At 44.0% G+C, this 142,912-nt stretch overlaps 5 protein-coding genes and 1 long non-coding RNA gene across 18 annotated transcripts in view; 2 read left to right on the forward strand and 4 right to left on the reverse strand.

Moving 5' to 3' along the window:
* Nucleotides 1–169, reverse strand: part of LOC133368042 (membrane primary amine oxidase-like) — an 8,097-nt gene extending 7,928 nt beyond the window's left edge. Inside the window, exon 1 of the mRNA XM_061592124.1 lies at nucleotides 1–169. This exon is cut by the window's left edge and continues 1,401 nt beyond it. Coding sequence (XP_061448108.1) covers nucleotides 1–169 — 169 coding nt within the window.
* A 14,565-nt stretch (nucleotides 170–14,734) lies between these two features.
* Nucleotides 14,735–27,076, reverse strand: PSME3 (proteasome activator subunit 3). The gene is made up of 11 exons (XM_061590843.1): nucleotides 26,876–27,076; nucleotides 22,736–22,768; nucleotides 22,331–22,393; nucleotides 22,019–22,123; nucleotides 21,310–21,358; nucleotides 20,339–20,451; nucleotides 19,275–19,343; nucleotides 18,598–18,665; nucleotides 18,399–18,453; nucleotides 18,043–18,129; nucleotides 14,735–16,866 (listed from the first exon to the last, which is right to left on the reverse strand). The coding sequence occupies exons 1-11, from the start codon at nucleotides 26,915–26,917 to the stop codon at nucleotides 16,786–16,788; spliced, it is 765 nt and encodes a 254-aa protein (XP_061446827.1). The 5' UTR covers nucleotides 26,918–27,076; the 3' UTR covers nucleotides 14,735–16,785.
* A 142-nt stretch (nucleotides 27,077–27,218) lies between these two features.
* Nucleotides 27,219–40,592, forward strand: BECN1 (beclin 1). Of its 3 annotated transcripts, none has more exons than XM_061590829.1 (12): nucleotides 27,219–27,402; nucleotides 30,627–30,755; nucleotides 31,724–31,791; nucleotides 32,126–32,184; nucleotides 33,205–33,295; nucleotides 33,864–34,000; nucleotides 34,330–34,524; nucleotides 35,195–35,341; nucleotides 36,230–36,379; nucleotides 36,520–36,580; nucleotides 38,311–38,453; nucleotides 40,025–40,592. In XM_061590829.1, exons 2-12 carry the CDS (start codon nucleotides 30,629–30,631, stop codon nucleotides 40,191–40,193), a joined length of 1,347 nt encoding a protein of 448 aa, XP_061446813.1. In that variant the 5' UTR covers nucleotides 27,219–27,402; nucleotides 30,627–30,628; the 3' UTR covers nucleotides 40,194–40,592. The 3 variants fall into 3 exon arrangements, with proteins under 3 accessions (XP_061446813.1, XP_061446814.1, XP_061446812.1); XM_061590830.1 differs by lacking the exon at nucleotides 27,219–27,402 and adding an exon at nucleotides 29,730–29,945 and having other exon boundaries at nucleotides 38,333–38,453; nucleotides 40,025–40,180; XM_061590828.1 differs by lacking the exon at nucleotides 27,219–27,402 and adding an exon at nucleotides 29,732–29,945.
* Nucleotides 38,749–50,737, reverse strand: CNTD1 (cyclin N-terminal domain containing 1). Of its 11 annotated transcripts, none has more exons than XM_061590836.1 (9): nucleotides 50,271–50,628; nucleotides 48,471–48,572; nucleotides 47,322–47,513; nucleotides 47,145–47,220; nucleotides 44,988–45,144; nucleotides 44,058–44,220; nucleotides 43,185–43,329; nucleotides 41,320–41,416; nucleotides 38,749–41,164 (listed from the first exon to the last, which is right to left on the reverse strand). In XM_061590836.1, exons 2-9 carry the CDS (start codon nucleotides 48,484–48,486, stop codon nucleotides 41,057–41,059), a joined length of 954 nt encoding a protein of 317 aa, XP_061446820.1. In that variant the 5' UTR covers nucleotides 48,487–48,572; nucleotides 50,271–50,628; the 3' UTR covers nucleotides 38,749–41,056. The 11 variants fall into 11 exon arrangements, with proteins under 11 accessions (XP_061446820.1, XP_061446823.1, XP_061446822.1 ...); XM_061590839.1 differs by having other exon boundaries at nucleotides 50,542–50,620; XM_061590838.1 differs by lacking the exon at nucleotides 50,271–50,628 and adding an exon at nucleotides 49,189–49,615.
* Nucleotides 50,738–65,055: 14,318 nt separating this feature from the next.
* LOC133366642 (uncharacterized) lies at nucleotides 65,056–91,295 on the forward strand. Its single transcript, XR_009758465.1, has 3 exons — nucleotides 65,056–65,114; nucleotides 86,318–86,492; nucleotides 90,259–91,295. It is a non-coding gene; the product is annotated as an uncharacterized LOC133366642 (long non-coding RNA).
* On the reverse strand, nucleotides 72,128–108,987 carry WNK4 (WNK lysine deficient protein kinase 4). Its single transcript, XM_061589959.1, has 20 exons — nucleotides 108,338–108,987; nucleotides 93,170–93,342; nucleotides 88,825–89,045; nucleotides 88,102–88,259; nucleotides 87,116–87,204; nucleotides 86,207–86,426; nucleotides 84,386–84,707; nucleotides 83,619–83,728; nucleotides 83,434–83,492; nucleotides 82,146–82,287; nucleotides 81,141–81,257; nucleotides 80,873–81,049; nucleotides 80,109–80,166; nucleotides 79,461–79,613; nucleotides 77,879–78,354; nucleotides 77,036–77,132; nucleotides 76,324–76,639; nucleotides 76,026–76,231; nucleotides 74,846–74,946; nucleotides 72,128–73,126 (listed from the first exon to the last, which is right to left on the reverse strand). The coding sequence occupies exons 1-20, from the start codon at nucleotides 108,899–108,901 to the stop codon at nucleotides 73,124–73,126; spliced, it is 3,762 nt and encodes a 1,253-aa protein (XP_061445943.1). The 5' UTR covers nucleotides 108,902–108,987; the 3' UTR covers nucleotides 72,128–73,123.
* Between the last annotated feature and the right edge of the window lie 33,925 nt (nucleotides 108,988–142,912).

Raw genomic sequence — 142,912 nt, forward strand, 5'->3', positions numbered from 1 at the left:
ACAGATCAGCAAAGACCCAGCTCCAGTCACTGTGCAGATCTTCTGGGAACCCTTGCGACCGGTCATCGCAGCTAGCGTGTTTTTCACCTCGAGTCAATAAGATGCAAACTAAGGCAAAAATTGCAACTAGGGCCAGAAGGAGCACGAGGAGAAGAGCTTTCAAATTCATCTTTGCAACTGTGGAAGCAGAGGCGCAGAAATGGAGCCTGGCAGTAGACGTCTCTGCTCCAAATAGCTTCCCTGAACTATGATCAGCTGGATTACTAGAGAGTGGAGACAGAGGTGAGGGAGAGACCAAGGGAGGGGCTTGCAGAGGGTCAGCAAGAGGCAGATGGCCCTGCATTCAAAGCTTTGCAGAGACATGCTCATCCTGAGGCAGAGGTATCCCTGGGATATGTGGCAGACAGTGACTCACTAGACAAACCACACGCCACTTGCTCCTGGCTGCTGGTCGAGTCCAGCCAGCTTCCAGCAGTCTACAAAGCCAGGGTCATACTGATACTGGCAGGTTTGACGGGTTTTACATGTTTTGTACATTAAAAAATTGCCCACCCTTCCTCCCCAATGCAGCCTCTTAATGCTCAAAGGGCAAGTTTATTTGCTTACTGAAATACTTACATCCTGCCTCTTACTCCCATAAGAGATCCTAGGTGGCTAACAGCACAATCCTACGCGAGCTTACTAAGATGTCCCAGAGTGTTTGATAGGCTTTACTCTCAAGCGTCTTTAGGATTGAGGCCTAAACTGCATTAATGCGAATACAAAAGGAGTTTAAAAAATCATAACATTGTGACAAACACTAATGAAATAAAAATTGCCCTTGACCTGGCTTTTTCTTGCAAAGATTCTGCAAGATACACCAGGTCTGATTCAAAAATCTGGGGTCTCTTAACCTTTTTTTCTTTAAAGAATACATAAGGTATCTTTCAATTTACTGCACATGCTAGGAGTGCAAACCCCTGTCCCAATTCCTCTAAACTGGTACATACGTCACCATTCCCTCTTTGCATGCCAGATCTTAGGGAGAAAGGATGTCCTCCTTTACACAAGAAGAAACATAGTGCAAGGGCAGCAAAGATAAGAGAGGACTTTGTGCATCCCCATCATGGCAATGATCACCACAGCTGGGCTACCAAGAGGCCAGGCCTAAGGCTAAAGACACACTGGCATTCCCATAGCTTTATCCTTTTTCTTGGGGATGATGGCTGCAGAGTGGCTTTGGGTTGGGAGGATTTTCTCAGATGTTAAGCGTCTCCCTTCTTCCACCAACATTTTAAAGAAAAGGAGCACATCCTAAGTACCCCCGACCTGTAATTCCAACTTGCAGCAGGAAGAAGTCTTCAAACAGTTTGTGCCTCTCTCTGTGCCAGGCCCAGCCAAGGAAAGAAAAACATAAACAAGCACAGCCAGGGGAAGCTCTGTGTAGGAGTTTCCACTCCTGCTTCCAGCCTGCCATTATGGTTTCCTGAAATTGCTCTCCTGCAGTGAATGTGCCTTTTCTGTCTCCTTCCAAGGGCGGATCATCATCCTCACCAGATGGCCCTATGTGCCCCTGTTCTATCCTGGACCACAGCCGCTCCTGTTCCCAGCAACTTCATTAGAGGTGCTATTAAGCAATTTTAACAGCAAAGAGTCTTGTGGCATCTTAAAGACTAACACAAGTATTATGGCATAAGCTTTCCTGGACTACAGCCCACTTCATCTGATGCATGAAGTGTTAACCCAAGTTACAGGTATGCACATACACGTGGTTGTAAACAGTGAGGTCAGGAGGAAATGAAATCCAGAAAAGGAGGCAGAATGGTCATGTGATTAACAGTGGTAACTCACAAAACAGTTGCTGATAACACAAATATCCTGGCATCGGTAAGCCAACATATATAACATGTTAAAAATACTTTAAGTTCAGTCCATTGCAGTCTCCCTTTGAAGGTCCTTTGCTCCAAGATGGCCACTTACAGAGTGTCCTAAGAAGCAGAAATCTTCACCCACTGACTTTTTGATACTGCCATTTCTCATGCCAGATTTGTGCCCATTTATTGTTTTGTGTTGAGACTGGCCTGTTTATCCTATGCAATGCTGGCAGATGATGGCACATATAAAGTTAGAAGGTGTGCATGTGAACAAACCTCTGAGGTTGTAGATTACATTATTAAGGTCCTGCAATAGCGCTGCCTGGGAAGACGGGGACAGAGTTAACATCTGGAACTGCCACAGGGTCTGGTCCGTATCTGTATCTCTGCTGTGGGGCCTGTTGTTGCTGGTGAGTAAGTGGTTTAGTTGAGGGGCTGTCTGTAAGCAAGCACAGGCCTAGTACTCAAAGTCTGTGAGAAGGGAGTGCCATTGTCTAAGATGGGCTGTAGAATCCATTGATGATACATTTCAGTGGTTCTCTCTAAGAGCTTTAAGTGATAACAAGTGGTTTTCTATATCTGCATCTTCTAGATCTGACCTGGATTGTTCCAGTCTGGCCTCACTCATCCTTCCCCCACCCCCCACATTACTGGGTGGGTATTATAGTTTAAAGATAGTTTATGCTACTATGCAACTACATAATTGGCATATAAGCACCAATTATATAGGAAACTGACTGACTGCTACATGCTTCCAGCTTCTAGGCAGAACACACCACACCAATTCATGGCCTACAGCCAAATTCTACAACTCAATTACATCTGTTCAGACTCATCTGACAGAGACACGTAACTTGAATATACATTAACGGGGGGGGGGTCTCTTTAGATGGTCCTTTGGAGATCCTTTTCCTTAGTCTGAGCGGGACCTTGGATTTCTGCCCCAGAAGTCCTGCTCCGATAGTACCACTGAATATGAGTACTTGGAACCAGCAGAGCCTTTCGCGAACAATCTCTAGCCTGCATTGCATCCATAGCCTGATTTTTGGGGTGGGGTGGGTCTCTGCTCCTTCCACTGCATCATTTTTTACTGTTTACTTTTAAATAATGAGCTTCTTCCTATTTCTTGTGCACACAGTAGAAAATGTGACCTAGGTCAGGGCAAAAAATATATCTTGAAAAAAGAAGGCATCCTCATCAGTTCTTTTCTTTACTGATTTAACCCACCCAAGCCCTAAAATCTTAGGGAAGGTAACATTTAATAACTAATGTACATGCTTATACATGCTTGTTTTATAAATCAGACTAGAGAATTAAGACACCTTCCCCACCCCCATTTATTTTTCCTTATCCAAAGAGAGGCTATGTGCATCAAAGTGGAGAAGTTAATTTTGGCTGAGGTTTACCAGATCTCTTAAAAGCACGGACAGGGAACCTTTTCACCCAGAGGGCTGCATTCCTTTCTGGGTAACCTTCCCAGGACCACATGCCAGTAGTAGGCAAGGCAAGAGGCAAAAATGGGTAGAGCTATGAATTTGATTTTTACCTTTGTACCGTAGGAAAGTTTCCACACATACTCACACTACTCTTTCTATTCTCCATTCAGACAAGCAAGATCATGGTGAGACTAATACTGGGAAGATATTGGTGGCCTGGTCTGTAAGCGATGTGGGGGCTAAGCTAAAATCAAAGTGGCAAATTCAGGAGTTCAGGGTCCTTTCAAGATAGTCACAGCCATACCCTCCCTTTTTTCTGCGGGGTTGAGAATGAGATCTTTGTTAATGCCTTCTTTCACAACAACAGATGTTCCTAGGAGCCAATCAGCATGAAAGTGAAGAGTGTTAGCTACTGAAAAGAGTCTTCTCAGTGGCTGACTCACCACCTTTCTCTCTGATTGGCTCCAAATTAGCAGGAAAGGACAAGGAAACATGTTAGAAGACTCTTCTCAGTGGCTAACACACTCCCCTTTCATGCTGATTGGCTCATAGGCTGCTGGAGACCTAGGGACCCAAAAATGTAAAGGGTCTAAGACCCCCTGAGACTCCAAACAACTACACCTCTGCTTTTGGTGTAACATGCTCCTGGTGTACCCATTTGGAAACAGGAAGCTGCATTCCACATCAGTTGTATTGTCAAGGGCAGCCTCACACGATGTGCACTGCAGTAGCCAAATTGCTGGCAGAGCGCACAGACAGAAGAGTTTCATTTGTTCAACTTTCTGGGAGCAATATATGAGAATTTGGCAGGTTTTGAACCTGGTGGATTTGTGTCACCTCTTGAGTTACATGAGATGAAATAATATTCCTTCCAACACACATTCAGCTTTCAACTGTTCAACAACAGTTTGATGGTGCAGAATTCAGTATCCTGGCATGTTTCTATTCCGTTTGTCTGCAGAGGAACCCTTGAAAAAGACAGCAAGAGAAGGGTGAGGGGGCAGTGGCAGGGTGAGGGTGGGGCCCTGTGTAGCTTCTTGTCCCTCCCTCCTCATGGTGCCCTAGCCTATTCGTTCCCTAAACATTTTCCTTCTTTCTTTTCCCCAGTCCTTGCTTAAAAGGTTACAACTGCAAAAATAGGCTTGAAACTAGATGGGCACTTGGAAAGTAAAATCTCAGAAGACAAAAGTGAAGGGACGGAGAAGGCTGAACAACACATATGCAGACCTTCATAGCTGTTTCTCTTTCTCCACAATGAATGAGCAGATGCAACATTTAAGCCAAATTGGCAAATGTGTCCAAGTGTGCTTAATTAGAAAGGGTTATATTCAACTGAGTCCTAAGAGTAGACCCACTGAAAAGAATCAACCTAACTTAGTCATGACCAGCGGGTCCACCTGAGTAAGGATAGTGTTGAATACCACCCAAAGAGACCACAGATTTCAAAATTTGACATTGCATACTTTGATTTTTATGTGTGTGAAAAATCACAGAGTGCACTTCAAGCATTTCTATGTGCCTCCACAGTTAAAGAAAGCAACTGGAAACAGGGAAGTACAAATTTTTATCCAGCAAGGGAGCCACAAGACACACTACCAACTGGTCATACTTCAGCAGTAACAAAAACATTCACACTCGGTTAACCAGAATACTTTCTTTCAACTTCAAAATAAATAAATGACAAGATGAAGTTAAAAACACCACCCTGTATGCAAATAGAAAACACAATGCCAATGTGTTAATGGCGAGACAAGGAGGCCTAGTCCTGGTGAAGAGTACCGAAGACAGTCAGGGACAATGCCGCCACCATAAACTCCATTCTACGACAAGGTCATCGAACTGCTTCGTAAGAAAGATGAAGTTGTGCAACAATCCAATAAGACAGGCGATGAGGAAGAACAAGATGGACAGAGAAATCACAACCCCAACACAAAATAGAAAATAGCATCATGCAAAGGAGAAACTTCCACCAATGTACTTAAGCGACAGTTGGGTGCCAAGCTTAGGTGAAACAGTAAATCAGTATAGATAATGAATTTTTGCGTAAGATGAATTTATGAGGGAGCTGATAGTGATCTAAGTAGAGAAAGGGTTTAGAAAGAGCCTGTCACTTTAAGAGAAGGAAGTTCTCTCTCACACAGGAAGTGAAGATTAGAAGAAAAGGCATTTGGGAACAGGGAGCAAGGAGTGAGGGCTTATTATGATTGTATTTTCCATTTGCTTATAAATCGCTTCTGGACTTTAGTTAGTGGACCCCCATATTTCTGTACCATATAACAGCTGAGAACTACATTCTCCCAAAACACCTCAACTGCTGGTGCAATTAAGCTGCACCCTTGGAGTTTAGGAAAGCCCTTCAAAGACTGTATGGAATGGGAGGATTTCAACTTGACTGCATCCAGACGTGGCTTTCATGAAAGTTGGGCATTAAACCCAAGTCCCAAATATCTAAGATTATGTTGCTGTTCAATGTCCAACTTCCATACATGAATTTTCTTCCTCCTTCCCAAAACTACCGCTTTTGTTTTGGCATGATTGATAGCTCTCTTGTACAGAACTTATTCAACTTTAATAATCTTTGCATCCCAATTAATGTGGTGGAAACCATAATAACATCATGGCCAGTTGTCCCAGAGAGGATGTTTTATCTTAACTTTGTTGCTGTTGTTACTTTCTAGTGTATATATGCTCTCTATTGTTTGATGAAATATGTTAAATTGACTTGTATTTGTGTGTTTTTTGGGGACGGTGTAAAAGCCGGAACGGAACGGAACAGGCCGGAACGGGCCCTTTATAAAAGAAATTGATGCCAAAAACACTGGGATGTGTTAGAGACACTTGAGAACAACATTTTGGAACTAAAACAATTCCGATAGGATTTTTTATTAACCCTTAACAACCAAAATGCCCTCCAGAATGGAATGAAACAGCCCGGAACGGCAACTTCCCAGCGAGCCAGACCTCTGAAATTCACCAGTCCCACATGACTACATGGGATGCATGCAATAAGACACAAAACTTCCACACAAACCACGTTCCGATACCCGTTCCGGGCTATAATACGCTTTTACATAAAACGGCCCAGAACGGCGACTTCCCAGCGAGCCAGACCCACCAAATTCACCAGTCCCACATGACTACATGGGATCAGAGCTTGGAAAAGTTACTTTTTTGAACTACAACTCCCATCAGCCTAATCCAGTGGCCATGCTGGCTGGGGCTGATGGGAGTTGTAGTTCAAAAAAGTAACTTTTCCAAGCTCTGCATGGGATGCATGCAATAAGACACAAAACCTCCACTCAAACCACGTTCTGATACCCGTTCCGGGCTATAATACTATAAACAATATAGTACATTGTTGTTTCCTAGCAAGGTTTTTGTAGTAAGCTATACTAGTATTGAATGCAACCACGGATAGCTTTTGGTGCTAGAAAATAGCTGCAGTTTACTCTTCTTCCCACTAGGGGCACTATAAGATCTGTTGGTCTTTGCAGAGACAGGATGATCCCTTCTTTTTTCAGACCAAAAAGGCAGCAGCCCAGGTATGCTATATTTATACTGTGGAGGTGGCTCAGTGGCAGCAAGTAGTGTCTTCTCTCATTACCTACAGCAGAAAAGCCATGAGTGTAGTATACATGCGTAAGTTTGAGGAACTTTCACCATTTGAAGTTCTTGAGATTTTGGAAAACCCAGTAGCAGGGAAAATATCAACTCTCCCAGCTGCTAAGCCAAAATGTGGGCAGTTTGTCTATAGCTACAAAGGCCACAAACATAAAAAAGATGACTGGAGATGTGATCAGTACAAATGGATTCAAAAAGGAAGGCATTTGTTGCCAAGGGGGGATCCTCTGGTACGAAAGATATACTTTCAAAGACTATTTAACGCAGAGCAAGTGTTGTTTCACAGATACGCATATGAAGTGCCTGCTGGAAGTGTAGACAGAGTAATTGTCCATTACCTTGGACAGGATGAGAGACCTGAACCATCTGTGCCTCATGGAAATATGAAAAAATATCCCATGAGATGTCATGTACGTACCATGCCTTCTGTATTGTCAGAAGCTATGGGGCAGAAATACTTTGGCCCGTGCAAAGTTTACCAGCGTAAAATAGCAACAACAATAGTTTCAGCTGAACACATGAAAGTAATGCTGCCTAAAGATACACAACAAATAAAAAATAAACTGAAGTATGAGAAACAGAAAAACAGAATCAGCCATGATGATTTATATGGTGTGTATGAGCTTCACTATGCTCTGGAAGGGTTTGTATGTGAATTCATTCTTGTCCCTGAAGTGTCTGTAATTTTGGCACTTCCAGAAATTATTAGCATATTTGAAGAGGTGATAATGTCGAAGCCGAACACACTTTTGTCTTATGACACAACCTTTCAGCTTGGAGACTTCTATGTGTCACCTTTAATTTTCCAGTGTGCTTTCTTTGAGGAGAACCCAGCAATCCCTTTGGCCATACTGATCCATGATAAGCGCACAACAAATGTGCATGAGTGGTTTTTTTTATTTATAGGAAAACGTGTGCCCAAGATCAACAATGATTCCACGGTGATAGTCACAGACAGAGAAGCAGCCATTGTGCATGCTATTGAGAAAGCTATTCCAGGCTGTGCACATGTCCTTTGCTAGAACCATATTATAAAAGATGTAGAATTCTGGGTCTCTGCACATGAAGGAGGGAAAGGTGATCGGAAAGTTTACAACAACAATATTCTTCAGCTTCTGGATAGTGAGAGTGAAGAGGAGTTTCTGAAATTGCTGCACAAATTGAAAGTAAAGTGGAGTGCAGGCTTCCTCAACTATTTTGATCAGAAGAGGAGAAAAGTTGTTATGACAAACTGTGGAAGATGGCTTTTGGAAAAAAGAGGGATCTATAAGGGAACCAGTGGCATTACCACAAATGTATCTGAAAGCATGAATGCAGTGTTCAAGAGGCTATGCAGTGAGAAGGAACTGAACATGGATGAAATGGTTTTGGTTTTTTATTTCCTTCAGACATATTACCTAAAAGAAATTTTAAGAGGATTGTGTGGAATTGGAAATTACCACCTCTTAGCAGAACATAATAGCAGAAAATGAAATCCTGATACTACACAGTTTCCAGTAGACTGTGTTCCCAAAGATGACATTGTGCATTTCATAAAGCAGGGAAAGATGGACACAGACCATGTGCCTGAACTTCAAAGAAAAGACCGTAAATCAAAGACTATGGAAGGTCTAGCAGATTTAATTGTAAAGCAAAACCGCATATTCTTACTAGCATAGTCTGGCTGTTTCTTTATCAGAGGATTACGTGAGAAGGAATATGTGGTGAAATTATTTCCAAAAGAAACATGTTCTTGCAACAGTTCCAGGACATGCTACCATATTATGGCAGCACAGATGTCTGTAGGAAAAAGTCTTCATCGGACAAAGGTAATGTATTCTCTGAAGAAATTGAGGATGAGTGGACGAAAAGGAAAATCTGGAAGACAGAAACCTAGACAAAAAGATAAGTTAACCATATTGGCTGCATCAGATTCCCTTCTGATGCACGGTTATACTACAACTGATGGCTCCCAAGAGAGAAATGAGAAAAAGGAAAATCAAGCTGCTAGCAAGGAAAGGCAATTATCATCCTTTGCCTTTGATCTTGAGCAGGAAGCCCCCTATTTTTCAAGTACCCCTCAAAAACCTACTCAAGGAAAGCTGATGGGGAAAAAAGAACATGTTCCATGGGAATCTATAACATGCTATCCACGCATGAGAAATTCAACCATACAAAGGGTCTACATCAATGCAGATGACATGAAGTCTCTTCTGAATCAAAACTGGCTAGTTGACACTGTAGTTGAGGGATTCCTAATTACTAGAACAAATCTAGAGACTGTGACAAGTACAGATGTTGACGTGTGTGTCTTCAGCCCATGTATTATGCGGTCCATGGAATTACAGGGATACACAACAAGTGTTCATAACTTTGGCACAAACTTGGATGTTGTGATGAAGGACATCTGGCTCATCCCCACCAATGTACATAGTTCTCACTGGGTACTAATGATTGTGTTCTTCAAGTGGAAAATTATTCTGTATCTTGATTCCAAACGTGGCATCTCCACCAAGTACACCAACATGCTGCAAACATTTATAGAGATGCAGTCAGCAGCAATGAATTGGTCAGAGTGGATCATTCATGCACCTCTTGACATACCAGTTCAAAAGGACTCTTCCAACTGTGGGGTGTTTGTATATCTGTTTGCACATGTGTTGTGCAATCCCCTTCCCAGTAGACATGGTCCCTGTACGGCAGTGGATTGCTACAGAACTGCTCAGCAAGAATGCATTACTTACAACCAAGTGCAACTCAGAGACAGCAGCAGAGAACAAAGAAACAAATAAATCAGAAAGTCATGAACAATTTCAACACTCCTGTCTCAAGAAATGTGCCTAAAGGATCATTGTCTACAATTGCACTCTTATCTTCAGCAGTACAACAGTATTATAATTCATCTTGGTCATTGTGTTTAATGGGTATAATCTGTGCAAGAAACCCAAGGAGGACACAATGATTCTCTGCCAGAGAGTCTGTCAGGACTGGTACCATCTGTCCTGCCTTGAGATAAATCAAGCTCCTCGTGGCATATTCAAATGTCCAGTGTTGTGACAAAACATGAATCCATGCCACAGGCAAAAATGTTTTCCTCTATAACATGATCTTGTCTAATGTTATATGATTATTTTCAGTGTTGATAAATACTGTTCTCTACTTGAAAAGATCTTGCACGCCTACCTGCACAAAAGAGTACATTTGTGTTCTATTTATTTTGCAAAATATTTACAAAAATATTGGTTCAGTTGCTGCTATTTATATTATGTTACATTTATATCCTAATGTTGTTTTAGAATATATATATATATTTACACATATTTGTATACATTGTTTTACTTCTTGCTATGTGTGTTTATTTTTTACTGGATTCATATTTTTCCAAAGAATATAGCTAATGATGCTATATGTTAAAATATCTTTAAAAGAATGAAAAATCATTACAGTATTTCAGAACTACTCTTTATAGTTACATTTATTTATTTGTGTCATCGTAGCCATACATAGAACAGGTGTGATAAACCTTTTCTGGGTGGAGGAATGGATGCTTGCCCCACCACTTTGTAGGCCAGATAATGTCAGAGGGACTGACCTCAACCCTGACATCTGATTGCTTTGTTTTGTGATTTTGTTGATATACACTGGTACAGTGGTGTGGCATTTTCGGCAAAGGAGGTGGTACAACAACAACAACAACAACAGCAATAATAATATTCCCCAATGTAAATAGCAGGTGCAGGGACTAAAGCCCCCATGTCAGGACCCCACTAGGGATCAGCTGCCCCGCACCTTCAATTTAGTGTTGCAAAGCTCATTGTGCAATTGTTTATTGCATGATTGGTATCTCATCTAGTTTGGCCCTCAGACTGGCAGTGGCTGTCCAAGCCTTCTCCACCCTTCTGGCCTGAGAGCCTTTTGACTGGAAAGTTCTTCTGCCTCCACCTCATGCGCTCTGCCCAATGAGTAGGAGTCCCTCCCACAGGTTCCAGACTTTACTAACCTTGATTTTGAAAGTAGTTGTGTCAGAAACTCATTTCACAGAAAGCAAACTGGTGAGGTTTGGCCCAGAACTTGGATACAAGGCAGAGGTGGAGTCTGAGCCCAAGCACACAAGAGCACTTCTTGGGACCCGGTTTTTTCCTGTGATAGCACATCTATTTCACAGAAGGCAAACTCCATTTCTCTCCCCCTTCTGCCAGCCGACTTGCCCCTCCAATCTCTCTCTCTCTCTCTCTCTCCCCAATTCACCAGCCATTTGCAACCTGGTAGCAGCACCAATAGTGCTGCTTAGTGGACCTACAAACAGCAAGAAAGGGTATTGCTGATCACCCCAGAGGTTCTTGGGTCATCCTGTGTTATCTCCCATTTCCCAACAAAAGGAGAGGCAGCAACATGTGTGGTTGGTGAATTTAGGTAGGTCTGGCTGATTAGGAAGTCGCCGTTCCGGGCTGTTTTACGTAAAAGCATATTATAGCTCGGAATGGGTATCAGAATGTGGTTTGAGCAGATGTTTTGTGTCTTATTGCATGCATCCCATGCAGTCATGTGTGACTGGTGAGTTTGGTGGGTCTGGCTCGCTGGGAAGTCGCCGTTCCGGGCTGTTTTACGTAAAAGCGTATTATAGGCTGGAACGGGTATCGGAACGTGGTTTGCGTGGAAGTTTTGTGTCTTATTGCATGCATCCCATGTAGTCATGTTGGACTGGTGAATTTGGTGGGTCTGGCTCGCTGGGAAGTCACCGTTCCGGGCTGTTTTACATAAAAGCATATTATAGCCCGGAACGGGTATCGGAACGTGGTTTGCGTGGAGGTTTTGTGTCTTATTGCATGCATCCCATGTAGTCATGTGGGACTGGTGAATTTGGTGGGTCTGGCTTGCTGGGAAGTCACCGTTCTGGGCCGTTTTATGTAAAAGCGTATTATAGCCCGGAACGGGTATCGGAACGTGGTTTGCGTGGAAGTTTTGTGTCTTATTGCATGCATCCCATGTAGTCATGTGGGACTGGTGAATTTGGTGGCTCTGGCTCGCTGGGAAGTCGCCGTTCCGGGCTGTTTCATTCCGTTCCGGAAGGCATTTTGGTTGTTAAAGAGTTAATAAAAAATCCTATCGGAATGGTTTTTGTTCCTAAATGTTGTTCTCAAGTGTTTCTGACACATCCCAGTGTTTTTGGCATCAATTTCTGTTATAAAGGGCCTGTTCCGGCTTTTACACCGTCCCTGTTTTTTTATTCCTATATATCCTGAATTGTGGTGGCTTATAGCTCTCCAAGTCATTACTCAAGTTCCCTGAGCATTCATTAGCACTAGACTGAATAAACGAACATTGGCCGTGTTGAAAATAAACTGAATACTTGTGAAATACGTATCTGAAAAATGCCAAGCCAAAACATACTATTTTTGCTACAAAAGAAGAGTGCCAGGGTGGGGTTCAACCCTCCTTTCAGCATATTTTGAGAACCCATGTGTTGAAAAGGGCCTTTCCATCACTGTGGACCTATTAACGTGTAATCTCACAGAAACTTATTATTAATTAAATTTACATCCCGCCCTTCCTCCCAGGAGCCCAGGGCAGCAAACACTAAAAACACTCTTGTCAATTTGACAACAAAGCCAATAGCTGAAGAATTAACTTTGCAATTCTAGGATGACTGTAGGTAGGAGTTTGGAGCAAAACAATTATAAAAAGGTCTTAAATGCTGTGGTTTCTCAGGGAGAATCCTACATGGTGGACGGCTAGATTTGTTCTTGGCCCACAAGTAAAATGGTGATCTGGAGAATACAGCCAATGCCCTTACACTGGTTGCTGACTAAGTATAAATTGGCAATTCAACTTGAAGGAATCTGAGGTTGGGAATCTGAATTATGCACTAATTGGTTTACAGCAACCCAGATTAAAAAATGAGTTCTCAATCCAGTTGCAACCATTGGTTTCAACATTAACCGTGCCTTGTAATTGGTTATGAAAAGTCAAGCAAAGCTACTTTCCTATCAAAGGTTGTTTAAGTATCACTGATGAGCATGCACAGTGCTTTGTTAGCCTCTTGGAGAAAAACAGAATGTTGCAACTCCTTAAAGATTAACAGATGCATTGTAGCACAAGCCTTCATGGACTACAGGAAGGTCCAGTTGTCTTCAATGCAAACAGGTCACAATCATCTTGAGACTCAACAGTAAACCAAATTGACTTTTGCTCACAAAAAAATCAGTCCGGTAAGCTAGAACAGTAAGACTAGGTGAGCTTCAAGAGGGTCTCCAGCTTGCTTGGCCCAGGAAAGGTCTACAGCAGGGATGAGTAACCTCATGCTGTTGAACTACAAATCCCACCATCCCTAACTGCTGGCCACACTGACTGGGATTGATGGGAATTTGAACTGAACCACATTTGGAAGGCCACAGGCTTCCCATCCCTAGATTAGAGCGCCATCCATTAAACAAATCTATGTTGCACGAAAGAGCCTAGTCTCCAATCCTCTTTACTACCTGGGTGTTTCCCTTTCCCTCGGCTGCATTCAAGAAACACATCAAGGAAGCTGCAGGAACTAGTGGCATCTCAGCTTCAATATGGTATATCAGTGACAAATCCTCTTTGCAAAAGCAGTGGAGTCCAACCAAGACAGGAGGGCTATATATAAGGTGCATGTGCAAGATGGCAAGGGGTATTTGTGTTGAGGGGTTTCCACACTACAGCAGATTGAGGTTGGGATGGTTCATGCTGCTGCAATTATGTTTGCATTTTTAAAAGCATGATAGTATTTCAATCTTTTTAACTTGTTTTATGAGATTTTTTTCCCATACAGTCCAGACCATCTCTCTTCTGAAATATTTGGACTTCATGCTGTCCCCCACATAGTAGAATCATTAAAAGCAGCAGCTAGTCTCTTGTTAAGTAGGAGGTGCAAGTGATCTGTTCTCTCTGGCCTGCTACTCTCATGGCCGAAGCAGTACACGGTTTTGCTCCTGATGCACAACAGCAGCTTCCAGCACGGCTGCTAGGTTCTTTCCTGTGCAGCTGAGCCCAAAGATTGACCAAGATCCTGAACCAGCCTTACCCTCTACTCAACCATCTTTAGACTCAGCTGGCACCTTGGGCAGCCACAACAGAAAGTGATCCTCATGGCAAATACTCATGCTGTCATGGTAATATGTCTGGTGACTCATGGATTGGGCAGTTCTATCAAGGCGGTTAACTGTGGACAAGGGTAAAGTGGTGATTTTTTAAAAGTTAGTTATGCAAAATCCCAGAGTTTACAGTGCACTACATCTATTGTATGGTGAGTTTACTATGGGTTTTGGAGATGCAACATTTGTGATACTGTACAAAAACCACGCACACACCACTGTGTTTACACGGCACACACAAGACATGAATATCCTTCCATCTAAGTATCCTCTTTTGTCAAAACCTAAGTTAGTACAGGGTAGAGTCCAGGTGACCCAAGGAACTTAGTATCAAGTATTACAGAATTCTCAGCACAAAGGAAAACTTACTTAGTAAGAATTCAACCTGATTTCTCCAAAGAGGTTAAGAGGAAGGGAGTAGTCTCACTCTGTCAAGGTAAACATAGCAGTTAATGGCCAAGAAGAGGTGTGGGGAACTTTTGGCGCTCCAGGTGTTGCTGAACTACAACTCCCATCATCTCTGGCCATTGGCCATGCTTGCTGGACCTCATGGGAGTTGTAGATCAGCAACATCTGGAGGGCCAAAGACTCCCTACACCTGGTCTAGAACCTTGGTTCTTGGATAGCTAGCAGATGAGGCAGCACTAAAGCCGCAGAGGCAGAGAGAATGAGAAAAAGCACAGTGATTTGGACACCAGGGGAGACCAGTGATGATTGAAGGGATTAATACTATGGAGATGCGCTTCGTTTATTCAAAGACCGCTCTCCACAGAATCTAACAGGCATCCTTAATTCACATACATCCTGCTCTGTTACATCCATAGCACTTAAGACATTTTGCTCTGCTCACTTTTGGCAAAAGTGAAGTAAAGGTGGCCACTGTGAGCCGCGACCATGCCATATTGCATCTGCACCTGGTTAATATTATTTCAGCCTTGAAGTCAGTTGGACAAAGGATTGATACCACAATAGACATCATATCCAGAACCTCACAATGAGCAGGTTTTTAGATTTCAGAGCCAGGAACGGCAAAGATCAACGCAATGATGTGGTACTGTACTAAGTATTAATAGTGTCTGAAGCAGAGGCTGGGGACTTAACCAATGCCCCTTCTCAATCATAGACAGGGCCCACTAGACCTAACATTCCATATTTCTCATGTTACAGCTATGCCCAAGGTCAGAGGAGGTAACATTCCATTTTAACTCAACATGACTCACTGCTGCAATGGGAGAAAATCCAAAGAAGTGCAGGCAAGATGGGAGATGAGACTGTATGAGCAACAGGCAAAGATCCTGAATGCCAACCCACCAGTACACATGGTGACTGCCGAGGATGAATTCGAAGTACCTATTACTTTTAATTTGTCAACATAGTAAAAGTTGTACATACGTTCAATGTGGCAAGGAAATATGAACAATCCAGCAAAGCAGCCAATACAAAGAAACACAGGAGAGCTACTCTCGGGTAGCAGCTACAACGAGGGCAGCTGTTACGAGAGTCTGTACTCCGGGGAAGACTAAGGCTTGCCCAGCTACAAATGACAATGACAAAGGCATGTGCACAGAGCATAGGGAAGAGGAGCTTCCTGTGTCCATTAGGAGCTGGCAGAGGGGAGATTGTTTTCAAAAAAGCAACCAAGGAGAGAGGGGCCCCAGAAACTTCATTCACCCTGCCACTGTTTTTACAAATCTAACACCACTCACAAGACTACGGCACAAGAGGAATATAAAGATTAAGAGTAAATCTCAAGGGAAACTGCAGCATCCCAGTTAGTTGGCACCCCCTTCCTGCTTTCTTGAAGACTAGAAAAGAGCAAAACTGAAGAAGCCTAGCATGATGCATTCAAAATGAGGGAGCCAAGACCTAGACACACTTTCCAGGGTTTTCCTGGAAGGTCAGAAAGGGCCCCTCCAGAAGCTGCTAGGCTTATTTATGAGGGTTGGAGAGAGAGAAAACAAACACAAGAATGACTTTAGGTCTTTAAATACTTGCTCAATCATGCCACTATTAGACAAGCCAATTCTGCTGGGCTGGTTGTCTTAAGGAGGCCTGCCTTGCCCCAACCCAAGATCCAGGCACTGCCCACTGCACTCAAGGGTTGCATAAGGGTTCCCCGTCAGGCAAAGGAGTGCCATATCAAGAGGAGAGCTACTTACTTGTAGAACGCTGGAAGAGATTAATGTGGATTTCAAACAGGAGCCGTGAAAGAACTCAATAGGGGCAGGGAGGAAAAACTTACAAAGCAGCATTAGAATCTGCATGATTGGACAGGTCACAAGAGTGGGTATGGATGGCCACGTGAGATGAAAAGGGCACTCATTCCCCCAAACTGTATTTCTCAATGGGAAGACTGAAGTGGCGGTGCTAATGATCAAACAAACCAGGCCTTAGCACGACTTGATGCTGCTCTTGACTGGGTCAAAGATACGCTACCTAGAAGGGAGAGTCCCTCTGGGCTGCTACAGAGCAGGGTCATTCGGTGCTGATGACATTGGGATTCTTGCCTGGAGCAGGTTGGCCACTATCCTGTTCCCACCCAAGTAGGAATAGAAGCATTGCCCCATACCTTCTGGATGTCAAGAGATGGAGGCAAATCCCAACACCCAAATAAAAACCAACCAGAAAGAGCTAAGAGAGAGTTTGTTTAGATTTTTAACTAAAAGTGTAACGAGGACTGTTTCCAGCCAGCTTCCCCATCTTGATAGTCACATAAATTGAGGCAAAGAGACTGTCCTGAGCCTACTGAACAATTCATAAGTTCAGATTCACAACAGCTCAGTAGAGGGTCTCCGCATTGCTGCTCCGGGGTCGCTTGATCTTCTCAATGTTCTTTAGGATCATGTCGTGCAGAGTCACCTAGTGGGAAAGGAGATGGTGATTGCTTTCTGCTCGCTCAGGGAGGATCTGGTTTGCCATGAACCTCCCCACCAACCCCCAGGCAAAAAGACAGAACTCTTGTGGCCTAGACTAGTGATGCTGCACACATCAACACTAAGCGCCTTGAGAATTAAGAAGTGGTTGCAAGACCAGTTTTGCACAACTGCCATGGGTCCCCCCTCCCCAAAGCATCAAAGAGCATGCCAGTTTACATTTGGGGGGAAGTCCTCCATATTTTTTTTAAGGACTTACATCCCTGAAGAGTTTGTTTGCTTGAGAACCGTAACAGTGAAAAAAGATTTCAAAGTAGTTTACATCTGAAGTGGAGAGACAGCCCTGAATATTTATTACTCTTGTTGGTCATAATCATTTCATCTGCTTAGTTCTAATCCTGAATTTCACCTGGACAGCACCCACTGGATCCATACCATCAGCTTGTATGCTGGCATAAAAGGAGTTCCCTCCTCATCTTATAGTTCCTTTCAGTAAATGTCACATCAGGTATGCAGTTTGCCATTCACTAGCTTGCCTGCTATTAGCATGCCAACACCATGCTACCTGTTTTCTTTCTGCAGGAACTGCTCCTGGTCATCAGATGAATAAAGCACCTGCCCCCTTCCTTGCTCCTCACCCTCCCAATTCAAAGAAGCATGGGAGGGGGGGTAGCTAACTTCCGTCGTTGACCATTTCAAACTCAGGAGAAGCAGCTGTGATCAGCATTTCTAGACTAAGTGAAAAGCAAGGCAGTAGCAACTATGTCTCGTCATTAAAGAACATGTCAGAAGATGCAGCACACGAAACCAGGACAGCTCCATAATGCCCCTTATAGCTGGAGTCCACAGAGAAGGAGAGAACGCCAGAATGCTTTGAAATATATTTTAAACCTTCTTTTTAAAATGTTTCTAAAGCTTTTAAAACGCTTTTAAAGATGTTTTCTTTTTAATGTGTGTTTAATGGTTGTGTTTTACTATGTTCTGAAGTCTGTGTTTATGGCCTTTTAAAGTGTTTTTCGTGCTTTTGTTTGCTGCCCTGGGATCCTGCTGGGAGGAAGGGCGGGATATAAATCAAATAAATAAATAATAAAAGAAGCCAGAGAGGATGAGCGTTGGGGCTCATGGACAGACAGGTGTTATAAGAAGTCTAAGACTGACTTACATATTGATTTCTCAGCTCCGAAATGATGAGCCGCAGACTGATGTATTCCTTTTCATCCATTTCAGTTACCGTACGACGGTAATCCTCCTACAGAGACAGTTATTTAGCCAGAATTGGGCACTAATGGGACTTGCTATGACTCATCCCATCTCCCAGACAAGAGTCACCTGCAAAGCTGCCATTTTAACGATGTCTTCTCACTCGCTGGACCAGTAAATCTAGACCTCTAATTCTAAACACACCTCACTGCAATATTCCCCAAGGCTTCATTCAGAGGGCCTTTTAGCCACTGTTAATGATTTAAAGTTCACAATGCTAAACTCAGTTATCAGTTAATACCTGCATTCAGCACTTACCACATGGGGATATTTTGCTATTTTAGAAACCAGCTTTGCCCGTGTGATGTAGTATCTGAAATGGAAGCAGGAGAGGTGGCTCAATGGATGGCAGGGGGTGCCAAAGTAGCCTACATTATAGAGAGATACACCCTTCTCAAAGAAAAGCTAGTCTTGGAAGGAGCTCTTATGAGGCATAACACCTTGAAAAGGCACCCACCTAGAGATCTGGTCCAAGTATGAAGCTGCCTCACTCTCCACAGTTCGGAGTTCAGCCACAGTCTCTTCCTGGAAAGGAGCGAGCCAGCAAAGAAATATTAAAGAGAATGTCCAGGTCTGCACATACCTGGATGCATCCAACCAGTCTGAAACTGCAGGGGCCACGCTGATGAGTTTCCACCTTGAACTGAAGACCCATGAGGCCCAAGTAGGCAGAAACAGCCACCCAATCAGCCCTGATGAAAATGTTTTACAAGAGAGCCATACCTGGAAGCTGCTTCACAAGAGGCAGCTGAGTTGCATGGGATGTTGGAGGAGCAGCTATCAGCTTGGTCCCTAAATAGGATTTTACCCTTCCTACAAGGAAAGCCGCCCCCTCCAGTGAGCAGGAGGAACTTTCTTACTCCATTTATATTTCACCTTTCCTACAAAGAGCTTGAGGCAGCATTCATAGGTCTCCCCATCTCCATTTTATCCTCACAAAACACCTGTGAAGGAAGTTAGGCCAAGAGAGGGTGACTGACCTAAGGCCACATGGGAGCTTTATGCCTCCCAGCTCCTAGTCGGACATTCTTCCTACTCCATCACGCTGGCTGGAGAATCCAAGATCTGCTCCCTTCCTCAGGGAGCTCGCAGAGGAGCCACCCTTCAGGAGTCCCACTCCAATGGCTGACTTACCTGAATAGAAACACCAAAGTTGTTGCCATCCTCTATCCTGGGAATCAGCAGCTGTACCCACATTTTGACCTGCAGGGCAGAATGTGTCATATTAAAATGTTCAAAACTCCAGAACTGAACAAGAATCTGAATCATTCAAGCCCAAAGCTGCCCCAGTTCTCACAGAGGTAGTAAACCCATATCAAGGAAGCACCACTTTAACACCACTCCCTCCTGTGGTCTGCACAACCAAATGCTCCTCCATACAAATAAAAAAACCCTATGCACAGAAAACCAGTAGGTTGGAGAAAGAGAGAGACGGGGAGTTCTAACCTACCCTTCTCCCCAACATACTAGTTTTCTATGGCTGTGAATGCTGTGGCCAGCCTGTCCTAAGAAAACTGCACTGGCTGCTGATCAGCTACTGGGCCATGTTCAGGATCTTGTTACTAACATATAAAAGCCCTGAACAATTTGGGACCAGGTTACCTGAAAGACAGCCTGCCTCTGGATGGACCTATAAGATCACTTAGATCATCAGGAAAATTTAACAGGTGGAACCACACCCTACAGAATATCACAAGGTGGTGACCTGAAAATTGGCATTTTCTCCCATTTTCCCTGCACCATGGAATGCCCTTCCCTCTGCAATACATGAAGTGTCATCTATGAATTGATTCAGACGTCTTAGCTTTTTGCCCAGGCTTTCCCTGACACATAAGATCAGACCCTGTTATTTCTGTATTCCTGTTTTTACCTGTTGCTTTTTTAATATTATTTTTGAATGCTACTTAGGATTTTTTAAAAAAAATGAAGTGGTCTAGAAATGCTTTTAATTAATTAATTAAACTATTTTAGCATGGAGGATTCAGTCACATGAGCCCCCAGTGGTCATCTGAAGTCCAGATACAGGGTTACTACCTCAGCGAGAATTAGGCACTTGTTTGCTGCACATAGGAGTTAGTCAAGTGAGTGGCCCACATCCTTGCTGATGTACAGGACAAAGCACATTTGATTTTATCTCCACAGGTAAATGATCTGTAGAAGAATGAGCCCAAAGGGAAAAAAAGCAATCCAGTGCTCACCGTGTTGCATTTCTCAATCAGCAGCCGGATTTCGGGTTTCACCTTCTCAATGATGTCCACCAGCTGCTGGTTGCTCTTCAACATCCCATTAGGCATGACAAAGACTTTGGTACCTGGTGCCATGAGAAGACACTAGCCACTTATTCCATGAAGGAAGAGTGTGAGCACGTGCAATTTTATGTGCTTGCCACTCAGTATGGTGTTTCATGCAGGCAGCAGTCTCTTTTACCCACCCTGGATGGGCTTATTCCTACTGTAATGTAGGGGCTGCCAATCCTTCCATATTTGGAGCCCTGTATCTTTAAAATAGCTGGATAGGAGGGAATTCCAGCACGTTCAATGCATCGCAGCAGCACTGCAGAATCTGAAGAGAGGGCTAAAATATCCTCTTCTACACAGCTATTACAATTAGCTTGTGGAAAGTGAACCATTCCTGAAGAAATACTATTAATGTCGGCCATTTCATGCCACACAAGTGAGTTGCAGCAATATTTTGCTGGAAGCATGTTCTTTTTGGATCATTTCAAAAATATTGATTCTTGGTACACTCTCAAACCTGGCTTCCTTAAGCTCTATTTCTCTTCTTCGAAACATCGTGCCACAATTTACAAAGAGGAGATTGAAAACATAAGCCAGGCCACAAATAATGCAACTCTGGTTTCCCCATGCAGAATGTCCAGGAACAGCCATCTTTTAGTAAAGTGGCAAAAAGTGCAGCATTTCAGGGGATCGTTTCTAATTCCTAGGAGCAAATCTATGTTCAAGGTTCAGGTTGCAATCATGTCAATAAATAAACACTTAAATTCTTTGGCACCAGTATCAAAGTTTAAGGATTCTGGATTTTCCCAGTCCCATATATTCCCTAAGTATTCACTCAAAGGACAAGTCTCATAAGACAAAACCAAGCTCCCGAACCAGAGTTGACAGCACACAGGCACTTTGAAGGAAGCAGCAGAGGTTAGGGGACTTACCCTGAAAGGTCTCTTCACAATCTTCCAACTTCCTTTTTTTCATATTGGGCTGACAAAATGACCAAAATTAGAACATTAAATTATTAATTTTTTAGGGAAAAAAGCAAAGATGTACAAAAGGATTTACAGGAAAAAAGGGTATTATATCAAATCATAAACATCATAAAATCTAAAAAAAGTACACTTATACAAACAATAAAAACTGCAGTAAAAAAGAGGAAACAGGTAAAAGAAAATTATAAAAGGGGGGTATGGAAAAAACAAAGAGCTAAAGAAGGCAAAGAGAAAAGAGTTATCTATATTTAGCATTAATATGCATTGCATGTCTCCATAACTAACTGAATTAGAGGTGAAAATGTATAACCTTTGACATCTCAATCAAATAAGTGAAATAAAAATGTAAGGCTGTATTATTTTCTTGAAATTTGAATTCCAATGATTTATAAATAAAACTCTGTCTTGGTGATAAATTTGCCAGGTGCATGACTTTCTTTGTTTCTTCTATACTAGGTAAGATGCACCATAAGGGCAAGAAATTCTACGAGCATACACAATATTTGGGAAGGGAGACACGGATCCTGACACAGCAACTATTCATGCCCAGGTTCCAGACAGCGTTCCCTCTCTCCCAAGTCTGTCAGAAAATGTAAGCATTATGCAGCTTTGATCAACATCAAATATTACACCCAGGTAACATGAGCAATCTTACCCCATCCAGTACATCATGACTGTTTGTGAGCAGGATTGGGTCTGGGACAGGAAGATTCATATCTGAGTGGATTTGGTTGAGATCGTGAATGTTCAGAATGGGATCCTAGGAAAGGAGAATAACCACAGCAGGATGTTAAGTTGCCCAATGCACATCACATACTCCCAAAGAGAACCAACCAAACCTGAACCCAACCCTACATCACAACCTGATAATCACAGCAGTCTTTTACCACCTATATTTCAGTCTGCTTTAGCCAAAAGCCACTCTCAAGACATGTCCTGAGTGTCCAGTGAGAGGCAGCGCGCTTACCTTCAGGAACGCATCGAGTTCTAAAAGCTTCTTTGGAAAAAAATTTGCCACCAGATCCTCAGCCTGAAAGAGAAAGATCAGCCAGCTGTGATGTGTGAATATTAACATGATACGCATGGGCACACCAGAAATGAGGCCAAGACCAAACCTCTGTACGAACCAGTAGAAGAGCCAGAGAGAGGATAAACCCCTTCAGATCTGGGCAACTTCCAAAGGCCCAAGACTTAAGTCTTACTTCAGGTGCCAGGAGAACAGAGCTAAAGGCAAAATCTCTCCTTGACTAGCTGCAGCTATGTAAGAGTCAGCAAAGGGTCTCCAGCAAGATCTTCCAGCAAAATAAACATTCAGACCTTCTGGTACCCTTACATATTAACTGTAGGTAAGGGGAATGAATTAGATACTTACTTCACTTGTGATCCGTTCCCTGAAAGAGTCTACCTGCAGGAGAGAAGAGAAGCCGGTTACAACAGCAAGTCTGAACTAGGTAAGATAGCGTGACCCTACTATACACGGAGCTGTGCTCTGCATAGCTGTACAATATGTAATTGTGTAAACCACTGTTGGTCACAGAGGTACATGAATTGTTTAAAATCAACAATTTAGGTCAGAAAATGTATGTGCAGCCCAAAAGCAACTTTTGAGTTTATTCAGCCATGTTCCAAGTTTTTAATAGACCCTGCTGATCTTGGCTAACAGCCACTGAGAGATCACAGGTTTGGAAAAATCTTTACTTCCTGGCCATTTAGAAGTTTGATGCTGCCACTAGATAATCCATTCTCTTTTTCTGGACTGCATGAAACAATTAGTATTACTATTGACAGTCATCCCATTGTGCCACACCAAACAGTTCCAAAAGTTAGTTTTTTGTCTATGAGCACAAAAACATATGACGCTACCACACTAAGGAAGATCATTGGTCCTTCTGGGAGCTGAACGGTGTGTATGCATTGGTATGAATGGGATGTGCATATGGCTTTGGCCCAGCTCACTTTTGGTTTTGATCCCACTCATTTTAGGCATGCCCTCCTTGGCACATAGCCCCCAGAAGACTACCCAGAAGAGAATGAAACCCCTCATCTGCTTTATCTACCCTTCCTTGTTTGTATTTGGGTCCTACACGCACCTACAGACTATATCACAAGCCTGATCAACATCCCTGTGATCAACGATTAAGTATGCTGACAAGACAGTTTGAGAAAGCACAGTGGGTGGGGTGCAACCCCTTGCTCCTTTCAAAGTGGCCTTCCAATTATAACAGTCTTTACTAGTATGCTAGCATCTGGGGCATCCAGCATATTTTTCCCACATGCATATACATGTCTGTGTGCATGCATGCAAGTGAACAAAAACTATCACATAACCTCCCTCACACAGAATGCTCGTAAAGGGGGAAAAAAAAGACTGCTGCCTCAAAACCCAGGTGGTTCCTCTGCCCACTGGATGTTAACAGAGATGGAACAGTTCAGCGCCAAGGCCGTTTCTCAATTTTGCTTTTTCTCCAAAGAAAATAAAGCCCATTTACTAAGAAGAACCCATACTGCATCATGAGAATCGTGCATTTGAAAGTCATACATTTGCATAGCTAGGCTTGCATCTTATTGCCACATGGCCTGTTGCTCAGACAGCTTTACAATAGGAAAACGGACAGAAAGCATCCCTTACTCTCAGGATTACTTGGTGGGCACATCCATTATGTGGTACTCACTACCCAAGGAAACTTGTTAGCCCTTTCCCCATCATCTAACCTTCAGGAGACTAGTTAAGCATGTTTTTTTTAATTCAAGGCAGCTTTGAGATGAGTTGGGCATCTGATCTGTTCAACGCTGTAGTAGATTAGAGATTTTACTGCCGATTCTTGCTAGTTTCATGGATGTTTTAACATTTTAGTGTACTGTAGTTTAAGATTAACTTTGTATTTTGGTTTTTATTATAACAGAAAGTAAAAGCCTGTGAAACTGTTAAGTTTCCTTGAAAGAAGGAGATGTGGGGCAAGGGGATAACAGTCCTTTTCCCCACCTTTCTTCCCCGTCACAATTCCAAAATCCCTCCAGCCTATGACTTCTTTGAACTCTGCCTTCAGTCCCTAAGCAGCCACTGGAAGAAGGAGGAATTTCAACTCAGTCAAAGGGTGTGCTGCCTCCAAGACCAATTCTTCCCCACATCCTTGTCTTGCAGAAAGGGGCTCAGGCGCTCTCCACCCCCTTTAAGGGGGGGATTTGAGGCATCTTCCTCTAAAAACAGCACAAGAGTTGGGCCAGCCATGCATTCGTCGGTTAAGGAAATATTCCCTGGCAGACGAGGGAAGCATACCAGCCTTGGCTGAGGTAGTGGTGGAGCCAAACGAGGAACGATCTCTTTTTAACCCTCAGCTATTCCTGGCTAATCTCACAATTATGTGAGAGTAGAGGGTGTCTGTCATTAGTAGAGATGTTCCTTCTCTACCTCACTCCCAAAGTTAGGTTACTAGTTTGTCTGCATGTGAACCTACCTTACAAACAGAAATCAAGTGAAGACTGGGAAAATTGATTTATTTTCTCTGATGACATCTCTCCTTTTTAAAATAATAAAACACAACATTCTTTTGATTTTAAATATTAAGCATGGACTAGAAAAAAAAATTACCAAAGTGGCAAAGAGGAACAAGGGGAAAAGGGCAGTTTCATGCATGCCTCTTCACCCTAGGAGATCAGAGCATGATTATCACTTGCTGGATTAGAAAGCAAATCAGATGTGGTCTATCTGCAAAGCATTGCTTTGAATAGCCAACTACCATCACAGATGCTACTAGAAGAAAAAGGTACAGCAGTCATGCACCCCCTCCCCAATCGTGCTTGGATACAACTTTAGCTGAGTGTCTCCTCCCTCTAACTACCAACTGCCATAATTGAGGCTAGAGGGAGACAAAACAGCAGTCTTTCCTTTGCGCTTAGATCCAGTTCCATGACTTGCTGAATTAACAGCTGCTGAATTTTATAATTAAGAACTAGTGCACAAGTTTGCTTTGTACCTTTTCCATCCCAATCCCTTTTTCTCTGGTATCTTTTAAGTTGTAAGCCTTAGGGCAGGGACTGTCATTTTTTCTCATCTTTCTAAGTTGCTCTGGGAGATTTTTTCAGCTGAAGAGCTAGATATACATACTTAAAATAAGCAGTAGTAAATTTAACTACTACCTAAAAACGTTAAAAAGGGAAAGGCTCCAAAAAACAAAGAAATGGGCAAAGGGACTGTGCAAGACTCTAGGCCAATTACAAGGAAGTCTGCACCTCAACCTACAAAGAGGTTTGTGCAAAAAAGCCCAGCACCAAATAGTTACTGTTAAAAAAATAACCTGGTTTTATTTAAATGGAATATAACCACTAAAATAAATTTCTTAAAACTGGATCCAATCCCCTGTATCGAACAGAAATGAACTAAAGCCTTTTTTCCCTTTCTATCTATCTAAACTGTGTTCAGGGAAACACTATGTGTGACCTCTGAAATTAAGCATTATACTTTATTTATTATTGTGCAAATGTACTGTCAAACAGCCTGGCAATTTCCTTTCCACCTCAAGGAAATGTACTTGTTTTAGTCAGCAGTTACCTGCCATTGCTTCTGTAAAGTTCTGGACACTTGGCCTTCAAGAACATTAACTTGCTTAGTATTCCTACATGGGTACAGAAAATCCCAAGCAGAAATCCTTAATTTGGCAATTGATCTTCTAAGCCAATAAAACCGAGCTAGGCCAAAAGGCATACTGGGTGCATAAACAGAGCTTTAAATTATACTCCTGAACAGTATAAGTTTAGTTGCAAACAGGTATGTTTTATCTGCCCAAATGTTCATGCTTGTTCAGGAAATGAGCTAGAAACTTGAAAATTTGACTTAAATTGGCACTTTTACCTCAGATCACCTTGATCTGAGTAAACCCACCCTCTGCAGGACAGATAAAAAAGGATACTTCCTCACATAACATCTAGTTAGTCTACAGAAGTCATCATCACAGGGTGTTGTAATGGCAACTGGCCTCAATTAATACAGGTAAATGAGATCTACCATGGTTACCAGAACGGAACCCCCATGGCTAGAGGCAGTATAACTAGCTAGGGACAGAGGCCAACTTATCAAGGGGCAGTGGTGCAATCCTATAATTTTAGAATCAGAACTCAATGTTCTTACAGCTTCCCTCTCTCTTTAGATGACAATGTTATTATTTCACTAAATTCAAAATACGGTAAACCAGGCCTGTTGTGTTTCAGGCCCCTCAAGCTCAGTCTGCTAAGCAGGACCTTGGGCAGAAATCCTAGAGTTCTGCCCTGACAGCACCACTGACCAAGGGCACACGGCTGGATACTCCCAGAGACGAGAATGCTCGATTCGAAGAACCCTTTCTTTCAACCCTAAATACCAACGCTCAAATTATGCTCGTCTCATCAAGGGAAAGGTGCCGTGTGGCTAGAGTGTGCCTGGGAAACGTCCTGTCTTCTCTAGAGGCCGGCACTTTGCACATGCTCAAAGGCATACCCGAGAAGGAAACGGTTACTTTCATTTTTCCCTTTCCCATACCTTGATCTTAACTTCCGGGTCCACCTTAAGCAGGGACGCCATGGCAGGGCGGGGCGGGGGAACCGGTATCCTTTGCCAGATCCCTCTAGTTCTGTTCCGCGCGCGCGACCACCCGAGCAAACTACCGGCTTCGCCGCCGCCGGAAGTGACGACATAATGTCCCGCCACCAATCACCAAATGCGCTTTCAGCTAACGTGATTTCCCCCTTGTGACTTTGTCTTCCGCTCCTTTCCCCTATAATGCGCATGACCTTGATAAGCAACTTCCGGGCGATGTGGGCGGAGTTTGTGCACGTGAGCGGAGAAGTGAAGCGTATTAGAAAAAAGTAGAAAAATGGAAATAAGTGGACTGTAAAACTTTATGCTATAATAAATTTGTTCCTGTTTCCGACTTGATGCGGAATTTTCTTCGAAAGCTAATGAAGCACAACGTGCATTCGCTTAAAAACTGGCATTAGGTTGAGAGGGGGCAAGTTAACTACATTGACTTTTGCTACAATCTGAGAAGTGTTCTCTCTCTTATGCAAGTATGTTTGTTTATTTTTGAAAATCCAAAATAGCCACCAACAAAAAATGACCAGTTGTATGTTTAACTTCCACTGCAGCATTTTAAAGTAGTATTCCACTACCCCGATTGCTAAATAAAAAGGAGACTAAGATCATTCTTGATCTTGAAAGTAATTTCCAGAATCGGAGATAATTTCACTGATAGGATTCATAATAAAAAAGCATACAGAATATATTGTCATGCCAGGATATATTCTTCAGAAATTACACAAAGGGCTGTGTTAGGACTTCAAACCTTCATCCAATCGTAGGAGGTCCATTTGGACCCCAAGGTGACCTTTTATTGTGTAATTTACACATAAGTAGACCTACAGGGGTGTCCTCCTAGAACACTTGCAAATTTTAACCTGTATAACATCCCAAATTTCAGCCAGTTACCACTTACTGTTGTCCTTCTGGGGAAAAAAACCCACAGGGCCAAAAATACCCCAGCAGAAAGCCCTGCCTGGGGGCAAATTCCTGCCTTTTATTGTATGATTTACATATGAGTAGGTCCACAGGGTTGTCCTTCTAGGACACTGTCATAAACTTACCCATACAACGGTCTCAAATTTCAGCCACTTACCACTTACCATTTTCTTTCTGGAAACAAACACCACCTGGGGTCAAAATATACCCCTGATATTGTTTGGTTAATCAATATGCATGGGGAAAGGGCCAGCAGTCAATGCTCAAAAAAATTCTACCTCCTTTGAAAAAGCGTTTTGGCTCAAGATCCTTTAGTATTATCAAGCACACGTGCTGACAACACAGACAAAAATGGTCTCCGATGGACAAAATTATCCCATCCTTCCATTTGGAAATCTCATTGGGGTCCAAATATGCTTCAAAGTCAACCAGTGTCATTTTTTTTAACTCTCTGGATGAAGTCAAAATAGTTTACTTGAAGTATTTGTTCTAGGAAATGGATGCTATGTGATGCTGTATTTCCCCAACAGAGGTGACAGTTCTTGTGGCCTTTATTAAAGAGTTGTTAGTGACAATCGGTCTCACAGAGCAATCCTGTGCATGTTTACTTGGAAGTAAGTCCCACTGTATTTAGAAGGTCTTATTCCCAAGAAAGTGTATGTAGTGATCACAATCTCAGCCTCCTACAATATCTGGCCTTACAGGCCAGCTCCATTTTGAGAACCAGTGTGGTGTAGTGGTTAAGAGTATCAGTCTGGGTTCAAATCCCTGCTCAACCATGAGGTTCACTGGGTGACCTTGGGCCAGTCACTGTTTCCTGGCTTAGCCTACCTCAAGGGGTTGTGAGGATAAAATCTGGAGGGAGAGAACTGTGTTTGCACAGTACCTTGACCTCCTTGGAGGAAAGGTGGGATATAAATGCTTAATAGTCCCAGGCTATGGTCTGCAGGCACATGAGGCCACCACCTTGCTGAAGCTAAGCAGGTCTGGGTCTGGTCAGTGCCTGGATGGGAGACCATGTGGGAACCACATGTATACCACCTTGAGTTCCATGGTGGAAGCAAGGTGGGGTATAAATGTAACAAATAATAATAAATAAATGTAGTAACATACATACAAACATTGTTTGTGGTTGAATTTTTTTTTGCCCGATTTGGAGAAGCAAAACTCCTGGAGCTATAATGCTCATAAAAGCTTTGATCCTGTTTATTATGAGCAAGAATGCACTGTAAATATTAAACACAACCAGTTTAATTAAGGCAGATGAAGCAGCTCTGAACATGCGACAACTCTTTCTGAAATGGACTTTCAAAGTGGAAGTCTTTTGCCAGGAGTTCTTCAATATCCTCTGGTGCCCATGGATGGTCAAGTCAGTTCCAGAGCCTCCCATTCCGCCTCGAATTGTTTTATTAATTTATTCATTAGTGTTTTACAACCTAAAATATAGGAATAACAACACTTGCATTACAGTGCAGAGTTATTGTAAGCCGCCATTTCTCAGCCACAGATCGCTCTCTAACTTGCAATATGAGGATAATAATTACGGACTGTATTTGCATTTGTACCACAATTTTAAGCGTTTCAAAGTTGCGCGAGCGGCCTTTCACGGCTCGTGTTTCATGTTCATGCTCCTCCTTTAACATTAGGCGTACTTCCGAGTAAACATGCAGAAATCGAGCTTCGAAGTCCTTTACACTTCTTAACCTACTGGTTCAAAACCTATTTATACGTTATGTGCTGAGTGGAAGCTTCTCCTTCTTCTTCTGAAGTTATATGGGAGAATCTAAGCTAAAACACTCTGAGGCTTGCACGAAGAAAGCATTTAAGGCCCGGAAGTTGCTATGGTAACGTCAAAGGGGCGGTGCTTATCCTTGCTCGTCTCCCCTCGAGTGACGTTAGCTCTGTGTTTTCCCCGGAAGAGAAAGCTTCTCTGAAGTCTGGATCAGATGGAGGGGTTTTGCTGGGAAGGGTCAGGAAAAGAGAAGCCAAGCCAGAATCTTTCCCTCTTCTTCTTTTGGAACGAAGCGGGATTAGCGGTCTGAGCAGAGGAGGAGCTCGTTGCCCGCCTGTCCAACAATTCTGGTTGTCCTAGGAAGTGAGTATTGGTTGCTAAACCATCTCCTGGGGAGGGAAGTTAAAATTAAATATATCGCATTTGATATCCCACCCTTCTTCTAAGAAGATTGTTGGGGCGTAACTGAAATTAGTCTGTAGTTAGCCTGTGGTGTATTTAAGGTACACAGAGGCATACAGACTTGCCCAGTTAGATATTTAGGAAGTGGGGATTCCTGAACCAAAGGCAGCATTATGAGGACAGCCCCATCCCACTGAGCTCAATATGGTTTTCAGGTTAGCAACTGTGGCCCCAGTCTATCCACTCCACCACTCTAGCAGTCTATATGAGAGAAGGAAAAAGTATCTGCTACCATACAGCTTTGTTTTTCTGCATTTTGTTTAGGAAGTAAATTCCACTAAACTTACTGGACCTTTACTTCCAAGTAAATATGTTTAGAATTGAGTAGTAAAATGATCATAAGGCTATCATTGGTTGAGTTTTGCTGGCCAGACTTATTTTATTTTTTAATAGTCAGCATCCTTCTAAGGTGTTTAATATTGGGGCCTTAGCCTTATTCAGTTATGTCTGGTACCCTAGTGGGTTATAGCTGAAATGTTTGATTTAAACTATAAAGTATTCTTTTATAAATGTGCCCACCTGGACAGTGCTAGAAGCAGCATTCACAGCTTGTGGGATCATGGTTCTCTCTTCTCGCCACAGGTATGGATGGGTCAAAGTCACCTGCCTGCACCATGCAGGTCAGCTTTGTTTGCCAGCGTTGCAGCCAGCCCCTTAAATTGGACACGTCTTTCAAGGTCCTTGATAAAGTCACCATCCAGGAACTGACAGGTAAAAAAAATGGTGAAGAAAGTCAACATGAGGCACAACACAAATGGGTGGAGATAGATGCCAACCAGGGTGAGAAACCCAGAGAAGAGGAGAGTAGGGTTGTAATGAGGTGTATCAGTAGAGCTTAATTTGAGGCAGTGCTTACTCTGCTTGAGTTGCAGGTGGTGATGTGGGGCAGAAAAAAATACTAATGCTTTAGTTTTCTGCAGAAAAAAAATCTGTTTCATTGGTTTGTTAGTAACAATGAATGGATGCCAATTGATGCAAGCTTGGCAAAGTTTTTTGCTTTGTTTATTAAATAAAAGCAAAATAAACATGCTGAATTAAATCACTATCTAGGGCACCAGAAAAAGTTTCAATGCAAAGCAAACTTTTTCTGATACAAATTAACCTAATTTGCATAAGAATTCTTTCCTGAAAAATCCACATCACTGGCTGCAGAACCTGTCATCATTGGTGCTATCTTGGGAGATTTGGCAAGTGAGTACAAGAGACAGGGCCTTCACTGTAGTAGTTGCCAAGACTGAAATATCCTCCCAATTGAAATTTGCCAGGCTTTCTCTTTGTGTGCCTTTTGCCAAAAATTAAAGTTGCTTTTATTTCATTGGGCTTTTAATGCATAGCATCTAGTTTTATTGTTGCTCATTTTAATGCATAACATCTTTTACTCTTGCTGTTGCTAAGTTTGTGTTTTGCTTGAAGGGTTAGTTGTATTTTATTACATTTTTGTACATGCAGTTGTAATATCATTTTATGATGTGTTATGACTGTTGTATGCTGCTCTGGGTACTTTTAATGAAAGAGTAAGATATAAATATATATTATTATTATTATTGTCAGGAATGTGGAAATAACTGTGTGTGCTTCTGACTCCCTACAGCTGGTCCCCATACACAGAAGCCCCAAACATTAGTAAAGCAATACTCTTGGTTTTCCTTTGTTAATTGTCTTGTTTGTCGTTTGTCTAGCTCCTCTGCTAACTACTGCTCCAGCAAAACTTGAGGATGCACATGAAGAAGAGACCACATTGACAGAGGTAAAGAGTCTGGGTCTAGCTCCTGTAATAAAGCTAAGGCAGCTTTGCGGTTGACCACTAGCCTTTAATAAGGAACATTTCCTCCTTGGCACCTAAACTGGCAGACCTGCTGTTTAGCCTGCCCTATGATGCACTAGTACATATAGGTGGGTGGGCTGGTAAAATTGCTTATGGGCAGATACAGTTCATGCATGCATCTGTAGGGCTTCTGAGATTGTCTGAAAGGCTGTGCTAAGGGCATGTTGGCTAGCTTTCTAGTATGTTTGTGTGTGGATAATGCTCTCCCTTTGGCGAGGACTCGTGAGAAGGTGCTGATGCTGAATTTCTTTCTCAGGAAGTGTTTGTTGAAAACCGCCAGGATGGCGTGTCCCGAAGATTCATCCCCCCAGCCAGGTATTGACCAGGACTTGTGTTCCTGCCCTGTGCATTTGTAGTAAATGTCCCCTTTCAGAGGTTGCAAATGTTGCTAATGCCCTAACTGTGATGCAGCCAAGCCTTGTTGCGACTGCTGCATTTTGATACTGTAGTGGTTACCATTGTGTATGCACACCCAGCTGTGAAGTAAAACAGTTGTTTTATATTTTCTTTCTAGTCAAAGTGGTGAGAGAAGCTTAAATTGTATGTTCTGTTTGTAGACCTTGAAAGGAAAGTGCTTTTTCAGCCCTTGTACCCTTTCTTTAAAATTTTTGCTCTTAAAGATTGGCCATCATTTTGAGCTGGTTCTCTGTATATGCTTCAGTACTTCCCCAGACTGCCCATTTATATATTGAGAAGGAACTTTGGAACTTGAATTGGGCTTATAAAGTTGGAAGGGATCAAAGAGCAATTTTGTGTCTGACCACCCTGCCACTGTCCTTCCTGTAAGCCAGATTCATCCCACTATCAGCCCTGCCCCAGGATGAATACACATAACCCTTCCCTTTCCACAAGATGAGAGCAACAGTATTATAAGAGTTGCTTACAAAGCATTTGCTCCAGATGACTTCTGTAAATCAAGCTGCACAGTGATAGAGAAGAAAAACAGTCTCCTAATGGAGTAATCTGTGATGGAAAGCTTCAGTTCCCTCAAGATGGACCATAGGGATTACCAGGGGTGGGGCAGATCTAAAGACTGGGAGGGGGGAAAGGGACAGAATATAGCATGGTTTGTCTCTTATATCTTGGGCTGTCTTCTGTCTAGCAGGTTGAGGCCCCAAACTGAAGATTGAGCAAACGCTTCCTCTCAGATGATGGAGGATAGACATTTGCTCACTCGTTTCTTCTCTTGAATATGAAAACAAAACTTCTTTGTTTAGGAATTACAGGGGGACATATGGGGCACAAGGCTGAACTGCAGCGACCAAGCATCTCTTGAGTTTTTGATAGACGTCTGTGGAAATGCCCCTCATAGCAAAATCAACTTGTTTCTTCCAGGATGATGTCAACAGAAAGTGCAAACAGCTTCACTCTCATTGGAGAAGCTTCTGATGGTGGCACTATGGAAAACCTCAGCAGAAGACTCAAGGCAAGTCCCTTGTTCTTATGGGCCCTGTCCATCTTTAGGGAAGCCTGGGAAATATTTGAGCATTTCAAAGTACATAATTCAGCTATTTTGAATTCAGTTTGTTTTAACCAAGCCCTAGCTGTGGTGGCTCTGTTTTTGTGGAACTCCCTCCCAAGAGATACACAGCTGCCCTCCATCAATTCTGGCTTTCAAATGGGTTTTGAAGACTCATCTCTTTCAAACTGCTTTTAACTCGATGCTTTTATGTAGTATGGGAAAATACTTTATATTGTTGGTTATTTTTCTGCGTTCAGATTGTGTTATTAATGGTTTAGCTATGAATTGTGGGGATTGCTTGTCTGGGCTTTTTTGAGATTTTTTTTAGCTGTTTTAAATAATGGTATTATGTTTTGTAGCTTTTATGTTTATATGTAAGCTGCCTTGCTGTTTTTCCCTGAAAGATGGCTTGACCATTTTTAAATAAAACACATCTGTTTTGCTGGATGGGGGCTTGGCTTTCATTTAACAACCTCTGGGAGTTCTTCAATTTTATTTTTTTTTGCAAAAATGGTCTTTCCATTCCCTCCAGGTTACAGGTGACCTTTTTGACATCATGTCTGGCCAGACGGATGTGGATCATCCTTTGTGTGAAGAATGCACTGACACGCTTCTGGACCAGCTGGACACACAGCTCAACATTACAGAGAATGAATGTCAGAACTACAAGTGAGTGAGAATAAGCATTCAGGGCCACTGCAAGAGAGCCATACTAGTCCACACAATTACCCTATAGTGAAGGAAAGGAAAATAACTTTTCCTCTATTCCCAAAAGTAATTTCCACTGGAGAAGGCAGCATGTGTGTTTCATACATGTGCAGCCATACTGTGCAGATCTCAGCTTCCATTTTAAAATGAAGCAAATTACTAGCCACAGAGGTAATAACAATGAGTGGGTTCTGCCTGAACTTCATCGTGGTTTTGGAGCAGAGAAAGGGTACAGCACTCTGCCTAGTTCGTTACACCTTGCTAAATCTCTTGTGCATTGGTGTTTGCAGAAGATGCCTGGAAATCCTGGAACAGATGAATGAAGATGATAGGGAAAAGTTGCAGCTGGAGCTGAAGGAATTTGCTCTCGAGGAGGAGAGGTTGATTGAGGAGCTTGAAGAGGTGGAGCAGAAGCGTAAAACGATGGCTGAAGACTTTGAGAAGGTCAGGGCTGAGGCAGAACGGCTGGATCATGAGGAAGCTGAGTGAGTATTAAGCTGTTCCCAAGATGGACAACTGTTAGCATCTTCAAGGCTTCTCTCTTGGCTGAAATTCTTGTGGAAACCCCCATCCTCTTCTAATTTCTCCCTTCCCCACTTCTGTCTAGAATGCCTATGCAAACAAAAGCAACTGCCCTCTTCTTGAGTCTCTGCATTGGATCCTTATCTATGAATCTCTGCTAAACTACCTCTTCCCCCCCCCCTTTACTTCAGACATTATGCTGGCTCTGCTGCATTCCACATTGGCTTTACTCTCCTACCTGTGAGGCGACTCCATTCCTGTTGAGGCCTTGCTAGTGAGACCCAAGTTGATCTTATACAGCCTCACGGGTAACTTGGAAAGGGAGTGAAGAAGCAGTTCATTGTCCCAAATAGATGGACCCTTTGTTATCTTTGAGTCTTTTTTTTTTCTGTGTTACATGTTGGAGGAGAAATTGTCTCCTTCTGTCCCCACTAGACACCTACTACAATTCAGTCCCTGGATACTTCTTTACCTCACTCTTTCTTATTAAAGCTTATTCTCTCCTACCTCCTAAGAAAAGAGACCTCCTTTTCTGTATGCTGCTGGTCCAGATTCATTTTGTGCAGTCTTCTGGGGAGGGATGGTATCCTGTATCACAGGTGAATAACCTTGTCTCCCTAATGCCCCCTGGAGGTACCAGAAAGAGTACAGTGAATTCAAGCGGCAACAACTGGAACTGGATGATGAACTGAAAAGCGTTGATAATCAAATGCGCTATGCTCAGGCACAGCTGGACAAGCTAAAGAAAACCAACGTGTTTAATGCCACCTTCCATATCTGGTAAGACAAAGAGGCTGGCTAGACTAGGTGAATGTGGTAGTGGAATCAGGGTAGGAAGAATGCCTTGAAGTGCCTGGACACAACATGCAAGCAGCCTTATTTGGCTGTGCAGGGTCCCCTCTATGGCTGAATTCCAGGTTTTCTGGTCAGCATAAGGAAGATGACAGCTCTCTGAACTGCATGCAGATGCCTGGTTGAATACGCGCATCTTCAAACTTTACGGCCCCAGTTAGCCAGGCTGTCTGGGTTTTTGTGTTTGTTTTTGCTCTGTGAATAGCTGCTGCTCTCAGAAATGTGTTGTATCCGTAGGTAATGAGTGGGGCTTGGAGGGGATCTGTTTCTGGCTGGTGGTCTTCCCTAGCCCACTCTTAGTACTTTTTTTTGTCAGTTCTTGGCATTTTCTCTCTCTTCCCCCCCCCCATTGCTAAGCCTATCAGAGGGCTGGAATCTCTGTTATACAAACATACCTCTCTGCCCAGAGCGGCCCTTCCTTGGGAGTTCTTGGTTACTTGGCATGGATTGCAAGCCCTTTGATTCTCCATTTTAGTAAGTGTTTTTAATAGCAGTAGTTGGGTAGTAAGCCAAATCTGACCCTTGCCCTGGAGACGGTGGTCTTTGTGTTTTGTACCAAAATGCACCAGAGTTGGTAGTCTGGTGTTTGCAGCATGAGTTGAAGGAGATGGGTGAAAGTTACAACAGCCAGGTATTCTGCAGATAGAATAAAGCATTTCATCAAAGCTATAGATCCTGTTTTGTAGAGGTTCTGTTTGGTTCCTAGATAGCTGTATGTGTCTAAACAGCTGGCAGGGAAACAACCCTGTGTGGTCTCACTAAGACATTTCTTGTCCCTCAAAAGGCTTGACTGATGGAACTCTCCTCCTTGCATAGGCATAGTGGACAGTTTGGTACCATAAACAACTTCCGTCTGGGCCGCCTCCCCAGTGTTCCTGTGGAATGGAATGAGATCAATGCAGCCTGGGGACAGACTGTGCTGCTTCTCCATGCCCTTGCCAACAAGATGGGCCTGACCTTTCAAAGGTAAGAACAGAGATACCAGCCGCCTCTCCGCTTCTTGGCCATTAGGATATAGGAGCAGTAAGTCTAATGAACTTAATTATGTTGAAGATTGAAACCCCACCTTGGAGTCAAATGATTCTCAGGGCAGCTGTTTCTTGCAGATACCGCCTTATTCCGTATGGAAACCACTCCTATTTAGAGTCGCTCACTGACAAATCCAAGGTAAGAGGGTTGGTTTTCTTATGTCCAGGCTTCTTGTAATCTTGGTCCTAAACACATCAGTGTTATGGACTCCTAAAGTATCCCATTAATTAAGGTTTGGTATACATTGGTCAAGAATCCAGGAAAGGCCTCTCAGAAACTCAGTGAAGACATTTTGGGGGAATTAGTGGAAACCAGGTGTTAATTGTGGGGTGGGGGAAGTGATGAATTTGAAAATCAGGGTTGCCAAATTTTATATCCCATAGTCTGACCATCACTCATGTGGCAATATGGTGAACATTTAAAATTCCTTTAAAAATAAATGTTTAACATTTTTTAAAAATGGGCACAAATTCTATTTTCATATGAAATTGCTTTGATACATTTTTCCAAGTGCAGTTTAAAAATTCCACATGGAATAAATTCAAAGGAAAATAAAGGAGTTTAGTAAAGATAACTGAATATTCGTTGTGGTAACCCTAAATATTTCATTGTGTTTATAATGGTCTAGAAACCACAAGTTCATAGACACACAAACTATTTACGCATGGAGTATACCTGATTCTGCTCTATTTTTTACACTTCATTCTTTGTACCCACAAAATATTTCTGTATAGGACTCTGTAATTGCATCGGAACTCAGAAGTAGAGGTTCCAGTTCTCCATTTTCTAATATTCCATGTTGTCAGGGTTTGGAATAACAAGGACTTTTGCCTGCTTTAAGGGAAACAGATGTGACTTAGGAAACAGAAGTCAATACATCTTGCCTCACTATCCTGAACGCACATTGTATTTTTCTTGTGACTAAATCCAAAATAGCTGCTCTGGCTTTCTTTTCCCAAGACTGGAAATAAGTTGCCTTTGCTTCTCTCTAAACCACCCCAAGGGCAGGCAGACTTAAGCGTTGACTGCTACCTACAGAGGATGCCCGGAACTCCATACCTTTGCAGACAGTCCATAAGGATAAAGTCATGCACAGATGGCTGTCAGTTCATGCGCCGGTCCAAATGTGTGCAGTGTTTGCACACAAGCAGTCTTTGGCGCAGCCAGGTCAGGGGATCTCAGGGGACACTAAATGGCTATTGCAATGTGTTGGTTCCTTCCGAATAGCCAGAGGAGCCCAGCTAGATGTAGAGGTGGTGTGAAGATATTTGTTGTACATGTTTGGGCTGACACATGAACTGAAGTAACTAACAGGGATGCTGTCAGTAAACCTTAATGGGACTTACTTCCACATAGCCTGTTTAAGAATGGGTTGAACATTACTGAATAGAAACTTGTAAATCTGTTTTTCCAAATTCAGTATGTGGTTCTCCTGAGGGAGTAGGCTCTGCTATTTATCTGCATTTGGAAATGTCACTGAAACTCTTTGCAACTCTGGAAGATTTTTCTCTAAAATGTTGTTAAATATGAAACACCACTTGGTAACAGCTGCTCCCTATTACAGTAAAGCACCTCTTTCACTTGTTGGTGCCTGCTGCACTGGACTCTGTTAGGGAAACAATAGTGGCAGAATGACAATATTTGTTGAATTTATATCCTGCCCTTCCTTCTGAAGGAGCCCAGACATCAAACATAAGCAAAACAGTTTAACAAGAAAAAGAAAAGCACTCTAATATAAGGATGATTACAATCCTGTGGGGTGGGGTGTAATTGAGCAGAGAGTCCCCAATCCACTGCAGCACCAAAGGTTTTGGGGCAGCTGCAGAGTAATTCCTTTTGTTTCTGGTATAAGCATTTGTGTCTTCAAGGAGCTGCCCCTTTACTGTTCAGGAGGCTTACGATTTTTCTGGGACAACAAGTTTGACCATGCCATGGTGGCATTTCTGGATTGTGTGCAACAGTTCAAAGAGGAAGTTGAAAAGGGCGAGACACGCTTCTGTTTGCCTTACAGGTAAAAAAAAAAAAGCATCAGAAAAGTGGATAGAAAGACATTGGTAGCCTCAACAATAATTACCTACTGACTAGTGAGAGATTTGGGACAAACCACAGTATGAATCTTTGCATATATGTGTTTGTATTCATTAACTTAGGAATGTCATTGACAAAGGCTGTTTTGTGATTAGCCCTTGGCCTGGGGCATTAAAAATGGAATAGACTGCTACTGTCCATAAGTGTATTGGTGGACAACAGAACTGCCATATTTAGAAGCATTCTTCTTATTTATATTTATTTGTTGCTTTCCTTGCAAAGCAACACAAAGCAACTTACAACAATAAGATTAAAACCAATTATAACAAACCCTTTAAAACAACAAACGCAAGACAACCTAAAAACAGATCAGTACAAATAAAGAGAGGTGTTGCAAGACCTGCCACGTTAAAAGAGGCCGTTGATACCAAAAGTCCTTCAAATTAAGGGCCCAAAGTCCAGGTAGAAAGGAAGATTTTCGCTTGGCACCTAAAATTAGATAATGATGCTACCAGGCATATCTCCCTGGGAAGGGCATTCCCCAAGCTGTGAGCTGCCCTAGGATGAGGAACCTGTCGCTTTCCAGTGTTGTTGGACTCAACTCCCATCAGCCCTAACCAGCATGGGCAATGGTCAGGGATGATAGGAGTTGTAGTTCAAATAATATCTGCAGGGCTTCAGGCCTGCCTTGGGTATTTGATTTGGCCATTGTTGGAAACAGTGCAGGAGCAGATGGTCCTTTAGTGTAACCTAGTAAGATAATTCATCTGGCTTTAAAGGATGTTACAGAACTGTTGGCATACTGGGTTTTATTTATTTAGGAAGCAAGATGGGCACAGACTAATGATAGCCCAAGTCACTTACAGCATTTCTTGCTTTTTCTTGGTATGGCTTTTGCTTGATCTGTTCATACAGTTTCTGGGAGTTTGCAAAATTACTGCCCTAAGCAAACCCTCAAGTATGATTGCACCAACTTGTAAGAGAGATAGTTAAACATTACGTGTCTCTTCTACCTACAATGACTCCCGTTTAGAAGGCCTCTGAAGCTGTGACGTTGGGTTCCTGGGTTTTTAATAAGAGATGTTTTGGCTGGGGCAGCTTCTTCTGACCAATGAAGTACTCTGCTGCTAAAGGAACTCCATTTTGTCTGTTTAACCCTGTTTTGAATCTACCTGTTCTACGGTTAAGCAGGCACCTGCACCTCCTGCAGCATCATTAAAGTATTGTCAGCCAGGCCAAGATACTCCTCTAAAAGTAAGCCCATCCCTGCCTAAAGTCGCAAGAGCAGGTGTCCTGGTGTTGCCTTCCAGTCAAGCCTGCTGTGGTTACTTTTTCTGAAATAAACAATGTGGTCAAAATGGGGAAAACAGGGCTGTTGTCACAGCAAGGGCCTTGACATAACCCTTGCATTTTACAATTAATAAATTAGAATGTTATAGAAAAAGGGGAACCTACTCTGTTGACAAATTCAAGGTCTTTGGGAGGTGCCCCAAGACCAGCTGCCAGCGGTTTCAGTTTGGGAGTCTGATAAGCATCTGTGTTTATCTAATGCAGAATGGATGTGGAGAAGGGCAAGATTGAAGACACAGGTGGAAGTGGTGGGTCCTACTCCATAAAGACACAGTTTAATTCGGAGGAGCAGTGGACAAAAGCACTCAAATTCATGCTGACAAATCTGAAGTGGGGTCTAGCCTGGGTCTCTTCCCAGTTCTACAACAAATGACCTTTCTAAAAGAGAAGGAATCTATCCTGTAACATGTTTGCAGTTTGTTTCAAAGATGCCAAAGACAGTACTTGGCCTGCGTCATCAGTACATCACCTTACAAGACCAAAAAAAGTACAAAATACTTTGTCTTAATATTTCATTGTCAAGTAATATGAAGCAAGATGGCATGGTTGAATTTTTATCAGAACAAAGCCCACTTCTGCTGTTGGCAAAAGAAGTGGCTGTGTATTGGATATTAGGGTGGGCTCACTTAAAACAGAAGGTGGCCTGCTGAAGCTCTCTCAGACTGCAGTAGTGACTTTACTAAGCTATAAGATTATTAGTATTATGGTTTGTTTATTACACCAATTTGCCGTAGGAAACATAAGAATAAAAGCCGTTTGTATTCTGGAAGAACAGCATCTTTATTCATCATGGACAGACACAGACGCCTTTAATATTTCTTGCTCCCTTATGAATGAGTTCATCCATCTACACTGAGATTTCTGTCTCTATGAAGGCCTTCGGAAGTAACATCTATCTCAGCAATACACACATCTAGTGTTTGCCCCCATCAGCCATAATTCTTCACCAGTATTGTGACTATGCAAGCCCCATTAGAAATGGACCTGAACACCTAGTTGTAGGCCTGAGGCAGGGAGAGGGTTCTTTTATTTAAGTGCCTACCCTGTCCCTTCTCAGAGGGTTAAGGTAACAAAAAAAAAAGTCTGTGAAGTAAGCATTAACATTTAAACTGTAACTGGGAACCTTGTTGCTTTGGACCGCAACCATCTCTTTTAAGAGCCCCACATGCATATGAAGTACAGCAGTGATGCTTGGAGGGCAGGACCCCCAGCTGCAGAGAGGTGGTGATGAAGAAATTAGCAGTCATCCATAGCACTACCAATGCTGTGCTTCAGAATTGAACAGACCGCCTCAACAATGCTTTGCTGACTGATGCCTGTGGTGTCGCTGAGGTACTTCAAAACCTTTCAAAGGAAATGGGGTGAGGTTAAGACAGCACAGGGATATTGATCAGGGGTCTGAGGTGGGACAGGAGGGGGGCATCCACTCTATGACCCCAGAGTTACTATACCCTGTTTCTACTCAGTGACACTGGGCTGAGCCACAAAAGTGTATGTACCTGATTCCAGCCCTCAGGATTCAGAAGGAAAGAGCTTGCCCCAATGACTCCCACAGCCAATAGCATGAGATCTTCTTTCACTGGCACAAACTTGGCCCTATCCAATTGAAGCAACAAGGTAAGAAAATGGCTGGCTTTTTATTCCAGTAATAAGAATAAAATAACATTTAAAGCAGGGATGGGAAACCTGTGGCCCTCCGGAAATTGTTGGACTCCCACTCCCATCAGCCCCAGCCAGCAGGGCCGATTGTCAGGGGTGATGGAAGTTGTAGTCCAATAGCAGCTGGAAAGTCAGAGGTCCTCTATCCATGTTCTGGGGCATTGGAGTTGTCAGAATTCCACATAAAGGTCTAAAATGAGCAGCTGCTGTCATCAGAAAAGGAGAATGTGCGGCTATCCACAAGGTAAAAGAAAATGAGATTTTTCCTTTTATGCTATCCTTGCACCAGACTGAACCAGTGACAATATTACCACATCCTGTTTGCATGTAATGGAGAAGAATAAACCTCTTGCGTTTTCCCCCTCATTATATAAAAAACAAAATCCTCACATTCCACCACTGGGGAGGAGGGCACCAATGTTAAAGAAAAGAGCACCCATTTTTACATTTTTTAAAAAATCTGGACATGGCAGACTTGCTTGGGGTAATTTTTTGCTTTTCACACATTTCTTAAATGAGTACATGAGTGTTCTTTTGCTTGAGTGACCTAGCAGGTGAAGTGACTGACTTGTAGAAATGTAAAATAAAGTGTTTCAAAAGGTCACAAAATATGGGTGAGGGACACATCATCAGTTATGTCCTAGGTAGTATCCAATAGATTCCCATAACACTTGTGCACCCAAATCCCAACAACAGCCCAAGTGAGGTAAGTATATTTTCTCAGCTGCATCGTATTGTTCTACTGGTGCTATGGAAATGTAATGTTTTTGTAACAAAAAGTTTTCCATAAGGGAAAACATCTAAATCTTGTGCAACCAATGCAGTCTTTAGAACTGATTCTGTGGAAAAGGCCCTAAAAAGATAGCTTTGAAATATAAAGGATCCAGTAAAAGGATCCAGAGTGCAGTATGTTTTTAATTAAAAGTTAGGGGGTTCTTCCATAGTCTGTACGGTTTGGTCCTGCAACAGAGGACCATTGTCTCCCTAGCAAGATGTGTTCAAACTAATTACTTGTATAAAGTAGTTTGAAACTGGCCTAAGCAGCTCTTTAGAACAATCTCTGGAAAAATGATTGAACAGTGAATTTATTTCTAAAGAACATGTATAAATAACACTGGGTGCTCTAGCATTTGTTGCCCGATAGTCCATTTCAATCACATTGATATTTTAATTGTGCAAGCTGTTCTGAAGGGTGGCACAGAATTTTTAAAAATACCACAGCTCTAAGGAGTGGTGTTCTGTGTTTCCCTTAATTTTTGTGTCTGTGGTCATTTCTTCATAAGACGTTCTCTGGTTCTAGTACTAAAACAGGACAACCCCCCTCCCCAAAATGTTCTCTACAACTAGCTGAGATTAGAAAATATCAGCCTTCTCCATACTAATTGCCATATTTGACTTAAAGGGTGCCTTTACAATGTACATTGAGAGCTGTGCATGCTGCACATGTCCAAGTTTTGTGGTGCATTCTCGGGTCTGAACTCTAGCCCAAGTGCGTTGCTTGCAAACAGGCCTCCATTAAGGTGTGTTGCACGGAAAAGTGACTCAGATTTTCTTGGTCTCTAAAGTACTCTCTCCACTTTGTGCTGCTTTGACAGACATAGTGGAGTCTGGAAATACAGGAAAGTGCTGCTCCCTGCCCCCTCTAAGGTTATTTCTTTTCCTTACAGAATACATTCATTTTTAGCTTGTTGCTTTTAGAACTTACAGCTGGAGCTCACTTGGAGAGGCGTTTTTAATTGAAGACTTCAGCAAGGTGTCATAAATGCTGCTCCGCAGGAGGTATGTTAAACCCAGCAAGTGTCTGCACATTTCAAGCAGCTGTTTTGTGGGAAGCAAGTAGCCATTGTACCCTAATCATGAGGAAGAACAGAAGGCATTGGAAGCTGCCATTAGGTTTTTATTTGGAGCTAGAATCTACCTCTCTAAACCTTGGTTACCCTGTAGGTCAATCCATTTATAACCAATTACTGACTAGTCTGAGGTGGCTTCCAGTAGTTCTCCTTTTACTCCTTCCCCATGTGACCAAAGTGTTGTAGGATTTGTTGCCCCAGTTTCAGCCAGTTCATTCTTGGAGCCCTTTCCAAAAAGTTCAAAACAAAACACATAGCTCCCTAGGGAATACCTTACATGAGGAGGGGATGGCAGTGTGAAAAAATAAACTGAACATATGGTCACTCTAGATCTAGTGATAAATTCACTAGATACAGTTAGTCTGTTGCACCAAAAAATTCTAGTCATTTCCCCCCTCATTAATAGTGCCTCCTTTAAAACAGATCTATTCAGAATGAGACCTGCTGAATAATGAGAACATTGCAAGTTGATCAAGTGACCATTTCCTTGAAGCAAGGAGCCCACCATCCAATATGCCAGTCTAGCTATATTGAATAAATAGATTTTTAGACACCACTTTATTCTTTCACTGCTCTCTCCACCATACAAAAGGGACCCTCTAAAGGGTTTCCTGGAGCACCTTGATGCTCAAAGACATTGGGGGATGGTGGTGGAGGAACTGGTCTGTGATTAACTTCTACTCTTAAGCTAAAGCTTGCCCAACGTTAAATCTTGGTTCTGACCTTACCTAAAACCTCCAGGAGCATTTCAATATAAGCAGAAGGGGCTGGAACATTGATTTGGAAATGCAGAGCCTTCAAAATAGCCAGTTCGGATTCCAGCAGTTCTTCTGTGGTATAGGAGAAACCTAAAGACTTCAGAAACCTCAGAACCATGTTGTTGCTAACTATCTGTAGGAAGAGACAAGTGTGACTGTTACTCCCCAAATGCCAACTTCTGTTCTGCTTCTGTCTACCATGATCTGATACTAAAGGAGTTCTACTGTCTGACTGCAGCACTGCATTACAATGACTTATCCAGCTATGGGGGCTACGTAGGGAGCTACAGTGGGGAGGAATAGGCAGGAAAATTTGTTTCATACCCCAGGCTTTGCTAGCAGCTCTTAAAAGACCCCAATTTAAGAAATATGTAAATCTTTAAAGAACTATCTACATAGACATATATAGAAAATATTCCAAAGTTTTCATATTTTCCCAGTAGTATCAGAGTTTATAAAAGTTGATGGCTTAAATTAATAAATAAATAATGCCATTAGGCCTTTGCAGCTGTTTAATTTTTATTTTTATTTGCCACTCACCTTCATGATTATTGGTATTTTTATTTGTTGTAAATGGTGGTTTATATTTTAACATGTAAACTGCCCTGATATTTTATAAGGTGGTGTACATAAATAAAAATGAACAAAATGGTTGTCAAAGCCAGCTCTATGTATTCTATAATGCTATTTAAGTGTTTAGCTGTTTTAAAAACGTATTTGCAACCAACTCCCATTTTCACTTACTGGATAGACTTCCCAATAATGAAATATTACTGTAATATTGCTCCTGATTGGACAAGATTGGTCTCGATATTCTCTGCTATAATGTCTCTGGTATGGTGTATAAAGAACCAAAGCTTATGTAAAAATATGTTAAGGACAATTTTTGAATCTTCTTACGCTATAATGGAAGGAGAGCTTGCTGGCAAGCTGGATGCAAGAGACTAGATGCAGCACATAGGTGCTCTCGATTTGCTGTTTCATTGAGGCCCAGTTGCTGTCTTCCCCCTTTGCTCTGGTAAAATTAGACAACTCTTTAATGAGTGTAAGCATGAACCTAAGAAGGTACAAGAATAAAGACTTGGTTAGAGAAAATGAAGTAGGGCTGGTGCTAACTATAAGGAGTAAGCCGATTACAACACCTTAAAATCAAAGCAGCTTGCTTGCATCTGTTTCAGGGAATAAAAGCGGCCCTAAGGACCCTGAAAGGAAAATCACAAAATCCCTGATAGGCTATTTGCTGCCCTGGGCTCATTTTTTTTGGAGGAAGGGCATGATATAAATTAATTATATTTATGAAATTTGTTTGTTGCTTTTCTTCAGAAAAATGAACCTAAATCAAAGTTAAAACCAGTATAAAAGCTTAAAACAAAATAAAAAGTTTAAAAAACCCACATAAATATAATAGCGGTGGAACAACCCACCCCCTGAAAGACACTACAACATCAAGCCCTCCATAATTAGGAGCTAAATGCCAAATGTAATAAATAAACACACACAAAACATGAAGCAGCCATAAAGGTGTGATAAGCCCTCATCCCTTGTGCTGTTTCAGGAGCCATCAGCTGCCACACAAGCTCAAGACCCCTGTGTACACTCATGTGCATGCTAGCAAACATGTCAGCCAGAATGTGCACCTTGCCAGCTACCATGAGCAGAAAAGGAAACTGCAAAAGCAACATAAGGTTGGCACCTTGGAGTAAGGGTGTAATGTATTGCCTTCTCCCTAAAACTCTTGTGTTTAACAGTGGGCCTATGGACTAATGGAAGATACCAATGGTAATCACATGACCATTTAATTGAAAGGAGTATGTACAACCTGTTTGGCTATATTGAGTCCAACAGAATGGGCATGATTTTGTGGAACTCTGTTATGAGGGATTGCTTTCCCATTGCTATATCCCAAATGCCCCCCTCCTCTGCAGAAGCACAGGAGCTTTCAATGTGGGTGTTGCACTTCCCAGCTCTCCCCAGTATCTCATCTAAATATGTTTTTATTTACCTTATAGCCTGTTGTTTGCTGCCCTAGGCTCCCTTTGGGATGAACAAGTGATAAAACCCTAAATGATGTTTTAAAACATCTTAAAACCTTTTAAAGAACTGTTTCCTTTCACCAGCACACCCCATTCCCCTCAAAGGAAAAAGCTGTGTCTGCGTAGCTGGAGCTTGTTTAGGTGAAACACACCCAAACTTCTGTCTCAGGATAGATAAGTCCTACGTGGTGCATCTTTAAATTTGCTCTCCCTTTTACCAAACTTTACCACAGCAATTCAACTCTTTTTTTGTCAGTTCTGCCTTTATGGCTCTTGCTGTGTAAAGTGGGGAGAATCATAGGGGCCCTCTAAATCAGAGGTAGGGAATCCTTTTAAGCCCAAGGGTCCCTTGGCAAACCTTGGGGGGTGTGCATGTCAGTGGCTAGAGCCAAAAGGGGGCAGGACTAGAGACAAAGTGAGTGGAGCAATGGCTGTGACCCTTACAGTGTACGGTAGGCTTTATTCCAGCCATGCTAAAGTCAGAGGTTTCTACACCAACACGCATCTCTTCATCCAAGTAAGTTACCACAGTTCAAAGACACATTTCAACCAGGTTAAATCACTCAAAGGGAGTACAGAGGAGGGCTAATGAGGAGCATCATCAGGGACCAGGAATCGGATGCCGCCTCTTGCAGCTTGCAGCACAGCTGGTGCTAACAATCAGGCTGCACCTGCTACTGCTATCGAAGGGCTCCACGTCAGCTTGTTTCTTGCTGGAGCAACTTCAGAGCACTGCCTGAACCCCAACCTACCTTATACTCTGTTTGGGAGTTGCACTGTTATGCTGCACAGCAGGACAGGCATGGCCTGGGCAGAGAAGCTATGGGTGAGAAGGAGGTGTGGCCTCAGCAAAGTCCTGAGGACTGTATAGAGAAGCCTGGAGTCTGTATTTGGATCCTGGGCCTGAGCTTCTTTACCCCTGCTTTACATTTATACCTGTGCCTAGTTCACAGGACTCTCACAATCTTACATCTCAAGGGTGAAAAAGATGTTATCCTGTCTCAAGAAGAGAAAAAAGCAATACCTTTCAAAGATTTCTATTGCTTGGTATCGTGCCGATTCAGTTAGGCTCCATTTTTCAGATAAAAGAAACACAAATTCTGTCAAAAAAAAAAGGATGAGAGATGGGGAATTATCAAAATAACAGCTGAAAGTTCTTTTAGCATCTCTGTCTACAGAGTTTGCCAAGCTCAATTCTCACCCACTATCCATGTCTCTTTAAAGCAGCCTGTTTCATTACACACACCACTCAAATACTGCTCATTCTCCTTGGCCATGTGACGCAAAGCATCTTGGATAACTCCGGCAGCCACTGCTCCAAACACAGGCTCTGAAGACTGGTACCTGGCTGCCACATTTGTGGACGAGCCCATCTCAAAGAGTTCTGCCAGTGCTGTGAACAATAAGGAAAAACTATGAGCATAACATCCACCTTTATTATTTATATATTTTTCCTTCTTTCTCTTTTTTCCCTCTCCCTTCTCTGCCTCAACCTTTCTACTTCCTCTTTCCAAATGATGGTTCTGGAGCTTCATGTTGCAATCTACCAGTTAAAGACGTAGGAGTGAAAAGACAATATAGTACTAGCAGCAGATGCAACATTATTTCATGAAACCAGGAGAAGAAATCTAGAAATATGGAAGATTAACAATGCAATCATATGCACGTCTCCTCAGATGTTGACACAATCCTATACGCACGTAGACTGCAATTCTATGTAATGAGGTTGCCAGTGTGGTGCCTATGGCCACAATGGCAGCCTTGAGGCCTTCCCCTAATGCTCACAAAGCCTCTGAACCCTCCTCACTGGTCTCTGTCAGGTGAAAAGTACACAGAGCTGAAGGAGGAAGTTAGAAGAGCAATGCACCTAAACAGTGGAACAACTGAAAAGGGAAAGGGACAAATCTGGGAGGTGGGTGTATGGATGGGAGGAAGGCACAGAACAGCTGGAAGGAGAAAGGGGTTCCAAAGGAATTAGGAGAGAATGGAGTGTCAGAGAGCAAAGGTACATGCACATATGGTGCAGTGGTTAGGGTGTTGGATTAGGACCTGGGAGACCAGGGTGCAAATTCCACTGAGTCTTGAAGCTCACTGGATGACCTTGGGCCAGTCACTGCCTCTCAGCCTAACCTACCTCCCAGGGTTGTTGTGGGGGTTAAATGAGGGGGAGAACCATGTACACCACCTTGAGTTCCTTGGAGAAGAGGTGGGATATAAATGCAATAAATAAATACTGGAACCACTTAAACAGATCCTCTTGAAATTGTTTTTTTTTATGGTTTCACCACCACCAAATCACTGATTACATCTATTGATATTGACTGGGCTATAAAAACTATGGATCTTGTACCTTCCGGTGTTCCCATGGCCCAAGACAATCTGAGGCACAGATCTTTATGATTCCTCCTGATTTCTACAAGAGATCCCTTCAAACCATCAAATCATAATTCACCTGTGTACACAAATGTGTTTTATTAATAGTAGTTTGATTTATTATCTACTTTTTACCCTAAGGGCAATGGGTCACAACAATTTAAAATACAAAATTACAAACAGTTTAAAACAAAATTACAAGAATAGGGCAGGGCCTAAAAATATATACATTTCAAGTGTCAAAGACCAGGTTAAAGCGGCACATCTCCAGCATATGAAGAAAGCTGTCAAGTGAAGATGTCAGATGCACCCCTGTGCCACAGAGACTATCATTTGTTGATAGTTTTGTTGTTATCCTGTATAAAAATAATGACAATCCATGGGGATCTGTACCTTGAATAAATGTTTTAATGGTTCTGGCAAGCAAAAGAACAGCCTGCTGGATAAGGCCAGTGGCCCATCGAGTCCAGCATCCTGTTCTCAAAGTGGCCAACCAGATGCCCATGGGAAGCCCACAAACAGGACTTGAGGGCAAGAGCACTCTCGCCTCCTGCGACTTTGTAATGGGGCACGGGATCTGTAATTTTTATTGCGCAGAATACAACTGTAAACTTTAATTTGATGGTGATTTGGGGGGGGATGTAAAATCATGCAAATTAAGAGGATCTGTTTTATTTCTACAGGATCTGACTTACCTAAACCCCTTTGAAGAGCAAAATGTGCACATGGGTTTCTTTCTGGCTATCTGGGGTTGCGGGGGAGACTGGCCGCGAATAGTAGAGAGAAACAACCAGAAGGGGTGGTGCCCATAATACTCTCTCAAAATTCCGTATGTGCTCACCGGCCCCAAAAGGTTGGTGATCCCTTAAGACGCAAATCCCACTGAATTTAGCGGGCTTTCTTTCTGAGTAAACGTGCATAGGATTGGACAGGGTGTAATGAATGGCTCACACCTTCCCACTCTCCACCCAGTTCCAGCCTTCCGTAAATCTCTGCTGTTAGTTCTTATTTCATTTTGCGGTACAGCAAGAGATTCACTATTACATCTTTGAAATTAATCACCCCAACAGTGCCTTTTACACGCGCCTTCGAACTGACACTTTAACTGTATCCCTCTCTTCGCCCTTGTCAAAGATGGCGAATGCAGGATGACCTCTTGGAACATCGCCAGTAAAGTTCGGATTCTCCGAAGATGGCCGCCGCTTTGATAAGTATATAACTAGCCCTCACTAAAGATGGCGGAACCTACTTCCGCAGCGCTCTCGGATGAGCGTAATGTTAGCGGAAACGCCCTTCCTGAGCCGGGCCATCGGGAAAGATGTCGGAGTTAGGACAGGGAGAAAATTCTCCACGGGACTCGCTTTTAAGCGCCAGGAAGCCGTGGCCGATGGCCCGCGATGGGACTCCTGCCGGGTTGGCTTCAATTCCAGAAGTGGATGCGGCCCGGCGAAGGCTGAAGGTTCGCAACGCCGTCACGGCCTTCGGCATCGCGGCTATTGCCGTCGGAATTTGTATCCCTCTAATAAAGGGAGCGGGAGGACTTGGCTGTGCGGAGTTTGCGGTTGGGGGAGAAACAGGGCCCGTGAATGTAGATACATTACTCCCGTTGCTTCTAAAACCGTTTCGATAGCAGCTTTCAATATTTGGCTTGCATGTGCGTCGATTCGGTTTAAAGATACCAAGAGGCCTCTCTGGCTGTTTTCAGGACATGCTCAGAGATGCTTTTTAAAAAAAAATTGGTATGGCCCAGGCTCACGCCTCGGTGAAGGAGGCTTACCACGCTAGCCTACCAGGACGGGGTCGGATGGGGACCTTTCCCCCCTCGTTCTACCTTCCCGGCTCCACGTGGAGTTTTTGCCTCGAGAGCGGGATTGCTGTCTCTCTCCCCTCCTTTCGGGGCACGGAAAGGATGAACTTTGAGGGGATGTGTCACTTCTCGGCCGAATGACTCCTGTGGAGGGCGGTGAGAATTGGGATTATAGGAGAACCCTCCGGCGTGTGACCTCCGACGCCAATTTCCACCCTTCTCCTCTCAGCCTAGCACAAACCTCCGGAATGGCTTCCGACGGGTGAGGAGGGGCCCCCGAAGAGGAGAGTGAGTCCGCTGGAAAGGCGCGTGCCTTTCTCTAGGCCGCTTCCCTCCCAGGCAAAAGGCGGAGGTCGCTCGCTTTCCTTCGACTTAATTCCCCAGTGTTGCTGAGTGAGCGCTTGCATCTGCAACTTTCTTGGCAGCAAACCCCTCAGCGTGTGTGTAAGGTTTTGAAAACAACGCCCGGTTTTGCTGCATACAGCAAAATAGCCCCCTTCCCCAACATCTGACAGGACCTGTTCGTGGCCTGACTCCCCCCTTCCCACATTTCCCCTTCCAGCAGGTGCACATAAAAGGAACTACTTTTGGGTCTCCAACCCAAGGGTAACAGGGGGAGCCCCTCCCCAATTCTAAATGTAGTGGTGGGTGGAGTGGGTTGCCAATGACCTGTAGTAACAATTCATAGACCTCCCTCCTCCCCTGAAATATTTCAGTGGATACTCTTTTTTCCAACCATCTTGTATCTGGTTTTTCTCTCCTTGAGACCAGCACTGCCCTCTGCTGTGAAAGGACATCTTCTGACATTAAAGGTTTGACTCATTTTTAGGAAGGAGGAGGGTGGATTTGAAGGACAGATGCCTTTGCTCTCTTTGTCTCCCTCTTTGCTGTTTGTATCCAGTTCACGGCTGAAAGAAAGTTGGATGTCCAGGAGTAGGAGAGCACTGTAGTAACTCACCTGGCTGTCACAAGTGGTGACCATAATTGTTTTCCTAAGCTTCCAGTGAACAGATGGCTACACAATGTATTCTATCTCCCAAGAGCGTTTTCTGGATGAGTTAGAACTGGAGGCTGAAGTCATGCGGGCCCGGGCAGCAAAGAACGCAGCAGACTGAGAATGATGGAGTACTGGACAGAAACGGGCGCCACTTTTAAGAAGCACAGGGATAGGTTTGGACTTGCTTCCCTTGGATGCCATATCTGATCCCAGTTGAGGGCATGTTGGCTCAATGACCTAAGGCATTGAGAGAACTAGCTGCTGCATCGGTTGGTGAACCCATTGCCAGGGATAACGTGTAAAAGCCACTTAATCATTTCACCTATTTAATGTGAAATAACAATAAACCAGTTCTGTGGAGGATGACTGTGTGTATAAGAAGCTGTCTTTTGTGGGATAACACAGACAAGGACCTTGGGAGAAGCTCATGGTGTTAAATGAAAACTTTGGCAAAGGTGAAGCCTTAATGGTTTTTAAAATCCATTATACATTAAAAAGGAAGATGTTAGAGTGGATGGATGCTGTCCTTGAGATGTAGGGATTATCCCCACTCATTTGGGTTCCTCATATGCTTCACTTACCGAAGTGTCTAGCTACCAATATTAGACAGCCATGAGAGTGGCTGTATACTATAGTCAGCATGGATTTTTCACATTCCGCAATGTTAAATTGAAAATACCCCCATGCCATTCTGATGCTTCTATTAAGCTCATTTCAAAACAAAACCTTAAAAACGTATAGTCCTGAACTCAGAGAAGCTTGCTTAACAACCCTCTAAATTTTCATGGTGATACACAAAACAGAGAGAATCAAGAGTTCAAAGTGTAAAAAGAGAGAGAGAGAAAAACCAGACCCTTTTTAGACTTTGTTCTGTCAAGAGTCCTTGTGTTCTGTTGAAATTCATTAAAAATCAGCCGTGTTCACAGAGTACCTGTAATCCCGTTACGGACCTTGCCCCATAATCTGACCTTCATCTTCTGCAGTTTAAAAGTTTTAAAAAAAGTCTGGCTGCTTTTTAATTAATTTAAGAAATTTAGCATTGAACTCAATGATAAGGCCGGGCATGATCAGTAAGAACCAACTGTCAGTGTTCTGAAAGCCAGACTCACAGCTGCTTGGCTTGCCTAATTGGGGCCACACCCACACCATACACACCCACACCATACCTTTATTTTACTTTAGACAGTCATGGCTTCCCTCAAAGAATCCTGGGAAGTGTAGTTTGTGAAGGGTGTTGAGAGGAGACTCTTATTCCCCTGACATGGCCAGAGTGGTTTAACAGTCAGCCGCTCTGCCTGAAGGTCTGTGAGGGGAACAGGACATCTAGCAACTCAGCACTCTTCACTAACTACACTTCCCAGGATTCTTTGGGAGAAGCCATGACTGTCTAAAGTGAAATAAAGGTATGGTGTGGGTGTGGCCAAGGACATCTTTGGTTTAAATATGCCTGCTGTAGAATAAAAAGGTGGGGGAAACCCTGAAAAGGAATGATACTGTTCACAATGTTTTCCTTTTGGAAAGGAAAGGGGCTTGCCTGGTGCCCCCCCCCAATCTCCTTCCCCATCCTGCTTTCCTCCCTGCCCCTCCTCCAGGTCAGTTTCACCTATCCTAAGAATGATTGCACAGGAGTAAATTTCACTGAACTCAAAAAGCATGCCAATGATCAAACCTGCCCTTCTTTCCTCCCTCCTATCACCTCCCTGTTGCCCCTTCCCCCTCCTCTGACCTCCCACTCCCCCATGGCCAGTTTTACCTATTCTAGGATTACGACCTGGGAGACCAGGGTTCGAATCCCCACACAGCCATGAAGCTCACTGGGTGACCTTGGGCCAGTCACTGCCTCTCGGCCTCAGAGGAAGGGGATGGTAAACCACCTCTGAATACCGCTTACCATGAAAACCCTATTCATAGGGTCGCCATAAGTTGGAATCGACTTGAAGGCAGCATTTCATTTTCAAGAATGATTGCATGGGAGTAAATCCCATTGAACTCAATAAGCATGCAAATCATCAAACCTGCCCTCCCCTCCTCCCTCCCATCACCTCCTTTTTGCCCCTCCCTTTCCCCTTCCTTCACCCCTCACCTTCCAATTCCCTCCTTCCCCCTCCTGTTCCCTCTCCCCCCTTTCTCCTTCACTCTACTTTCTCCCCCTCCCCCATGGTCAGTTTTATATATCCTAGCCACGATTGCATAGGAGTAAATCCCACTGAATTCAGTAAGCATGCAAATGATCAGACCTGCCCTTCCCCTCTCCTCTCCCTTCCTCCTCTCTTCTTCCTCTCCTCCCCTCTTCCTTCTTCCTCCTCCCCTGCCGACTCCAGGCCTCCCTCCCCATGATCAGTTTTACCTATCCTAAGCATGATTGCACAGGAGTAAATCCCACTGACCTCAATAAACATGCAAATGCTCAAACCTGCCCTCCTCCCCCTCCTGCCTGCTCCCCCTCCCCCTCCTCCCCTCCCCATCCCCTGTGGTCAGTTTCACCTATCCTAAGCATGATTGCAGGGGAGTAAATCCCACTGAACTCAATAAGCATGCAAATGATCAATCCATTCTCAGCAAACTTGCACAGGATCCCATTTCTTACCTCCTGGATTAAAAAGCAGAGAAATGCACTAATCGGCAAAAAAAACCCTCGCAGTTTAAGAACGTACCTATAGCCCACAGATACTTCTATCAAACTTTAAAAAGCAGGGAAATTGGGCAGCTATAGTAAATGCACCAGGGGAACAGGAGACCTGACCTATTCTCTGAGATACTGTACTGCCCTACAACTTTGTCAAAATGCAAACACAATTTGGGTTGGTCTTTTGCAGTCCAATCCACTTCCTTTGTAGCTTGGAAGGATTTGGTGAGATGTGCCTCTGAGCATATGGTGAGTGGTAATAACAGAAACAAGACATGTGCTGTGCTGATCTTGTTTTAGCAAGGACGAAGCAACAATATTAAGATACAGTTGATATAGTTCAGATAGTTGCTTTTGAATATGTTTGATTTACTTTGCAATTTCAGTGAAGTTTCCTATAGTAAATCATTTTCTTTTGTTTCCGTTTCTGGAAATATGTGAAGTACAGCAACACTTTGCAATGCTAAAAAAAGTTCCAAAAACAATTGTGGAATAATGGCACTGACTGATCTGCAGAATAGTCTCCAGTGGACATCAGGAGTCTCTCAGTTTGCACAAGATAAAACAGTGGGAGGTGAAATATATTCTAGCAAAATTCTAGGTGTGCTCTATATTTTTAATTGACCGTGCCCATCTTGCCTTAAATGAAGTGGTTTAAGCATTGCAGGCTGAAAACATTTATCTTGGGCAGGCCAATATTTTTTCCCCAGCAGCTGGAGTCATCGCTTAAATAGCCACATAATGTAATCAGTCTAATTTTACATCAAACTGCAGTTTCAGATTCCACTGTTAATGCACTCAAAATAGAAATAGAACATAACCTCCAATTTGAAACACAAAGGGCTATCTTCACCATCATATGACATTGACCAATAAAAAGGCTTTGAAATTAATAAAAATAAATTTGATGCAGATTTCTGGGATGAATAATGAGAGAAATATAATTAGCTTCTCTGTAGAAACAGTAGTAACAGAAAAGAAGCAAAGAACACAACGGAGATGGCAGGTGTTGCCACCACTCCCCACTCCTCAGAGAGAGGCACATGTGACCAAATTCTTCCAAGCTACACAGGAAGTGGATTGGACTGTGAAAGACCAACCCAAATTGTGTTTGCATTTTGACATATTTGTAAGGCAGTACAATATCTGAGAGAGGAGGTCAGGTCTCCTCCCCTGGTGCATTCACTAGAGCTGCCCAATTTACTGGCTTTTTAAAGTTTGATAGAAATATCGGCTATAGGTACATTTGAAAACCACAAGGTTTTTTGCCTATTAGTGAACTATAGCTATATTTAGAAATGTGACAGTAGGATTGTTCAAAATAGTAAAATCATGCTCCAAGAACTCAATTTCTAAGTCTCCGTTAAGTTTTCTTATAAGGGATTGCAGTTTTTGTATTTCTGCAGAATGTTGATCTAGAACAGAGTTGGGAAATGTTTTTCAGCCCAAGGGCTGCATTCTCTTCCGGGTAGCCTTGTGAGGTCATATGCTAGAGGTGTGATGGGCCATAGGCAAAAATGGGCAGAGCAACAAATGTGCCCTTCACCCCTTTGCACAGTAGGCTAGTTTTCATCCAGTCACCAAGAAGCATATTGGAATTCAAATACACATTTCAACCAAGCAAAAGCAAGGAGGGTACAGAGCTGGGTCAGTGAGAGATGTGGCCTGGGGAGAGGCTTGGAGGGTTACATCTGGCCCCCAGGCCTGAGGTTTTCTGTCCCTGACAGAACATGTGCAGCCTGACTGCATTCTGAACTAGGTGCCAGTTTGATGACGCTCAAAATGTAGTTGATGACTGGGGTTGTGAGCAAAGCTGTCTGGTCCCTGTTCTGTGCAGCAAGGCAAATGAGGAAGGAGGTTGTGAGCTGTAATCCTACTGGGTAGGTAAATCCATACAATGCAAATTTGCTGATTTAGCTTGAGTGGAACAATGATTCTTTAGGGCAGCCTTTCCCAACTAGTGGGCCACCAGATGTTGTTGGACCATAACTCCCATCAGCCTCAGCCAGCATTGCCAATGGTCAGAAAAGATGGGAATTGTGGTCCAACAACATCTGGTGGCCCACTAGTTGGGAAAGGCTGCTGTAGGCAGATGTTTGAGCTAATCTAGTGGAAAGGGGGAGGTTAGTTAAGCCTGCAATATCTTGAACAGTGCAAGGAAAGTGACACAACAATGTAGGCCCCTAAGTGTCTTCAAGCATTTCTGCAATTTGAAAACTTTCAAGCTAAGGCAAGCAAATTTGGATCGCTTAAATAGATGCAAAGCTTCTTTTGGCTCCTCCATGCACATTGAGTAAATGAGTACTTTTAGACCCCAGTGCGCTTTGTTGTTGTTGTTTTTGCTTCCAGAAGGAAAATGGTAAGTGGTAACTGGCTGAAATTTGGGGACATTATACAAGTTAAAATTTGTGACAATGTCTTAGAAGGACTCCCCTGTAGGTCACATTTGTGTAGATTACACAATGAATAATGCACCTGGGGGTCCAAATGGACCCTAGGATGAAGGTTAAGATCTTTCCTATTTCAACATCAACTATCTAGGTCAGCCTTGTCCAGCCTTTGGGCCACAGATGTTGCTAGACTGCAATTCCCATCAGCCCCAGCCAGCATGGCCAATGGTCAGGAATTATGGGAACTGTAGTCCAGCAACATCTGTGGCCCAAAGGTTGGACAAGGCTGATCTAGGTCCTCTTTAAATGTAGCTTTTGCGAGGTCAGAAGTGTGCTGGTCATAGTTTCAGCTAGCTTTGTTAGGTGTGCAGCAAAGCCATTGAGACACATCTAACTACCCAGAAGTGAAAATAATGCAGGTCTTGAGGAATCTCCAGTAAAAGGGGTCGAGGTCCACTCAGCCTTCCATCCATCCATGGTCGGTAAAATGAGTACCCGGCATATGCTGGGGGGTAAAGAAAGGCCGCGGATGGAACTGGCAATCCCACCCCATATGTACGGTCTGCCTAGTAAACGTCGCAAGACGTCACCCTAAGAGTCGGAAATGACTCGCACTACAAGTGCGGGGACACCTTTACCTGAGGAAGTGTAGATGAAGACCTGAAAACCCTTCTTCAAAGCAAGTTTGCAGTGGTGGGGGTCCAGAGACCTGGAAAAGTGAGGCTGACACAATGCTATATTTGATGAGCCTATCCTGCTGGTGATTTTTTTTTTAAAGAATGGTCGTTGAGAAAGATGTACCTGTACCTCTTCCATAACGAACTCTGAGAGTTCATTTTCCACTAGAATAATTAGCTGAGCTTGTTCTGTCAACAAAGGGAAGAACTATTGTGAACTCTGACCAGTTCTCTTCCAGGGTATTCATCTATACGTAGTGCTTTCACAGCTATATTGTTGCCGTTATTGGCCCTCATAAGTGGTATTTGGGGCAAGCAAATCATTAAAGCAGTGACTGGCCAGGAGCCAGACAAGGCATTTGTCAAATACATATATCTCCAAGAGGTTTAAAGGAGGGAAGGGAATTTTCCATTTAGTCAAAGCTAGATTGTATTGTCTTCAGTCCAAGCTTCAGCAACACAAAACTAATATCCTTTCTACCTCCACACAAAGGATGCATCATTAATTTCAGCACTGGAACAGTTTAGAACAGGTTAATAGGTATCTTAACCTACTGACACTAGTTTTCCAAGAAAGCTGAACCGGTTCATACAGAACACGAATACCTTTCTTGGGCTACTTTCGGAAAGTCCCAAATGTTTGTTGTCCCACCACTAACCACCTCTATCCTCTACAACATTCATATTATGTGGCAGTGAAATTAAATTCTGCCTCCTTCCTCCCACTGCCCTTTGGAGAGAGCTTGTCTAATTCCATGAATTTATTTGTTTCCCTTTTTCTATTTTTAATACACATAAGAAAATTCAGGTATCAGAAATCCCTTCTGTTTAAAAGAGTAGCAGGCAATTACGAATTCCCCCATGCACCAAAAAGGATGGCATTTGTAAGTTAAGCTGCCTACATGTAATATAAGCAGTAAACATGTTCTACACAGCAGAATCATATACACGTCTGCTCAGAAGTGAGCCCTGCTTGCTCCCAGATAAGTGTGTATAGGACTGCAGTCTCAGGGCTCATCTACACGATGATTTACTGTGTGTTTGGTGCAGAGCTTGGAAAAGTTACTTTTTTGAACTACAATTCCCATCAGCCCCAGCCAGCATGGCCACTGGATTGGACTGATGGGAGTTGTAGTTCAAAAAAGTAACTTTTCCAAGCTCTGGTTTGGTGCTACTCACATCTTTAAATTTTCATGGTTCCTATTATGTTACCTGTAAACAGAAGCTATCACGCACTTTCCCCCCTGTAAATGTGTACTAGCCCAATCTGCTGATAATATGAAGAGTGGAGAAAAAAGTCTCCACTCTGTTTCTCTAGTGCTTGCAGATGCTGTGCTCCCATGATTTTAGGTGGGTGTATCATAGGGTTGCCATATTGCCCGGTTAGCTGGGTTTTACTCGGATTCTTTGCATGCCACCCGGCGCCCGTTTAGCCCCTTAGGTGGCCCGGATTCTCAGCTTTAATTTTAAAAAAATTAAGTTTCTAGGTGGTCTGGTTCTCGAGATATACATAAAAATGTCAGCTGCCCTCCCTGACTGTTGAATCTTTCTTTAAACAGTACTGTACTGTATAGCACTTCGTAGCTTTAACCCCGGCCCATTCAGGATTGCAGCCAATCAGTGAAGACAGGGTTGCATTTGGTTGACCTGAGGCAGTGTCTAGAAAACCTCATTGCAATGCCAGAAAATGGTGGTTTTCCCCCTTTTATCTGAAAATCTCATAAATTGGGTAAGTATATACATTTCAGTTTTTTGTCCTCTTGTGTGCAGGAGTCAGATCCTGGGCAGTGTTTTGAAAACCTTCCCAATACTTGCTTTTGTAAAAGCAATGCTAATCCCATATGCCCAGAGTAAATCCCATTGAATTCAATAGGACTTATTTTTGAGTAGACATGGTTATGAATGTGCTGAAAATCAATGGGACTTTGGAGTGAATGTAAAAAAGAATTGTGTTTGTGTTCTAACTCTTTCTGTCCCCCCTCTCCAGTCCTATTTTAAAGCAAGTAGGCAGGGCTTACTTAGGTATTACAGTTTTTATTCTGTAGGAAACTAATACTGATTTTTTTCTGCAATGACCAACTGGTTTGACAATAAACTATTATATGGGCTGTATATATTTATACATTTGCTGTGTGCGTGTGTGTGTGTGTGCGTGTATGGAGTGTTTCCAACAACCCTGTGAGGTAGGGTTGGAAACCAAGGCAGCTCACAACAAGAAATAAAGCCATTTAAAATCCAATAACCATAAAAACAAGTATAAACCGTTGCAAAACAGCGTAAAGTGGCATGATTCGGAATTTTGGGTTGTGTGAATGAAGTTGCTTATCACTTGAGGTTGCATTTCTGTCCCTGTTTGAGTAAGCCCCACTGAATACACTGAGACTTGCTTCTCAATAAATAAACCTAGGATTGCACTATAAATATATTTACAGTTTGTGTAAATAATAAATATATTTGATAGTCATGCTTATATAAATATTTCTTCATTTATCATATTTTTGGTTTTTGGTTAGGAATCCTGACTGGTTGTGAGATGCTTAGTTTTCTGCCTTACTCATAGGAATCTTGTTGTGGTTGGTATGGTGTTGCATTTAAGAAATCATGGTATGAAATGGCCTGAATCAGTATAAGGCAGATTCCTTGGTTCCTAAAAGTGGGAAGAGACTCAAGGGCCACAGTGACTCCAACATTTATTTATTTTTATTTACAACATTTATATACCTCTTTATTGTAAAAAATCTCAAAGCGGTTTACAGAAAGAATTAAAACAATAAAATTATTGGCAAAAGCGTTAAGGACAGATACTTAAAAACATTCAAAATAATAAAACCAACAATGAGTTAAAAACAGATTTAAAAACACAATAGCTTCCACATGCCTGGAGAGGCTTGCCTCAAGAAAACTGCTTTTAGCAGGTGCTGAAAAGAGGTGTCTCCCTAATGTCAATAGGCAAGGAGTTCCAAAGCATAGGTGCTGCCACTTTACAAGACTGATTTCTTACAAGAGCAGAACAAGTACTATGTGGCACCCATAACATGGAAAGCACAGCTTGAACTTGGCCTGGTAGCAAATCAGCAACCAATGCAGATTTCAGAGCGGAGGTATTATGTGCTGATAGGATCTCACTCATGTCAGCATTTGTGCTGCAGCATTCTGTATTAACTGCAGTCCCCAGGTCAGGTTGTGCTGCATGGGGATTTCTGTGACCTTGGCTGACTGGCTGCTAGGATTTTTTTAGTTTGGGTTTTTGGTTATGAATCCTGACTGGTTGTGGGATGCTGAGTTTTCTGCCTTACTCATAGGAATCTTGTTGTGGTTGGTATGGTATTACATTTAGGAAAGTGATACTGCCTTTTGCGTTGTTTTTTCCCTATTTGCATTTCATTTATCTTTAACCTCACTCCATTACAGCCATAGAAGCAACAGCAATGCATATGCGAGGTAATTAACTCCCATTAGTGATAAGAGCAAGAATTTATAATTATTATTTTAATTAAAGCAAGAGGCTTATGAGTACTTTGAAGAGGACCAGATACTTATTTTCTTTCTGAGCCCAGGACTTGGTCTTTCATGATGCCCGGTGGGGGGGGGGGGAGCAGGAGAGTAGTCGATAAGACAGACATCCTGACATTGGTAATCTAATTAGCAAGGTATGTGTGGAGTTGTTGCACACTTCCAGGCCCAGTTTCATTTTGAGTATGGAGGTGGAAACTGTGTAGATGTGGTTGATCAAAGGGAGAAGAAATTTTGAGTTAAGCAAAGCTCTGCTTTTATAAAACCTAAGAAACATACAGATACTTTGAATGTCTGAGTGCCTGCACCAGTGGAATACTGGGGGAACTTGTAAAACTTGCTGCAACAGTATTTAGAACTGAGCATGTGGTGTGAAAGACTCCTTTTCCTAACATTTTGGCTTCTTGTTTTTCTCCACCCACCACATCTCTGAAATATATCGTATATGTAATGGTTAACCATACTAAAAAATGTAAATAAGTTTATTTCGGTCAATGACCAGCAAAGGTTAACCATACTGCTGCCCTGACTTACTTTATGTTTGTTGCTATTTTGTGTTTTTATTACGTTTTTATATTGATTGTGTATTTTTATTGTTTTTATTATATTTGTAAGCTGTGCTGAGCTCTGTTTTTAACAGCAGAAGGGCAGGATATAAATCCTCTTAATCAATCAATAAATATTCCATAGTGTTGGAAACTAGAGTCTAGGCATTTAAGGCTGAAAATGTTGCTTTTTAAAAAAAGATTTCTCACATCTTTCCCCAGTTTTTGGTGGTAATTCCTAGGCACAAAAACAAAACAACTGGACAATCCAAATATTAACATGCAAATAATATGCATAATATGCAAATAATATGCATAATATGCAAATTAGCCTGCCCGGATTTGTGGAACTGGAATATGGCAACCCTAGTGTATCAATCGTTACCCTCTTCATGCCTACTATCTCCTCCTTCCTTCTTTCATTTTGTTTCCTGTGGGCTGACAAGCAACTTTCAGTTGCTCTTCTCCATTCTGCTGACCTTTTTTATGATGCTGTAAACAGTGCCTTTATTTTCTTTTTCCCCTAACTTGTGCGCAAAAGTGTAACACTGTTCAAACAAAGATATGTATTTCAGCTATATTCTACCAATCCTGGCAAGGAAAAATATATTTGCACTTTTGGATTTTTTTAAAGGAACCTACTGCAGCTTTTAGAACAGGCTGAGCATGCTTGGTCACCTAGCAACCAAAGGGATTGGAAATGTTTAATTAAAAGGCAGGTCCACAAGGAAACAGCAAGACTAGTCCTTCCCAGAGGAACACCTACTTGTGTGAATAGGGAAAAACAATTGGCAGCTACCCGTGAGCAGGAACTGCGGATGGTGCAAATCTATTATGAAGAGAAAAGAAGTGTATTTGCTACGAATAAATTCTCCCATGTAGATGAGCCCTCAGTTTTCCATATTGTGCCTCCATGCAACATCATCTATCAACCATGTCTGAGCAGCCCCCCTCACCCCAATACCCCCTGTCATCACTACCAAAACCTGCTGCTTCTGTCCAGCTGTTCAGCCCTGCTCCTTTGCCTCTGAGGACTTCGGAAGGAGCTGCTGTCTGGTACGACCAAAAGAAGGAGGGTGAGGGGAGAGAAATGTTGACTGTATAATCCCAACTGCATATGGGCACCACATATTTTCTTTCCTGTACTATATTTTTTGGGTGTAACTTTATTTGGAGACTCTTTTGAAAGTGGCTTTGAGAATCTCTCAGTGTTGTAAATGGAAATATAAGAAAAGCTTTGCTGGATCAGAGGAAAGGTTGCCTAGTCGCCGTTTCCCACAGCGGCCAACCAGATACCTCTGGGAAGAGCATAAGCAGGATAACGGCCACTTGCCGCAGCAACTGGAATTCAGAGACATGGTATTCTGAACCTGGAGGTAGCATTGTTATCATCACTAGCAGCCATTAATGGCATTCTATGTGAATTTGTCTATCCCATCTAAGCTAGTGACTGTCACCACATCTTCCAGAAGCAAATTAGATAAATCAATTGCTTTGTGAAATTCTTCCTTTCATCTATCCTTAATGTCTCACCACTCAGCTTCTGTGGTTGACCCCTGGTTTTAGTGTTATGAGAGAGCGAAACCTTTCATTTTCTCCACATCGTGCATAATGTTATGTACTTCAGTCATGACCCCCTTACTTGCCTTTTTTCTAAGCTTAAAACTCCCCAAACATTGTAGCCTTTCCTTGTTGAGCGACTCAACACACACACACACCAATAATTTTGGTTGCCCTTTTCTGCACCTTTACCAGCTATCAGAAAGATACATAATATTCCAAGTGTGGCTGCACCTTAGGTTTATATAAAGGAGTTACAATTTTGGCTTTCAATTCCTTCCCTAATGATCCGTACTATGGAATTTGCCTTTCTCACAGCTGCTGTGCGCTAGTTTGTTTTCATTACACTAACCTCCATGACCCCAAGATTCCTTTCCTGGTCAGTCATTGTCAGCTCAAACCCCATCATGTGTATATATAACATTTTTTTGCCCCAGGGTGCATAAGTTTACATTGGACCGCATATGCCATTTTGTTGCCCATTCACTTAGTCTGGAGATATACTTTTAGAGCTCTTCGCAATCATACTGGTTTTCACCACCCTGAATAACTTCATATCATCCACAAATGTGGCCACCACACTGCTCACCTCTAATTAGATTATTTATGAACAGAAGTGCACAAGAAATCAGGCCTTTTTGTGGTTATATCCAAAGCTGCATTCCCAGTTTAACAAATTAACCAAGGTTGGTTTGCTGCACAGTGTGCTGCTTAGAAGCACACAAGAAGCAGAAGGAAATTGAGACAAGAAGATTCTCTAGAAAAGTTCAACTCATATATATATCTGCATAGTGTGTATTAAAACTTATTGGCATCTAAAAAGGAGGAGCACACATGGCAATTTTGGATGGAGTTAGGATTGGTAGCCCTGGATAGCAATTCAACCAGATTTTGAGTTTTGGTGGTAAAACAGATAAGAGGGTATAATGGTGCTATTGATGATCAGATCCCTTCATTGCAATGGCATACTCATTTTCCATCTTTTGACAGTATAGTGCTGGGATCATCCGGAGCTCTCCTCACAAGATGGATTTTTTTAGTTCTTTCCTCCTGCCCTGAATGGGATCATTATATAACCTCAGACAACATTAATGATCTGATTCTCTCTATGCCTGTTTTTAAAAAACAGGAGAGGATATGCTCCTAGGAGAACTTTTCAGATCAAATGGTGCTGGTGTCCAGTTCTTGTGGAAATGTTTACTTCAATAATAATAATAATAATTATTATTTATTGCATTTATATACTGCCCCATAGCCAAAGCTCTCTGGGCGGTTTACAACAATTAAAACATTAAAAACAAATATACAAATTTTAAAAACACATTTTTAAAAAGCAATTTAAAAACACATGCTAAAATGCCTGGGAGAATAAATAATAATAGGAAAAATTTCAGGGCTAAGGAATAAGTATAGCTGTGCTTATTCATAAGAGATTCTAAAACAGATCTAAACAATTTTAGACCAGTTAGTTTGCTTTGTGTTTCTAAATTGTATTCTAAAGTTTTGTTACATAAATTAGAAGTCTTGGGCTGTTGAAAATTCAGTTGTAGCTGAAGAACAAGCAGGATTTGCAAAGCGAAAATCTTCAGCAGATCAATGCTTTATCCTCATTTGATTCAAAAACATTCTTGGAATTATAGAAAAGAGTTGTGTGTTTCTTTTGGGGTTTTTAGTTCTGCCTTGGATGTTATAGTTAGTGGTCTTCTGTGGCAAAAGTTATCTTCCACTAATATTGTCAGAAGGCTGTTGTTTTTAATACAAATGCTTCACTCTAATTCCTCTCTGAGTTAGACTTGGGGCAAATGGACAACTATCAGAAAATATACCAACTGACAGAGGAGTATGTGCAGCATGTTATTAGGAACGCATTGGCTGACCTCTGCTTGGTTCATTCTGAGCTGAAGGGGTGACAAAGCCCTGGAGTATTCTGGACTACATTTCCCACCCCACACATTTCTTGGCCAATTTCCCTTTGAACAATCCCATTGTTCAAAGATAGCATTAGAAAGCAGAACTATTTTATTTTTCACGAAGTGTCAGCAAGAAACACACCTCACACCCCAAGCCTCTCCTCTTCACATTGATGTGTAAGAGGAAAAAGTGTATTTAAGAGCATGTTGTGAGACCCAAGATGGCGACTTGAGCTCCACCATGTATAACTTAGGGTTGCCATATTGCCCGGTTAGCCGGGTTTTACCCGGATTCTATGCATGCCACCCGGCGCCCGGCTAGCCCTTTAGGTGGCCCGGATTCTCAGCTTTAATTAAAAAAAAAATTAAGTTTCTAGGTGGTCCGGTTCTCGAGATATACATAAAAACGTCAGCCGCCCCCCCGACTGTTAAATCTTTCTTTAAACAGTACTGTATAGCACTTCGTAGCTTTAACCCCGCCCGTTCAGGATTGCAGCCAATCAGGGATTGTGTTTCAGTTTCATTGACCTTAGGCAGTGTCTAGAAAACAAAATGGTGGTTTCACTCCCTGTTTATCTGAAAATCTCATAAATTGGGTAAGTATATACATTTCAGTTTTTCCCCCTCTTGTGTGCAGGAGTCAGATCTTGGGCAGTGTTTTGAAAACTTTCCCAATGCTTGCTTTTTGTAAAAGCAATGCTAATCCCATATGCCCAGAGTAAATCCCATTGAATTCAATAGGACTTACTTTTGAGTAGACATTGTTATGAATGTGCTGAAAATCAATGGGACTTTGGAGTGAATGTAAAAAAGAATTGTGTTTGTGCCCTCCAGTCCTATTTTAAAGCAAGTAGGCAGGGCTTACTTAGGTATTACAGTTTTTATTCTGTAGGAAAGTAATACTGATTTTTTAAAAACTAATACTGATTTTTCTGCAATGACCAACTGGTTTGACAATAAACTATTATATGGGCTGTATGTATTTGTACATCTGCAGTGTCTGCGTGTGCGTGTGCGTGTATGGAATCTTTCCGACACCCCTGTGACGTAGGGTTGGAAACCAAGGCAGCTCACAACAAGAAATAAAGCCATTTAAAATGCAATAACCATAAAAACAAGTATAAACCGTTGCAAAACAGCGTAAAGTGGCATGATTTGGAATTTTGGGTTGTGTGAATGAAGTTGCTTATCACTTGAAGTTGCATTTCTGTCCCTGTTTGAGTAAGCCCCACTGAATACGCTGGGACTTGCTTCTGAATAAATAAACCTAGGATTGCACTATAAATATCTTTACAGTTTGTGTAAATAATAAATATATTTGATAGTCATGCTTTTATATACATATTTCTTCATTTATCATATTTTTGGTTGTGAGATGCTTAGTTTTCTGCCTTACTCATATGAATCTTGTTGTGGTTGGTATGGTATTACACTTAGGAAAGTGTTACTGCCTTTTGTGTTGTTTTTTTCCTATTTGCATTTCACTTATCTTTAACCTCACTCCGTTACAGCCATAGAAGCAACAGCAGCATATGCAAGATAATTAACTCCCATTAGTGATAAGAACAAGAATTTATAATTATTATTTCAATTAAAACAAGAGGCTTATCAATATTTTGAAGAGGACCAGATATTTATTTTCTTTCTGAGCCCAGGACTGGGTCTTTCATGATGCCCGGGGGGGGTGGGGAGCAGGAGAGTAGTCGATAAGACAGACATCCTGACATTGGTAATCTAATTAGCAAGGTATGTGTGGAGTTGTTGCACACTTCCAGGCCCAGTTTCATTTTGAGTATGGAGGTGGAAACTGTGTAGATGTGGTTGATCAAAGGGAGAAGAAATTTTGAGTTAAGCAAAGCTCTGCTTTTGTAAAACCTAAGAAACATACAGATACTTTGAATGTCTGAGTGCCTGCACCAGTGGAATACTGGAGGAACTTGTAAAGCTTGCTGCAACAGTATTTACAACTGAGCATGTGGTGTGAAAGACTCCTTTTCCTAACATTTTGGCTTCTTGTTTTTCTCCACCCACCACATCTTTGAAATATATCGTATATGGTTAACCGTCCTGTTGCCCTGACTTACTTTATGTTTGTTGCTATTTTGTGTTTTTATTATGTTTTTATATTGATTGTGTATATTTATTGTTTTTATTATATTTGTAAGCTGTGCTGAGCTCTGTTTTTAACAGCAGAAGGGCAGGATATAAATTCTCTTAATCAATCAATAAATACTCCATAGTGTTGGAAACTAGAGTCTAGGCATTTAAGGCTAAAAATTTTGCTTTTAAAAAAAAGATTTCTCCCATCTTTCCCCAGTTTTTGGTGGCAATTCCTAGGCACAAAAACAAAACAACTGGACAATCCAAATATTAATATGCAAATATTTGCATAATATGCAAATAATATGCATAATATTTGCATAATATGCAAATACTTTACATTATATGCAAATTAACCTGCCCGGATTTGTGGAACTGGAATATGGCAACCCTACGCTGTCAAGGGATGCAGTGCAGGACTGCATGCCACAGATCGGGAAGGGGGTCTGTGTCTTGATGCAAACTTCGAGGCAAGGAGATTCTTTCCTGCTCTTTGGTCAGAGTGCTTTCACATTACAGTACTGCATTCCATTGCCCACACCCTTGGGCCTAGAATGGGTAATCTCAGCTACTTGTTATTTCTTATAGCAGTAGGGACCTCTTATCTCTTTAGTTTAGAATTATGAATGAGTTAGGATATTATAATGCTGCCACACACCCAGTAATTTTGTATCGCTATTTTTCTCTTTTCTTTCAATAAAGGAAAGCTTTGCTTACAGCCTGGTTTGGACCTGCATTCCTTGGGGTTATACACACACTCCTCTTTAGGCACATTTCAGGACAAAGCACCTGGTTTATCCCTAGCAAAATATCCCCCTCCTCTCAAGGAGATGTGTTTAATGGGTGGCAGGTTCTCACGCTCAGGTTCCCGATAGACACATGTGTTTTAACATGTATTTTGGTTCCCTTTTTATTTTTTAAATTGCAACCTTGTGTAAGAGTGCTTTGGAATATTTCCCCATTTTAATTCTGGCTGTAAGCTTTCAGTCCTTTTCTATGCTGATATTTCAATGCTTTCCACTACATTAAGTGGTATGTGGAGGCTATTCAGTAAACTGAGTAAGCTTTGCACAAAAGAGGACTTGATTATCAAACATGCTAAGATCAAAATGATAGACTTTGGAAAGAAGAGAAAAAAATCATAGATGGATATTTGTCAATAAACCCATTGAAGAGCTATGTAATTTTACATATTTCAGATTCTGGTTTAATGCCCAACTTTCATGAATGTCACATCTAGATGCAACCAAGTTGAAATCTTCCCAGTCCCTGATGCAATTTTATGAATTTCAGAGGGGTAGCCTAGTTGCCCCTGTAGCTGAGGTGTTTTTTTCTGAAGAGTTTCATTCTACAGTTGATGTATGGTACAGAGATATGGGGTTATACCAATGTTACTATTTTGGAGCTGGTGCTTTTTATTTTTTTATGAGATCCTTGCTAACTGTTCCTCCAGGTACACCTGTGGCTCTTATTACAGCAGAAATTGAACTAATCTCTATTGAAACTTCTACTCATGTTGCACTTGTCTTATATTGGTTTAAACTCCCGAGAACAACTGCAAACTTCACCCCAAAAGTCTTGGGTAAATTTTGTTAGAACTGGTCTACATGCTTATGGGATTAATACTGAAGCTTTACCTAATTTATTTTCCAGTTAAGCAGATGTTTAAAGAAAGAATCCATCTCTGGTCTAAGCAGAGGGATTTGTATTCAATCACATAAATGTCTTATTCTTACTGTATCCATTATATAAACATTTGCCTGGAGAATTACTTTATAACCCTTACTGTGGCTCCTTTAAGAAAAGCATTCACAGCCTTACGTCTCATATGCCCTCCGCTTTTTGGGATGGGGGAGGTTTCAGAACATTCCAACCGACTTTGTATTTGTGAATCTGGTGAGGTTAAGGATTGTCACGAGTGCTCGGGCTAACCCCCACTTTGGTTCATTTGGAGTCAAAGGGATGGCAAGGCCCTGGAGCATTCTGGACTACATTTCCCACCCCATACCCCTGTTTTCTGACTCATTGTGCCTCCCTAAGTACTATGAAATGAGGACAAGAAGCAAGGACCATCTTTTGGCACTTTTGGAGGAATGTGAAGATCCTGAATTAAATGTTATCTCATGTTTTGGCAGATTTTCCTCACACCTAGCAGAACAATCCCATTGTTTAAAGAAAGCATTAGAAAGTAGTGCTAGTTTTCTCAGACTGTCAGCAAGAAATACACAATGTGAGATCACCTCAATCCCAGACCCCTCCTTTCCATGTTGTTTTGTAAGAGGGAAAGTGTGTTTAAGAGCAGGGTTTGAGACCCAATATGGTGATCTGAGCTCCAACATGTGTAACTACGCTCTCAAGGAACGCGGTGCTGGACTGCAGGCCACAGAACTGGAAGGGAGTCTGTGTCTCTGTGCAAACCTTGAGGCAAAGAGATTCCTTCCTGTTTTTTGGTCAGAACTCCTTTACATCACTTCAGCTGTATTCCACTGGTCACTCCTGGGCCTAGGATGGGTAATCTCTGCTACCTGTCATTCCTTATAGCAATAGGGACCTTTTATCTCTTTAGTTTAAAGTTATGAATGGGTTAGGATATGAATGATTAATGCTGCCATGCACCCAGTAATTTTGTATTGCTATCCTTCGCTTTTCTCTCAGTAAAAGAAAGCTTTGATTTAGTCTGGTTTGGACCTGTAATTCTTGGGTTATACACACACTATTTAGGCACATTTTAGGGAAAAGCTTGGTTTATCCCTAGCAAAAGATTCCCCTCCTCTCAAGGAGGCATGTTTAATGGGACATGTAGATGGCAGGTTCACACACTCAGGTTCCCAATAGGCACCTGTTAACAGGATGTTTCCAATTATGTATCAAGTGGCCTTTTATATGAGGATCCTAGGCACAAATTTCTTGTGTCTTTCAGGCCTTGTCAAACAGATTCCCAATCAGATATTTACAATGCTTGCAGGCAAACACATATTCACTAGCACTCAGGTAGCAAAAAAATTGACCTGGCAGCTAAGAAAATATGAGTCAGGCTCCAAAAAAATATCGGGTGGATGCGTGGTGGGATGTCCTTTTGTTTTATTGAGTTTTTAATTCTTACATAGCTTACTGTAGAGGAGCAATGTGTGATTTATTTAGGGGGGAGTATTTTTCTGTTAATTTTATATATAATATGTCAAAGTGATTGTTTGCAGTATTTATACTGTGGTGACTTGTGGCATAAAACAATGACGTTTGTTTGTTCTTTCGTTCATGAACTAGTTTGAAAACACCAGTTCCAATACTGACCTTCCTTCCCTCCATTATGACAACTGCCCATCCGTTCCTGCTCTCTGCTTCTTTATCTTTAACCAGTTACCTGTTATCTGTAAGAGGAACTTCCTTGTTGTCCCATGTCTGCCAAGTTTCACAGCAACCTTTGAGGAGAGACTTTGAATATATGGTGTTGATCTGCCCTTTGTCAAAAGTTTTTTTTTTAATGTCCAAGTGTACAATGTCTCTGTTTGAGAGTTTTCTTATATTCTCCGCTGCTGTTTCTATCCCGCATCACGTCTTTTTGTTTTCATGGTTATAGCTGTATTTTAACATTTTATTATTATGAGCCACCCAGAGAACTCAGAGTTACATAGAACTAATTAATAAATAAATAATACTGGGTCCCATCCCCATTCTTGTTGAGACTCACAAAGAACGCTAAAGGGTCAATGGGCAGGACGTGCCTGTGCAAAAGCCATCTTGAACCCTCTTCAGCAAGATTTGCTTCTACAGATCTAACCCTGTAGCCCTCCAGATATTGTCAGACTACAATTCCCATCTTCCCTGCCCATTGAGTAGGGTGGCTGGGGCTGATAAGAAGTTGTAGTATAGCAACAGCTGGAGGGCCACAAGTTAGTCACACCTGTGTAGCAATGCTTGGTAATGTTATTTTTAATCATGCTTAATGATACAGCTACAGCTGGTATAGCACAGTGGGGAGGAGAGCCTGGCTGGGAGTCCAGAGTCTGTGAGTTCAAATCCCCGCTCTTGTCTCCTGGGTGTCAAGGGCCAGCTAAAGATCACCCCCACAGTGAGTGGCTCAGGGGTTACGTGCCCTGCCACCTGTGCAGCCGTGGGCAAGCTGCATAGTCCCAAGGAGCCCAGTTGCCTCCCAGCTGGCAGTTGCGGATAAGGAAGGGGCTGGCTTGTGCAGCTGTGGCAAGCTGAGCAGGCCCTAGCCAGCTGGGGAGGACTAGCCTCAGAGGGAGGCAATGGTAAACCCCCTCTGAATACCTCTCACCATGAAAAACGTATTTATAGGATAGCCATAAGTCGGGATTGACTTGAAGGCAGTCCATTTCCATTTTCAGTTATACAGCTATTCCTTTAGAGTATCATACAGTCACAGAACTAGTATAGTGTAGTAGCCAATAGACTTAGTCGGATCAGGATGCCCCCAGTTTAAACATTGTTTCTGCCATTAGTTTACTTGGCTGCCTTGTGCAAGCCCTTCTCTCTCTCTCTCAGCATCACTATCAGCCCTTCATCTGCAATATGGGCGTGACAATATCGGCCATTAAGTTGTCATGTGCAATCCTGCATGTGAAATGGTTTGAACACTCTGAATATATTCATTTGCCTTTTATTTTGAGTCTTTTGCACTGACCCAACCTGAAGACTGAGCAGCAAGCAATACTGGTATTTGTAATGAGACAAAATATATGGGTTGGATGCAGACTAAGTTAGTTGAACTTACATCCCATTGATTCAGTGGGAATTAAATATTTTCTAACTTGTCCCATTGAAACAATGGGATCTAAGTGGAACTGAGGTGAGTCTTTTGCTGGCTGCCTCAATGTCAGGCTAAAATTCACTGGGTCTGGCTACTGTGGCATCTTCCGGGCCCAGCTCTTTGAGGTGAGGTATGCTAGCAGTCACATGTCCCTTACTTCTGGGAGCAAGCAGCTGAATTGAGTGACAGAGCTCCTGCTTGCCACCTTCAGTCAGATGCTTGCAGAATCTGTGGCCCTCTAGATATTGCTGAACTACGACTCACATCATCCCTGGCCATCGGCCGTGCTTGCTTGGGCCCAGTCTCTGCAACCCGGCATTCTGATCTCCCCCCTTCTGAATATGTTAACTGCTACAATACCCAAAATTGTGAGAGGCTTGTTTCCAGTTCATTGTTCCTCCCTGCTCTGTGTATTCTGAAAATGGCGTCTCTCATTTTCCATTTGTAGAGTGGTGGGCGATGACACTGAAGTAGAGCCTTCCTTTAGTGGCAGGTGCTCAGGGTATAAGGGGGGGGAGGATCACGAAGACTCTCAGTTGAACGTTTATTAGCTTGTTTACTTTGGTTTTACTTGTTTATTTTTCTGGTATATGCTGTGTTGCCGTTTGAGGAGAGAGCAGCCCGGAGTGTGGAGTATAATATATAATATCCTTATGTCTTGGGTGTTGTTTGGTGGAAGTTTTATATTAATAAATGAAAGCAATAACAAAAAAAACAGATGCAGTATCTGTTTCCTCTCCAAAGCCTATTTTTTATATTTATATGTATATATAAAAACATCATACACAAAGGTGAAAGCATCGAGAGTTTCCTTCCAAAGTGCAGATTCCCATGCGAGTCAAGGGCTGGGCCCCAAGCAGCAGAGCTTGGAAAAGTTACTTTTTTGAACTACAAGTCCCATCAGCCCCAGCCAGCACCATGCTGGCTGGGGCTGATGGCAATTGTAGTTCAAAAAAGTAACTTTTCCAAGCTCTGCCAAGCAGTTCAGGTCCCAATCAGGGCCAGGTTAAAAAAAAGTGCAAAGAGGAGACCTGACAGAATGCCACTGCGGGTGGCAGCAGCAGCTTGGGGGCTGGGGTAAGGGAAGCAAGAAGAGAGGCCCCAATCCCTTTAATAGTGAGGCAGAAATTCTGAAATGTTTCCTCTTGTAAGGCAGCCGCTTAAAAGGTTTCTAAGACGTTTGGCCTTGGGGTGGCTTTATGAATTAAGTCATGCAAGGCACAGAGGAAGAAACGCCACCTGCTTAGACCAGGCCTTGATACCCCTTTCCACCCCCTCCAAGTGCATAGGGCAATCTGGTTCGGAGCACGCAGACCCCATTCCACAGCAGGTATAGAACAGAGGGCGTCCTGATTCTATTACAGTAGCACTCCTTTGTGAGACAGAAGCAGCAGCAGCAGCAGCACACTCGCCCAGGCATTTGCACAGAAAGCATCCTCAAACAACGGGGGCTTGGCTTGTCCCTAGAGATCCACAGTCTACATGGAGAAAAGGAGGAGCCTGTAGTGTTGGGCTGCTACCATCTGCACTCTACTTGGTGTCGTACATTTCTCAGAGGCAATTCCTCTGTTCGTTCCACCAGGAGAACTTGGCTTCATTGGGCGATGAAGGTCGGCCTTCACGTTGGGAGTGTAAAGGCAGATGCTGCATAGGACCCTTGGCCGTCTGCTCCCATCCTTTTGACAGCGGGCAACAGGCTGAGGTAGTCCATGGAACTGTCCACACGTGGTATGGCTACTGCAGAAACAAAGGGAAGTAGTGAGAGAGAAACAAACTAGGCTCCACTATTGCCAGGGGAAGGGGAAACAGTTTAGTGGTGAAGCACATGCTTTGCATAAAGAAGGCCTTCAGTCTCTGATGTCTCCAGTTAAAAAGGGCCCTTGGATAGTAGAGCTGGGAAAGCCCTCAGTCAGAGACTGAGCCACACTATACATTTAATATTATACCACTAAACAGTCACTGCTTCCCCCAAAGAATCTTGGGAACTGTAGTTTGTTAAGGGTGCTGAGAGTTGTTAGGCGATCCCTTTCCCCCCCACAGAGCTACAATTCCTGGAGTGGTTTAACAATCAATCCCTCTTTCCAGGGAACTCTGGGAATTGTAGTTCTGTGAGGAGAATAAAGTCTCCTAACAACTCTCAGCACCCATCATCATCATTATTTAGATTTATTAGTTGCTTGTTGCCCAAAGGTCTCCAAGTGATTTACAACAATGTTAAGAACAAAAACAAATATATAATATAATGAAACAAAACAATAAACATACAGCCACAAGAATCTTTGGCAGCATACTAATAACAAACAATACGCCTTAATAAAGTCCAGTTCCTAGGAGTCTTTGGGGGCAGCTATGACTGTTTCATAGTACTTTAAATGTACAGTGCAGATAGGGCCTCAGTATAAAGTAGCTTCATACATTAAGGTGACTTCATGTATTCTACACACTCCTGGGATTTCCAGGCAAAACTTAACACCCAAGAACCTCAGGTTCCATGCTTATAAAAGGAGGTGGTCAGAGTTAATGTACTCATGATTTTGGAGGGCATGCTTGAAAATATAATTCCTGTGTATAATCGTTCTAATTTCAAGGTTAAGGAATTAAACACAGATATGGCCACCAAGATTCAGTTGCTATTACAAAGAAGTGCAGACATACATTGAAGGCTGTTCTGATAATGTTTAAGACCCTGAACAACATACATTCTGACTGTATAAAGCTCAAATCTTACTTTCTGCCTGGATACCACCACACATTTGGGAATTCAAGACTAAAGATAGTGAGAGAAATTGGGCCTTTGCCATTGCAGACTCCTCGATGTGGGCCTTGCTCCCTCCAGACATCTTTCCTCCTCACTTCTAAATAAATTCCTGAGGAGATATGTATTAAAATCCTTGGAGCTTTTTAGATGATCCACTTTTTGTTGGTCCTTTGGTGCACCCTTTTCTTCTCCCTCTTTCTCATTGAAAGTATGTTCTACGTGACTGCATGCATGTGTTATATAAAATGCTCTGGAATGGTGGCTGGCAGGCCTATATAATATATGACAACACTTGTCATATATTAACCAACCACAAACCTATTGCTAGGTGTGGTTTAGACACAGCAGACAGGGTGCAGCATGCTATGGCATTCTGGCTGAACCCGCACTTGGCAAGTGATGGCCAGGCGGTACTTGCCAAATCCTAATCAGTGTTCCTATCTCTTCTTTGATCATGTAGATCAGTTACATGTAAGCCTATTGAGTTCAGTAAAGGTTTCGGTCACATGTATGTGGGCTGACCAAGTTTGGGAATAGAACATAAACATTCCAGCTACCCATTGGGGTGTGAAGATGTGCCAATTTCACTGAAGAGAAGGCAGACCAGGAGGGTTGCAGTGGTCTTGTTTGCCCAATATGGACACGCCAGCCTTTGGAAAAGGGTGCCCACTCACTCCCAGTGTAGGGTCATGCCTCACCATGCATCCAATGTCATTGGCGAACGTCACACCCTTGCTTTGCCGCTGCTCTTGGGAGGTGATGGTGCTCCCACCACTTACAGAGTTCCTCCGCATGATCCCTGCAAAGGCAACAGTTGAGTGAGTGAAGGGACTATTGCAAAGAGGATCAAGATAATGAGATAATTACCGTTGTAAAAGGGGGGAAATGCAAGGAATAGGCAGAGCTTACAAGACCTCACTTATTCATTGTCCCCATTCTTTACTAGTGCCATCCTATGTAGGTGGCACTTTACAAAGAAGAGGGTTGACAAGTCCCTGTCCAAGGGGCTTACATTCTAAACACGGGCACAGGGAAACAAATGAGGAAAACTGAGATGAGATAAAATGCAGAAAAAATGAGATTATTTAAATTAAATCAAATCTATTTCAGCTTAGTTACCGGGGGGGGGGCATAATGCAAAGCTACCTAAAGACAAATCCCACAGTCCAGTGGAGAGGAAATAGTAAAAACGATATTTAATGAAAAAGTAGAATTGACAAATAATTGCATAAATTTCAGGTCCCTGATCAAGAAATGTATACAAGTTGTTCACAATACCAGGAGTGCCAAAACAACTTTCCATTAAGCACAGATGTGGCTGGGATAGGTAATGTTTTTTCCCACTTTGAGCTCTGTATTTCTTTGCCTAAGCAGGGCTAGTGACCTTCCCAGTTAAATGTTAGGTTTTCAAAAGTCTGTTTTAATATAGCTTTAATAAAATAGTCCTGACTAACAAGTCAAAGAAAGCCCTAAAAGCCCTCATTATGAACTTTTAGGAAAGATGTAAAAACATTCCTCTTTACCCAAGCATTCGGTACCTGAAAGATCTATTCCTGGCAATCCTGAAATTGTCATCTGTGAGAGTAGGCTATTTTTTTCAGAAGTTTCAGCTGTTTTTAGAAGTTTTAAATTGTTTTTAATAAGGTGGTTTCTAAACTGCTTTTAGAAGTTTTAATTGTATTCTATTTGTATATTTAACCGCGCTTGCTGTTTTGGTAGGAAGGATGGGATATACATTTAATAAACAAACCAACCACCAAACAAAAAAGCGCCTTTTTCAGTCCTTGCAATACAAGCCAATTACAGAACCAAGAGCTACTGACTCATCGCTTCAGTTTGGCCTTGCAGACCTGGGGCAGAGGTGGGGAAGCAGCTTACCTTGGGGCTGTGCCAAGTCCAGGCGCTGTAGACTGCTACGCCGCAAGGAGGGGTTGAAGCTGCCCTTGGAGAGGCGGCGCTGGCGGCTGGACAGCATGGCGGCGGGTGACACGATCCCAGCAGGCGGCACCTTGCCCAGGCGGGCATAGAGTTCCTCTGTCTCCTGCTTCTGCCGGGCCTGGAGTCTTTCCACTTCAGAGAGGTGCCTGAAGGGAAATGAGAGAAGGAAGAGGGGATGTTGGTCAGGGAGGGATACAGGGGAAGGGGCCTCCACCCTCCAGCATGCAATACCACTCACTTCTGGCGTAAGGCTTGCAGCTCGTCACAGACATCATCGTCATCAGGACTGTCTGAGTCGTCACTGCTTACATCGGACATGCTGTACATGTAATTCATCCAGACAGGAGGATTGGGCTGGGTATCCCCTTCCCCTTCCGCTTCTGCCACAGGGGTGGTGCCCTCCTCTGCTTCCTGCACTGGTGTTCCACCTGGAGATTCACTGTCAGACTCTGAGGTGCTGGAGGAGCTGGACCCATTGCCCCTTGGGGGGTTTTCAGGAGGCACATCCCGTGTGGGGGTCACTTGGAAGCGGCCCAGGATCTGGGGCTTGGGCTCTGTGGATGGAGAAAAGCAGACGGGCAGGTTAATTGTGGGGATGGGGGAGAAAGAACAATCAGTGCTTAGATTCTCTTAACAATATTTGTATGAATTTAACAATAGACATCCACCACCTGTGCTAAACACTGAAGGTGCCTGGAAGTTCTAAGTTTGTACTATGAGAGCTCATCCCTATTATTCCAAATGAAAGGCCCACTCTCCATCAGTTCCTACTTTGCATTTTCTAGGGCACACAGAGAACATATTTCCAGGACTAGGGGTAGAACTCAGTTGTGAGTAGAGGCGTTTTCTCAAGCCCCATTACCTCCAAACAATTGTGCACCCTATTGTCACAGACACACAGACTTATCTCCTGGCCACAAACCCTCCCATCCCTTCAGAACATTCTATACCTTCATTGATGGGTGACAGCTGGGCTGGTGGGAGGCTGGAGGTGGAAGAATCCGACACAGTTAGCTGTGGTCCAGACCAGGGAGAGGCAGGAGGTACCTGTTGAGAGAGACAGTGTATGATAGATCAGTACCTAAGCTCCCCACTTCCATCCTTGTTCACTGTACACTGGACCTGATGTTAGTTCTGTGCCTCCTGCACATCTCCACCGAGCACCCTCTGGGACCCCTAATCCTCTCGATAGCAGAATCACTGTGTGACTGAACGCCAGTCCCCTGGGTCTCAGGGTTAGCATGGCCCTTGCGCAGGTTTCTTGCCTAGCACCAAACTTGTATGAATAGCCTTGTACATGGAAGCTGTGAGAGCCAGAAATTCTCAGCCCATCTCCAAGTGAGGCTGGCAGCATCCTATGGAGTTGGGGTGGGGCTTCAAAGAAACACCTCGAAATTCCAAAAGGATGTAACAGCCCTCACTGCCACTTTTCAAATTTGCAGAAGCAAATATTCATCTTTGTAGGATGCAAGTAACTAGGGAGCTCCGTTCATTGGAACACCAATTGTATGTATGTGGGAATGGAGGCCACGAGGCCAGTTTTCCCAGACTACCTAGCCAGTTCTTCCTTGGTCAAGGAGGGACTTGAATCTCAAATCTAATCCAGGTCCAAAGCTCTGTCCCGTTAGCCAGCAGCAAGAACAGCCAGTGGGTCAATCTAATGCCCCCTTCCCTCTCCTTCCAACTGCTTTTTATATTATACATTTTAGTACAGTGTCAAGGTTGGAAAGGTGGGGAGGCAATACTGTTTCTTTCTCTCCTTCCCCAAAACACACACACACACACGCACTCACTGTGCTGTTGTCAGGCCTGACGGTGGTTGGGGCAGTCGGGGACGGCTGAGAGCCTGGCGCTGCCGGTGCCCTCAACATCCCGTTGGCTAGCTGGGCTGGTTTGGCAGGAGATGCCACCTCAGGGTAGGTGAAACATGCAGGTGTTGGCCTAGGCGGGCAGAGCACTGGTGACTGTGGGACAGGGGAGGTGTAGAGAGGACCTGCCTGGGCAGGTGCTGCCGACACTGTGGGAAGAAGGGACTGGGCCACGCTCATCACAGCCAGGGAGAAGACATTGGCGAGGGAGAACAGTGGGGAAGTGGGAGAGGTCCAGAGGGGGACAGAGGGAGCAGTGGGCGGTGCGAGGGGCAGTGGGGGGAGGAGGGGAGTGGGTGGGGGGATGGGCTGGGGAACAGGGAAAAGGTACGGAGGCGTTGCAGGCGTTGTTGGCACCATATGGTAAGATGGCCAGGTCTGGACAGGCACACTGGGGACACCTGTCAGGAAAAATGCAAATTGGCAGGTGAGGGGGAGCCGGAAGGAGGGGAAAGGAGGTAAACTGCATCACTCTTTGCATTATGTTGCAAAATATATCGGCATGGCAGCTGAACAAGAGGTTTTGGTGTTTTTCCCCCAAGAAAGATTTATAGACTGTTTTACCATAAAAATTCTCCTAGGGGTGCACATGATAAATGTATTAATAAAACTGAGCTGAAATCCACAAAACTGTTACAAAAACAAGTATACATTAAGTAATCACAAATAAAACCATAGATGAAATCAGTTAAACTTTGAAAAAACACAGATAACTAAATTGTGTACTCTGCTTCTTCCCCTCCTCAGCAAACCCCATTCCTCCATTAACGCCGTGTGTAGCCTTTGCCCTGCCCCTTCCACGTTTTTGCACCAATGTTGCACTGATATAGTCCAGATATTGCTGGCCTACAACTCCCATCATCCTTGATTGGCCATGCTGGCTGGAGCTGACAGGAGTTGGAGTCTTACAATGTCCGGAGGGACACAGGTTCCCGGTCCCTGGAATAGGGGGAAAGGAAGGATGGAAGAGAATGGAACACAAGGGACAATGAACTAGCCAGTTCACTAGAGTCCTCCTCATCCCTCCTAAGGAAGGAAGAGTAAACGTCAGGGAATCCTGCCTTGACTTCACCTGCCTTTTGATATTTCACCAGACTCTGCTTAACAAGTTTCTCCAAACTCAGAAGAGTTAAAAAAAATGCTGTTCTTTATTGCAGTATGTCAGATTCTGTACATGTGCAGAATATGCACACATAGCCATCCTCCAAACCATCTGTTTGCACTGTGCCATCGCATTTCCATGCCACCTATAGTTTGCTAAGGGTGCTGGGAAGTTGTGCTGTGTGAGGGAGAAACCAGTTTCCAGGATCCTTTGAGGGAAGTCACGTGCTTTAAATATGCATTGGATGTGCTTTAAATATATGATGTGAATCTAAATATCCAATCCACAGTCAACATTTCAAAGGCACTGAACAGAATTACTATAGAAAACAGGGGTGATTCCCTGATTGCTGTTTATCTGGGCAGTTGCTATGAATGAGAATAGCTAGAAACAGATCAGTTTTACCTGTGGATACTGTTGAAAGCAGAGGCAGTCCAAAGTTCTGGGTGCTTGATGGAGGAAGTTTAGGACTGAAGGGCTCATTCTCAGAGATGGCATCCACCAACGAAGTTTGGACAGGGGATGATACAGACTGACCAGGGCTGTAGCAACCAAAATCTGAAACAAGGTGAATGGGAAGTCTTGGGGCACATATTGATCACCATCAACTGCAGATTATTTCTTCTTAATCTACTCACCACTATAAGAGTGAATATTCCCTCCCCCTGTTTAGCCCAGCCCTCTTGCTAGTTCTTTTGATGTGGGAGTGCATTCAGCCACATGACAACCTATCCCCTCTGCTAAAGTGACAAGAGTCCCAGGAGGGATTGTAATTCTTTGAATATGTACATCAGATAGAATAGAGATTAGAATCCCAGAAATATTAACCTGTTCATCATCCCAAGTGGGAAAAGACAGAACTAACAGGAGGAATATCATTTTGAATTATATTCCCAGCCAAACCCTTTGCCCTTCTCCTTTCATCTCATTCAGTTTGATAGATCAGCCCAGGTAAAGACAGATTAGCCCTGGTACAAATGGGCAATTGTGTGTAGCCATGAACAAGGGCATATGAATGCTAATCTAGGGTACAGTAAGCATTGAATTACATACCACTAAGAGATGAGGATGAAGAGATGGAACGAGAGAGGCCTTGTAGAGGCAGCTCAGCCTAAAATGACACAGGATTTAAAAAAATGTTTTCATTGGGTAGGGGAGAAGTCTCTTGTTCTCCCTTCTCCAAACCATCATAGGGATGAAAGAAAAAAGGAGAACCACTTAAGAGACATATATACAGGATTAGTTTGCCAGCAGCGATTAATCTGAGCCAGGGTTTAGGCCCGAAACGTGTAAAATAATAAAACAGGTACACTTCTGACCATATACAGAGTGACTTTGCCTGTTCATGGAAGGACCACAAACCAATCACTGTGATTTATAATTAACAGAAAGGAATTCCTGCTCAGGGTGTGGCTTCCAGAAAGGCTTGAACTCTTTCTCCCCTCCGCACCCCACCCCACTCCACCCCACCCCGTCTTTGCGGAAAGAGCCATCTTGAGGACAGATGGGGGAAACAAGGGAAGGGAAGGAAAAGGCCATTGGAAGCTGCAGGAAGGTGGATTCCACTTGAAGGGCTCTTTACTGTACCCAATTGGCCAGAGGTAGGAGAGACAGAAATGTAAATCTGCTGTCCATTAAACACTCTCTCTCTCTCTCTCTCTCTCTTTAGTAAATCATTTCTGTGTGCCTAAAAATATGTTTGGACCCTCGTTCTAGGTTTATTGTAACCAGAGTGGAAGTTCAGAGCACAAACATTTAGAGAGCTGTGTTGGCTATCTATCCCAATTCCCCCTGACTTCCGTGGACATGTTACTCACTGAGAGTCCATCAGCAGCCAAAGCAGGGGAGAGGCACTGCACCTCAGGGCTGCCCAGAGCCCTCTGGTCTTTGTTCCGCCCATCTTTGCTCAGGAGGGTCTCCACACGTTGGATAATATCATGGATTCGCCGGATGAATCCATCTTGTTCAGATTTCATTATGAACTCCTTGGCAACCTGGAGAAGCAGGGAACACAAATGAGAGAAGCAGTCAGAACAAAGATTAAGGAGGTCAAATCTACTTCTAAGTAAAAACCCACATCCTCACCATGACAGCTGCAATCTCCTCTGGGCTATCTCCATCCAAGTCAAATTTGAAGGTCACCATCTTGCTATTATATGTTTGCAGTTGACACTCAACCACCCGGTCATTCTGGTCTGGCATCTGCACACATGACAGTCTGGCATTAGGGTTACAAATTATACAACAACAAAAACCCTAGCACACAGATTAATTAGCAGGGTCAAGCATGGACTCTTACAACTTTCCAAGCACTTGGAACCCTGCAGGCTACAAAGATGTAATGGTATCTTCTTCCCTGAGTCCACATGATGATCAGACAAAGATAGCTTTCTGTATAAATTCTAGGTGTGAAAGGGGTTGTTTGGGATGAATTATTTTTCCCAGTTATGTAGGAAGGATTACATTTGGGGAAGCCATATAAGAAAAGTCCTGATGGATCAAGCCAAAAGCCCATCTAGTTCAGCATCCTGTTCGCACAGAGGATCAAATCTGCTAAAGAAGCCTGCAAGAAGGATATGAGTGCAATAGCACTCTCCCCATTGGGTTCAATGGGACTTACTCCCAAGTAGCGTGTATTGGATTGGGCTGAATCCAGACAGTCATGCTTAGAGTAAATGTAAATGCACTGCCTTCAAGTCGATTCCGACTTATGGCGACCCTATTAAAAGGGTTTTCATGAGGCTGAGAGGCAGTGACTGGTCCAAGGTCACCCAATGAGCTTCATGGCTATGTGGGGATTCAAACCCTGGTCTCCCAGGTCGTAGTCCAGCACCTTAACCACTACACCACATTGGCTCTCCCACTGAAATCAATGGGATTCAGTTAATCATAACTTAAGTTCCATTTATTTTAATGAGTCTACAGTAAGCACAACTAAGTCCGGATTCAGCCCATTGTCGGTTAGTTAAGAAATGGAATCAGCTGACAGCCATAGGTTGAATATCAACATACAAGAACTGCCTGCCAACCAAACTCCCACTAATTGGAACACAGCACGTACACGACTGTTGCAATACAGACAGCACTCACATTTGTGATGCGTAGACGAGACCGGGCACGGCGACGCAGTAATCTTCCAGACCCCCGCTTGGCCAGGGGCTTCGCTCTGCGCTCGCCTGCAGAGCGACCCTCGTAGCCATCGCTCAAGCCAGACGCCACATCTGATGTGTAGCTGTGTTGCAGGTGACCGAAGCAGGAAGTGAAACTTCAGCAAACGTGGCCAATCTAGCCACACATCACAAAATGCATCTCTGCTTACCGCCCCTCCGAACCCCTCACTGCCTTTTATCTCTCTCTGCCAGGAATAACAAACCTATGGCCCTCCAGATGTTGTTGGATTCCACCGCCCCATCAGCCCCATCCAGCATGACTAGCGGTGGGCAAATCTGACAATTTTGGTTTCTCTTTCTTTCTCATTTATCCAATCTTCAGTTCTTTTCTCCATATTTCCACATCGCTTTGAAAATCCTGCTGAAAATTCACCAGCGTCTTAATGCAAATGTCTTCTAATATATACATTTTTGCAAAGCCGTGGTATGGTATTTCCACTCATATATGCATCTGAATGCATAACATGTCCTAGCACATGCATTTTTATACACAGTCCTTGGCTGGAGAACTGTGCTGCAAAATCTCGAGATATGTGAATTCGAAGGATGTCTGTTTCAGTTTGCATTGTGCTTTGAAAAGTTGAAATTAGGTCTGTTTGCCTTTAAATCCGAACTGAATCCAATTTCTCCCCCATCCCTAAGCATGGCCTGATCAGGGTGATGGGAGATGAAGTCCAAAAACATCTTGAGGGCCACACTTTTCTCCATCGCTACTCTTTAACTTTGGCTGCAAACATTTGCTTCAGTGAAACAAGAGCTAGCTTCTGCTCCCAGAGAGAGGAGCTAAAGTGGGTGGAATATGGATGTATCTTTATAGAAGAGGGGAGTATGTACCGTATTGCCCATCTTACTCCTTTCCAGGTTGCCTGTGCACACCTCAGAGAAATGGGTTGGGGCGAGGAGAGACAGACAAAGGAGAACTCTGGGATATCCTCTTAAGGGTTCAAACGCAATCCTCTGCATAAGGGAAAAGGGCGCTGGGGTTGTGGGATCCGTCTGATATACAAAGGATTTGAACAAAGTACAGGTTCCTGGATAATCCCTATGGGGTTTGCCTTTACTTGTGTAAATTCAAGCCTACTCCACACCCCAAAACCTACAGCAGGGTTTGGGACAGGGAACGTGGAAAGATCAAAGCTCTGCCTCCGGCTCCCCATCCTAAACCCTGCAGCAAGGATTTCCACAGTAGGTATCCAGCAAGTTCTTACCTGTCCACAGGGGAAGAGAAGTCACTGATGGAGGTAGGGTTCAGGCTCACAGCAATGGTCTGTGGATATAAAGAATAAACTGAAGGGACATTGCCATGCCAGTTCTGCCCTCCCCAGTTCCAAGCATGCATGCCTCTTCCAAGAGCGTAACTGCCCATGCTAGAGCCAGTGCCACTCCCACTCACTGAAGCGAAGGAGAACTCAGGGGTGCCTGCTGGGCTGAAGAGACTTTGGGTCATGTCAGACGCATCCACAAATCCAGAGGAGCTCAGGTATCCGTCAGTCTCACAATCAGCTACAGGAAAGGGGAGAAAAGGGTGGGTGTGAAACAGAAGATCAGACCTGGCTTCTAATTTGGGGGGCCTCACTGCTGTTCAGATCACTGGTAACTTTGCCCCAGAATCCTACTAATGGTAACAGGTATTATCATTTATAATTAAAAGTGTTTATTCTGCAGTCACATATAAATGGACACATCCCACCCCAACCAACTAAAAGATGAACCAATTAAGAGCAAAAGGCCTGGGTGAATGGAATGTCTTCGCCTGGCTCCTAAAGGCTGAGAGTAACGGTACTAGACGCATCTTCCTGCGGAGAGCATTCCTCAGCTGTGGAGCCACCACTGAGAAGGTCCAATCTTCTGTTGCCACCCTCTGCACCCCCTCCCAGAGGGGGCACACAAAGAAGGGACTCAGCTAATGAACACAGGGTCTGGGTAGATTCAGGTATGACTTCTCAGGTAAACTCTGAATGTTCCTTTAGGGGTCCCCTTTAAAAAGTGGAAAGCTGAGGATCTCAGGATGTTGAATTATTCCACAGCCTACCCAGATCTCAAGATTTTGCAGTGTGCCTGCGGAAGCGTGGAACACACACAGCCCTCATATGGCATACGATAGTTGCCTATAGAAAGGTGGTATGGAGAACCCATAGCTTACAAAGCAAGTGCACTTACATGTGGCCGAGGAATAGCCATGCTGATATCGGAAAGGCTGGTGCTGGTCGACTTCTGGCTCCTCCGCCTCTGGGGGAAAGGTTGGACCAAGGGCAGAATCCCCCGATCCAGGGGTGGTGGGTGCTGAGGGCTGGCCAGGGCTGAGAGGGGGGGGGGAATCCAGGTCCAGCAGATGCAGGATATCCGGAGCCTGCTCCTGCCGCTTCTGCTCCTCCTGAGCTCGTCTGGCCTTTTCGCGCTGGCGCTTGATGGCGAGGACACGCTCACGGACCGCTTTGGCCACCGGTTTGTAGTCTGCCTCACAAACAAAGCCCAAAGCCACCTGTGTATGTGTGTGTGGGGGGGGGAGATAAGCGTGGGAAGAGACAGAGAGAGGAGTGAGAATGCTGGAGGAATATTATTTCTGGGAATCCTGGTGCAAACTGACTTGCTCCATACACTCCCCGGGCTAAGGTACAGATTGAAATGAAATTTCCCTTTGCATTTTGCACTTTTCTGAATTTTGCAGTACACTTCTTGGCTCAAAAAATGTACCAAATGTATCAAAATGTGTATTTAGGATAAAATATATTTAGAAATGCATATTAGAAATGGGCTCCTGTCGGGAGGAAGGGCGGGATATAAATCAATCAATCAGTCAATATGTCAAGATAAAATACGTATTTTATTATGTATTCAAATAATATTTATATATACATTTTTGTGCTGAATTATTTTTCCCCTAATTGGTGCACAAATTGAACTGAGTGGACTTATGAACGAACACCTGCCAGATTCAAACAGAATGAAAATAGACTGATCCGTCCATCCCTAGAAAGGAATGTTAGGACATCTACACACTCTGGCTGGCCAGCCACAACACCATTCAGGCAGCAGATCCTTGGGCATAGAGAGGGCATCTAAACAAACACCCTGCTGTGTGACAGGACTATCCAACTAAAAGCACTCTCCAGATCAGCCTAAGGAAGCCAGACCTCAGTGTGCCATAAAAGCAAAGGAGAGGCACAGGCCAGAAAGGCTTGCTGAGCAAGCAGCTTCAGTTGACTCAAGCTACATGCAGCAAGGGAAGGGAGGGGAAAACAAACAAGAAGCAAGATTATTAATCAGTATGAACTGAGGGCCATTTCCTTCCCAACCATCAGAATTGTTTACAGTCAGATCCTGAATGTGAAACATGCTCATTCAGAGAGAGTCATTGCAAAAGGAACTTCTCTGATGCATCCAATTGTGGCAGTTTCCCAGTGCCCCAGAAGTGAGACACTGTTCCCCACTGCCCAAAGAAGGATCATATTAAATGGTTATGACTTTATAACACAGATTTTAATAAATAAAATTTGTAGGGTTTTACTAATATTTCATCATAAGCTACCTAGAGTCCCACTTACCTCCATGACTTAGGGACTACAGACTTGCTTTTCTCTAATGAAAGATGCCATACTGCCATTGCGCTTATGCAACTACTGAAGCACTGCTGCTCTTTACTGGAACCAAAGCTGTCCAAGAGGAAGCCTCTGTAAAAACCTGTGTTCAGCACTAGACCTGAACCCAGAAAGGTTGGGAGGACACTGAAGACAATGCACCTGAATGTTCAGAGTGCCTCCCCAACCTCGTTGGGGAAAGAGGAGAGGGCTCCCAGTGACTTCTAGGTGGGCTTGAGCCTTGGCACCTCTTCTTTTTGCAACTCACCTAATGCTTCCATTCCTCCTTCCGCTGATCCTCCCTTCCCACAAGCTCCTTCTAATTCCTAGACTCTCTAAAGCCTAGACCAGCCTCCTCACCACCACAACCACCACCACCCTGGGGAAAAACAGGAACACGTACCATTTCCTGGGCAACTTCCTCAGCCACATCTTTGTAGAGCTCAAAATGGAATTCTAGGGCGTTGTTGTCCTTATACTTCCCATGCAGCTTTTTTGTGTCATCCATCCGCAGCCAAAGCTTTAAGTTGGACTTCACGCCATCATCCTCTTCTGCCAGCTCCACATGGACTCCTGTATCCTCCTGGAAGAACAAGTGATCCAGAAGATCTTGGATGGTATATCTGCAAGGAAGGTAGAGGGGAAAGATGGATTTAAATTCAGACCACGGAATTAAGACGGTGGCGAAGGTAATGCTCAGAGAGCACAAGGGGAAAAAATGGTGTCACTGACAGTAGATGAGGGATTGGGTGACCTAGGATCTTGATCAGTTGATGAGCAGAGATCTGTTCCCATCCTCAAATATGAGCAGTGTAATTTTCATTATCATGGGATTTTCTATCATATTGCTTTTTTAAAAAACAACAACTGTGATCTCTATTGGGATGGGGAACCTGTGGTCCTTCAGAGGTTGCTGGATCCTGGCCACCCTGAGCCTCAACTAGGGATGTACTAGAATTCCACCCAATTTGGATTTGGTACCAAATTTTCCATTAATTCATTTATCTGCTTTTCCTTTAAAATATTAATATTTTCCTTTTAAAATATTGATATTAATATCAATATTTTTCCAAGGATGGGGAAAACAGATCAATAATAGCAACAAACTCAAATGAATAGCAGCCTGTTAGGTCAATGGAATGTCTTTGAACCGGCACTGGCCAACAGATCCCATCCCTAGCCTCAGACGCTACTGCCAATGGTCAGGGATGATGGGTGTGGTTGTCCAACAACATCTAGAGGGCCACAGGTTCTCCACTCCTGACCTATATCATTTATCCACAAGAGTGGCAGAGACTATGTTGTGCCCTACCTCTCATTCTTGTTCATCCGGATGCAGCCCTCAATGATCTCCTTCAGTTCAGGCACCTTCACCTTGTAAAAACTGTTGGGCTTCATGCCCTGTGATAAAAATGGAACAGAGAGGGCAGTTCAGAGAGGACCAGGAGTCAGGGGTAGAAGTCAGAGCAGCATGAGGCTCCCAAGCCCTTGTCCCCTGGGAGAAATCTTCTACCTGCAGATAAGACACTCCAGCAGTTCATCCCTGGAGATAAGATCTGTTTGCTGAGTCGCCACATCCTTCTCCGACTCTGATGGTCATCAGCAGGGCTTATGTTTAGCCAGACCTCAGATCCAGAGCTGGTGTGAATACCCTTTGACTCTATCACTGAGTAACTAGAAAAGGCCCACTCATCTGGCCATAGAGGGCTGGACTTCCAAGTAGGAGAGCCCCGAACCAATTTTTACAAAAATTAAAGAGAGCCTAAGGGCCAGCACACAGGATGCAAAAATGCATCCAGATAGGTAGATTTTAAACATGACGGTGATTATTCCATAGCAGACAAACATAACATTTGGCACATAATATGTTCCAGCCTTGAGAGAGAGAGAGACAGAGAGAAAGCAGAGGGGGAGGAGACAGTTTTCTGGTGTTAGAGAAAAGTTTGCAAGTATGGAGGAAGCATTTGATGAGAAGTCAGCTCTGGGTTGGTTAGGGCTTCTGTCCCAGCTGCTGTATGTGGGTAGGATTCAGTGCCATGAACATCAACCTGACGCTCTCCCATGGCCATTGTTCACCAGCACTAAAAGCCCCCCTCCAATTCCCAATCGCCATACTTTCCCTCCTAAATCCCAAAAGCTGCACCAAATAATTCCAGATTCCTTGGACCCCTGTCATTGGGAGGGGGCAGAAACCGTCTTTTTGACACACGAGGACACGTTTAGGGGTGAAACCCACAAAGGAGAAGGGTCAGCTCAAGCTTCTAGATAAAGCAGAGCCAGGTATGCCTATGCTCTCACCGAGGTGACCTTGCGATAGATCTGAGCTGCATTCTGGCATTCTGAGTAGGGGTACTCCGAGGTTGCCATCTCCAGCATGCACATGCCAAAGGCATAAACATCCACCGCTTCATCGTATTTCTCCTCATACATCTCTGGAGCCATGAATTCTGGGGTTCCTGGGAGAGGAGGAAGAAAGGGGGGTTATCTGAGGCTCAGTCCCTTAGGCAACGTTCAGCCATTAGGTCCACACACTCCCGCATATACACGAGTGAGTCCACTAATGCACAACAGGCTGCAACCCGTAACACATCGGCTTCTGAAAATCTTCAGGACATGCCAGTTCTGACGAACAAGGATCTCAATACCTTGAGGCACAGCAGGCCTCTTCCATAACAATTTCTCCATTCTAGCAGAACACTCTTTTAATGATGCCATCTATGCACCTGGAGAAAGCAGGCAGAGAGGCATTCTTGCTCCTTACCTATGCAATTCCCATCCTTGGTTATTATCACAAGTATTCCAAGCATCTTACAGAGTGTTTAATTTTAACTGGCCTTTAGCTGACTGGGGAGAGCGTTCCTCATGCTTTTTTCATTCAAGTTTTGATCTCTTTACTCGAGTATATACCTACTGTAATTACTGTTACCCAGCCTGGCCCTTAGTGATAGAAAAAATGGGGCTGATGGGGCGCATCCTGTCCCACCTACACATTCTACCACCCACTTGCCACCTATCAAGTACCTATGACACTCTTGGCAAATGAAGCCCGCTTGAGTGTGGCCAGACCAAGGTCACCGATTTTGACTGAGCCAGTGGGACCCGTGATGAAGATATTGTCACATTTCAAGTCGCGATGAATGATTGGAGGGGATCGTGTGTGCAGAAAATGCAGCCCCCGCAGGATCTGCCTGCTCCAGCGCTGAAGAACCTTCAGCTTCATCTCCTTGAAGCGCTTCAGGTATCTGCAAATAGAAAATGGTGTCAGGGTCGAATGGGAGGGGGAATGTTTTAAAAATAGCCACCCCTGTGTCAATGGTAATCTGTCCACATTGCCATAACGAAGCATATAATATGGTAGAACTCAGCACCCAGTCACAGCACAACTCTACCCAGATAGGCAGAACACACAAGTGTGACAGGGTGCATGGCATGGGACTTTCTCTCACTTGATGTTCTGCCTGTTGGATTATTGCAGTGCGATTGATGTGGATCTACCCTTGAGGTTGATCCAGAGGCTGAAGCTGGTGTACAACATGGTGGCTAGGTTGCTTTGTGGGGGCAAACTGCCACCAGCATATAACACCTTGTATTTGCACCGGCTGCCAATCTGCTACCAGGTCAAGTTCAAGGTGTTGGTACGAACATATAAGGCCCTATATAGCTCAGGACTTGGGAGACCGCCTAATCCCTTAAACGCCCAGGTCACTGCAGTTTGTGGGAGAAACTCTCCTACAAGTTCTAAAGATATCAGAAGTCCGCTCCACAGGAACTCAGAGGAGCACTTTCAGTGTGGCTGCGCTTGTTCTGTGGAATAGCATTCCCATAGAGAAAAGACAGGCGCCCACTATCTGCACTTTCCGGAAGCAACTGAAGATTTTTTTTGTTCCAGTGGGCTTTCGCAGCTGGATGAATGGGTCTCTGCCATGGGAGGTCAATCTTGTTTTGTTTTTTAAAAAATATATATTTGCAGTAGCATGCAGATGAACAAGGCGTTCCTGAACACACACAGAGTTCCCCTTAGGGTGGCTCCTGAACCTTAAATATTTGTGTAGAAGAGGGCATTTGTTTATTTATCAGTCTTATGCATCACTCTTTTCCAATAAGGCTCCAGGGTGGTTTGCACCAATAAAAATATAAAAAAATACAATAAAACAAGTCAAATATAATAAAAGCATTGCTGTAACTCAAATAACAGCGGAAAAAGGCAGTGTTGTTGTTTGATCCTCTTTTGCGTCTCTAGCTCCATTGCAACCCTCAAGCGGAGAGGATCATCACAGTCATTAAAGTCTCCCCTTTCCACCCCACAGGGGAGGAAGGCTGAAGCACGTGCACTGAGGTGCACTCAGGTGGCATCACTTCCTTACAAACACTTCCTGTGCATCCAGGACCAGAGACTGTGTTTTTCCAGTGGCTGACTACTGTTACTTTCTCAGTGCCTTCCCTTGCTCTCCTCAGGCTGCTCTCCCACAGGTGCTGGATTCATCCCACACCCCAATCCGTGCAGTCCAGGAGGGAAACCCACCCCTCGACCAGCAGCAGTGACCAGAAAACTCCCAGGTGTTCCTCCATGGGAGTGACAAGCCACAGAGACCATGCTGGAGTGACTGGCTGGCAGCCCCCCCATACAGATGTCTTTCCCTTTCAGGCTCTGCTCCATTCTGGATGCTATTCGAGAAAGGCTTTGACTTTGGTACACGCATTGTTTCTTTGGACACTTCCAGACTGTCACTATTTTCAGGGGGGATTACCGGCAAATTCAGGTTGCACAATTATAGTTGATCAGGAAGTCTTGCACAAGAAATCTGCTTCCCTAAAAGATGGCTCTTTGCCCTGCGGAAAGTGACAGGAGAATCCACTGGAAAGGGTGTGATGACACTTGCTTTGATGCAACATCATCTGACCTCTCCACAAACAAATCAGGATGAATACTCCTTAAACGGCCAGTCTCCCTGTATACAAATCAGGATGGATGCTCAATAAACAGGTCATCTGGAAGCACCCTTTCTTGCTAAGGAGGAGGTAGATAGGGATGCTTTACCCATGCTCTAGTGTGAGGATAGGACTCTGAGGGTGTGGGCAGGGAACAGGAGCGGCTCTGCTGGCATAGCAGCAGCATATCTCCACCCCCACTCTGCCCAGCCCAGCCTAATTGCAATACAGTATAAGATTGCTCTGTCACGGTTTAAGGAAAGTCTCTTATTGCATATGATCTTGGCTACTACATTCTAGTTATTGAAAATCTACACGAATCCCTTAGAATTTGGCAGTGCTGAACAAGATGATGTCACATACACAGGTGAAATGAAAAAAAGATGAGCTTAATAAATTTGGAGAGAAAACAGAGACGCTTTAGGAAATTTTGGAATGCTAAACAGTTACCAGAGGAAATCCTTTTCCACTGCTGTACCTTTACAGCTGTTGGTTATATCATGGGGAATTTTCTTTTAATTGACTGTATTAGCTTAATTGTTTTTATTATAAATATTTATCAGTGTAATGGCAATTATTATTTAAATAAATTCTATTACTAAAAATTAAAAGGAAAAAGTTTTTTGTTTTTTTAAAACTACCTGAAAGGACTTGTGAGCTTCTAGGACTAATGGAATCTTTAAAGCAGCTGAGCCACAGAAGGTTGAGGGCGTCTGCTGGGCAGGAGGAAGAGTAGGAAAAAAGTGGGGGGAGGGAAATCAGACTCCTTGAGTCCCTAATATCTAGTAATAAATATCCTAGAGATAAAGATTAGAGTTCAGGGAATGCATGCCATGAAGTTAAAAGAATTCCCTTTCATGTGCAGGGATGTTTCAGGAAGTTCTGCTGTCCAGAATCCCAATCCCCCGCCCCAGCAATAAATGGTTCAAGTTTAGGCCACCTCCAAACCTAAACCCTTCAGCATTATGTAGTTCAGTGAATGAAGGTGTGAGGAGGCATCCTCCTGAAACCAGTGGTGACTGGTGACCATTGGGCTAGTAAGGTGGAAGCCAGGGACGCCAACTGTGGAGTCAGAGCTAATGACAGGCAGGGCCAGCTAACTCTAGTTTTGCCCCCGTCCTCCTCCCTGCTGAATTCTGCAAGGGAAACACTGAGACTAAAGAGGAGGAAGCTGACTGGTGGTTCCGCCCCCCCCCGGAATGGATCATAGAATCAAAGAATAGTAGAGTTGGAAGGGGCCTATAAGGCCATCAAGTCCAACCCCCTGCTCAATGCAGGAATCCAAATCAAAGCATTTGATGCAAGTAAGAAGGCAGGGAAGTGAGGGCTGGATGGCTGAGGACAGAGTGAGGCAGTGCTCTAATGGACCAGTCTTCCTCAGGTTGCATCTATGCTGTCTGTTGGTCCTTGCTTGATTAAATCCATGACTCAAGAGATGAGATGCCCATGTATTTCCCCACAGAAATGAAGAAGCAAACTGCTTTCTTGGTTTATTTCATTGTACTTTCAACTGGTTGATAGATGCTGTCTTCTCCTTCCAAGTCCCAATGCCCGGTCCAGCAGGCAGAAGTCAACAGGAAGGTCACCCTCTCCTTTTCTGTACAGCCAAAGGGGAGGAAGAGGGTTGTTCACACCTGTAGTATTCGGCTAAAAATCCCCCTTTTCAAACTATATGTTACATTAATCATACTTTAAAAAAAAGGTTACCTTTATTTTGAAGGAAAAGCAGCCACAAGGGGGTCAAGCCAGCACCGCAAACAGCAGCTTTGGAAGTAAAGGACAGCCCGGGAGGGGGGGACATGCTGGTGGAAACTAATTCCTGCCCTTGCCTGCCACTGCCCCCACCATTCCCGTGCAGAAAGGGAACATGAGCACCAGATCAGGGCCGTCTGGTCCCTTTCCTTCAAAATGAAAGTGGCCGAGTTAAAGAGTGTTTTTAAAAAAGTGTGACTATTGTAACACGTAGGGGGCTTCTAGACTGTTGCTACTTTCAGGTGGGATTCAATCACATACTGGAAAATTCAGGTTGTGCAATTTTAGTTGATTTGGAGCTCTTCTGCAACACACCTACTTCCCCCAAAAATTGGACTTTTTGCTATAAAGAAAGCGATGGGAAAATGCGCTAGAAAATGTGGGATAACACTTGCTTTGATGCAACATCATCTAACCTCCCTGCAAACAAATCAGAATGATTGCTCATTAAATAATCAATGTCACCTAATCTCCCTGCAAGACAATCAGGAGGAATGCTCAATAAACAGGTTGACTGAAAGTGCTCTTTGGCTTTCATTTTTACCTGGTGCTTCCTCCTGAATGAAGTGCTGCGTTCTCCCCACTACCACTACCACCACTGAGAAAACAGCCTAGGAGACCCCATGTCCCCTCAGGTGCCCTTGTAGTCTGCCCGCTATCACCACCTAATCAGTTCCATGCTCACGTTTTGAGGGTGCCTGACGTCATGAGTTCTGTGACCAGTACGATGCAGACCTGTCCCTTGACTGAAGATTTCCATGAGTCATAGAAGCGGACAATATTTGGGTGCTGGAGCCCTTTCAGCATCTCCACCTCCTCGCTGAAGCGCTGTCGCTCCATCTTGGACAGCTTCCGCGTCTGAGAAGGAAGGAGAAAGTGATTTTTATCAGGACAGTGGACAACAAGTGGTGATTCCTGCAGAGGAAATGAACAGGCTGAGCCCTCTGGGAATGCAAAGGTCTGATTCTCAATATGCCTGCCCCAGTGTGCACTTTTCTAAACTTATACTCTAAGTCAGAGATGGGCAAAAGATAGATCAGGATCTGCTGGTATCTGTGGATAATTTGTAGTAGATCAACAATATTCTGGCTCCCAAGAATTTAACAATAGCAAGTAAAATTGCAAGTAAAAATATAATTCTTTACTATGGCTGGACTTATGCAAAACACTTATCAACCTCTGTGTTCCTCTTGGTAAAATATGAATATTAATTGGTTGCCTTCAACCATATTTTTGTGTATTTCTGCTGGCCAGATTTAGGCCCCATCAGCACTATACATTTAAAGTGCCCAGAGAGCTTTGGCTATGGGGTAGTATACAAGTACAATCAATCAATCAATCAATAAAGCAGTATCACACCACTCTAAACAGGCATGGCTTAGAATCCTGGGAACTGTAGTTTGTTCAGGGTCCTGAGATTTGTTAGGAGACCCTAATTTCCTCAAAGAGCTACAATTCCCAGAATTCCCTGGGACGAGGGACTTATTGTTAAAACGCTCTGACAATTGTAGCTCTGGGGAGCCAAACAACATAATACAAAAGCAGGGAAGATACCGAAGACAAAAGGAACTTTTTTCAGCTCAAGGGTCACATTCCTTTCTGGACAACCGTCTGGGGCCACATGCCAGTGGTGGGCAGGGTCAGAGGCAAAAGTGGATGGAGCAATTAATTTAAATGTCATCTTTGCACGGTAGGTTGGTTTCTACATACACTCACACACCCTTCTCTATCCTCCCTCCAGACAAGCAAGAGGCATTATCAGAGTTCAAGGACACACTTCAACCAGACAAAGCACTTAAGGAGTGTGTGAAGGCAGGGCTGGTGAGGGCTGTGGCTGGTGAGGGGATGTGGGCTGGAGAAAGTCCCAAGGGCCAGACAGAGAGGTCTTGAGGACCGCACTTGGCACCTCGGCATGAGGTTCGCCGCCCTTGAAGAGACTATACATTCCTATTTGAGCAGGATAATTCAAGTTAAGATAATGTACGTTCCCTGCTTCACCTCCCCACTGCTTCACCTCCCCACGTAGGAAAAGGAAGACAGAGCTCTACCCATCTAACAGACAGTAACCTTTGCCTCCCATTCATTGAGCATAAATTGTGGGCAACAAGGTGGGGGGTCAGAGAGTAGAATTAGTACTGGTCTTACTTATGCAGGATAATGAGGCTGTCACATACTAAATGGCAAGAATGGACTGCACCATGTCAGACTGCAGGTAGGGGGCTGCACTTTCGATATTCCTCTTTGTTAAAAACATCCTGCAATAAATAAATCAGAGTAGCAGATTTATTGTGCAAAGGATGGGGTTAGAATCTTTCTTCCTGATGTGCTAATTTTCTGTTTGCGAGGACGTTGTTTCATGGGGGAAACACCTCACCTGTACTGCAAAGGAATACAGGGTTCATTCTACCATCTCAGCATTCTGCCATCTCATTTTACTGCATGTGTGGGCCCAGCCTTATATTGGCCTGCCTAGAAGGTGATGGGGCTCCTGTTCTCATTTCATTCCGTAGCAGCCTGAGAGAGGCCTGCCCCACATCCAGAACACCTCACAAGAGAGTGTGTTGGGCAACACAGGAGTCTCGCCTGCTGAAACTGAAAGTGTCCAGTTTAAACTAGTCCCTCTTCCAAGCTCAGGTAGATGGTCCCAGAGGGAATGCTTGTAATTTCAAAACAGAAAAAGCAGGAAAAGATGCATCTCCAGCAGATCTAATCACTACATGCTATTTAAGGATGGGCTTTTTTTCAGTCCCTCCCCACTGCAATTAATCCAGGTTCCCTGCTGTGGACCAGGGAGCTGGAGGGAAACTTAGGTCCAATTTACTTGATCAAAGTTTGACTCCACAAATGTCAGTGGTAGAAGGGATGAATGCTGCTTTTCACAACTGGAGAGCAAAACAGAACCATAAAACATGTCCTTCCTAAATCCTTCCATCGCTACTACAAACACACACACCATCAGCAGCATCCAGCTTCCTAAAGGTATGCTGACTGTACTCAGTCCTCCTGAACCACAGCCCAGAACTAAGGCCAAGGGCCAAGGAGGAAATCAGAGACAGCCCAAAGACTCCAGGGTTCTTTTTGCTGTTCCTGGAAGGGGAGTGAGTCCTAGGAGATGGGGGTGGGGGCAGGGATTACTAAGCCACGACGCCTAGGTTCATTTTGCAGCATCAGAAGAGGAGCCCCCAGGAGCTGTGCCTGATGCAGGATGTGGGCTGGGGGTGGTGGTTGTGCCCTAGCCAACCCCCGCAGCCCTTTTTGCTCTTATAGCATGTCCTCTCTAATTGCTACCTCGTGTGGTGTGGCTGGTCTCCTCCTGAAATGGGTGCCGGGGGTGGGCGGGAGAGGCAGAGCAGGCAGCTAGGCAAGCTGCAGCTATTAGTGAAGGGCAATGGCAGGGATCCAGTTCGCTCTCCTGCCAAGCCAGAATTGGACCCCAGTTGGACAGATGCCAGAACCGCTGCCGCCACCAAGTTCACTGCTCCAGCCAGTCGCAGCTGGAACAGAGGAGGCCATTTGGCTTGGAAGAGCTGGCTGTGAAAAGACGCTCCCCTGACGAGAGAGGATGAGAGAGAGCGAACATCGCCGAAACGAACAGAGCAGCCCATATCCGCCCCTCCTCTACGTCTCTCAAGTGAGCTCAGTTGGAAAAGAAGCAGCAGGAAAAAAACAGACTAAACATGTGAAAAAGTGGCAATTTTGCCAGGGAGTCGGCGGCGTCTGCAGTGGCCTGGTGCCCACCTGTTAGGCCACACTGCCTCCATGTGCCTGTGGGAACCGCCTCGCCTCCTCATTGGGCACGGCCTCTGTGGTGGAGCTGGGGGTGGATCATATTTTTACACTTGGGGTGTTTATAAAGTTTTGCTACAGATGCAGCTGTGTCCTGTCAGACGCCGTGAAAGCTTCATTGTCCAGAGCTCAGGAGAGGAGGGGAAAAGAAATACACGGCCAGAACGACTTCATAAACTATTCTGAAGGCACAGTGGTGGCTAAAAAGAGCCCCTGCAGGTTACATGAGGAAGGGTAGCTGTTCAGGAGGAAACACACAAGACAAAAGTTGCCACTTGAACCCAATGGTGGTCTCTATGGTCCACTGAGGCCTCAGTCCTTTCTCCCCACCCCATTCCAAGATCTTCTGGATTGGCTGCAGCAGACTCTCTTATGCCTGGTGTGCCAGATTGTTAATGCTCGCAACCCAATAAATTGGATATAATCTGGAAAATCAAGGGGGGGGGTTAAATTGGATTAAATTAACAACTATGCTAAAGAATAGACCGGTTCTACATCCATACCAGATATTTATTCCTCTTTAAACAGTGATAGCTTCCCCCAAAGAATCCTGGGAAGTGTAGTTTGTGAACAGTGCTAAGAGTTGCTAGGAGGCAACTATTCCCTTCACAGAGCTCCAATTCCAAAAATTCTCCGGGAAGAGGGACTGACTGTTAAACTCCTCTGGCCACTGGAGCTCTGTCGGGAAAAGGAGTCTCCTAACAACCCTCAGCACCTTCACAAACTACACTTCCCAGGATTCTTTGGGGGAAGCATGACTATTTAAAGTGGAATAAATTTCTGATGTGGGTATGGCCAAAAGTGTCAAGGAGAGCTAGGTCAATGGAGCTTAGTAACTTCTTGTTCAGTTTCTTGATGAGGTTCTGGGTCTGGCTGGTCTTAGCTTTGGAAGCAGGACCCACATGGCATCATTGTTGGCGTGTGCGTCTGTGGTGCTGTGGTGGTAAGGGTGCATGGCAACGGAGGACGGTCCATTAGGGCAAATGGGGCACTGCATCACCAACTTCGGCCTGCACTCGGCCACCCCATCCCCCACCTTCTTCTAACCAGGCCAAGTGGTTGCACTGCCTGCCAGCTCTCTCCTCCTTAGCCTCAGTGTTGCCCTTTTAGAACTCCGTGGTGAAGAAGATGGGGACAAAACAAGAATTGGCTCTGCCTGTCATTGGCTCTGGCTCCACCTACTGTTGGTTTCCCTGCCTTCCACCCTACCAGTCCCAATGGGCACCCGTCACCATTGGTGCATGGCCTATTTGGAGGAAAGGGAAGCTAATCTGATGGGGACAGGCATATTAAGTCAGGCTGGTTTCTTGAACAAATACAAGTTTGAAGGGCCTAGCACTACCTTGTGGCCTTGGCCACATTGGTTGTCACAGCAATTGATGGATAAGAAACGTCCTTTGGCATCCGGCTTGGACACAAATGGAACCAAGAGAAGGGTTGGCCAGGCAGGCATGTCGTCCGCCGATTCACAGAGCAGAAAAGGAAGTAGTCTGGTTTTGAGCTGAATGAAAGCCATGTTACGCTTCTGCTTGTCGCTTTGTGTAGCCTGACCCACAAATTCAGCAGGACTTGTAGAGAAGCACTAGACATCTTGAAGCAAGACAGGGAATCTCCAGGGCTAGGGGACCTTATGCTGTCAGCCCCCAGGATAGGAGCCAATTGTACGGTGCGCATTTCCAGGGGGAAGTTCTAGGTGGGGATTGGACTGCTCTACACCTTCCTTCCCAGGGGCAAACTGCCACTAAAAAGGCTGTCTAGACTTGTGAACCATAAATCTCAGGAATTAGGTGTTTCCTTTAAGAAAATGTCAGAATCTAAATTAATAGAAGCTGCCTTGCCCTGTCAGAACATTCATCCATCTGCTCCAAAATTGTCTACTCTACCCAGCAATAGTTCTCCAGGGTCTGAAGCAGAGGTCTTTTTAACTTGCTGCCCCAAATCTTTTAAACTGGAGATGAAGAGGACTGGAACATGTGCATGCAATGAACTCTCCATTTAAGCTATAATTCCTCCCCAAAGCTGCTAGGTAATTGCTGATGTCCAGAGAGCACCTGAGAAGCAGACTCTTTAGCCTTGGAATAAAATTATTGAGGTGCTTGGGCCCTTCCAGGACAATCCATTTCAACAATAATAATACTTGGCATTTGTAGAGCACTTCCAAGTGTTCAAAGCGCAGCACACACATTGTGTAGCTGCAATCCTTACAACAACCCTTTAAGGTAAGTCAGTATTATTATCCCCAGTATTGCGGATGGGAGCAGGAGATACTGAGAGTGAGAGTGACTTGCCCAAGGCCATTTACTGAGATCATGGTAGAAGTAAGATTCAAACCAGGGATTTCCTGATCCATAGCTCAATCTCTTCGGCAGGAAGCTACACAAACTCTCACCTGAAAAGGCATGGTTCAGTAGATTGAAATCATCGATCCAGGCTGTGCACCCCATAGCTATCCTACACCCCAGAGGACTAGCGGCATTACAGTTTCTCATTCCTACCAAGCTTTTTAATTTGCAAAGTGCTGTATTATGACATTTGCTGTGCCTTGTTTTCATCGTTTTCCTGTGTTGAAAGGTGGACCCTATTATTTCTGTGGTACAAGCTAGTAGCACTAGGGCTAAGAAATTTGACTTGAGAAAGGGGCCACACTGACTTTCAGGTGCCTCATCCCTTGCCTCAGTTCTCCCACGTGTCTTCCTTGCAAAATCCCTCACCTTCTGAGCACAGGAAGGCAGACAACATACTCACTCCCCTCTAGAGCTAAGGGCCATGGCATGTCCCTATCGTTCTTCAAAGAGAAGCCCCCTCTCCAGCTAGGGCACTGGGTGCAAACAACAGCTGCCTGGTGAGCCGACACTCGGCTGATACTGTTCCTAAGCCTTTGCTGCAATTCTGGGTAATGTGATATATACCAAGTTCTAAGAGGAAGGGAGAGAGAAAGATAAATCAGTTTTAGACAGGAGGGAGGACGCCAAGCCTAGAAAGACTCCCTCCTTGAATGACATCCCAATGTGTCCGTGCGCACGCACACACAGCCCCTTCCCAGCCAGGTTCCAGCAGGCCTTGATATTGCTGCCGTTTTTGCAAGAAGGATCCAAAAAGATTCAAAAGAAGATAAATGGGATTAACTGGGATTTACTCATGGGTTAAGTTTGAGCCCGGGGTCAGACTGACTAGGGCTCAGCTCTAAAGCCTATCCCCTTCCTTGCCACTAAAACACTCACACAAACACGGCTTGGGGAGCGGGGAAGATTTCCAGGTCACAAGACCCAACTTCTAAGCAAACGTGAGGCCCAGAACCTCTCATTTTAGAACTAACTCCCCTGCTTAAACCTCATTCATGGAAACTAGGAGCCTCATGGCTGAGCCAATCTCAGCACTGAAACTGAATCAGAACTCCATTCAGGGTGGTTGGAGTTTTTAAAAAGGAGCTGTACCTGACAGCCAGTGTGGTGTAGTGGTTAAGGTGTTGGACTATGACCTGGGAGACCAGGGTTCAAATCCCCACACAGCCATGAAGCTCACTGGGTGACCTTGGGCCACTCACTGCCTCTCAGCCTCAGAGGAAGGCAACGGTAAACCACCTCTGAATACAGCTTACCATGAGAGCCCTATTCATAGGGTCACCCATAAGTCGGAATTGACTTGAAGGCTGTCCATTTCCCGTACCTGGAGCAGGTAGGCACATAAACTCCAAACAGGAACACAGGAAGCTGCCTTAGACTGTTGGGTCCATCTAGATCAGTATTGTCTACACTTTCTGCTAGAAGTTCTCCAAAGTTTCAGACAGGAGTGTTTCCCAGCCCTACCCGCAGATGCCAGCAGGGACTGAACTTGGAATATTTGGCATGAAAAGCATGTGTTCTGCCACTGAGCCACAGCCATAAGGGTGGTCCACCTTGTACAATACACAGATGCTTGCACCCTCTTTCTTTATGTGCCATTGCAACATCAAAGAAACCCAGAGGCATTTCCTGGGAGTTCTCCCAGAACACTCCACCCAGGCAGATATTTGGTAACTGAAATTAAGAAGCTGGGGAGAGACCTCATACACATGTATAGTATTATTTCTTTTCTATTTTAAATTAAAATATCTGTCCCAAACCTCTGAGGTACAGAGCCTATAACTCCAAATTAAATACATCATGCTATGGTATCAGATGAGAAACCTCTAACTTGCCACCTCAATATAGCACCCGATATGAAAAAAGTCTGTCTGCCTAGAACTTTTATGCAGGCACCTAGAAATAATTCCAGCCCTTCTGTGAAGGGAGTGGTACCTAAAATATTAATATTTGTATTTGAAATATTTGTTCAGCCCTGTTGATGCAGGTCCCAAACGCTGAGTCTCAACTCTGTTTCCCTTTCTTTAGAGACCCCAAAAGGTGCACCCAACGTCCGCTGGCTCTGCTGCCCTTTAATACATGCAGAAAATAGTCATCTTCAGTAAATATTTATTTGTTAGCCAACTCCAGACTGTACTCACTACCTCTCTCCCCACCCCCTACCCCCCAAAAGAAGGCCATCAATAAAATGTTGCTTTCATTTTACATCTGCAACCCAGAAATAGACCCAGGCAGAACTTTTCAGATGGGGAGACTGGATCCCAATAGCTCAGGTTTGTGGTTTGCTAACCACAGATGTTTTAAAAGGCAACATAATGAACAACTGCAAGAAAAAATAGGACAGAGCTATTTTTTAAAAAGAGGACAAGTGACAGTAAATCCTGTGTTTGTGCAAGAAGCTTATCCCCAGCACAACTACTGCTTAAAAAAAAAGACTGAAAAGCTTGATAAATGTTTCTTATTTTTAGTTGGTCTCCTGAAAAACATCTGCAACCTGAAGAGTATCACTGCAGAAAAGAGCTCTGCTACAGGATTATATATGAATGTATTTGCAATATTTATATGCTGCTGCCCAATAACAAAGGTTTTCTGGTTGTTTTATAAGAAATTGTGATGCTGTGGCACAATCTTTGTTTGATTGCAATTCGCTAGTTCCTAGGGTGGCCGTGTGTCCTACTTTACAGAAGGCAATCCTCTATTTGAAGAAGTTCTCTGTTTGAAGGACGGTCCAGTTCAAATCCAGTTTAAAGAACCTTGAAGTTGCCTATCAACATTTATTTATTTATTTATTCCATTTATATCCCACCTTTCTTCTAAGGAGCTCAAGATGGTGTACAAACATGGTTGTCTCTCTCCTGATTTTATCCTCCCAACAACCCTGCGAGATGGGTGGCTAACAGGCCAAGGGCAGCAAGGATAGGATGCATGTACAAGGTACAGGGCACTCCCCCCCCCCCAATTGTCATCAAAGTTCAGTTCCTATCCTCAAGCCAACTGAAGTGGTGTCCACCGCAGCAAATGATTACTTGGCCCCTGCTGTGACCACATGCTCAGGGGCTTGAGATGCACTTTGGACAGCCATCAATCACAGCCTCCTGGTTGTGGAAGAACACTCCATGCCCTATGACCCCAAAACAGCCAGGTTGCAACCCTCTTGTTCAAAAACAGAATAAAACTGATTGAATTAGCCTGCAGACCCTATCAAGACAAAGCAAAGTAAAATACATTGAAGACTGCATAAAAGGTATACATTTAAGGCATACATTTAAGACAACATAAAAAAGTATACATTGACAGAAGTTTCTAGTAAGTGTTTATTAAAACAAGACTAGAAATTAAAAATAGGGGAGATCCATGTCAGATTGAATTTATACCTTCAAATTGTGGAATCTCCACAATAGTTAATTGGAATGGATACAAATATCTTTTCCTGAGGCTGGATGCCTTTACAGCAAAAGAGGCTACCCTCCAAGTCACATGGTGATTATTCCTTGTAAGAGGAAGCTTAATTTTTCGTTCACTTTCCAATACTTATTTTTTCTTTAGCAAGGTCTCTAAACAGTGTTCCTAACATCAGAATAAAACTGACACTCAAGAATATAGTGGGGCAACACTGCACCCTAAATCTGCTGCCCCACTGATACATAATCTGTCTTGGACTGATATGCCCCCAAATCTCCCCAGTTGAACTGTTGATTCCATCTGTTCAAAATGCAGTCAGGTAAAAGCATTCTAGCATTCCATTTTCAAGAGAAACAACAGGCATTTCTCATATTGACGCGGACATTTTTCACTTGCTAACCAATGTACAATACTTTAAGAGCAGCTATTTCGATTTGTGTTCCAACTTTTAGTACTTCTTGATTAAAGAGGCTTCTGGTTACATTTCCAGATAAATTCAGTGCCTATACCCTAAATCCATAATGCAACAGTAAATCTGAAAATGTCTAAAATAAAAACTATCCAAATCTAGCACCATCTGCCCCACAAGGTGGATCTTAGGAAGCCTTTTGAATTATTCTGCACTGATAGTTAAGCATCCTAATATGTACAGTAGGGCCCCCTTTATGGCACTTCGCTTTACGGCACTTTGCTTTTATGGCGCTTCACTAATGCAGCAGTCTCAATTAGACGCAATTTGACTAAAGCCCCACTCATACGGGGCTTGTTCTGCTTTTATGGCAGTGTTTGGGTGTCGTGCGCCATTCTATTCAATGAGTTCCGCTTTTCAGCGGTTTTCGTTTTTCAGCAGGGATCCAGAACGTAACCCGCCATATGAGTGGGGCCCTACTGTACTAGTCCAGGGGTAGCCTCAACACCCAACGCTGTTTAAAAATGCAATTTGGGAATACACAGAAGGCAAAGATAGGCAGCCATACCCCTGGGCCTCTAGAACAAGACAATTGAGGGTGTTCTTTCTGACAAGGCCAAAAAGCCACAGCAGATAGGAGGAGGGTGAAGAGTCGAAGCAGCAACTGGACTCCCAAATCCTAAACTTTTTAAAGTATCATCTTTCTTTGGATTTCAAGAGAATTACCAGATGAACAAAGAAGTCAGAGTGAAAATCAAAAAAAGGAACAACAGCCCTATGGCACCTGGAAGTGTCATCCTCAGATGGTATGTGTCTGTGTGTGTGTGTTTATATAAAATGAAGCACTCAAGAGGTACAGTCTGTAATCAGCATGCAAGTTAACCGCAAATCAGTATGTAAGTTAAATTCAGTAACAACCCCACAACAACAGTAAGTGGTGATAGCATAATCTTCCTAGCTTTGCTATCCTTACTTAGTAGTGGGAAGGAAAACCTTGTCCTCAGCTGAATCCTGAACATATAGAATCAAATTTAATGGTGCAATCTGCTTCAGCAATTTCATGCCAGAGTGTCCCTTTGAAGTTTTCCCACTGGAAAACAGTGACTTTCAGGTCAGCATCAGAGTGACAGCAAAGGGTACCATTTGTGACAAGGGCATTGTTGGCAATTTATGGCAAATCATGTTAGAGGACAAGCAGTGAACGAGCCCCAGATGATGCACCTGATGTTATTATGCCCCACAATGGTGTTGGCTGAATATTTATGGTGACAACTAAGTTGGTGTCTAGGCTTTCTTGCAGGGCCTTGTCCCAGAGTTTATGTCTGCATTGGCTGATCCATCACTGAGTAGCTAATTTAAATTAGCTGGCTGGCTGTAAACTTGGACAGACGTACAAGAGAGAAATATTATTCTCCAGGATGGGCTGTGGATACTTTTTTTAATACCTGGAAGTTGTTTTTCATTGGGAGCAGTTTTAACTGCAAGTGACAAGGGATGTTCTATCAATTTCTCTTCTGGGTCTGTCCTGTATCAGCCTACCTCTGGTTGCCCATTTGGCCATGCTCCCCTAATCTAAAATGGTCACTCAGCCAACCCTGTTAGCAGGACCTAGCAACAAAAGCTTGCAGTGAGTATTCCTGTTCCCACCCGTGCCAGTCAGTCAGCCATGGCTTCCTCCATGATACCCCATTCCCTCCCCCACCCAGTTTTCTGTCCCATCCCCCCACTCAGCATTCCATGGCTACTGAGCATGCTCAGTCCTCATCAGACTGTTGAGTCCTCCCCTTTCCTTAAGGTTTGTTTTTCTCTAGTTTTTGTACTACTGAAAACCTTGAGGTTCCCCCAACCCTGTTGGCCCCTCCCTGTTGTGGGTGGGTGGTGCTGTTTTGGCTATACCAGCTACAACACTCATGGCCTGAATATTGGAAGTGGAGGGGACAATTACATCAGCACCACCATCATGAGGTCACTCAATTGCTCATTCCCCAGTGTGTTATATGGCATCACCTGCCCTTTTGCCATCTATGTATAAGACAAACAGGTCAGTCTCTCTACACAAAGAATACATGGACACAAATCTAAAATCAAAAAATGGCAACATTCAGAAACCAGTGGATAATATTGCCGTCTTTCAGAGCACTCTGCTGCCTTGAAAGTCACTCTTCTTTAACAAAAGTACTTCAAAGGGAGACTGCACAGAACTGCTGAGCTAGGATTTATGAGTAGCTTTGATTGTATTTATTTAGGATTCAATCTAGTATGTGGTTTTTAAAGCTTATGCCACAATGAATCCATTTGTCTTTAAGGTGCCGCAAGATGTGTGTGCGTGCGCGTGTGCGCGCTCTTGTAATAGATCAACCTGGCCATCCCTCTCAAATTTGTTACAAATGAGAGAAAAGTTCTGTCTCTTTCTCTCTTTTTTATCCTGCAAAATGCAAACGTTTATAGACACAAACTTTCTGGTAAAATAACATGCCTAGTCTTGTACCACATAACTGTGACCGCTGTCAATATAAGTAAAGGAAAGCTGCCAGGACCCACTCAGCTGCAATCAGCCCTAATCATTCTTGGAACCAGAAGAATAAAACCTAACAGTTACTAATATATTTTTTTAAATTGCTAGCCTTAAGCTTTCCCTCATTTATTTTAACTCAATGTGCAAACAACACACAACCTTCAAGTTTGACCTGTTTAATGACTCCCAGCAAATGAAGACTTGCTTAAAATGAAACAAACTCCTTTATTCCATATCTTCTCAGTTTTCCAAACATATTTATACACACTAAAATGTGGCACTTGGTCACCTACAAGCTTACTGCCTACCTACTTCCCATTGGCTATTGGGAGAACAGTTTGGCGTGGAATGCTCAGCAACATTCTACCTGCTGCAGGGAAGGGTGTCAGCAAAAACATGCAGACAAATCTTATAACCTTTATAAGAGAAGGGAAACGTCATGCTGTTTGGGACAAACCGCATGCAGTACCTGGAAACAGGAGAGCCTATCTTCTTTTGTAAGACCAGAGCAGGGAAGTGATCCCAAGCAGGCAGAAAGTCGGAACACTAAGCAAAGTAGTGGGAAGGAATCCTAGAAGGTAGAGAGAAAATGGGCGAGGTGCCCAGAGTGGCTAAGCAGGATGAGGAGCAGGAACCTTGGGGAAGAATGGGTGGAGACAGAAGTCAGAACGAAAGAGGGAACACAGAGCTGAGGAAAGAAAAATGAGGGGAGGGGGGAGGTGAGAAGAAACTCTTCTCCATACTGAAGGCTGCGTTCTTTTGCAGGGATTGGACAGGCAAGAATTTGGAAGCTGTGAAAACGTGAATAGGGGAGCCAAGGAGGAAGCAAGGAGGGGAGGGGGAAAGAGTGGAGAAGGTTTAATTTCACATCCTGTTTTATAATAACCAGTCTGATCTTTAGCTTCAGGTCTCTAGCTGATTAGAATATTTAATAAATGAAAGAGAACCTTCATTTGTTTTGTTCTTAGAAAGCACTGAAAGCCTCAAGGATGGAAAGACAACTGTTTTCAGTTCAGCAGAGTGTGACTGTTCTACTGGATTTAAAAGACAGGACATATAAATTATGTTTTTAAAATCTTCTGTTCAAATAACTTAGGTTGGTACAGAGGCACTTGCATTTCACAGAACACTCAATCAAATAGAATGCATTTTTAAATTAGGATAAAAATAATTCAGATTCTTCGGCGCAAGCCCTGTGCAGAGCTGGAAAAAAAGCTCTAGCACCTCTAGCATCTTCACTTAGGATTTCTCTACCTCTGAGTCGATCTCCAAAAGATCTTTTGCTACCTAACCTCAGAGAAAACTCTTCATAACATTCTTTTAACAATTCTTTTTTTAAAAAAATGGGTGGTAGGTGTTTTTTTTTTGCCATTTTGGAAACACAAGAAGAATCCCTCACCATCCCTCACACCTGTTTCAACCAAAAACACACACAGAGATTTCCTCAAGCACTGTGGGAAGGCGGGAGACTCTATCTGCCTTATACACCTTTGTGGCACATGACCGATTTCCCTGTGCCAAGCAAGTCACATTGAACTCTGCTGAATTTAATCCCTTGGGCAAACAGAGCCTGCAGAAAACCAGCTTCCAGTCTATCACCTTCCTCTCCCCTCCATGCCAGCACCAAGTCCTGTAGTGACTAGCCGAGATGCAGTGGTAAAGCATTGGTGGTTGCCATCTCTTTATGCTGCCCGTGTCCATGAGCAAGGGACGCTGTGCCTGTAAAAACATCCTCGCTCAAATTCATCACAGAAAGGCTGCAACCTAGGCAATCTCAAGGAAGGGTCGATTTCTGCCAGGAGGACTCAGTCTTGGAACCTGTGTCCAAATCTGGACTCAGTCCTGAAAATCTGCGATGGTGCAGGTGAGCCTCTGAGCATATGCAGAGTAGATTTCCCATAATCGTGTACCTGGGATTTGAAAACAAAGCCTCTGAGACACAGCGGGCATGACTTCCAGAAAGGCTTCAGCCCTAGCAGCTCTCCTTTCAAGAACTAAACACTGCCCCCAAGAACATAGTGAGTTTTCAGAGTCCAACAGCATCCTTTGGCTTTGACATCCCTTCCCCCCTCATCACATATGGAGGGAGTAGGCAAAGTTGGCTCCCTGCTGTACCACTTCCAGAACAGAGCCAAAGAGAACAGCAAGAGGCAGACGGACACATCCCCAAGAAGCTGTAACCCAGCAATGTACATCCCATGAGACGAACTGCAGGAGCAGGCTCACAGTTCCCCTCTGAGATGCATAACTAAATCCCATCCAACAATTTGCTGTCAAGAATGCCTGTTATCACACTCACTTTGTGGTCTCCTCTGCCTACCTTCCCCAGATCTAGCCAAGCTGGCACATTTGAGACTTTCTCCAGGGGGCATTGTGCCTGGGCTCTGATTCCACTCCATCACCTCCTCTGGACCTCAGCTGTGTTCCCAAGATGAGCGCCCCAATTCTCATTTTGGCCCAACATCGGCAATTCTCTTCTCCCTCTAAGAGGAATCCCCTTACAACCACCACAACCACCCCTTTAATTCTATGAACCTCACTGCAGAGATCAGCTTGTCCAATGCAGTGTCTGTCATTTTCTAGTTTAAAAAACATCATTTTGACCCAATCTCATTTTGTTCCCTGGAATGAATGATGTAACAATTCACTTCTGGCTACTTTCAAACCTAACAACTACAGTCCATGACTCTTTTTCACCAATGAATAGAGTTTCATGCTCTGAAAGAAGGCGCTGGCCACCCAATCATGGCAACTGATCAAAGCCTATGTAAATTGCCGAACCAGAACTACCAGACTCAGAACTGACTGAAGAAAAAAAATGAAGGGAGTACATTTGACAAGTTCCTAAAGAGAGCTGCGTAAACTGACATCAAGAAAGCAAGAATGATCTCAATGAGGCGAGCTTTAAGTAAAATGGTGAAGGGATCTCAAGCTTCAACTTCCCCAACATTGAGCACCTCTTTTAGTTTCCATGCTTGGGGGAGGCAATCTTCCACTTTCCCACAACAGGATTGCCCCCTTTCTGCACCGCCTCCCCTAGGCATTCCCACTCCCCCGCCAAAAATGTCTTCAGTCCTCCCTACACCCTTTGACAAATGTGCCCCCCGTCTGCCAGTGTTAACTCGCCAACAGAGAGGTACTGGAGCTCAGGCAAGCCCTGTGCTTGGAAACCTCTTCTGAATCCTAAAATGTGAGGTTGTAGTCACTTGAGGAAGTTCACTCTGCGTTCGATCAGCGGCGCTCTTCGTTCTGACCCCTTCACCTGTCCCAGGGAATCTGTCAAGCCTGGCTGCTAACATATCCCAGCCGCCCATGGAGCGCTCCCTTCACCTCTCTATCTCCGCTCCTGCCAGAAGGAAAAGGTGGCTGCGCCGCGGCGGGACCCCACTGCTTACCAACCTGCAGCTCGCACCAGGCCACCTCGACGGTGGTCTCGGTGTCCAGCCCTTTGTAGACGGTCTTGAAGGAGCCGCGGCCGATCTCGATGTCAAACTTGAGGAAGCGGCCGTCGGGGGACGTGGCCACGGCGCGGGTCTCCGCTTCTTCGTTCTCCTCTTGTTCCCAGTGGTCGCGATCGTGGTGGCTGTCGGCGGGCGAGAGCAGCGGGTGCGACGCGACGGTCTCCGGTGGACTCTCGCTGCCCGCGGAACCTTTGGCTGGAGCGGTGCAGGGAGGCTGAGGGCTCCCGGGAGCCGGCATCGTCGTCTCCAGCTCCCGGGGAGCGTCCGGTGAAGCTGGGGCCGGGGCGCCTCCGCCGTCGAAGCCCCTCAGTCCCAACTCGGCCGAGCTCCGGCGGCTGATCTTGTAGGTTGATCCGCGGCGGCCGGAGGGTCTGCGCCCCCGAACACGAGCAGCCTGGCTCGCCTCATCATCCATGCCGCAGCCAGCCAGGTCCACCCCCTCGGGGTGGGCCAGGAGCGCTCCGGAGCCGGGCCCCGGATCGGGAGCCTGCAACATTAGCATCGGACTGCAAGGCGAGGCAAGACACCGAAGACGGAGCGCGAATTGCTACTTACTGAGCCTGCAGGTCGAGCGCTGCGTGCGCTCCAGAGACAAGGAGGCGGTGTCTGTGGCACCGCCCCCTCCAGGCACGCTCCTGCTGTTGCTGCTCCGGCTGTCGACCCCGCCTATTCTCCTTCTCCTGCCGGCCCTCCGGCTCCTTCCTCCTCCCACTCGCCCCCTTCCAAGGTAGCTCCAAGGCACCTCCAGACGCTGACCCGCCCACCTCGGCTCTTCCATAAGCGCGCCGCTGGGCTGAACGACCCGGCTGCCCTCTCCCCACCCCTTCGCCGCTTTGCTTTTGCTCCGTTCCGTTCTCGGCCATCCTTTCGATAGGCGGCAAAGTGGCGGCTTTTCTAGTGGGAGGGTAGGTGCGGGGCGTGCCTGTCTGCTCGTGCGAATTGGGGTCTTGCGTTTCGTCCCTTTTGTAGCTGGAAGGAAAAAGTTCTTGATCTGCTTTAATACAAAAAAACCAAGAAGCGTTCCGTGTAAACAAGCAAAACCCACAAATTCTCTTCAAACCCAAACGCGTCTCTTGCCGGCGTCAGTGACGCCAGCGGCGGCAAAGCGTGTGTGTTTGTGATCGTCGTTGCGACAACGTTTTGCTGGATTTATAGCGCGCTGGAGAGACTGTAAAGGCCCCGTGGGCAGAGGTCATTTCTTCTGTACGGGGCCTGGCACTCTCTGCCGGTGCTGTAGGAAGGTGTGGTGGCGAGACGAGGAAGGAGCGCTTTGGCATTGGTTTGAGTTTCCTTCCCAGCAAACCACCTCCCGGGAATGGTGGGTTTCCCTTCATGGAGCTACAAAGTCATGGCACCCTTAACAAGCTACAGTTTCAAAGATTTCTTTGGAGAAAGTCGTGTGCGTTGGATGTGCTTTAAATGTGTGGACCCACCCACACTCTCAGCGACAGTATCCTTCTTCACCCTCTTTTAGCTCAATAGAAAGCCGCGCTGTGGGGTCATTCAGACTGATGAGGGGGCGGAGGACAAGGAAGTCACTCAATCAACCCCATAACTGAGCAGAGAGGGCTGCATTCAAATCTCCCTGATCCCAAACTGGACACACTGCCTCCGGGACTCAGCAGCAAAATCTATCTTTCAGTGGCTGAAAACCATGGAACATGTTAAGTGCTAAAGAAGAGAGTGCTTCTAAGCAGGGGCAGAGTGCACTTCCCTTACTTTGCAGAGCCTGCATCCCTCACAAATCCAGGAGTGATAGGGAAGCAATAGGGTAATGGCAAATTCAGAAGTGCAGGGTCCCTTCAAGTTAGTCACAGTCGTGCCCCCCTCCTTTTTGCTGCAGGGTTGAGAATGAGATCTTTGTTAATGCCTTCTCCCACAACAACAGACATCCCTATGAGCCAATAAGCATTAAAGAGGAGACTGTTAGCTACTGAGAAGAGTCTTCTCAGTGGCTGACTCACTTTTCACTCTGATTAGCTCCAATCAGCAAGAAAGAACAAGGAAGCATGTTAGAAGACTCTTCTCAGTGGCTAACACAGTCCCCATTCATGCTGATTGGCTTGTAGGATGCTGGAGACATACGGACCCTGCTGGGACTCTGCTCCCAAAAACGTAAGGGGTCTAAGACCCCCTGAGACCCTGGACAACTACACATCTGTAGGAGAGGGTTTCCAGACCTCTTCCACCTGATAGCCTCTCTTTAGGAACTGCCCACTGCCAAGCCTCCATCCTTTTGCACTTTTAACAAGTATATCAGAAATCCTCAGCCAGGATTGGGAGCCATTAAATATGCTTTTGCATATGGAAGCGGAGGCTGAGGTTAACAACTTGATCAAGATCATACAGAAAGCTGAAGAGTGATGAAACGATTAGTGTTGTGAAGCAAAGGCAGCCATCTGACATACATTTGTTGTTTTTATGTGCCTTCAAGTCAATTTTGTCTTATGGTGACCCTATGAATCAGCGGCCCTATGAATCAGCGACCTCCAACAGCATCTGTTGTGAACCACCAGATCTTGTAAATTCAGGTCTGTGGCTCTTTATGGAATCAATCCATCTCGTTTGGTCTTCCTCTTTTTCTACTCCTTTCTGTTTTCCCCATCATTGTTGTCTTTTCTAGTGAATCATGGTTTCTCATGTGTCCAAAGTGTGATAACCTCAGTTTCATCATTTTAGCTTCTAGTGATATTTAGCTAGGAGTAAATCCCACTGAAACACTGTGGGACTTAATTCTGAGTAATATGCATGGTGCCAGTTGCCCGACTCATAGGAACATGGGAAGCTGCCTTTTACTGAATCAGATCATTGCTCCATCTAGCTCAGTATTGGCTATACAGTAATGTCTGGCAGCTGTCCTCCACGATTTCAGGTGGTAGTCTCTCCAGCACTGCTGGGGACTGAACCTGGGACCTTCTGCATGCAAAGCAGATGCTCTGCCTCTGAGCTATGGCCCTTCTCACTCCGAGCTTCTTGAAGGGAGAGTGGGATACAGACAGATCAGAGAAATACAGTCATGGTAGGAATCTGAGGTCATGAAGGACATTTTCTCTCATTTTAGACTGTCGGGTGACTTTTTTTGCCATCTGTAATATGTAACTCTGTAAATATCGTAACTCGCTTGAGTTATGTGTGGCTATTTGCTCTGCAGTGCACTGGAAGGGGAGGGTCAAGTTGGTGCTGGAAGATGGTCTAAAAAAAAAGAATGTTGTAGTCATTTCACCTCCTAGGTCTTCCTCCCCAATTTGCACTGTGATATAAATGAGATGATATATATCTTGTTAAGATTGCTTATCAATCCTTCCAGGTTTCTGAAATGTGGGTGTTATTAATTGTATGATGCTGAATGCCAATCAGGAGCTATTTTTAGTTGTTTAGGAATATGACATATTTTCTACTTCTTCCTTTTTTTACTTTTTGAGATATTTGTTTTAACAGTCTGCATTCATTTGCAATATGCATTTTATAAACATGTCATGTTATATCTGGGAAAACCTACAGTCGAGACATGCTGGCCATTTTTCATACAACACTCGGTTACTTTCCAGCATCAGCCTGAGATACTCCGCCTCTTCCTTGGCTGTTCCAGTTTGGGGGTGTGCCTCCCCTCCACCCTGTTCTCACCTGCTTACTTGCAATACGCTTTGTGTCATGCGGCGTTCTGGCTTGCCCTTTCTTGACCTGGGTAGGGGGTGGCTGGAGAGCGAAACAGTCTGTAGTCTGTGCTGAGGAGGCGCACGAGAATCCCTTTCAGCACTTGAATGGTTCACTTCTGACTCTAAAGCCCAGGCTCAGGCAAATCAGAGAAGCCTATTGCTAGCAAGAGGGGGGTGAGGGAAAGGAAAGGGATAAAGGGCCAAACCAGTTGCACAGTTAGCAACTGTGTGGATTTTTTTAAAGTAAATAATAGGGGCAGGGTCTCTGATCTGGATTGGGACCATGGGAAGGAGAGACTTCCACTTTTAAGCCTTTCTGCATTCCAGATCAGGGGCAGGGTGGGGTTGGGACTGTTGGCTGTTTGCATTGGAAGGGAAGCTCTTAATGTGGTGAGAATGGGAGCCAAAAAGCAGGTGCAGGCAAGGTCACTCCAATCTAAATTGGGACTTTAGCAGGCAGCAGAGGGTTAAAACTCTCTACCGCCACTTCCATCAGGGTCCCAGTCTGGTTTGGTGGGCTCTGGACCTGCTATGTACTTAAAACACACACACACACATCCATAGCAGTTTTTAATTGTGTGAATGGTGTCATAACTAGTTTGGTCCTGGACGCTTGGCTCTCATTTCCAGCTTAACTATGTCCTGACCCAGCAAATGACCTTGGTAAAGTTATGGAGCATTAAGAAGACATGAGAGCTTAACAGTCCACCTCTTTCTGGGAACTGGCCAGGCCTCCGCTGGAGAGTTGCACTCTCAGCTGGGCATTTGGCTGAGCAGAAGAACATCAAAGATGTGGGAGGGTTCAAAAGTTGGGAACAGAGAGGAGGAAAGGACTGGCACAGAGAAAGCGGAGAGGGAGAAGGGGAAAGAGAGAGAGAGAGAGAGAGAGAATAAACATAATTTTAACTGAAATAATAGGCCAGAAGATTCCCTGTGTGAAACCTCACAGAGGCAAGAAGTATTAAAAGCTGACATTTGATGGATCTTTTATTTTATTTATTATGTTTATATCCCACCTTTTCTTCAAGAAGCTCAAGGTGGCATACACAGTTCTCCCTCTCTACATTTTATCCTCACAACAACCCTGTGAGGTAGGTTAGGCTGAGAGCCTGTGACTGGCCCAAGGTCACCCCAGTGAGCTTCATGGCTGAGCAGAGATTTGATCTTTGGTCTGTCCCAGAATCTAGTCCAACACTCTGGCTGTTATACCAAACTGGTGCCTCTCCTTAGATAAATTTTCTTCAATTTGGGGAGGGCTTTGTATGAATGGATGGATGCCAGACAAGTGTTGGGTGGTAGGACTGGAAGTGTGGGTTATGACACCAAAAAGACTAAAAATGTGGAAATGGCCACGTTATGGACATCACTAGAAGCAGATCTGTTGCAAGAGCAGCATACACAAATTTGGCAGTTGCCCTTTATGGAAAAATTCCTTGCACTAACTTTGAGCTAGCAGAAACTAACAAATAGCAGACACATTTTCTATAGCTTGCTTTGTTTTTTTCCGACATGAACAAAGTTGTTGTCCTCCTGTATCCCAGGGTCATCTCTGGAGGGACTGAACTCTAGGCTGACCATTTTCAAAAGGCTTGATGGCCAGGTTTTGTGTATTGCTGGAAACATTTTCTAATCGTCAGTGTTGTATAGGGTGTGGGGTTATTTTGTATTGTAATGATGATGATACAAATATACAAATAGCCCTATCTCAATGCCTTTCCTGGAGGATGCTGTCCCATTTGCCTGTGCGTTTGGTCTTCCTTTAGTCCCCGCCCAGACAGAGTATTTCTGCTGAGAAACACCAAGTAGTTCTAGGCCTAATGCAAGACATAGGTGGCATTAGCTATGACTCGCTGTCTTGATTCGGGGGGGGGTATTCAATTCTAGTGCTTTCTTGGAGTAGACTCGAGTATGAAGTTAATACGCATGACTAACTTAGGTCCATTAATTTCAATGTGCCTACTCTGAGTAGGACTTAGATGAATCCAACCCTCTGGTTAGGATCCCAGATGTACATAGTGAAATCTATGGGCATGGACAGGGAGACACTAGGAGACCTATGGCTTGCCATCTCTGTGAGTGGACTGACAAGGGTAAGCAAAGAAACTGCTTTAGCCATGGTTCTCTTTATCATGATGCACATAAACCATGGTTTGCAAACCCATTTCACTTCTTGGTTTCATATCCTGGGTTGCAGTTAACCCTTGACCATTGTTTAGGCAATCGGACATAATGCTTAATGATAACTAAGGAAAACAAGCCAAGCCCTATCAAGCTCTGTTATCCAGTGTTGTTTTAACTTCCATTTACTGTGGAAAGGAATGACGCACATATGATTAATATACACCAAGGTGCCCGGTCCACTTATAATTACAGTTTAAGAAGAGCAACAAGGGTGCTGTAGGGTGGCATGTGCTGTTCATTTCCCAGAAGCCCCAAGCTCCAGGTGTTTGCCAACTCTTCTTGTGGTTTATGGCCCTTGCTGGTTCCAAACAAAAAAGTGAGTGGCACCCCTCTTAGGACTGGTGCTAATCCTCACAGTTTATGAATGGGAACAGTGAATCTTTTTGGCACAAGGGTAGGCAACAAGAGCTTTTCTCAGTTTGTATAACTCCCTGATGGAACTATTTACACAAAATACACAGCAACTATGGCTGAGATTAATTTCCTTTCCTCTAAGGTCAGCTTGTTTCTATTCTGTGACAGAGGTAGGAAGCATAAGGGAGGCAGCTTCTTGCTGTGTGCTTTCCTCATGTGCTTCTAACTGACCAAATTTCCAGTGCCAGGGCAGGAGGCACATGGGCCCTGATGCATGTACAGCAAAGCTGGTACAAGGTAAACTGAGAGTTTCGCTGGGGTGGGGGGAGACCAGTGGTCTGGCATTCAAGCCTGCAGGAAAGTCATTGTTGCAAGAAACTTTATCTCATAATCCCCAAATGCATATTATATTATTCTTAAGTGTTTTTATGGTTGTTGTATGGTGGTTGGTGGTTATGTGCCTTCAAGTCGATTACGACTTATGGTGACCTTATGAATCAGCGACCTCCAAGAGCATGTGTCATGAACCACCCTGCTCAGATCTTGTAAGTTCAGGTCTGTGGCTTCCTTGATGGAATCAATCCATCTCTTGTTTGGCCTTCCTCTTTTTCTACTCTCTTCTGTTTTTCCTAGCATTACTGTCTTTTCTAGTGAATCATGTCTTCTCATTATGTGTCCAAAGTATGATAACCTTAGTTTCAACATTTTAGCTTCTAGTGATAGTTCTGGTTTAATTTGATCTAACACCCAATTATTTGTCTTTTTTGCAGTCCATGGTATGCGCAAAGCTCTCCTCCAGCACCACATTTCAAATGAGTTGATTTTTTTCTTATCTGCCTTTTTCACTGTCCAACTTTCACATCCATACATAGAGATCGGGAATACCATGGTCTGAATGATCCTGACTTTGGTGTTCAGTGATACATCTTTGCATTTGAGGATCTTTTCCAGTTCTCTCACAGCTGCCCTCCCCAGTCCTAGCCTTCTTCTGATTTCTTGACTATTGTCTCCATTTTGGTTAATGACTGTGTCGAGGTATTGATAATTCTTGACAAGTTCAATGTCCTCATTGTCAACTGTTGTATACTGGCCTGATATTTTGCAAGAGGGTGGCATATAAATTCTTTCATAAATAAATAAAAACATAAGGCTGGATCTGTTTTGCAACACAAAATAAAATGCTCTCTGCTTATGCTCAGAGAAACACTCATATTTAGTTTGATGTTTGAGAATGGAGCCCTTGGACTGACAACTGGTACTGCATCAGTGTCATGGATTCCATTTAGCCCTGAATAAATCCTATTGAAGTTTGGGAGGGTACCAGGGGAGCATCCAATGAAACATGTTCAAGCCCTGTCAAAGGCCCATTTGCTCTCAGCTCTGACTGACTGCTCTCAGCTACAATGTTACTTTTTAAGTTAAGTGAAAATTGTTACTGCATTGTTTCCACAAAGTGGACAGAACAAAGTCCTTTTCAAAGTGTTGAAATGCTGGTGCAGGTTTTTAAGGAAAAGCCCTGTGTGACTCAGAAGCCTTAGCAATTTCCAGCAGTTAGTTGTTGTAGCAAAAAATAACAAAGACTCTTATGACACCTTTGATGCATGTTAGTCAGTAGGGGCTCCAAATGGTCTGCCATAGAAAATTAGATTTCCATTATCTTATGCTGATTGTCACAATTCATTTTGCTGCAACTCCTTTTTCTCAATGATTACATCCCTTAGCTATGTGCTGTTGTTTTGATCTCATCTGCTCTCAATTTTTATTCACTGACAGTGTGACCAGGTAAGTTACGAAAAGGTAATACTCCCCCAACCAGGATACATGCAAGCAGTTTTAACCTGTGGAAGGCAAATCACAGTTTTTCCACCTGCCTTGCCCCACCCCTCTGCCTGGGCCTTATCAGTAGGAGCTGCAGACTGAGAGGTGCTGCTGCAGTGGTGAGACTGTGCTGGGACCATCAAGGGGCAAGTTTTTCCACCTGCCTTGCCCCCTCACCCCTGCTCTTAGTGACATTTTTCTGGGGATTGTCCTTTACCAGGAAGATGAATGCTTTTGGTTTTTAACTGTTGTTGCTTTTTAGAAATGCTAGGATTTTGCTGGCTTGAATTTTTGTAAATTGTATTGTTTTTATTTGTATTTTGTAATTGTGTTTTTCTATTTGTGTGTAAGCCGCCTTGGGGGCCTTTTTGGCCAAAAGGTGGCTTAGAAATAAACCATAACATAACAACACATGGCAGTAAGTCCCACAGACTGAAATAGCACATGATGGGACGAAAGCGACACTTTTTCAGACCCAATCCCAATCTAGTCCAGAGACATTTGGAACTGCTTTCGTTTATGCTCTTTCTTTGGGCTGCAGTGTGAGAAGAGCTCTTAACCTCTGTTCTAGAGAGATCACAAAAAGTCATACAAAATGGTAATGTCAACCATTTTTGCAAAATTTCAAATTTTCAAATTTAATTTGGTGGAGCAATTTAAAAAAAACAAAACTCTAAAATCTTAAATTTTGTTGTTAAACATTTTAAAGCAATATTTTGTTTTGCTTATTTCTAATTTTAGCTTTATGTTCAACCAGAGTTTCCAAAATGGCTTAGCACCTAAGCAAAATATCATTTTAGGTATAAGTGTCTCAAAACCAATATTTCACACTCCAGTTTTACCCCTTATGAATCTGATGGACGCTAGTCCATGAAAACTTACGCCATAATAAATTTGTTATCCTTTAGGGTGGCACCAGAGTTTATTTTATGCCTCCTTGTTTTTAGGAAGCAAATCTTGATTATTGAGACATTTCCCGCTCTAAAATAATATCAACTTCATTCCATGGGATCCTATTTCTCATCACACCTTCCTTCACTTTGATTCATCTTCCTGTTCACAATAATGTGACTCCCACTAAAGACTGTAGGCATTTTCACAAATGATATCTAATCAATTTTTACACTTTTCACTTTTACTTGGAATCGGAATAAAAGCCTCCTTATGCTGGCTGCAATATGTGCTTGATTTAAAATCTCAGTCCCACATTAACAGTGCCCCAATGTTACTCACTGTAGAGCTAGACTAAAATACATTCTCAGTGTCACTTCTGAAAACACTTTAAGCCAGTGGTCTAGTGGAGGGAGAATGCAAGGGAGCCTTTTTACTGGGACTTTTTCAGAGCAGGAATGATGACATCATTTATTTATTTATTTATTGTTTGATTTATATCCCACCCTTCCTCCCAATAGGAGCCCAGGGCAGCAAACAAAAGCACTAAAAACACTTTAAAACATCATAAAAACAGACTTTAAAATACATTAAAACAAAACATCTTTAAAAACATTTTTTTAAAAAGCTTCGAAGACATCTTAAAAAAAGGTTAAAAACATATTGGTTGTTTTTTTTAAAAGGTCTAAAAACATATTAAAAATCAATTCCAACACAGACGCAGACTTGGATAAGGTCTCAACTTAAAAGGCTCGTTGAAAGAGGAAGGTCTTCAATAGGTGCCGAAAAGATAACAGAGATGGCGCCTGTCTAATATTTAAGGGTCATTGGCAGATTCTCCTTGCTCTGGCAAGTGAATGAGGTGATAATGAGGCTTCAAATTTGCTTGTATAACAGATTAGCATACAGCAGCCTTCCCTAACTTGGTGCACTCCAGATATTTTCGACTACAACTCCCATCAGCCCCAGACAACATGGCCAATGTTCAGAGATGATGGGAATCATAGTCCAAAACATCTAGAGAGCACTAAGGTGGGAAAGGCTGGCACAGAGGAAGGCAAGGAATAAGGAAAATAATCAAGCAGAGGTTGGATGCTTCTTTCCTTTATGAGCTTTCTGCTTTATGCCAGCAGTTTAACAATTCTTTGCACGACTGTTTGCTTTTTAAATTAGAAACTAAAGGTTGCATTTCAGCTGGCAGAAGAGCTTTCATTAAAGCTTACTGTGTTTTCCAAGCTAAAGCTATATAGTCAGAAACAAACAGCACTGCGTTCAGTGGAGTTTACTCTCAGGAAACCATGTACAGGACTGCAGTTATGTTGAGCCTAATGCATTCCGTGTTGTTCTATATACTGCCACATTTTGGTGTGTGTGTGTGTGTGTGTGTGTGTGTGTGTGTGTGTGTGTGTGAGAGAGAGAGAGAGAGAGAGAGAGAGAGAGAGAGAGAGAGAGAGAGAGAGATCAACACAGCTGCCTGTGTTTTGGGATTCTGCTTGGGAGGCATGGCTATAGGGACTTAACTGTTCAGCTCCCACACTTCAATATTTACCACTACGCTATTGCACTTAAATCTTTTTCACTTGGACCTGCAATATATTGTCACAAGAAGAGCCCTGCTGGATCAGACCAAAAGCCCGTCTAGTCCAACATCTCACAGTGGCCAACCAGATGCCTATGGGAAGCTAGTGATGTGTATTCTAAGGGTCTGTGAATTGTCTCCTGTTGGCACCTCTTTCTCTCAGGCCATAGATCCTCCTTCCCCTCCTTTCTACAGCTCATAAGGGAGCACAGACTGCAACATTTCCCTGTTCAAATAATGCAGTACTTGCTTCCACCCTTACTTGTCTGTAGCTAACAGCTTTTCAGTAAAGGTGATGATCTGGGTACACCTGAGCTATAAATCTGCAACTCAAGCAGACAAGGGGCCTTGTAAGAGTGGGAAGAGCAGTGAAGAGAACTTTGCACCCTTGCCTGTCTCCTTTGCTAGGTGGGGCTGTCATATTTCCAGGTGGGGCTTCAAAGAAAGGAACAGAAAAAACAATGCTTTCCTCATAAACCAAATATAACCTTCTATAGCCCTCTCTCCAAGCCTAAATGTCAGTCAGTTGGATCCAGAGACTAGGGCTGCAGTCCTAACCCCACTTGCCTGGGAGTAAGCCCCACTGAACTCAATAGGACTTACTTTTGAATAGACAGGGTTAGGATTGCACCATCAGCCATGACTAAAGTCCCATTGATTTCAGTGAGTCTGCACTAAGCATGACTTAGGGTGCAAATCCTAACCCTACTTACGTGGGTGTAAGCACCCTAAATTCAATAGGACTTATTTCTGAGTAGACAGGGTTAGGATCAGTGGCAGCTGGTGGTTCCATGTCAGTGAGGCAGTGGACAGGTCCTTGAAAGTTCAGACTAAAACTCAGAGTGGATTCCATTGCCCCACTGACATGGAGTCACCAGTTACCACTGGTTAGGATCCCACTGTAAGTCTCAGTCCAAAAACCTATGTGTATTTGAAATGAAATGAACTGCCTTCAAGTCGATCCCGACTTATGGGCGACCCTATGAACAGGGTTTTCATGGTAAGCGGTAGTCAGAGGGGGTTTACCATTGCCTCCCTCTGAGGCTGAGAGGCAGTGACTGGCCCAAGGTCGCACAGTGAGCTTCATGGCTATGTGGGGATTCAAACCCTGGTCTCCCAGGTCGTAGTCCAATACTTTAACCACTACACCACACTGGGTCTCATAACAAGCATAAACAAAAAAGTGAAAGTAAAAGAAATCATATCATGGTCAAAAGCCAGATCAAATTAAGAAACAGCGACTGAAATTGTTTTTATATTTTTTTCTGTATTACCTGATTCCCTCATAGAACTCTATGGATAAGCTGACAATGGACCTAAGTTGAAATGGAAATTGACTGCCTTCAAGTCGATCCTGACTTACGGCGACCCTATTAACAGGGTTTTCATGGTAAGCGGTAGTCAGAGGGGGTTTACCATTGCCTCCCTCTGAGGCTGAGAGGCAGTGACTGGCCCAAGGTCACCCAGTGAGCTTCATGGCTGAGTCAGGATTTGAACCCAGGCCATAGTCCAGCACTCTAACCACTTCACCACACTGCCTCTCTTAACCCTTTCCCCCCATCCAGCTCCAATACTAGAAGTTAGCCAGGCAGCGCAGGCAGATTAAAGTAGCCAAACACAGTAATGTACGCTGGGTGTAAGGTTAGTTTTGCTCCCCTTCCCCATGTGGCTTATTTTGATATAAAACATAGACACCACCACCCCAGCTTTATAGATAACATTGGCAAGCACATGCTTAACAAACATGCACAGTCTAGTTTGGCTCATAGTCATAAAAGCTGAAAGGATTCCCCCCCTCCAAAAAAACCAACCCTGAAGTGTAAGAGTGACAGTGATCTTTTAAAAAACAACAGTGATGGAATCTAGAGTGATCATAATTAGGAGGGTCAGATGAGTTGGGTTTGACACACTAACACTTTGTGGAGAGGGTGTGATCAGCAGCCACTGTTATTTTGAACCAGAAATTATATTCTAAAAAGAAGCTCTTATTCTTTAAATGAAGATGTCACATGTTAGAAAGCCCACTTTTCTGAAATATTCTTAGGTGGGGCTAATCTGTGCTGCAGATGGCTATAGCCCTGGATTTTTTTTTTAATTTATTTGTAAAAATGTCTCTGTTTAAGAAAAAGAAATTATCCTGGCAGTGAACAGCAGAAAATCAACGATAAAATTCCATTCATAAAATGAGTGCAGAATACATGTCACAGTTTCAAGATGTTAGGATAGACGTGTACAAGTCCTGGCTCACCTATCTGAACACAGCCGACCTGCCATCTTTCGTGGTGCTTGACATGACACAACCCTCTAGCTTTTTCACTCCCAGGCAACTTCTTCAAGCCTCTGGAAGGCCACACAAAGACACATGGCTTGTGGGCTGTGCTCGGCTCAGTGGGTGGTTACAGGTTCTACAGGTCTATGCTAGCAGAAGTGTGTGTGGAACAATTTCCATACCAGATGTACGGGGAGTGATTTTTCATGTAACTTGATCGAAACAATTAAGGGTTGTATTCAACTAAGTCCTAGTCAGAGTAGACATGTTGAAATTAATGAACCTAAGTTAGTGATCGGAGCATAGGAAGCTACCTTATACTGAACCAGACCATTGGTCCATCTAGCTCAATATTGTTTACACTGACTGGCAGTGGCTTTCTGAGGTTTCAGGCAGGAGTCTCTCCCAGCCCTACCTGGAGATGCGAGGGATTAAACCTGGGACCTTCTGCACGCAAAGCAGATGCTCTTCCACTGAGTTACAGCCGTTCACCAAGACATATTAATAGACATGAAGTTCACAGTGATTAACTTCAGGGAGCCACTCAAGAGTAGGCCGAGCACTGATGACCACCCTAAATATGGAAATAAACAACATTGGGAGACTGATCTTAGGTGATGAAATCCAGAATCCCGTGGCTCATTACTTCTTCCTTTGTTTTTTGTAAAAGGTGTTGGGGCTCAAGCTTGCCTAAATGCCATACTCTCTAAGGTGGAAGCGCTGTAATCCCAGATCTGTTAGGCTAGGCTGTGGTTATTCAGGAGCAGCAGGAATGTATGTCCAGTGTCAGACTGCCCCTGCTTTTTCTGGATGCTCCGCGCCTTTCATACAGGTGGCAGAAAATCCCATTTTTCTGCAGCACAGAAGTTCAGGGATTGGGAAGCATTAACCTGTTGATTTTCTCCATGTTACATAGCTTGACCTACAGTATAGGGGGGGAAGAGCACTCGGTGACCCACTGTGACCCATTTGCAAGGCACTTTGCAAATAACACACTCACTGTTGTGCCGGTTCCACTTCTCTCTTCTGAAAACAGAGGCGCACGACGCTAGTCAAGCCCCATCCCTTTTTACTGTAAAACCTGATGGGAGCAGCTTGAGTGCATTTAAAAAAAAAAATCAGCTTCAAAGAGATTTCTCAACTGATCGGCAGATCAACCTGTTCCTCCTCCAGGTGTGGCTAATGGAAACTCTTTGATGTGGCGTTTTCTAGTGTGTTTATAGCCATAGTCATTTAATATTCATTCTGACTCGGATGCCATAGTTAGTACAGAGCACGTGGGCATACCTCTAGCAACGGCTTGTCCTTGGTATGTTCCAATTTGTACAGCCAAAGAATGTGAACAGGATTCTTCGAGGGTTGAGACTGCCTGGTTGATAAATGCAGCCTGCTCCAGAGATGCACCAGCCAGGTGGATAAGGGAAGTGGTAAATGCCTTTTTATGTGAAGCATTCCAGCTAGCCTAAATAAGGCAGAGGTAAGATGTTTATTTTGAAAAGCCTTCCCTGAACCCTATGATACTGGATCATTTCCAGCTGTTAATGGTCACTTATCAGACAAGGTGCTCAAGCATATGGTGGAATCTCAACTCCAGGTTTTCTTGGGTGATGCAGATGACCTATATCTATTTATCTATCTGGCTTCAGGCCTGGTTATGGGATGGGGGCAGTTTTGGTCACCCTGGTAGACTATCTATACTGAGAGCACTGGACAAGGGGAGTGCATCCCTGTGCAACCGGGCTGAGATGGGACTTGTGGGAACTGTTTTCCAGTGGTCCTAGTCCTTCCAGTGGGATGGTTCCAAATGGGGGAGACTGGGGGCACCTATTTACCCTTGGGCATCAGTCTACAATGTCTATTCTTCCTCCATGTGGTTATGACATGAAACAATGTCGACATGAAACAATGGGAGAGGTTGTTTGGGGATTTAGAATACTGTGTTTGACTGTGTACACACTATACTTTCAATGCACATTTAAAGCACATGGCTTCCCCCAAAGAATCTGGGAACTGTTGTTTGTTAAGGGTGCCGGGATCCGCTGCTCTGTGATGGGTAAACTACAGTTCCCAGGATTTGGGGGGCGGGATGTGCTTTAAATGTATGGTGTGTAGTCAGTGAGTGTTATCAATATGCAGGTGACATCCAATTCTGTCTGTCCTTTCCATTGGTGCTAGAAATTGGTATATGGACAAATAAATTGAAGCCTAAACTAGGTAAGGCAGAGGTACATCTGTCTGGTAGAACTGCTGATCTGGAAATAAGGATGTCAGCCTGTCTTGGATGAGCTACCACTCCCCTTGAAATCATTCTGGGGGTACTCCAGGATCTGGCCTTAAACCTCGATGCTGTGACCGGGAATGCTTTTGCCCATCTCGGGCATTTGCTGTTGTCAGTTGTTGTTGATTTATTTGTATACCCCCTTTCCCACAAATATATTTGTGCTCAGAGTGGTTCACAGAAAGTTTACAAGAATAGCACATAATTGTAACATATAACGGAACTTATGATATCACTGCAACAGAATACTAACAGTTCAAAAATTTAATCTATTTGAAAGACATCAAAAAGTGAGTACAAAGCTTACCAATAAGTCAATTAACAATATTCAATAACTTCACATCTGAAAGCAGCCCCAATGCTGATGACATGAGTGCCTAGGAATGGCCCCTCCCCCAGACTTTTATACTGAGAACCAACAGGCCAGAAAACCCCCTCACAGTTCTCAGCATCTGGGAGCAGCTCTTCTAGGGCTGGATGTGGGGGGCAAGGCAGATGAGACAACAAAGAAAAACTACTAGGTACAATATTCATGCAAAGGCTTCACGGATGTAATCCTGCCTGGACCAACAGCTTGAAGTGACCATTTCTGCAGGACCAGCCCCAGAAGCACTTCCACCAGACCAGCCTGTGGTACCAGTGCCCCTCCAGCCTGTGGATGCAGCATGGGCAGACGCAGAGGCCCCACTGAGACCAGAGTCTTTCCTGCTCCGTTGAGGCACATCTGCTTTGCCAGTTCCTATAGAGGTCACATCTAGCCATAGTGAGGCTGTGAACACACTAGTCACCTACACCAACACGTTTCCATTAGCCACACCTGGAGGGGGAATGGGTTGATCTGCCGATCAGTTGCGAAATCTCTTTGAAGCAGATTTTTTTTTAAAGAGAAAGCACTCAAGGTTTTACAGTAAAAAAAGGTTAGGGGTTGACTAGCATTGCGTGTCCTTGTTTTCAGAAGAGAGGGGTGGAGATGCACTGGAACCGACAGAACAGTGAGTGTGTTTCTACCCTGACTCATGCATTAGACTGCAATTGACTATGGCAATGCACTTGATATATGACTGCCTTTGAAAAGTGTTTGGAAACATCAGCTAGTTCAGAAGGCTACGGCCAGACTACTGCCAAGAGCCAGTTATTGGGAACGTGTTTGACTCCCATATTACAAACCAATTCACTGGTTTCTGGTCCATTTCTGGGGCCAGTACAAAGTATCTTTAAAGCCCTAAATAGCTTGGAACCAGGATACCATTATGACTATCTCCTCCCAAATGAGCCTGGCTACTTGCTATTCAGATCTTCTGGATCTCATCTCTCCTTCACACCACTCCAGTATCAGAACTGCATTTGTTTGGGATGCTGGAGAGAGCTTGCTTGGCAGCTGCATCTAGACTTTGGAATTTTCCCTCTAGGGCTGCCCCACCTTGCTCCCTCTTTTCATGGCCTCCTGATGCTGTACAAAGATGTTGATTTCTTGACAGGCATATTAACTGCCAATCTGCTATGTTTTTCAGTTTACTGTATTTTATCTGAAGTATGCTTGGCTGCTATTTTATCTTTGTAATATATTTTTTAAATTGCATTTGGTACTCATCTTGTTTTATTCTTTAAAAGTCACCTTGAGCATTTCTGTGATGGAAAGACTGGTGGGAAGGAAACACTTTAAATGAATTATAAATAAAAGCACAGGGGATCTGCCAGAATAAAAGATGGCAAACCTATACATGATGATGGCCCAGTAACAGCCAATTCTGAACACAAAGAAAAGTAGACACAGATGATTTATTTATTTCATTAAACTTATAGACCGCCCCATAGCCGAAGCTCTCTGGGCAGTTAACAAGAACAGAAACACATAAAAACATAATAGCATATAACACATTAAACACAATTAAAATTCAAAATTATTAAATTAAAACAATTTCAATACATACATACAAACATGATTAAAATGATTAAAATGCCTGGGCGAAGAGGAAAGTTTTAACCTGGCGCCGAAAGGATATTAACGTTGGCGCCGGGCGTATCTGCTCTGGGAGGTTGTTCCATAGTTCGGGGGCCACCACTGAAAAAGCTCTTTTCCGAGTTGCCGCCCTCCAAGCTTCCCTATGAGTCGGGACTCGGAGAAGGGTCTTCAATGACGAGCGTACTGTACGGGTAGGTTCATATCGGGAGAGGCGTTCCAACAGGTATTGTGGTCCTGTGCCGTGTAAGGCTTCGTAGGTTAAAATCAGCACTTTGAACCGGGCTCGGAAACATATAGGCAGCCAATGCAGGCGGGCCAGAATCGGTGTAATGTGGTCGGACCGTCTAGTCCCCGTTAACAATCTGGCCGCTGCATTCTGCACAAGCTGCAGTTTCCGAACCGTCTTCAAAGGCAGCCCCACGTAGAGCGCATTGCAGTAGTCTAATTTCGAGGTTACCAGCACATGAACTACGGAGGCAATGTTCTCTCTGTCCAGATAGGGACGTAGCTGGGCCACCAGCCGGAGTTGGTAAAAAGCACCCCGTGCCACCGAGGAGATCTGAGCCTCAAGCGACAGGGATGATTCTAAAAGAACTCCCAAGCTACGAATCTGATAATTCAGGGGGAGTGCAACCCCATGATGGGTATCTAACATTATGCAACAACAACAACCAACAACATCTACTACCACTACGTGGTGCAGTTGAAACCAAACAGCTTCCAATGGACTCAACTGAAATAAAAATCCAGATATGAGCTATTTATCACTGCTTGGTGAACATTTCTCCAGGGCTTATTTCAAGGCTACACTCAGCCCTAGAACATGTGCAACAGATATCCAGAATGAAGGTCTCCTTGACCATACATAGAGCACCTACCCACTACCCCAAGTAAGCAGAACTCACTCATTCACCCCCTACATCAAGGGTGGGGAACCTTTAGCCCCCCGATGTTGCTGAACTACAACTCCCATCATCTCTGGCCATTGGTCATGCTTGGTAGGGCTGACTGGAGTTGTAGTTCAGTAATACCTGGAGGGCCCGAGGTTCTCCACACCTAGATAAGACGGTGAGATGCTTGGTAAGATGGTGTGACTTTGAGGCAGATTGGGTTTCAACCATTCTCTTTATCAAAATTAACCATGGAATGTTGCCAAACATTTTTGTCCTCTCAGAGATTACCGTAAAAAGAAAGGAAGGAAAGAAAACAGTGCATACAATGACTCTAGAAAGTATGCTTTGTAAAAGACAATGGACAATGGGGCTGAACAGAGATCTTGTGGCTTCTTGGGGCATTACAATGGGACATAACACCCGGCTGAACTTTGTGTTCTGGATGTTTGGGAGCCAGGCTTCTATTCCATTTAATCTACTAATTTATTTTTTTACTTTAAAACTAGCCATGCTCACACTCTAGCTGAGAACTTCAAAAGCTCACATACTGTACTCACCAACACCAAAAAAGGTATGTGTCCAATGAACAAGATTCCCTCATTTAGCATTTTTCGCATTTTGTTCTAGGGAACCCTGAATCCGCAAATGCTTTTCACGAGTTGTTCATTGAGAAGATCAGCACTGGCAGGGAACAAACTTTCCTGAAAGTCGTCTTGCTCACTCCCACGACAATGCTGCAGAGGAATATTGGGTGTGTTTGAGGAAGTTCTTTCAGTTCACATAGAGCAACAGGTGTGAAATGAATCCATATCTTATCAATATGCACCCGAATCCTCTGCTGTCCACAGGGATTTCCCAGCACAACAATGGCCTGACTCAATGGGATTCTGGAGATCTCCAATCAGATTTCCTCTTTTTACATTTTAGCAAAGAGCAGCTGTAGGGGGAAGGTTTACACTATGAAACTACCCGTACACTGCGCTCAACATCTAAGGCCCTCCTCCGAGTACCATCCCATCGAGAATCTCGGAGGATGGTGACTAGAAATAGGGCCTTTTCGGTTGTGGCTCCCGAACTATGGAATGGTCTTTCCGATGAGGTGCGCCTGGCGCCGACGCTGCTATCTTTTCGGCGCCAGGTGAAAACCTTTTTATATTCCCAGGCATTTTAATGCGTTTTATTATATGGATTGTTGTATTTTGCTGCTGTTTGATTATTTTTGTTTACCTTTGTTGGCTTGATTTTATTGTATTATTGTATTTATATATTCCTGACTGTTTTATTTTATGTACACCGCCCTGAGAGCTTTTTTGCTATAGGGCGGTCTAGAAATGTAATTAATTAAATAAATAAATAAAATAAAATAAAATAAAATAAATAAATAAATAAATACACTGGACCATGGTGTCAAGAGAGGGATATTTTAACCTTTCCCCCCAACACCACTTTCCTGAAGAAAATCCCCCCTCCCCACACACAACTGTTATCCCATTAGAGCAGGCGGGTAACTGGTGGCTCTCCAGATGTTGTTGGGTTTTAACTGCCATCAGTCCCAGCCAGCATGGCCAATGGTTAAGGAAGAGGAAAGATGTTGTCCAGCAACATCCACACCCCTGCATTCGGGGACAGTAAGAGAGCAAACAGCAGCTGTGGGGCAATTAGCATCAGGAAAAACACCACTGGGAGAACGAATTTAAACCCTCCCTCCTCCAACACCACAGTCCCAGTCCAAAAATTGCCTCCAGTGAAGCTGCTGTTGGTTAACATGTAAAGGTCAGGATCACCAATGTCGTGCTTAGTGAGGATTCCTTCAAGAACTACTGCCTTCATATATATTTTTTATTTCTCTATGCCCGCTTGTGTTCATTTTCTTCCCCCCCCCTCTCCTAGAGAGGATGCCAGAAGCCCACAGGCAGAAGAAAAACAGGTTCCCTCTCCTCAAGTGATCAAACCACAACACTGAACAGAAGCAAATATGTGCAGAGACAGCCTGGGGACATCAGCCCAGCCCATGGGAAATGGGAGGGCCTCTTTTCCTCCTCAGGTGGAGCCGGAGCCATGGTGTCCTCAGGCAGGAAGAGCACCAGTAGCCCCCTCTCTTACTGGAGAAATACCTGGTGATAACCTGGGCTGATGGGATATCTCCTGGGCCTCAATTTGAGCTCAATCTTGGAACTTTATTCTAACATCAGTCTTAGGCTGTGTACATCCTCCTGTTTACTCTGCCCCCAGTGCGCTCCCACCCCTGGTTTGGGAAGCAGTGTACACATTAGCCACAATCCATATCTATCCAATATTTATCCTGTCGTTTTTAATGAAATGGTGCCTTTTGATGCATTTCCCCCAAAACCAGCTTCAATCTGAATTCAGAAAAAGAACGACTGAGTTACGATTTAAGCCAATTATGTGTACACAGCCTTAGAAGGTGTGAATTGAGGGTAAAGATGAGGATGTCCGTGACCACATGAAGAATGCCTTTCCTTCATCTCAAATTAACACAGTCGGTCTCCACAGAGATGGGATTAAAGGACATAGGTTTTAGACAGGCTCAAGCACAGGGACCTCCATTTTTAACAAATAATCTCATGGCTGTTTCTGTTCCGTTTGTAGAACACCAAATGCTTGTCCCCTTTATTCAGGACTGAAAACAGACATAAGCTTTGGTTAGGAAGCCCAATCTCTAACTCTCATGCAGTCATTAGTTACTCCGAAGTTAGGGAGGAGCACTTTGCACAAGCTCAAGAAAATTCCTTCTTGTATCATTACTTCCTTCTTGATCTGCACCACTGAAAAGAGGCCTTTGGGGCTAAATCCAGCCCAGGCCAGGCTGGAGGTCACCAATGGGGGCTCTTGAATTCAGCCTCTTTTTACACAAAAAAACAGGATTTTCCAACTTCGGGCTGTGCCAGAAGCATCAAGAAAGCCCTGCATGGTTAGGACAGCATCAGCCAGGCGCAGGAGGCAATCATCACGGCTGCAATGGAGTTGGCAGGAAATGCAGTGTCACCCTGAAATCCTGTTACTATTGCATTCTCAGGCTTCCCTTCTTGCTGTAGTCCCTGGTGACTCAGCATCCTGCCATACTGCCCGACTTCCGATGAATTTACTTCTCCAGCACCAGACTGACCTGGTGATGGGGAAACTGGGATCTATGGAGAGGGAGACAGCACTGCAAGAGTAAAGCACTCTAACTGGTTCAAACTAGGAAGAGCACACCGAAAGACCTTCCAGGGTACAGTAATGCACAAATGGCTTCACAGAATAAACAGGTTCAAAGGCCTTCAGTGTCATCAGAGACTGGCTTCAGAAGGCATACTGACTGTCAGCTGACTATGATCAAATTAAATTGCCTGTCGTCGTGAGCATATGTGTGTGTGTGTGATGCCATAGTATTCTATGCCCCCACCCTGCCCCAAACCAAGCTCTCTGTGTGAAAACACACCAGAAGGAATAGTTTTCTTCTTTCCATCTTTCAATGGTTGTTCTGTTTTGACTTCACTCAAAAAAAAAAGGGAATCCAGCTAGCACATTTGTCTAGCCTACAGGACAGCATCAAGCCTTTCCCGATTCCTGGAGCTCTGGCATGTTGTCAACCCCCTCAGTTATGGGAGGAGGGAAATTTTTATTTTGCAATGATAAATTCACATCTGTTTGTCATACCTGAAAACATAGTGGCTTAGATAGCATGAGCGGACTCCAGTCACAGGGGATGCAGCCGCTGTTGGAAGGGGCAAGGGAAATGATGTTCCCTGATTCTCCTTTCTCCTTGCAGCCCCCTCCAAATCTGGTCCAGAGTGTTGGGGGTCCTTCCCAAACTGTGTGGGAAGTGGTACAGAGGGAACTGGTGAAAATTCCCTGCCTTCCCTATCCTTGTGCCATTATGAGCTTCCCCTGGATCAACAGTGCTTCTGCACAAAGAAGGAGCCATTCTGTTCATAGAAGAGCAAGTCCAGGTGCAAGCCATGGAAAGCATCCACCGCAGAAGGCACCTCCATGTAGGAATTGTTTGTTATGGGTAACAATGGCATGTGCCACTTTCCCCTCTGCATGTGTAATTGCCCAACACGACAATTTATGCACAGGTTTCATGTTCTTTTCTTACATAGAAGTGCCTTCTGTGGACGAATTCTGTAACTTTTTTAATGTCCCTCAGTGAAATGCAAGGTGCTTTACAAAAACCCGGTACCTTTTAATAACTTACCAAAGAGCTGAATAAACCCAACAGCAAGGCTGTGTCATTGGTAGACATGGGCGAGAAATTTGATTAAATTTGCATTAAAATGGGAACCTGCTTAATTTGCACTTTCCATAACAATACAAACGGAAGCATAGCAATCCTTCAAATTTTGCAATGCAGTCCTCCATCCAAGTAATGTGTACATCTATTTCTATATCTATTTATTAGGGTAAAGTGTATATAAAATGCATACATCTGTGAAAATAGCATACAAAAATGCTTTGCTTTGCAAATATATACATATTAGGGAAAATTGCATACAAAAATTGGGTACTAGGAGATATTTACACAAAAATGCTGAAGAATTTTCCTGAGGATTTTTCTTTTAAATGCAACTGTTGCAGAAATGTAGAGAATCAAACCTAAGATTGGAAAAATAGAGAATTGAAATTGACAGAGCCATCCATCCCTAGGTCTGGGGGAGCAGAACATCAAAAAATACAAATACAATGGTTGGAAATGAGAGAATGGTGGCATCCTGGACTGACTTATGGAGGAAGGATCAACAGATGCTGGGGCTTTCTTGAAAGTTCATGTTATAATCACTAGTTTCGGCAGACTTTGAAGACCTGGCTCTTTACCCAGGCATGGGAAGGGGATTAGGCTGGCAGATTGCAGTTCTTGGGGGGGGGGGTTAAATTCAAATTTAGGATGGCAGATTGCAGATCTTGGGGGGGTTTAAATGTTTAAGCTTTTAATTTTTAATCTCTAATTTTTAGGATTTTGATTATGTCTGTATGGAATGTACTTGTGTTTGGTTGTAAGTCGCCCAGAGTGGCAGATTAACCTCTGCCAGATGGGCGTCTAACAAATCTCATAAATAAATAAATAAATAAATAAATGAACAACGTCCAGGGCACCATGATCTTTCCCCCCCTCTTGCTACTACACACCAACATGACTGTGTGTTTATGTTTGTGTTTGAGGAGGAAGAGTAGTCAATATAGCCTCCTCCAAAAACAGCACTGTGGTATTCTTGGCTGCCAGTTTCCCATTCTTAGACATTCTGACGATTACAAATAAGGAGGAGAGTCACATATATAAAGGATCCCCAGGCCTATGTCCCAGATAGACACAGGGGGTTCCTCTATCCTCTTAGAAGAAAAGGTGCAAATACACCATCTCAAAATGGATGGGCCAAATGTCTTAACCTTAGCCAGTCCCCAGAGTGGAACTGGAAGAGTTGTCAAAGCTGCAGTTTTCCTTTCTCCATGCCCTAAGCAGGGTGTGCATCTTCCTGATAAGAGTATTTATCTCTTCCACCCTGGCCCCTTCATACTCTTCTTGCCGTTTAATCAACAACCACAGCTGTGGCTGTGACTTCAGAGGCCACTGACGACATCCCATTGGGCTAGATCAGAGCCTGTGCCACAGGCTTGCAGCTGCGCAGCCCCCCCCCCAGTGAAAAAGGTTGCAGGCCAAATCTTCAGGTGTATCAGGAAGGAGGATGAGTCGAGGAGAAAACAAAAACAGGGCTTAACGGGAAATAACGGCCTTACACCTAAGGGCTGCCAGGCCCACTGCCAAAGCACCACCCTGGTGGAAACAGTTTTCGTCACACTCCTGGAGGGAGAAATGTGGTTTGCTGCAGGAATCACACCTGCACCCCTATGCAAAAGCTTCAGTTTATCTCCCTCCACCCCACTTTGAGGTGTATTTTAAAGGAGGGGGTAAGCAAAATAATTAACCTGTCACACAGATTATAACTGATCACACACAGAGGAAAAAAGATGCTATAGCCTGGCCAATCGATCATTTGTCGCCTATCTGGAAACTCCCTCTAGCTATTGAATGTAATGTCAGCCTTGAAAATAAGCTCCTAAAGGTTACTTGCCTGCAAAAAAAAATAACAACAACAATAATACTGGCCTGCTGGGGGTGTCAGGGGAAGGACAGAGAGCTCCGTCCCTCCTGCAGCAGCCCACTGCTGGGCATAGAGGAGAGGAGATTTCCCCCTTCTGGCAGCTTGCTTGGCTGCTATGCTAGGCGCAGAGGAGAGTGGTCAGTTACACACTGCCAAAAAAAGGACACACAACTCTATGCAAGAGGACAAATGCATCATTTAAAAAGGAATCAGCTCATTTTATCTGTATTCTGATCAATTCCATGTCTTCAAGTGTGACTTTATCAGTATTTTACTATGAATGCTTTTATATTGTTTTGTGTCACTCATACACTCAGGTGTGGGGAACCTTTGGTCCTCCTGATGTCATTAAATCATACCTCCCGTCATCCCTGGCCATTGGCCATGCTTTCTGGGACCAGTGAGAGTTGTAGTTCAGCAGCATCTGGACAGCCACAAGTTCCCCATCATCTGGCTTAGAGGTTTGTGTTGGTTAAGCAGTATATACATTTTGCAGAACAAAAACAAAGAAAATCACCCCCAAAAGAGGACAGTTTTGCAGAAAAGTTGCACATGCTAATTTATATGTATGCCTGCACATTTAGAAACAAATGCTATAATTTAAATAGACATGAAATACATCTCCACACTATAGTGGGGAATAAACTGTGACTCGCTGACCTGCATGCCTGCTCAGTCTGCTGTTAACTATTGATGGACAGCTTCAAGGCCTCCGTGCTGCTCTCTCGTCTTATGCTTCTTTATCTCTAAACCACACTTGGATTGGACAGACTTTCAAATAGAGGACTGTCCTCTGCAAAGGAGGAACACACAGCAACCCTGGCACAGAGGAGGGGCAGAGAATTCTGTTCTTCCTCCACCGCAGTATTTGCTCATCTGCATGCAAGTTCCTTCTTGCTTATGGCTACCAGGCTAGTACTTAAATACAAGGCTGTATAATGTGTGTGTGTGTGCACACAATATGCTAACCAACAGTACAAGTTTTGTAGGGAAAGTTTAACGGTTTATTATGCTGTTGGCCAGAAGGAAGACAAGGGAGCTTTGGAGTCCTGTCTGTGACTGTAGGCCAGGGAATCAGTGGAGCAACAAGAGCACAGAGTCTGGAGTGGCATGGCTGGCTGGCGGTTGCAGAGTTGACTTTCATATTAGTTGAATAGCAAGTCAAATCTTTGGCTGCAGGTCTAGTGAATATTCATTAAAAGTACTGGGGGAAAAAAGAGAGCATCTTCTGGTTAAAGATGGAGGGAGGGATCCTATCAAAACTGGGAGGGTGCAAAATTCACGTGGTGGATTTGGGTGAAAAGAAAGGAACCTTTTGAAAGCCTGGAAGAGGATGGAGGTGGAGGCAGGATGGAAAGAAAAGATGGTTGGCAGACCCCTTATCTCAGCCCCCTATCAGCTATTTTCTCATGAGTCAGGCTGTTTAATTAAGAATCAGCGTCTCTGTCAAAGAGAGCAAGGGCAGATGGAGAAGGTGATTTGGGCTGGAATGCAAAGCCCAGAGGCAGGGCTGAGGGAGGGCGGAAAGACACACACAAGTGCCTTGGAGGGCACGTTAAAGATTTACTCCTCAAGGTCACCAGGACGTGACGGAAGGGGAAAAAGCCTGCTTGGGCAGAAGGGAAGGAAGACCCACCTCAAAGAGGTGCCCCAGGCAGCGCTCTTTGCGCAGTATTTGGGGGAGGGGAGGACAGAACTTGACTTTAGGAATCAGTTTTCAATGCCGGCAGGGGCTCAGCTGTGGAATGTGAGTAGAAGGCATGTGTCTCTGGACATGTACAGAGTGCAGGACTTTATTTCATGCCGGGCTGAACCCTGGAACTTGTTTTCAATTCTACCACTTAGTACTGGGAACATGGAGAATAACAGAATAAGCAAGGACAGTGTGTCCTTTCCTCGCCACCGAATAACCACAATTAGTCCCCATTAGGAACATGGGAAGCTGCTTTATACTGAGTCAGACCACTGGTCCATTTAGCTCCATACTGTCTACACTGACTGGCAGTGGCTCTCCAGGGTTTCAGGCAGGAGCCTCTCCTAGGCCTACCTGGAGATGCCAGGGATTGAACTTGGGACCTTCTGCATGGAAGGCAGATGCTTTATCACTGAGCTACGCCCCATTATGTTATATTGTGGAGAAAACATGCACATTCAAGGCAGGCTGGAAGCATCCCCCTGCAACCACTTAAGAAACAAAGCTGTGGAGCAATGGAGGAGAGAGAACCAGACTAAGCCAGAGGGGAACGAGAGGAATCAGTCCGGTGACTGCGGAATCTTTTTTAGGTCATTCCGTTGAAACAAGTTATTATTGTCTTGTGCTTTTGCACTTTGCCTGTTTAATTCTTATGTAAACCACTTCAGAAAAAGCAGTACTCTCAAAGAAATGAAACAACTGCCTCCCCTTTTATTGAGATCAGACACTTGAATGGGCAACCAAAACAAGCCAAGGGCTGGAACAACTCTCCTACAAGGGAAGGTTACAATGTTTGGGGCTTTTTAACTTAGAGAAACAAGCAAGTAACGTGGGGAGAAGCAACAGAGAGATAGAAAATTATACACGGTGTGCAGAAAGTGGATAACACAAGCAGCTGGGGCCATTCAATGGAGCTGCATAGTGGGAGAATCAGGACAGTCAAGAGGAAGTACTTCATGAAATAGTTAAAATATTTATTTATTTTTTATTTATTATTTCAATTTATATACCGCCCTTAGCAGAATAGCTCTCAGGGCGGTGAACAAACAAGATAAAATACAATATATCATAATAAAAATCATAAAAACATATACAAACAAACAACAAAAAACACTACAAAAACACAATACGACAAAAATTAAAAATACGGATTAAAAGATTAAAATGGTTAAGAAAATTAAAATGCCTGGGAGCATAAAAAGGTCTTTACCTGGCGCCGAAAAGATAAAAGTGTAGGCGCCAGGCGTACCTCTTCGGGGAGGCTGTTCCACAACTCAGGGGCCACCACAGAAAAGGCCCTAGATCTAGTAATCACCCTCCGGGCTTCCCGATGGGTTGGTACCCGGAGGAGGACCTTAGATTCTGAACGAAGTGAACGGGTAGGTTCGTATCGAGAGAGGCGTTCCACAAGGTATTGAGGTCCCACGCCGTGTAAGGCTTTATAGGTAAGAACCAGCACCTTGAATCTCGCCCGGAAGCAAATAGGAAGCCAGTGCAGGCGCGCCAAGACAGGTGTTATATGCGAAGACCGACTGGTCCTCGTCAGTAGTCTGGCAGCTGCGTTCTGCACCAGCTGAAGCTTCCGAATTGTCTTCAGGGGCAGCCCTATGTAGAGTGCATTACAGTAATCCAATCTTGAAGTTACCAGAGCGTGAACAACGGAGGCGAGGTCATCCCTGTCCACATAGGGGCGTAGTTGGGCTACCAGACAAAGATGGTAAAACGCATTCCGTGCCACCGAGGCCACTTGGGCCTCGAGAGACAGGGAAGAGTCGAGAAGAACCCCCAGACTACATACCTGTTCCTTCAGGGGGAGTGTAACCCCATCCAGAACAGGGTTAACATCCACCATCTGAGCAGGGAAGGCATTCACCAACAATGTCTCGGTCTTGTCTGGATTGAGTCTCAGTTTATTAGCTCTCATCCAGTCCATTATCGCAGTCAGGCAACGGTTCAGCACATCAACAGACTCACCTGAAGAAGATGAAAAGGAGAAATAGAGCTGCGTGTCATCAGCATACTGATGGCAACGCACTCCAAAACTCCTGATGACTGCACCCAGCGGCTGCATGTAGATGTTGAAAAGCATGGGGGACAAAACCGACCCCTGAGGGACTCCGCAATGGAGAGTCCATGGTGTCGAGTGATGTTCCCCAAGCACTACCTTCTGGTGACGGTCCGCGAAGTAGGAGCGGAACCACTGCCAAGCAGTGCCCCCGACACCCAACTCCGCGAGTCTCCTCAGAAGGATACCATGGTCGATGGTATCAAACACCGCTGAGAGATCAAGGAGAATCAACAGAGTCACACTCCCCCTGTCCCTCTCCCGACACAGGTCATCATACAGGGCGACCAAGGCTGTTCCGGTGCCAAAACCGGGCCTGAAACCGGATTGAAACGGATCTAGATAATCGGTTTCATCCAAGAGCGCCTGGAGTTGGCTGGCAACCACCCGCTCCAAAACCTTGCCCAGAAAAGGGACATTCGCCACCGGTCTATAGTTGTTTAAATTATCTGGGTCCAAGGAGGGTTTCTTTAAAAGAGGTCTCACTACTGCCTCCTTGAGGCTACCAGGGACCACTCCCTCCCTCAAGGAGGCATTAACCACCTCCTTGGCCCAACCGGTGGTTCCAGCCCTGCCAGCTTTCACTAGCCAAGATGGGCAAGGATCCAGAACAGACGTGGTCGCCCGAACCATTCCAAGCACCTTGTCCACTTCCTCGAGCTGCACCAACTGAAACTCATCCAATAAAGAAAGACAAGGCCGTGCTCCGGACACTTCAATGGATTCATCTGTCACAACATCAGAGTCAAGGTCCCTGCGGATCCATGCAATCTTATCTTGAAAGTGTCCAGCAATTTCATTACAGCGGGTCTCAGATGTTTCCATAGTATCGTGGGGGCCAGAGTGTAAGAGCCCTCGCACGACTTTAAAAAGCTCCGCTGGGCGGCTTAAAGATGATCTAATAGAGGCAGCAAAATAGAGCTTCTTTGCTGTCCTTACCGCTTTTGTATACAACTTATTGGTGGCACTTACCAAGGCATAATTGTATCCACTGGGAGTTTTCCTCCATCTGCACTCCAGCCTCCTCCTCTCATGTTTCATCGCTCTCAGCTCCGGGGTATACCACAGAGCTGTATGAGCTCTACAGTGAAGGGGGCGCGCGGGAGCGATCGTGTCAATAGCCCGGGTCATTTCTGTATTCCACAGTGCGACCAGGGCCTCGACAGGAGCACCAGTCCTATCAGCCGGAAAATCTCCCAGAGCCCTCTGAAAACCTACAGGATCCATCCGGCTCCGGGAGCGGATCAACTTAATAGATCGTCCACCTTTGCAGAGGGAAAGAGCCGCTGTAAGTCTAAATCTCAGCAAGCGGTGATCTGTCCATGACAATGGGGTAGATGAAAAACACCCCACCATCAGATCACCATCTCCATGTCCAGTGGCGAAGATCAAATCGAGAGTATGTCCCGACACATGAGTTGGGCCAGTAGAAAATTGAGACAGCCCCATTGTTGTCATGGAGGCAATGAAGTCCTGAGCTGCGCCAGATAAGACAGCCTCGGCATGGACGTTGAAATCCCCCAGTACCAAAAGTCTAGGGGACCTCAAAAGGACCTCCGAGACTATCTCTGTCAGCTCAGCTAAGGAAGCTGTTGGGCAGCAAGGTGGACGGTACACCAACAGTATTCCTAGTCTGTCTCCCAACACAAGGTGGAGACATTCCAAACCAGTCGCCGTCTGGACAGGGTGCTTGGTGAGAGGAATATGGAATTCACCACCACAAGATGTGTTTAAATAAAATGTTATGAGACATTGCTCTGGATGATTAGATTGCCATAAGAGAGGCATCTAAATTGAAGCAAAGAAGACCAATTTCACTCTCAAAGTGCTTGGCATACATAAGAATATAAGAAGAACCCCGCTGGATCAGGCCAAAGGCCCATCTAGTCCAGCATCCTGTTCTTACAGTGGCCAACCAGATGGCCATGGGAAACTGAGTGCAATAGCGCTTTACTCCCTTGCGATTTTGAGCAACTGGTATTCAGAGGCATACCACCTCCGACAGTGGAGGTACAACATAGACATCACGGTGAGTAGCCATTGACAGCATTACCCTCCATGATTTTGTCTTTTAAAGCCATCCAAGTTCATGTCCATTACAACATGCTTCACTGTGCCTCCAAGAATTTATTTATATATTTTGGTTGACCAAGTTGGAAAAGGCCCTGAACCACTCAGAAGAGCTCCACCAAACTGCACTGTGGGGATGTGTCATGGTGCAAAAATATAATTTCTTTGTTGTAATCACTGCCACAAAACGATCTTGATAATTAGCTCATCCTGTGTTTGGCTGGACCCCCATTGGGTTTTGTGCCATTTGTGTTCAAGACATCTTCCTGCCTGCTTCATAGACCCTAATTTCCTGGTAAGCCAGATAGATAAACTCTGCTGGGTGGAATCAGAGTACTTAGGAGTGATCATATCTACTTCCTGAATCATCTCTTCCTCAAGCAGAGCAATGTAATGCAGCATCAACAGGAGCAGCAGCCATATCTCCTTGATCTCTCAGCGGCTTTCGATACCATCAACCATGGTATCCTTCTGGGAAGACTGGCCGAGTTGGGAGTGAGAGGGACTGCATGGCGGTGGTTCCGCTCCTACTTGGCGGGTCGGCTCCAGAAGGTGGTGCTTGGGGAACATTGCTCGGCACCCTGGACTCTCCAGTATGGGGTTCCACAGGGGTCAGTTCTGTCCCCCATGCTGTTCAACATCTACATGAAACCATTGGGTGCGGTCATCCGGAGTTTTGGAGTGCATTGCCATCAGTATGCTGATGACACGCAGCTCTATTTTTCCTTTTCATTTTCTTCAGGTGAGGCTGCCAATGTGCTGAACCAGTGTCTGGCTGCGACAATGGACTGGATGAGGGCTAATAAACTGAGGCTCAATCCAGACAAGACTGAGATGCTGTTCTTCTGACCAGATGGTAATGTCCAATCTGTGCTGGATGGGGTTGCACTCCCCCTGAAGGAGCAGGTTCATAGCTTGGGGGTTCTCCTAAAACCATCTCTGTCACTTGAGGCTCAGGTAGCCTCGGTGGCACGGAGTGCCTTCTACTAACCTTGGTTGGTGGCCCAGCTATGCCCCTATCTGGACAGGGATGACCTGGCTTCAGTTGTCCATGCTCTGGTAACCTCCACGTTAGATTACTGCAATGTGCTGTATGTGGAGCTGCCTTTGAAGACAGTTCGGAAACTGCAGCTTGTGCAAAATGCAGCGGCCAGATTGGTAACAGGGACCAGATGGTTCAAACATATAAAACCGATTCTGACCCGCTTGCATTAGCTGCCTGTATGTTTCCGAGCTCGATTCAAGGTGCTGGTTTTAACCTATAAAGCCTTACACGGCTTGGGACCACAATACCTGTTGGAACGCCTCTCCCGACACGAACCCACCCATACACTACGCTCAACATCCAAGGCCTTCCTCCGGGTGCCTACTGCGAGGGAAGCTGGGAGGTTGGCAACAAGGGAGAGGGCCTTCTCAGTGGTGGCCCCCAAATTATAGAATGATCTCTCTGACAAGGTGCACCTGGTGCCAACACTGGTATCTTTCCAGTGCCAGGTCAAGACTTTCCTCTTCTCCCAGGCATTTTAGCATGTGTTTTAACTGGCTTTTAAATGTGTGTTTATAAATTTGTATATTTGTTTTTATGTTTAGCCGTTGTAAACCGCCCAGAGAGCTTCGGCTATGGGGTGGTATACAAATGTAATAAAGAAATAAATAAATAAATAAATAAATATCAACAAGAAATCATCAAGGGTTCTTGAAAATCCTTTTGTTTCCATCAGCCATTGGGGTAGACAATATTTAAATTGGTCCATCACGCCTCCAGAGGGAATAGGTGCTGATAGTCTAAACCACAAGAGAAATTGATTTGATCATGGCAAGGGAGTTAAAAAAAACCTCCACAACAATATCACCATGCTGCTATTCAGCTGAGAATACCAAATCGAGAGTGTGACCTGTTGGGCCAATGACAGCCTGGAACAGCACCATGGTTGTCATGGAGTCGTATGATGGCCCAGGCAAGGGAATGAATGTTGAGATCCCCTAGGATGACCATTCTTGGGGTCCTATACACCAGGTCTGAGATCACATCTGTCAAGCAGGGAGACTGCTATTCAGCAGGGTGGTTGAAACATTAGCAAAACACAGCCTTGCCAGGCTGCAAGCCTACCAGGTACATACAAAACTGGAACCCGTTTGGACATGAAGCCAGAAAAGATGGAGACCCCATAGAATTCCTATAGACCACAGCGACTCCAAGACACTTAAGCCTGTGTTAATGCTGCACTGAGAACCTAGGTAGGCACAGATTCATTCTTCCCAGCTCATGATGTCTCTTGTGGTAATACAAACCAGGTCAGCCCTTGGTACTATGTTGCTTATGTGATGCTATGACCCTTGACTACGTATCCAGGTTCTACACAGAACCTGGTAATAAACCAACCTATATTGCCATACCAACACCTGTGTGGTGCCTGAATTCTGTTGTTGACTGATAACAATCTGTCAGTGATTTTCCTAGGCCAAGGGAACGGTGGAATGGTGGTGATAGGGAGGCTGGGCTTACTTAATGCAATGGTACACACAGTTAATTCATTGTGCCAGCACACATCACATCTCTTCAAACAGAAAAGGGGTAGCATGTTGCTGCCCACGTCTCTGTTCACTCTTGCATCAGGATGTGTCATTAGTCCTTTCCTGCTTTGAACCTGAAACGCCTCCTGTATCTCGAGTATGTTTTCCTCTGTGGCTGTGTTGCCTAACAAATGTTGCTTGTGTTGGGTGAGTGTATTATTGGCTCCTTGTTTGACTCAGCTGAGGGTTCAGGACATTTGCAAGAATCTGAGTATGCTAATCGTCACTTGATCTTAGGTCTCTCTTCTGTCTACTGTCTGAGCTGGACCCCTATATGGAGTCTCGGGTGTCTGTGATTGCATCTGAACATGTCCATATTCTATACCGTGTAAGCCCTGCAATGCTGCACTTTGTTACTCTAGGTTTCCACCAGCTGTTATGGCTTGGTGCAATCACTTTGAAGCATCTTTCAAAGAATGTCAGTGGTTTTGCATTAATCACAAAAGGCATATTTTCTCTTTCCTTCTGACTCTCCATCTTCTTGTGATCAGTGGCTTATAGCCGATCCTCTTCCAGTGGTGTTCTGATATTTTGTGTCTTAATTCATTTAATAATAATAATAATAAATTGTATTTCTAGGCCGCCTATCTGGCCGCACAAGCGGCCACTCTAGGCGGCGTACAAGATCAAGTAAAATACAACATACAAACTACATAAAAACCCAAGAACTACAATTTAAAATGAAACCCAACCCACCCATAGCTAAAACCAATGGCACCCCCCCCAAAAAAGCAGCAAAACAAAAACAAAACAAAAGACAAAACATTTGGGTTATTAAACTAAATATTTTAAATGATAAAACATTATCACCCCTCCATTGCTGTTTTTGTAGAAGTTGGTTATGTTTGCTTATGTTCCTGCATCTTTAAGCCCGGTTTGGTTCCCAAACAGCTTTCTCACAGACCATTCGAAAATTGCTGATCGTCTTGGCAGAGCACTTAAATTATTTTTCTGCTTATTGTAGCAATTGTAATACACTACGCTTAATTGTAATGTTGTTGCTTCTTTTATTTCTTATATCATATTTTATTGTATAGAATTCAAATTGCATAGAATTCAAATTCTAATACAATAAAATACAACTGAAATCAATACAAATATTTAGTGTGGATCGTTGGCCTGAAAGTAATATAGGCTGGTGGTCATGTGAATCAATCCCAATTCCCCCCCCCCCTCAAATGCTTGGAATTTTGTTGATGTGTTCAGAAGCCCACTGTTTTATTATCAATCACAAATTATGTGCCTGCAAATATAGCCTTGATATTGCTGGCCACGTGCTTGCAAATGTGTTTTGTAGTTGCATCACCTTGAAATAGCAATTGTAGTAACCAACTCTGAGCAGAGAGTGCTTCCCACTGCACTCAAATGGAACTATTGTTAACACCTGCCAAGCTCTGTTGGGTAGACTTAGGATTTTTATGGACTGTTTTCGGTTCTGGCATCAGTACGCTGGTCCAAAACTGTGGATTGTGTGCAATCTGGGCATTCACATTGAGCCAACACAGAACATCCCCTGCCTGCCATTTTCAGAGTACCAGAGCAAAATATCTGTCATTAATCCTCTTCAGCATCTCTAGGCACATATTTTTAGGTATCAGAGACTTCTTGCCCTTTGAATGCCATCCCATTTTATACAGACAGGTCAGTTCTTGTCATTTCAAAAGGCCTCGATAGCCTTGGGGTCTGCTTTATAAGCAAGGGCCACCTTGTCTTTTGGTTCCTTTCAGGAGAGCTAATAGACTTCCACAATTTGTCTCCTTTGCTGTTTTCATTAACATATCTGTGGATGCAGGTAGGTGTCAGAGGACCACACACACCTACATCAGAAGCTGTTGGTACTAGATGCCAGCAGGGGTTACAAGCTGAAGCATCTCCTTTACACAGTAAAGAGTTCCCAGGCACTGGAGTCACTCTGGCTGTTCATGTCAGCCACTGGCTCTTCTCAAGGAGGAGGACTATGAAGACTTCCTATTTAAGCTGGGACTTTCCCTGGGCAATAACAGCCTTTCATGGCTCTAACATTTAGAGTGTTCTCACTCTCAGTTTGACAGCCCAAAGGTTCTTGGCTGTCACTCACTGGCTGCCTCTGGATCATCAGCACTGACCACTACTTCCAAATCTTCCTTAT

This window comes from Rhineura floridana, chromosome 11 (assembly GCF_030035675.1).
Source record: "Rhineura floridana isolate rRhiFlo1 chromosome 11, rRhiFlo1.hap2, whole genome shotgun sequence".
NCBI classification, from domain to species: Eukaryota; Metazoa; Chordata; class Lepidosauria; order Squamata; family Rhineuridae; genus Rhineura; species Rhineura floridana.

Bases quoted from the DNA above. Each gene is read 5' to 3' on its own strand.
- CNTD1 (XM_061590831.1), bottom strand. From the start codon at position 50,707: ATGCAAGCGCTCACTCAGCAACACTGGGGAATTAAGTCGAAGGAAAGC. The intron at 47,221-47,321 runs GTGAGAATTGAG...TTTTTTTGACAG, and splicing joins TAAAGAGACATGGATAGTGG to AATTTGTGTTTCTTTTATCT. The intron at 43,330-44,057 runs GTAAGGTCAGAA...CCTCATGATTAG, and splicing joins AATGCTCCTGGAGGTTTTAG to GGTACAATGGCTACTTGCTT.
- WNK4 (XM_061589959.1), bottom strand. From the start codon at position 108,901: ATGCTAATGTTGCAGGCTCCCGATCCGGGGCCCGGCTCCGGAGCGCTC. The intron at 89,046-93,169 runs GTGAGCATGGAA...TTCTATTTGCAG, and splicing joins ACGTCAGGCACCCTCAAAAC to ATACCTGAAGCGCTTCAAGG. The intron at 76,640-77,035 runs GTATAGAATGTT...CTCCATCCACAG, and splicing joins GCTGTCACCCATCAATGAAG to AGCCCAAGCCCCAGATCCTG.
- PSME3 (XM_061590843.1), bottom strand. From the start codon at position 26,917: ATGGCGTCCCTGCTTAAGGTGGACCCGGAAGTTAAGATCAAG. The intron at 22,124-22,330 runs GTAAGCGCGCTG...CTCCTTTCCTAG, and splicing joins AACTCGATGCGTTCCTGAAG to GATCCCATTCTGAACATTCA. The intron at 16,867-18,042 runs GTAAGTCAGTCT...CTTTCCCACTAG, and splicing joins CGGAGCTGAGAAATCAATAT to GTGACTCTGCACGACATGAT.
- BECN1 (XM_061590829.1), top strand. From the start codon at position 30,629: ATGGATGGGTCAAAGTCACCTGCCTGCACCATGCAGGTCAGCTTTGTT. The intron at 32,185-33,204 runs GTATTGACCAGG...TGTTTCTTCCAG, and splicing joins AGATTCATCCCCCCAGCCAG to GATGATGTCAACAGAAAGTG. The intron at 34,525-35,194 runs GTGAGTATTAAG...TGCCCCCTGGAG, and splicing joins CTGGATCATGAGGAAGCTGA to GTACCAGAAAGAGTACAGTG.